The sequence below is a fragment of the Budorcas taxicolor genome, chromosome 11 (assembly GCF_023091745.1).
Source record: "Budorcas taxicolor isolate Tak-1 chromosome 11, Takin1.1, whole genome shotgun sequence".
In the NCBI taxonomy this organism is placed as follows: domain Eukaryota; kingdom Metazoa; phylum Chordata; class Mammalia; order Artiodactyla; family Bovidae; genus Budorcas; species Budorcas taxicolor.
In genome coordinates, this window is record NC_068920.1 from 70,226,269 (window position 1) to 70,361,806 (window position 135,538).

General features: G+C 41.1%; 4 protein-coding genes across 4 annotated transcripts; 3 read left to right on the top strand and 1 right to left on the bottom strand.

Moving 5' to 3' along the window:
- Positions 1-233: 233 nt before the first annotated feature.
- On the bottom strand, positions 234-31,147 carry MTHFD2 (methylenetetrahydrofolate dehydrogenase (NADP+ dependent) 2, methenyltetrahydrofolate cyclohydrolase). Its single transcript, XM_052648840.1, has 8 exons — positions 31,047-31,147; positions 21,419-21,603; positions 6,072-6,194; positions 5,503-5,655; positions 4,980-5,087; positions 4,056-4,148; positions 3,541-3,666; positions 234-1,441 (listed from the first exon to the last, which is right to left on the bottom strand). Exons 1-8 carry the CDS (start codon positions 31,145-31,147, stop codon positions 1,278-1,280), a joined length of 1,053 nt encoding a protein of 350 aa, XP_052504800.1. The 3' UTR covers positions 234-1,277.
- Positions 31,148-52,855: 21,708 nt separating this feature from the next.
- On the top strand, positions 52,856-53,595 carry LOC128055887 (ferritin heavy chain-like). The gene has a single exon (XM_052648461.1). The coding sequence runs from the start codon at positions 52,931-52,933 to the stop codon at positions 53,474-53,476; it is 546 nt and encodes a 181-aa protein (XP_052504421.1). The 5' UTR covers positions 52,856-52,930; the 3' UTR covers positions 53,477-53,595.
- Positions 53,596-57,907: 4,312 nt separating this feature from the next.
- On the top strand, positions 57,908-79,779 carry MOB1A (MOB kinase activator 1A). The gene is made up of 6 exons (XM_052649091.1): positions 57,908-58,009; positions 60,922-61,088; positions 72,704-72,797; positions 74,196-74,329; positions 78,580-78,743; positions 79,694-79,779. Exons 1-6 carry the CDS (start codon positions 57,996-57,998, stop codon positions 79,769-79,771), a joined length of 651 nt encoding a protein of 216 aa, XP_052505051.1. The 5' UTR covers positions 57,908-57,995; the 3' UTR covers positions 79,772-79,779.
- A 12,457-nt stretch (positions 79,780-92,236) lies between these two features.
- On the top strand, positions 92,237-100,212 carry BOLA3 (bolA family member 3). The gene is made up of 4 exons (XM_052649350.1): positions 92,237-92,354; positions 95,236-95,359; positions 97,123-97,211; positions 99,883-100,212. The coding sequence occupies exons 1-4, from the start codon at positions 92,301-92,303 to the stop codon at positions 99,946-99,948; spliced, it is 333 nt and encodes a 110-aa protein (XP_052505310.1). The 5' UTR covers positions 92,237-92,300; the 3' UTR covers positions 99,949-100,212.
- Positions 100,213-135,538: the final 35,326 nt, after the last annotated feature.

Sequence of the window (135,538 nt, forward strand, 5' to 3'; positions counted from 1 at the left end):
TTACAGAGGAAACTTCTGGCTTGGGATGTACAATTAAAAGGACTAGGCTGGTTTCTCCATAGCTCTTTAAACCAATTTGTTAAAGGCATAGGATTAGATCTTACCAAATACAGGAATATTTAAATTGATTACATCCAATGAGAAAAATTAGGTCACAAGAAGATAGTAGAGGAAAGATAAAGTATTTCAGAAACTCATTCCATATCAGTCAGAAGTGTTTTATTTAAAAAATCAAAATGATGCAAAAAAAGTCCCTTAATAAAGTCTGATTAAATTCAGTATTAACTCTCATTATCAAAAATTGATCAAGGAAAGCCAACAGGTGCAGCTGAGAAAAGCTGGCAGCTGTTGACAGTTCTTTGGTGGAAAAGTAAGTTGCATACTTATACATAGCTGCCCTAATGATTATCAAGCCCAAGTTATGTTTTCCAAAAATAGGTTTCAAGATACACTAAAGAAACCATACAGACACCTCTAACAGTATAAAATTTGACAGTGAAGTTTGAGGATATAGGAAAACTCAAATATGACAACACACACAAGTAATTTATAAAACAAGCCTTTCAATCCTAGGAAAGTAAAATGGGGAGATCCCAAGCGGTAATGAACATAAAACAAGGGCTAATAGCAAATAGGAAAAACCCAACCATTTTCCCAATGACTGAGTCACAAAATGATAGCTTAGGAGACTATTAACATGCAGTTTTCCTTCTGTTTATCATCAATACATATATAAATTAGGGTAAAGTTTTTTCTACTCAATTACCATCATTTCTTTCTTTTTTAACTTTTCCCTAATTTTCTCTAGCAACATTTTTCCTTTGGTTTGACCAGTCGAACTCAAAAGGTTTGGAACCTAAAGTGAGTATCAACTCATTATTGGAATAGCACTTGGGAAATGTAATCATAGAAAAGACGAGTTTGGGCAGCATTGGTGGTATAACGGTGAGCACAGCTGCCTTTCTAAAGAAGACAGATTTCAACTGAAGTGGCCTCACGGAGTTAAGCAGCCATTCTCAGTGTGATAGGGTCCTCCCTGTTCATCTCTAGGGTAATGTTTCTCTTGGTTGGATCGCATGACCCAGCACGAAAGTGGCATGCTGCCTGGTAGGTTACTGCAGAGCTAGGTGTGCAAACACACACTCATTTAAGCTTACAATAAATACGAAGTATTGTTTAAAGCCATGTAAGTAAAGAAAAAATATTGCATTTCTATTGACCTGGTTTTCCTCTTGAACTGGCTTGGAGTCCTGTTCATGACACAGAAGACACAATAGTTAATTACTTGCTGCTCCAAGTTCCTTAGACTTTAGTACTTCCCGTTCTTCGAGCCTCAGCACTTTTTTTGCAGCAATAATGGTATTCTTCATCAGCATTGCCACAGTCATGGGACCAACACCCCCAGGGACTGGAGTGATGTAACCTGCTTTCTTCTTGACTCCTACACAGAGATCAGACAGGCAAACTCTTTAATTATGGCAAAGGAACTCTAAGGACTTTAACATATCATGGAAGAAGCATTCAAACAAAAAGCAATAATATACACAAGCATCTCAATAAACCTCAAACTCATTAAAAAATATCACATCTACAATACCCAAGAACAAGGGCTTTTGAACATATTAACAAAGTAACACACATTTAGGGATTTCCCAGGCGAGCCAGCAGCTGGGACTCTGAGCTTCCACTGCAGGGGGTACAGGTTTGATGCCTGGTCAGGGAACTAAGGGCTTCCCCGGTGGCTCAGTGGGAAAGAATCTGCCTGCAATGCAGGCAACACAGGAGTCTTGGGTTCAATCTCTGGGTCAGAAGATCCCCTGGAGGATGAAACAGCAACCCACTCTGGCATTCCTGCCGGGAAAATCCCATGGAGAGAGGAGACTGGTGGGCTATAGTTTATGGGGTTGCAAAGAGTCAGACACGACTGAGCAACTGAGTGCTCACAGGGAACGAAGATCCCACATGCTGTGCAATGTGGCCAAAAGAAAACCAATAATAGAAAAACATGCATATAATAAGCAGAGTTGTTCAGTGAATATACTTAAATAACCAGCCACACTTTTCCTCCATATTCAGTTCAGTCAGTTCAGTTGCTCAGTCGTGTCTGATTCTTTGCGACCCCATGAATCGCAGCACGCCAGGCCTCCCTGTCCATCACCAACTCCCAGGAGTTCACTCAGACTCACATCCATCGAGTCAGTGATGCCATCCAGCCATCTCATCCTCTGTCATCCCCTTCTCCTCCTGCCCCCAATCCCTCCCAGCATCAGAGTCTTTTCCAATGAGTCAACTCTTTGCATAAGGTGGCCAAAGTACTGGAGTTTCAGCTTTAGCATCATTCCTTCCAAAGAAATCCCAGGGCTGATCTCCTTCAGAATGGACTGGTTGGATCTCCTTGCAGTCCAAGGGACTCTCAAGAGTCTTCTCCAACACCACAGTTCAAAAGCATCAATTCTTCGGCGCTCAGCCTTCTTCACAGTCCAACTCTCACATCCATACATGACCACAGGAAAAACCATAGCCTTGACTAGACGGACCTTAGTCGGAAAAGTAATGTCTCTGCTTTTGAATATGCTACCTAGGTTGGTCATAACTTTTCTTCCAAGGAGTAAGCGTCTTTTAATTTCATGGCTGCAATCACCATCTGCAGTGATTTTGGAGCCCAAAAAAATAAAGTCTGACACTGTTTCCACTGTTTCTCCATCTATTTCTCATGGAGTGATGGGACCAGATGCCATGATCTTCATTATATTAAATCAATTTAAAAAGAAACATCTTAGTAGTTAACTGTATGGAAGTGTAACTATAATAATAATAAGGATTACTTCAATTAAAACCTGCTTACAATATTTTCTTAATTTTATTCTATTTATTTAACTATACTGTTTCCCAAAGCACCAAGCAAAGTAATTTTCTGGAAAGTAAAAAGATTTTTTAAAATCCAATCTAAAGGGAAAAATTACTTAGATACCTAGGCTTGGGTCTGACTGCTTGAGAAGAAATAGAAAGCTAGAAATAGAATTATCAGCATAAAATTCAGATAAATTCAGAACTGAAAGGAGAAATCTATCAGTGAATTCCAAAATTTTAGTAATATGGCTTTTTCCTGGACTTTTAATATTGCAAGTCTGGATCTCTCCTCTCAATATGAAAATGAGAAGTCTGTAATACTTTTTAGGAGACTCAATGGTTTAGAAAAATCACTTCATTAAATTTTCAGACTTATTAAAAGTCTTGTTTTCTTTATAGAATAACCCTAAAGAGAAGAAAGAAATTTCCTGAAAACTGTTTTGTTCTCCATAATTCGATGATACAAACACCTAAAATTCTAGAATGACTAAAATTTTTTAAAAGATTTCTCTTTATTATCATGGAAAGCACGATAATAAATGGTAATAATGATAATAATAATGGTAAAAATGACAATAAATGGTAATAATCAAGGTAATATAAGTTTTAAAGCTAAAGAAAAAGTAAATAGTCTGCCCTAATTGTCCAATAAAAGTAGTATTTATTGATTTTTATATTTTAAAAAGTTACCTTCAAAATCCACATCTCCAACCAACTTGGGTTTAGCAGTTGTGGGGTCTTGAATTCTATTTATTCCCACATCAATGACAGCTGCTCCTTCCTTGATCATATCTGCTGTGATCAGATTTGGAATACCTAAAAGAGGAGATAGGAATGATCAATTTAGTACTGAAAAGAATATTCCACCTGTAAGATTCTTATCAATTTCAAGATACCTGCAAGAATGAATTAGCTTGTTTTATAAAAACTCATAAAAAATATTAACCAGGGAAACAATTAAACTTCATATAGTGAACAGAAATATTTTGAGGCTGTAGAAATAACATTTATCCATCAAATATATAATGGAATGCCAGAAGTCAGTATTCCAACCACAACTCTCATCTTTGTAAGCAGCTTTGACATTATGGTCAAACCTAGGGGAATAGGAAATAAAACGACAGGGCAGCAGGCAAATTCGAAGATAAGAGGTCCACCTTCATCCTCTGAGCAAGGTACTTCCACCTCCTCCCTGGGGCTCTTACCTGCAGCGGAGATCACAATATCTGCAAGAGCTGTATGTTTCTTTAGCTCCTCCTTAGGAGTGTATCGATGAGATATTGTGACAGTGGCATCGCCTGTGAGGTAAAAAACAGATGTCTTGATTTCTGAATCAAAGCTAGGAATGGATTAGATCTCAGTTAGGCAAACCATGCCAGAAATCCAAGACCTCTGAAACAATAATGGGCAAATCTTACACCATATTTTCTGGGCAGCCAATTGTCATTAAAAAACAACAGCAACAACTAATACTCAATTTCTTGTAACTCTTACCTGTTGGTCCTAGCTCTACCCTTTGGAGTCATATATCATTAGATTTATTCCTTATCCTTTTTAATAGTCTTTCTGAACAAAATGTCACTAGAATTACTCAAGGATTTTTCTTAAAAGTGTGCTGAAAGATATGTGGAAATATTTCATTCTGATATATTTTATCTCTGATATAATCATGTATGGTCATATTATGATAATCATATAACTTTGATTTGAGAGTTTTTCTCAAATTAACAGAATGTGACAGGATGATGACACATCACAGTCATATGAAGTTAATCCTTTGCAATGGTCTAAGATCTTTTTTTCCTATCAAGTGGCACAGATCAGGATACTAATTTTGAATAAGTTATACTTCTTAACTCCAACTGTCAAAGCCATAACTGAAAATTCTAATTGTCTATAACCATGCTTACACTCAAAACTCAAATTTCTGAGAAATATCTATTTCTGAACTAGTTCCATACTAGTGAATATAAATTAACTCATCTTCTTCCACAAAGATTACTCCCAAAGTACCTATTAACAAAATTATAACAAAGACAAATAAAGCTTAACAAACACTTCCAAGCATCCACAGGGCAGTCTCTCTCACAAGCGAGAGGAGGACACCCTCCTGAGAGCAATATTCTTACCTCCGGGCCGTTCATGTGCCCCATCTGTGTGCAGTAACATTGCAATGGGCATTCCAACATTTTTTGACCTTCCGGCCACAACCACATTCTTTCCTAGGGTTGGAATGCCTATGAAAAAAAAATATATTTGCGTTTCACATAGTGCCAGATTATCTTAGGGCACCTAAGAAAAAGGAAGACTGACACCTTAGGATGTGACTCTAATTGTGATAATGAAGGAAATCACCAGCTTACTGACTCTTCAGTCAACTGAACCATCACTTGCTACCCATAGTGATAGCTGAAAGGGAACATAAGCTGCAAAATGTTATATGAATGTGCACTATCAACACTATCAAAGCTTAAGTTTCCTTCAGAGTTTTCTGGATCAAGCAGCAAAAACAGTTGTAGGTAATTGCTAAGGGAGTTAGGCTCTGGGGAGTAGGACTAGATGATCTGAGGTGGGGCTTTCCACTGTTTGTTCTGTAGGAATGTTTACCATTTCGTCAGTATGTTTTGATAATACTGAGATGGATATACCTACCAGTTCGCTTAATTATTTCCCACACACCCCATGGAGTAGCTGGTAACATGGAACACTGGTCCAAACACATTCGCCCTACATTAATTACATGAAAGCCATCGACGTCTTTGTCTGGAGAAACGGCATTGCAGACCTTTCTCTCATCAATGTGCTCTGAAAAAGAAATCAGAGCAGTGGTCAACTCACTGTTACATAGTTAGCACTGCTTGACTCCAGCTTACCCGGTTTGCAGTAAAAACCGATTCCCCGTCTATAACTCACCCCGCAACTTATTCATCTGTGCGTTGGGAACACACAGCAAGCAAAGCCAAATGCCAAGACCAAACCAGTGTCCTCTTGTCCTCCCCAAACTGCTTCCCTCCACTGTCCTGTGTATTAAGATCTCAATACCAAATCAGGGAGTAATTGGTATTCCGAAGAGGTCGGTCCCATATCTAACAACATACTCACTCTCTTGAGTTTACCTCCCCTTTCTTTAAGACAAATACACATGAGGAGCCAACTGTATAAACTAAACAAGCCTCCCCGCGCCTCAGAAATCATTTTAAATAGTGCTATATAAATCTCACCTGGAAGAGGCAGCTGAACAAGGAGGCCGTCTACATTATTATCATTATTTAGTTTATTGATTAAATTCAACAGTTCTTCCTCTGAAATTGAAGCTGGTTTCACAATGGTCTCACTGTTAATTCCTATAAGAAATTTTCAAGGTTAAAAAAAAAATAGATTATGGAAGATGGCAGAGTAGAACACACAGTTCACATATCCTCACGGTGTGTCAGAAGTGCGTCGGAGAAGTTCTTACGGAGTGCATGCTGGGCACTGGTAGAGGGCCTTGGACACCTAGGGGGATGGGAGGAGTCCCAGCGCAATCTTTTTTTTCAGGAAGAAAAAATTTTTTTTTTCTTTTCTGTTTAGCACCCTTCCCAGGTAGGGTGTGGGAAGGAAGTGGAGAGCAGTGGAGGCAGGATAGGACCAGCACCCCTGGGGGAAGCTGGGGGAGAGGAAACAACCCCACACTCAGGGAAGCGTGCTCACAGTCGGGGGTCAGCAGGGAAAGGCAAGGAGCTTAGGGGGACCTCAGGATGGGAGGGGAATGCAGCAGCCAGTGTGGGGGGTGGGGCAGGATGGAGTGGAGCCTGGGCATGCGGTCCATGCTGCAGCCCTTCACACCCCAGTCTGTGTGTCTCATGGTGGGGAGGAGGGCTGGGTGCTGCAGAGTGGGATTCGGGCAGTGGACCCAGGGAGGGGACAGCAGTTGGGGATGGCCTGGGGTGTTGGTGGGGGCAGGGTCTTGGGCCACAGTGGGACCAAGGCACCACTGTTGAGTGGCACATGAAGGGTGGGGCCACCACTGCAGAACCTTTCCCGGCCCGCCAACCCAGCTTCCTCGGGCGGTGATGGGAGCACACGCCTGCCCAGCAGCCTTGACTGGGTGAGGTATGGCAGGCTCGCTGACCCCTCAAGCCACGGTCTCCCCAGTCTGCTCAGGCCCTGGCAAGCCTGCTGGGGTTCCAGGCTGAGCCCCACCTCCACCAAGGCCTCCTCTGGCTGCTGGGGTCCCAGTGGACCCAAGCACCACCCCTGCTCAAAGCCTCCGTGAGTCATGGGTCCAGGCAGGCAGAGGGCCGCCCCCTCCAAGGCTTCTTCCAGTTGCTCCAGCCCCTGCGGACATGCCCACGGAAGCCTATGCTCCAGTCAGCCTGTGCTGACACGTGTGCTCTGGGCCAGCTTCAAGAGCAGACCCTGGTGAAGGAGCACACACAGACCTTTTCTTTTAGTTTGTTTTTTTAATTTATTTTTTCTTTTCTGTTTAGCTTTCAGTTTCAGTTCAGTCACTCCCTACTGTCCGACACTTTGTGACCCCATGGATTTCAGCACACCAGGCTTCCCTGTCCATCACCAACTCCCGGAGCTTGCTCAAACTCATGTCCATCGAGTCGGTGATGCCATCCAACCATCTCATCCTCTGTCATCCCCTTCTCCTCCCACCTTCAATCTTTCCCAGCATCAGGGTCTTTTCCAATGAGCCAGTTCTTCACATCAGGTGGCCAAAGTATTGGAGTTTCAGCTTCAACATCAGTCCTTCCAATGAATATTCAGGACTGATTTCCTTTAGGATGGACTGGTTGGATCTCCTTGCAGTCCAAGGGACTCTTTAAGAGGCTGCTCCAACACCACAGTTCAAAAGCATCAATTCTTTGGCATTCAGCTTTCTTTATAGTCCAACTCTCACATCCAATACATGACCACTGGAACAACCATAGCTTTGACTAGATGGACCTTTGTGGGCAAAGTAATGTCTCTGCTTTTTAATATGCCGTCTAGGTTGATCATAGCTTTTCTTCCAAGGAGCAAGTGTCTTTTAATTTCATGGCTGCAGTCACCATCTGCAGTGATTTGGGGGCCCAAAAATATAAAATCTGTTACAGTTTCCATTGTTTCCCCATCTATTTGCCATGAAATGATGGGACCAGGGGCCATGATCTTAGTTTAGGTTTGTTTTTATCATCAGTTTTGGTTTGGGGGCTCTTCTGTTTGTCTTCTTGTTTTTTGCTTTCCTTGTTTTTTTCTTTTTTGTTGTAGCTGTTTTTTCTTTATTGGTTTGTGTTTTGGTTACTTGGATTTGTTTTTATTACTTGTTGAGGGTTGTGTGTGTCTGTTTCCTTTTTTTGTATATTTGTTCCAGTTTTGTTATTATCCGCCTTGGGCTTTGCTTGTCTGGTTTTTTTCCTTTTTCTGCCATGCCACACAGCTTGTGGGGTCATGGTTCCCAGGTGGTGGGTCAGAAGCTCCTGTAGGGGGAGCTTCAAGTTCAGGCTTCTGGACCACCAGAGATCTCCAGAGAATACTAGTTGGCATGAGCTCTGCAGAGGTCCTCATTCAGCACCAAGACCCAGTTCCACCCAACTGCCCACAAGCAACAGTGCTGGATGCCTCAGGCCAAACAGCCACCAAGAGAAACACAGCCCTCTTCATCAACAGAAATGAGACAACAGAGAAATATGTTACAGATGAAGGAGCAAGGTAAACACCTACAAAACCAAGTAAATGAAGAGAAAATAGAATCTACCTGAAAAAGAATTCAGAGAAATAATAGGAAAATGATCCAAAATATCGGAAATAAAATGGAGGCATGGACAGCCTGGATGGGAGGGGGGTTTGGGGAGAATGGATACATGTATATGCATGGCTGAGTCCCTTCACTGTTCACCTGAAACTATCACAACATTGTTAATCAGCTATATAGCAATACAAAATGTTTTTGGTGTTAAAAAATAAAATTAAATTACAATTTTTAAAATGGAGGCCTGGATTGAGACAATACAAGAAATGTTTACAAAAGACCTAGAAGAACTAAAGAGAAAACAAACAGTGATGAATAACATGATAACTAAAATGAAAAATACAGCAGAAGGTATCAATAGCAGAATAACTGAAGCAGAAGAGTGGAAAAGTGAGTTGGAAGAGGAAATGGTGGAAATAACTACTGAGGAGCAGAATAAAGAATGAAAAGTAATGGGGACAGTCTCAGAGATCTCCGGGACAACTTTAAATACAACAACATTCAAATTATAAGGGTCCCAGAAGAAGAAGAGAAACAGAAAGGGTTTGAAAAAAAACTTGAAGAGATTATAGTCAAAAACTTCCCTAACATGGGAAAGGAAATAGCTACCCAAGTTCAGGAAGCACATAGAATCCCATACAGGATAAACCCAGGGAGGAAGCACACTGCGACACATATTAATTGACCTAATGAAAGTTAAATTCAAAGAAAAAATATTCAAAGCAGCAAGGGGAAAACAACAAATAACATACAAGGGTATCCCCTAAAGTTATCAGCTGATCTTTCAGCAGAAATTCTACAGGCCAGAAGGGAGAGGCAGGATATATTTAAAGTGATGAAAAAGAAAAACCTACAACCAAGACTACTCTACCCAGCAAGGATATCATTCAGGTTCAGTGAAGAAGTCAAAAGCTTTACAGACAAGCAAAAGCGAAGTGAATGGAGCACCATCAATCCAGCTTTACTGCTAATGCTAAACGACCTCTACATGAGAAACTTAAGAGAAGAAAAAGACTTCTAAAAACAAACGCAACGGGCTTCCCAGTTCAGTGGTTAAGAACCTGCCTTGCAATACAAGGGACACGGGTTTGATCCCTGGTCCGGGAAGATCCCACATGCCATGGGGTAACTCAGCCCATGCACCACAACCACTGAAGCCCACAAACCCTAGAGCCCGTGTTTTGCAACGAGAAAAGCCATTGCAATGAGGCCCACGCACAGCAAGAGAGTAGCCCCCACGCACCACAGCTAAAGAAAGCCTGAACATAGCAATGATGACCCAGCGTAGCCAAAATAAATAAAACAATTAAGAAAATGGTCACAGAAACATACATATTGATAATTACCTAAATGTAAATGGATTAAATGTTCCAACCAAAAGATACAGACTGACTGAATGTATACAAAAATAAGACCCATTTATATGCCAAAGAATATTCAAACTATCCCACAGTTGCACTCATCTCACACGCTAGCAAAGTGATGCTCAAAATTCTCCAAGCCAGGCTTCAACAGTACGTGAACTGTGAACTTCCGGATGTTCACACTGGTTTAGAAAAGGCAGAGGAACCAGAAATCAAATTGCCAACATCCGCTGGAGCATCGAAAAAGCAAGAGAGTTCCAAAAAAACATCTACTTCTGTCTTATTGACTACGCCAAAGCCTTTGACTGTGTGGCTCACAACAAACTGTGCAAAATTCTTAAAGAGATGGGAATACTAGACAACTTGACCTGCCTCTTGAGAAATCTGTATGCAGGTTAAGAAGCAACAGTTAGAACTGCACATGGAACAACAGACTGGTTCTAAATTGGGAAAGGAGTACGTCAAGGCTGTATATTATCACCCTGCTTCTTTAACTTATATGCAGAGTACATCATGAGAAATGATGGGCTGGATGAAGCACAAGCTAGAATCAAGATTCCTGGGAAAAATATCTATAACCTCAGATATGCAGATGACACCACCCTCATGGCAGAAAGCAAAGAAGAACTAAAGAGCCTCTTGATGAAAGTGAAAGAGGAGAGTGAAAAGTTGGCTTAAAACTCAACATTCAGAAAACTAAGATCATGGCATCTGGTCCCATCATTTCATGGGAAATAGATGGGGAAACAATGGAAACAGTGACAGATTTTATTTTTCTGGGCTCCAAAATCACTTCAGTGGTGACTGCAGCCATGAAATTAAAAGACACTTGCTCCTTGGAAAAAAAGTTATGACCAACCTAGACAGCATATTCAAAAGCAGAGACATTACTTGGCCCACAAAGGTCCATCTAGTCAAGGCTATGGTTGTCCCAGTGGTCACGTATGGATGTGAGAGTTAGACTATAAAGAAAGCTGAGTGCCAAAGAACTGATGCTTTGAACTGTGGTGTTGGAGCAGCCTCTTAAAGAGTCCCTTGGACTGCAAGGAGATCCAACCAGTCCATCCTAAAGGAAATCAGTCCTGAACATTCATTGGAAGGACTGATGCTGAAACTCCAATACTCTGGCCACCTGATGCGAAGAACTGACTCATTGGAAAAGACCCTGATGCTGGGAAAGACTGAAGGTGGAAGGAGAAGGGGACGACAGAGGATGAGATGGTTGGATGGCATCACTGACTCAACGAACATGAGTTTGAGTAAACTCTGGGAGTTCGTCATGGACAGGGAGGCCTGGCGTGCTGTGATTCATGGGGTAACAAAGAGTTGGACACGACTGAGCGACTGAACTGAACTGAATATGCTATCCACAATAGACGCACTTCAGACCTAGGGACACGTACAGATTGAAAGTGAGGGAGCGGAAAAAGATATCCCGTGCAAATGGAAATCAAAAGAAGGCTGGAGTTGCAATTATCATGTAAGACAAAAGAGACAAACAAGGACACTACATAATGATCAAGAGATCGATCCAAGAAGATATAACAATTATAAATATCTATGCCCCCAACACAGGAGCACTTCAATACATAAGGCAAATGCTAACAGCCATACAAGGGGAAATTGACGGTAACACAATAATCATGGGGAACTTTAACATCTTACTTACACCAATGGGAAGATCATCCAGACAGAAACTAATAAGGAAACACAACTTTAAATGACACATTAGGCCAGAGAGACTTGATATTAACAGGACATTCTATCCAAAAGCTGCAGAATACACTTTCTTCTCAAGTGCACACAGAACATTCTCCGGGATAGATCACATCTTGGGACACTGATCAAACCTCAATAAATTTAAGAAAATTTAAATGGCATCAAGAATCTTTTCTGACCACAATGCTATGAGATTAGAAATCAATTACAGAAAAAAAAAAAAAAAAACCCTGTAAAAAATTCAAACAAATGGAAGGTAAACAATATGCTACAAAATAACCAAGAGATCACTGAAGAAACCAAAGAGGAGATGAAAAAAGACATAGAAACAAATGACAATGAAAACGCAGTGACCCAAAACTTACGGGATGCAATAAAAGCAGTTCTAAGAGGGAAGTTTATAGCAATACCACCATACCTCAAGAAATAAGGAGAATCTCAAACAACCTAACTCACACCTACAGCAACTAGAGAAAGAAGAACAAACAAAACCCAAAGTTAGCAGAAGGAAATAAACCATAAAAATCACAGAAGCAATAAATGCAATAGAAATGAAGAAAACAAACGCAAATATCAATAAGACTAAAAGCTAGCTCTTTGAGAAGATAAACAAAATTGATAAACCTTTAGCTAGACTGAAAGAAAAAAAAGGTAGAGGACTCCAGTGAATAAAATTAGAAATGAGTAGGAAGAATTACAACTGACCCCACATAAATACAAACAATCATAAGAGACTACTACAAGCAGTATATGCCAATTAAATGGACAACTCAAAAGAAAAGGACAAATTCTTAGAAAGGCACAACTCTCCAAGACCAAACCAGGAAGAAACAGAAAAATTAACAGACCAAGCACAAGTAATGAAATTGAAAATATGATTAAAAATCTTCCAATAAACAAAAGTCCAGGACCAGATGGCTTCACAGGTGAAATCTATCAAACACTTAGAGGAGTGTTTGATAACACCCATCCTTCTCAAACTCCTCCAAAATACTGCAGAAGAATAAAAAACTGCCAAAATTATTCTATGAGCCCACCATCACCCTGATACCAAAACCAGACAAAGATATTACACAAAAAAGAAAATTACAGACCAATACCACTGATGAACATAGATCAAGATACCAGTAAACAATCCAATAACACATCAAACATATCATACATCATGAGCAAGTGGATTTTATCCCAGGGATGCAAGGATTCTTCAATATATGCAAATCAATCAATGTGATACATCATATTAACAAATTGAAAGATAAAAACTATAATCGTCTCAATAGATGCAGAAAGGACTTTTGAAAGAACTTAACATCCATTTATGATAAACACTCTCCAGGAAGTGGGCATGAAAGGAATTTACCTCAACATAATAAATGTCATATACAACAAACCCACAGCCAACATCTTTCTCATGGTGAAAAACTGAAAGCATTTCCTCTAAGATTGGAACAAGACTCAGATGTCCACTCTCGCTGCTATTATTTAACATAACTTTGGAAGATGCAGCCATGGCTATCAGAGAAGAAAAAGAAATACAAGGAACACAACTGAAAGAGAAGTAAAACTGCCACTGTTTGCCGATGACATGAATCTATACATAGAAAATCATAAACAGGTCACCAGAAAATTACTGGTACTAATCAATGAATTTGGTCAAGTTGCAGGATATAAAAGTAATGCACCAAAATCTCTTGCTTTCCTATACACTAGTAGAAAGTTCATGCATCGAACCTGGACTGGCGATTCATTTCTTATATGATATTATACATGTTTCAATGCCATTCTCCCAAATCATCCCACCCTCACCCTCTCCCACAGAGTCTAAAAGACTGTTCTATACATCTGTGTTTCTTTTGCTGTCTTGCATACAGGGTTATCGTTACCATCTTTCTAAATTCCATATATATGCGTTAGTATACTGTATTGGTGTTTTTCTTTCTGGCTTACTTCACTCTGTATAATAGGCTCCCGTTTCATCCACCTCATTAGAACTGATTCAAATGTATTCTTTTTAATGGCTGAGTAATACTCCATTGTGTATATGTACCACAGCTTTCTTATCCATTCATCTGCTGATGGACATCTAGGTTGCTTCCATGTCCTGGCTATTATAAACAGTGCTGCGATGAACACTGGGGTACACGTGTCTCTTTCAATTTTGGTTTCCTCGGTGTGTATGCCCAGCAGTGGGATTGCTGGGTCATAAGGTTTGATGCATGATACTGGATGCTCGGGGTTGGTGCACTGAGACGACTCAGAGGGATGGTACGGGGAGGGAGGAGGGAGGGGGGTTCAGGATGGGGAACACGTGTATACCTGTGGCGGATTCATGTTGATGTATGGCAAAACCAATACAATATTGTAAAGTAATTAACCTCCAATTAAAATAAATAAATTTATATTTTAAAAAATAATAATAAAAATTAAAGGTTCAGAAAGAGAAATTAAGAAAACAATCCCATTTACCACTGCAACAAAAAGAATAAAACACCCAGGAATAAACCTACATAAGGAGGCAAAGACTTGTACTCAGAAAACTATACGATTCTAATGAAAGAAACCAAACACCACACAAACAGAGAGACATACCACAATCCTGGGATGGAAGAATCAATATGGTAAAAATAACTATGTTATCCAAAGCAATATACAGATTCAATGAAATTTCTTGTAAATTACCAATGGCATTTTTCACAGGATTAGAACAAATTTTACAATTTGTATGGAAGCAAAGACCCTGAAGAGCCAAAGCTATCTTTAAAAAAAGAGTGGGAGGAATCAGGCTCCCTGACTTCAGAATATAAACAAAGCTACCATAACCAAGATAGTATGTATGGTTTTGGCACAAAAACAGAAACACAGATCAATGGAAGAGGCTAGAGAGCCCAGGGATAAACCCATGCACCTATGGTCACATACTGACAAAGGAGCAAACCATATACAATGGAGAAAAGACGGTCTCTTGAGTAAGTGGTGCTGGGAAAGCTGGACAGCTACATGTAAAAGAATGAAATTAGAACACTCCCTAACACCAGACACAAAATAAACTCAAAATGGTTAAAGACCTAAATGTAAGGCCAGACACTATGAAACTCGTGGAAGAAAACATAGGCAGAACATTGACATAAATCAAAGCAAGATCTTTTTTGACCCACCTTCTAGAGTAATGAAAATAAAAAGCAAAAATAAACAAATGGGCCCTAATTAAACCCAAAAGCTTTTAACAGCAAAGGAAACCATAAACAAAGTGAAAAGACAACCTTCACAATGGGAGAAAAGATTTGCAAATGAAGCAACTGACAAGGGGTTAATCTCCAAATATACAAACAGCTCCTGCAGCTCAACATCAAAAAAACAAAACAACCCAATCACAGAACGGGGTGAAGACCGAAACAGATATTTCTTCAAAGAAGAAATAAAGATAGCCAAGTTCAATTCAGTTCAGTTGCTCAGTCATGTCCGACTCTATGTGACCCCATGAATTGCAATGCAACATCGCTAGTTTTTAGAGAAATGCAGATTAAAAACTACAATGAGGTATCACCTCACACTGGTCGGAATGGCCATCATCAGAAGATCTACAAACAATAAATGCTAGAGAGGGTGTGAAGAAAACAGAACCCTCTTACATTTTTAGCGGGAATGTGGATTGGTGCAGCCACTATGGAGAATACGGTGGTGGTTCCTTAAAAAACTAAAAATACAACTACCATATGATCCAGCAATTCCATATCTGGGCATAATTCCAAAAGATACACTATTTACAATGTGACCAAATGTAGCACTATTTACAATAGGTGGGCTTCCCAGGTGGCCCTAGTGGTAAAGAACTTGCCTGTCAACCCAAGAGATTTAAGAGACACGGATTTGATCCCTGAGTTGGGAAGACCCCTGGAGCAGGGCATAGCAACCCTCTCGTATACTTGCCTGGAGAATCCCATGGACAGGAGCCTGGGGGGCTACAGTCCATAGGGTCGCAAAGAGTCGGACACAACTGAAGGAACTTAGCACGTTTTACAACAGGCAGGAAATGGAAGCAACCTAAATGCCATCAACAGAAGAATGGAAAAAGTAGATGGAATATACAACAGAATATTACTCAGCCATAAAAAGGAACAAAATTGTGCCATTTGCAGGGTTATGGATGGACCTAGGGACTATCATACGAAGTCAGTAAGGAAGAGAAAAATAAATACTGTATAGCAATGCATATAAGTGGAATATAGAAAAATGAACCTATTTGCAAAGCAGAAATACAGACACAGACATAGAGAACAAACCTATGGATACCAAGCAGAGGAAAGGGGATGTGGAATGAATTGGGAGGTTGGGATTTACGTATATACAATCAGTTCAATTCGGTTGCTCAGTCATGTGTCTGACTCTTTGCAACCCCATGGACTGCAGCACGCCAGGCCTCCCTGTCCATCACCAACTCCTGCAGCTTGCTCAAACTCATGTCCATTGAGTCAGGGATGCCATACAACCATCTCATTCTCTGTTGTCCCCTTCTCCTCCTGCCTTCAATCCTTCCCAGCATCAGGGTCTTTTCAACCGAGTCAGCTCTTTGCATCAGGTGGCCAAAGTATTGGAGCTTCAGCTTCAACATCAGTCCTTCCAATGAATTCAGGACTGATTTCCTTTAGGATTGACTGGTTTGATCTTCTTGCAGTCCAAGGGACTTTCAAGAGCCTTCTCCAACACCACAGTTCAAAGCATCAATTCTTCGGTGTTCAGCTTTCTTTAAGGTCCTCTCAAACCCATACATGACTGCTGGAAAAACCATAGCTTTGACTAGACAGACCTTTGTCAGCAAAGTAATGTCTCTGCTTTTTAATATGCTGTCTAGGATTGTCATAGCTTTTCTTCCAAGAAGCAAGCATCTTTTAATTTCATGGCTACAGTTACTATCCACAGTGATTTTGGAGCCAAACAAAATAGTCTGTCACTGTTTCCATTGTTTCCCCATCTATTTGCCATGAAGTGATGGGACCAGATGCCATGTTCTTAGTTTTCTGAATGTCAAGTTTTAAGCCAGCTTTTTCACTCTCCTCTTTCACTTTCATCAAGAGGCTCTTCAGTTCCTCTTTGCTTTCCACCATAAGGGCAGTGTCATTTGCATATCTGAGGTCATTGATATTTCTCCCAGTCAATAACCTCAGATAATGCAGATGAAACCACCCTTATGGCAGAAAGTGAAGAGGAACTAAAAAGCCTCTTGATGAAAGTGAAAGAGGAGAGTGAAAAAGTTGGCTTAAAGCTCAACATTCGGAAAACGAAGATCATGGCATCTGGTCCCATCACTTCATGGGAAATAGATGGGGAAACAGTGGAAACAGTGTCAGACTTTATTTTTGGGGGCTCCAAAATCACTGCAGATGGTGACTGCAGCCATGAAATTAAAAGACGCTTGCTCCTTGGAAGGAAAGTTATGACCAACCTAGACAGCATATTCAAAAGCAGAGATATTACTCTGCCGGCTAAGGTCTGTCTAGTCAAGGCTATGGTTTTTCCAGTGGTCATGTATGGATGTGAGAGTTGGACTGTGAAGAAAGCTGAGAGCCGAAGAATTGATGCTTTTGAACTGTGGTGTTGGAGAAGACTTTTGAGAGTCCCTTGGACTGCAAGGAGATCCAACCAGTCCATTCTAAAGGAGATCAGCCCTGGGATTTCTTTGGCAGGAATGATGCTAAAGCTGAAACTCTTGTACTTTGGCCACATCATGCGAAGATTTGACTCATGAGAAAAGACTCTGATGCTGGGAGGGATTGGGGGCAGGAGGAGAAGGGGACGACAGAGGATGAGATGGCTGGATGGCATCACCGACTCAATGGACATGAGTATGAGTGAACTCCAGGAGATGGTGATGGACAGGGAGGCCTGGCGTGCTGCAATTCATGGGGTCGCAAAGAGTCAGACACAACTGAGCGACTGAACTGAACTGAACTGAATCTTGATTCCAGCTTGTGCTTCATCTAGTCTGGCATTTCACATGATGTACTCTGCATATAAGTTAAGCAGGGTGACAATATACAGCCTTGTCATACTCCTTTCCCAACTTGGAAACAGTCACTTGTTCCATGTCTGGTTCTAACTGTTACTTTTTGACCTGCATACAGATTTATCAGGAGGCAAGTAAGGTGGTCTGTATAAAAGAGATACTGAATGAGAACCTACCATATAGCACAGGGCTTCCCTAGTGGTTCAGTGGTAAAGAATCCACCTGCCAAAGCAGAAGATGTGAGTTTGACACCAGGGTAGGGAAGATCCCCTGGAAAAGAAAATGGCAACCCACTCCAGAATTCTTGCCTTGGAAATTCCATGGAGAGAGGAGCCTGGTGTGTTACAGGCCACAGGGTTGCAAACAGTCAGATATGACTTGGTGACTAAACAACAACAAGAACAACTGTCTAGCACAGGGAACTCTACTTAATGCTCTGCGTGACCTAAATGGGAAAGAAATCCAAAAAAGAGGATGTATGTATACATAGGACAGCTCTACAAATAGCTGAGGAAAGAAGAGACGCAAGAAACAAGGGAGAAAGGGAAGGGTATAACCAACTAAATGCAGAGTTCCAGAGAATAGCAAGGAGGGACAGAAGGCCTTCTTCAATGAACAATGCAAAGAAACAGAGGAAAACAACAAAAAGGGTAAGACTAGAGATCTCTTCAAGAAAATTAGAAATATCAAAGGAACACTTCAATTCAAAGATGGCCACAATAAAGGACAGAAATGATAAAGACCTAATAGAAGCAGACGAGATCAAAAAGAGGTGGAACGAATACACTGAAGAATTGTACAATAAAGATCTTAATGACCCAGGTAACCACGATGGTGTAGTCTCTCACTCAGAGCCAGATATCCTGGAATGTGAAGTCAAGTGGGCCTTAGGCACTGCTGCCAATATAGCTAATGGAGGTGATAGAATTCCAGCAGAACTATTTAAAATCCTCAAAGATGATGCTATTAAAGTGCTGCACTCAATATGTCAGCAAATTTAGAAAGTCCAGCAGTGGCCACAGACTGGAAAAGGCCAATATTCATCCCAATTCCCAAGAAGGGCAGTACTAAAGAATGTTCAAATTACTGGACAGTTGCATTCACTTCCCATGCTAGTAAGGTTATGCTCAAAATCTTCTAAGCTAGGCTTCAGCACTATATGAACCGAGAACTTTCAGATGTTCAAGCTGGGTTTAGAAAAGGCAAAGGAACCAGAGATCAAACTGCCAACATTCACTGGATCACAGAGAAGGCAGGGGAATTCCAGAAAAAATCTATCTCTACTTCATTAACTATGCTAAAGACTTTGACTGTGTAGATCATAACAAATTGTAGAAAACTCTTAAAGAGATGGAAATACCAGAACATCTTACCTGCCTCCTGAGAAATCTGTACCCAGATCAAGAAGCAACAGTTTGAACCAGACACGGAACAAGTGACTGGTTCAGGATTGAGAAAGGAGTACAACAGGCTGTTTATTGTCACCCTTTTATTTAACTTATACACAGAATACATTATGCAAAATGCCAGGCTAGATGAAGCACAAGCTGGAATCAAGATTGCCGGGGGAAATATCAACAACCTGATATGTGGATGATGCCACTTAAATTGCAAAAAGCAAAGAGGAACTAAAGAGCCTCTTGATGAGGGCGAAGGAGGAGAGTAAAAAAGCCAGCTTAAAACTCAATATAAAAAAAACTAAGATCATGGCATCCAGTCCCATCACTTCATGGCAAAGAGAAGGGGAGAAGACGGAAGCAGTGAAAAATTTCCTCTTCTTGGGCTCTAAAATCACAGTGGATGGTGACTGCAGCCATAAAATTAAAAGACTACTATTTTTTGGCAGGAAAGCTATGACAAACCTAGACAGTGTGTTAAAAAGCAAAGACATCACTTTGTTGACAAAGGTCTATATAGTCAAGTCTGTGGTCTTTCCAGTAGTCACGAAGAGATGTGAGAACTGGACAATAAAGAAGGCAGAGCGCCGAAGATCTGATGCCTTCAAAATGAGGTGCTGGAGAAGACTCAAAGGCCCTTGGAAAACAAGGAAATCAGACCAGTCAATCTTAAAGGAAATCAACCCTGAATACTCATTGGAAAGACTGATGCTGAAGCTCCAATACTCTGGCCACCTGACGTGAACAGCTGACTCATTGAAAAAGACCCTGATCCTGGAAAAGACTGAGGGCAGGAGGAGAAGAGGGCCAAAGAGGATGAGATGGTCGGATGGCATCACCAATTCAATGGACATGAAGCTGGGCAAATTCTGGGAGATGGTGAGGGACAGAGAGGCCTGGAGTGCTGCAGTCCGTGGAGTTGCAAAGAGTCAGGCAAGACTGGTGCCTGGAGAACAATGACTGATTCACTTTGCTATAACAAGAAAGGAATACAACACTGTAGAAAGAATTATACTCCAATAAAAACTTCTTTAAAATTTTTAGGCAAAAGTATTTGAAGAATAAAAGAATAATATAAAATAGAGGCATTTATTGAGGCAAGGCTACACTGCTTGCCACACTATCAGCAAGGCTTTTAATCATCACAACTGCCCTGGTAGCTGGAAAGTTTGAACAGGCTCACAGGTAACCCTGAGTAACTTCTCAACACTAAAAGAGTACTAGCTTGATACTTTCTATCTATTATGCTACATAATTATCATTAACCTCATCTTATAGACAAGGCTCAGAGAAACTGAAACAGAAGCCGGCTAGTGACAAAGCCAGTCTTTGTGGTTCCAAAGTCCACCTTCTTTCCACTATACCATGCTACCTCCCATTCCAAGGTCTTAGAAAGCCATAGCTTACTAGCTTCCAGACGTTCTAAAGGTTTTACTTTTCTAATTTTGTTTATAATTACTTCGGCCGTGCTGGGTCTTGGTTACTGCGTGGGCTTCTCTCTAGTTGTGGTCAGTGGGGTCTGCCCTCCAGCTGCAGTACACAGGCTCATTGCAACAAGGCTTCTCTTGTGGAGAAGCTCAACAGTTGCGGTGCATGGGCTTACCAGCTCCATGGCACATGGGCTCTTCCCAGATCAGGGACTGCACTTGTGTCTCCTGCATTAGCGGGTAGATTCTTTACCGCTGAACTACTAGGGAAACTCTAAAGGTTTTTCAATGAAGACGGCAGGGGGCCTCAATCCTCAGTGATAAAAAACAGGGTATGCCAAGGGCTCATGGTGCAGTGGTCTCACGGCCCTTCAGAAGGGCGGGCACACAGTGCTCAGAACACTGACCCACAGAGAAGCCCCAAACCTCCCATCACTCAGACCTACTCCTTCTGCATCCAAACTTTCAACCATGTCTAAACTGTATGATTTAATTGGCTTTGGAACCCATTGGTAGAGAAACCACAGCCTATTTCAAGGAAGCTAGAGTCATTTCCTGCAAATCCATGACTGTATTCTAGGCCATATCACTGAGGTCTCCTCAACCAAATGCTCAGATAGTTTAGCCACAGACTCATTGCTCAAGAAAAGCAGATGTAAACAGTGGTCAAGGTCACTTATCAAAGTTAGCCTGTAACAGAATTTAAATTACATTCCAGAAGACACCGAGAAACCAACCATATTCCTCCAGTCCTAGTCTATAAACCTCCTCCCCAACATACAGCCTGATTTCTTTCTGACAAATATTTCGATTCAGTTGAATCACATTAGTCTCCTCTGTTTGGGTTTTCTGAGCAGAAAAAAGAAGTGTAAGTTACAATAGAATTTGCCTCAGATTAAATCTCAATTTAACAGTAGTTGGGGTCTGAGAGTGACACATACCCACGCTGGCAGCTGCTCTGGTTTTGTTGAGGACATAGGACTGACTTGCAGGATTCTCTCCAACCAGAACCACGCTCAGGTGTGGCCGCTTGTTGCCTGACGCCACCCACTCTTCCACCTCCTGCCGCACTTCCTGCTTGATCTGCTCAGCAAGTTTCTTTCCAGAAATGATAACAGCTTCATTTCTGCAGAAGGCAACAGAATCACAAAAACAAATAGCTTGAATTTTTGTAAAGAATAAAGACTACAAAAGTGTTATTAAGTACCAAAAACTTGGGGTGGAAGGGGAGGAGGAATTGGAAGAAGATGGTCAAAAGGCATAGTGGGCCCTTCTATGTATTGGTCCCCCATTCAAGGATTCACCAACCCATGGGCTGAAGATACTTGGAGGGAAATTCCAAAAAGCAAAACATGAATTTGCCCTGCACCTAGCAACTGTTTACATAGCATTTACATTGTATTTACAACTATCTACACAGCATTTACATGGTATTAGGTATTTTAAATAAATAATCTAGAGATGATTTAAAGTATATGGAAGGATAGGTTATATACAAATACCATGCCATTTTATATAAGGGACTTAGAGCATCTGGGAATTTTGGTATCCTTGGGGTTCCTGAAACAATCCTACTCATATAATGAAGGATGACTGTACAAACTTCTAGTTATAAGATTAATAAGCACTAGGGACATAATGTACTATATACAGTGAAGACTTTAGTTACCACTGCTGTATAATATATAGAAGGCTTGCTAAAATAAGAGATCCTAAGAGTTCTCATCACAAGGAGAATTTTTATATTTTTTATTTTTATAACAATATCTATATGAGGGTTTCTCTGGTGATCAGTGGTTAAGAATCTGCCTTGCAATGCAGAGGACACAGGTTTGATCCCTGGTCCAGAAGATCCCACATGCCACAGGACAACTGAGCCCATGGGCCACAACAAGACAAAAGCCACCGCAATGAGAAGCTGGAGCACCACAGCTAGAGAGTAGCCCGGCTTGCCAAAACTAGAGAAAGAATGCGTGCAGGAAGAAAGACCCAGCACAGCCAAAGATTAAATAAATATTTTTTAAAAACATACATCTATATGAAATGATGAATTTTAACTAAACCTATTGTGGTAATCATTTCACAATGTAGGTAAATCACACCATCAGGCAGTATACCTTAAACTTACACAGAGATCCATGTCAATTGTTGTTGTTAAGTTGCTAGGTCATGTCCGACTTTCCTGAGACCCCATGGACTGTAGCCCACCAGGGTCCTCTGTTCTTGGGATTTCCTAGACAGAATACTGGAGTGGGCTGCCATTTCCTTCTCCAGGGGATCTTCCTGACCCAGGGATCAAACGTGTGTCTCCTGTATTGCAGGTGGATTCTTCATCACTGAGTTACTAAGGATGTGATGTATGTCAATTACTTCTGAGTAAAACTGGAAAAAACAAACTTTCCCAAACTAAAAGTTTAGATTAGACTACATAGTTCCTAATCAAGGGACAACTAAAATCTGAAGGAGAGGTTCAAGTGGTAAATCTGTGTCCAGCTACATATTTAAGAAAATAAAATTGATTGAAATAATTACTACCATTAATTCTAAACTTGGAGAATTTAAGTAACTGATAACTACTACTTGACATAATGTCATGTCACTAGATGTCATGTGTAGCTCTTCTGAATCCAGAGTCTAGGTTCTTAATACTATACCATCCTGCCTCCTGATGTCTGACAACTGTAGGCAAAAAAAAAAAATGTTGTTAATTTGCAATGTTGTTAATTTGTTTGATCTCTCACCACTGTGGTGTTAGTTTGTTCTCTATGCTTATATGCCATTTGTAGTTTACATTTTGCCCGTGTTAGCATCTAGTCATATGTTTTGAATCATTTCCCAGTTAGTGAACTGGCTTTTAATCTACATGTACTTTAAAATATTTAAATAATATTATGCAGTTAAACCAATAAACAATATACTGGACAATACCTACTGCAAAATTTCAGGCTAAAATTGAAGAAAATCAGGAAAACCACTAGGCCATCCAGGTACGACCTAAATCAAACCCCTTATGATTATACAATGGAGGTGACAAATAGATTCAAGGGATTAGATCTGGTAGACAGAGTGCCTAAAGAACCATGGATGGAGGTTTAACATTGTACAGGAGGCAGTGATCAACCATCCCAAAGAAAAAGAAATGCAAGAAGGCAAAGTGGTTGTCTGAGGAGGCTTTACAAATAGCTGAGGAAAGAAGAGAAGCAAAAAGCAAGGGAGAAAGGCAAAGATATACCTGACTGAATACAGAGTTCCAGGGAATAGCAAAGACAGCTAAGAAATTCTTCTTAAGTGAACAATGCAAACAAATAGAGGAAATTAATAGGATGGGAAAGACTAGAGATCTGTTCAAGAAAACTGGAGATATTAAGTGAACATTTCATGCATGATGGAAAGTACAAAGAACAGAAAGGGTAGGGGACTCAACAGAAGCAGAAGAGATTAAGAAGTGGCAAGTATACACAGAAGAACTATACAAAAAAGGTCTTAATGACCTGGATAAAGTGCTACACTCAATATGTCAGCAAATTTGGAAAACTCAGGAGTGGCTACGGGACTGGAAAAATTAGTCTTCATTCCAATCTCAAAGAAGGGCAACACCAAAGAATGTTCAAACTACCACACAATTACACTCATTTCACATGCTAGCAAGGTAATGCTCAAAATCCTTCAAGCTAGGCTTCAGCAGGATGAACTGAGAACTTCCAGAGGTACAAGCTGGGTTTAGAAAAGGCAGAAGGACCAGAGACCAAATTGCCAACATTTGTTGGATCACAGAGAAAGCAAGTGAATTCCAGAAAAACATCTATTTCTGCTTCATTGATTACGTACACTAAAGCCTTTGACTGTGTGGATCACTACAAACTGTGGAAAATTCTTCAAGAGATGGGAATACCAGACCACCTGACTTGCCGCCTGAGAAATCTGTATGCAGGTCAAGAAGCAACAGTTAGAACTGGACATGGAACAACAGACTGGTTCCAAATCAGGAAAGGAGTATGTCAAGGCTGCGTACTGTCACCCTGCTTATTTAACTTATATGCAGAGTACATCATGAGAAATGCTGGGCTGGATGAAGCACAAGCTGGAATCAAGACTGCTGGGAGAAATATCAATAACCTCAGATATGGAGATGACACCACCCTCCTGGCAGAAATTGAAGAACTAAAGAGCCTCTTGATTAGGATGAAAGAGAAGAGTGAAAAAGGTGGCTTAAAATTCAACATTCCAAAAACTAAGATCATGGCATTCAGTCCCATCACTTCATGATAAATAGAAGGGGGGGAAGTGGAAACAGTGACAGATTTTATCTTCTTGGGCTCCAAAATCACTGCAGATCGTGATTGCAGCCGTGAAATTAAAAGACACTTGCTCCTTGGAAGAAAAGCTATGATAAACCTAGACAGCATATTAAAAAGCAGAGACATCACTTTGCCGACAAAGGTCCATAGTCAAAGCTATGGTTTTTCCAGTAGTCGTTTACAGATGTAAAAGTTGGACCATAAAGAAGGCTGAACGCCGAAGAACTGATGCTTTTGAACTGTGGTGCTGGAGAAGACTCTTGAGAGTCTCTTGGATGGCGAAGAGATCAAACCAGTCAATCCTAAGGGAAATCAACCCTGACTATGCACTGAAAGGACTGCTGCTTGAAGCTAAAGCTCCAATACTTTGGCCACTTAATGGGAACAGCCAACTCACTGGAAAAGACCCTGATACTGGGAAAGATTGAGGGCAGAAGGAGAAGCGTGCCACAGAGAATGAGTCAGTTAGATGGCATCACCGACTCAATGGACATGCTGCTGCTGCTGCTAAGTCACTTCAGTCGTGTGACTCTGTGCGATGCCATAGACGGCAGCCCACCAGGCTCCCCCGTCCCTGGGACTCTCCAGGCAAGAACACTGGAGTGGGTTGCCATATCCTTCTCCAATGCATGAAAGTGAAAAGTGAAAGGGAAGTCACTCAGTCATGTCCAACTCTTCACGACCCCATGGACTGCAGCCTACCAGGCTCCTCCATCCATGGGATTTTCCAGGTAAGAGTACTGGAGTGGGGTGCCATTATGAGCAAACTCCAGGAGATGGTGAAGAACAGGGAAATCTGGCGTGCTGCAGTCCACGGGGTCACAAAGAGTCAGACACAGCAATGACAACTCCTCTCCATAGTCCTTCCTCGAAACGATTTTTCAGAAGGATAGGGATTGTGGACTTCCCTGGTGGTACAGTGGATAAGAATCCACCTTCCAACGCAGGGGACACAGTTTCAATCCCTGATCCAGGAAAATCCCACATACCTCAGGGCAGCTAAGCCCATGTGGCATAGCTAGGAAGCCATCGCTCTACGGCCTGTGAGCTGCCCCTACAGAAGCCCGCACACCTAAAGCCCATGCTCTGCAGCAAGCCATGCCACGCAATGAGAAGCCTGTGCACTGTAACGAGGAGTAGCCCCTGTGTGCAGCAGCTAGAGACAGCCATCACACAGCAAGGAAGACCCAGCACAACCAAAAATTAATTTTAAAAGAATAGGGATTGGAAGGGGAACTAGGGCAAATCCATCTCATCGATGGCAGTGTGCTCTACCACAAGACCTCAGTTCCCCATCCATGGCTGACACACCAGGAGTATCTGATGCCCAGAACAATTTCTAGGCTGGCCTGCAGTCTAGTTGGTCCAAAAGCTTATGCATCAGGAGTAGTGGTAGGGAACCAGATCAGTAAGAGCCTCTCTCTGACCTACATTCACATATGAGAATCACAGGGATGAGAAACTGCTTGTTAGGGGACAGACAATAAGACAACTCAGATCTAGAAGAACCTGTAGTCCCTCAAATATGTTCAAATCTCTGAAAGTCTATCTCTCCCTAATCACAACTGATTATGCAGCTCTTCCTGGGTTCCAATGTGGAAGATTCCTGGCTTTCTTATTTCCACATATATCTGTACAGTAAAGTTCACATTACTTGAAGTAGAATAAGAAAGTGTACATTAAGAAAAAGGACCCCCACTGAAAACAAGACTTTCCCTTCAGATTTTTGTCCCCAGTGTCATAAGGAATGCTACAACTCAACATTAATTAAGAATATAATTCTTTGAAACACTGAAACAGTCTATTTCCCCTTATAGCACATATTTTTTTTTTAACAGCACATATTTAACACTCAGGGATGACATCAAGGTACTGGATATTTTGTGTGGTCAGATATAATTGATTTGCCAGGCCACCGTTAATTAAAAATGTTAAAGCTAACGCTCTAACAGTCTAAGTCTTCAATGCCTGCTTTTAAGTTGCATTGTGATTAAATACCTACTTTAAACCAAGTCTCAGTGTCTTACATGTAATGCAGTCATTTCATACCTAAACCTTATATTAATTTGTATTTCCATCTTTTGAGATATTAACATGGTATCAACGGACTTCCCTGGTGGTCCTGTGGCTAAGAGGAACCCACACTCCCAATGCAGGGGCCCCGAGTTCAATCCCTGGTCAGGGAACTACACCCCACATGCCACAACTAAGATCCCACATGTAGCAACTAAGACCTGGAAAATAAATAAATTAAATAAACATTTTTAAAAGATACCACAATTTTATAGCAAACCAAATGCTTTTACCTAGATTTTACTTGATAATACTAGTAGAGTGTAAAATATGTAACAACATTTCATATATATTCATGGTATATTACGGAAATTAAGGAAAACACATTAATATTTACAAATCCATTTCAGATTTAGGGTTGAAGGGAACTTCTTCAAAAGGGCTTTGCTGATACAAGTACCCCTGGCAACATTCTTGATCTATGATAATACCGAAAAGATCTGGCCTGGGACAGAAATAGAGTGAAAGATTAGTTTAAAAGGGCTTAGGACAGTAATTTATATTGAATGAAATAAGATATAAAGTGCTAAGCATATATATTAACTAAAAATTAATTTCTAACTCTCTTCTGTTGGTTAGATTTACAGAGACACATCTTTAACAATACAATAGATATATTTATTTATTTATATACTCATAAGGATCTATAAAAAATATTGAGTGAAGTTAGATTCCACTTCATTAAAAAATTCCTTTTGAAAGTAGTAAACGGAAGAGAAAACGGTAGCAGCACATTTGGGCTAAGCATGATATAATAAAGCTAAGGACACAGGGTTCTGGAAGAAACGAGTGTTCCAAATTTCAGAGGCAAGTTCTGGATGTTATGCCAATTTGCTTTAAAAAAAAAAAAAAAAAAAGTCAAACAGTAACAAGAGCCAAAACAAAGCCACAGTGCAATAAGTATTGTTCATAATATAATTGTTTCAGCTTTCCTCCTTGGACCACAGCTCTGCCAAATGTGAAACACAGTCCTATGAGGGCCTCATTATCTAATTTCCCAACTTTTTAACTTTTTTTGCTGAAGGGCAGATAAAGTTACTGCTGCTGCTGCTGCTAAGTCGCTTCAGTCGTGTCCGACTCTGTGCGACCCCATAGACGGCAGCCCACCAGGCTCCCCCGACCCTGGGATTCTCCAGGCAGGAACACTGGAGTGGGTTGCCATTTCCTTCTCCAATGCATGAAAGTGAAAAGTGAAAGTAAAGTCACTCAGTCATGCCGACTCTTAGCGACCCCATGGACTGCAGCCTACCAGGCTCTTCCAGCCATGGGATTTTCCAGGCAAGAGTACTGGAATGGGGTGCCATTGCCTTCCCCGAAAGTTACTGCTACCCCAGAATAAATGGAAATGGAGACTGAATTAGTCCCACAGGGAATCCAAAATGTATTAACCATATTAGCTAACACTTATTTAGAAGTGCCTTCACAAATGTGTTTAGGAAAATTTCCCTTAAAATTATGAATCAACAGACTAGAAAGGACTGAAGGACTGTCCAAATAAAATTAAAAACCAAAATCTGTCAGTAGTATCTTCACTCTCCTAATTTAATGGATTATAGTACTAGATTTTCCATGAAAAATTAGTATCAGATATAATTTACAATTCATGATCATGACTTATTTTGGAAAGAGTTCTGTTATCTACTAACTAGTCAGTAATGAGTAAACAAAGACACAGAGGGAGATGGAACTCTATATTTATTAAACACTAGACATTTCAGTTAGAGCTTTACATACATCACTCTCAGTCACTTCAGTTCAGTTCAGTTCAGTCGCTCAGTCGTGTCCGACTCTTTGCGACCCCATGAATCGCATCACGCCAGGCCTCCCTGTCCATCACCAACTCCCTTAAATTAGTTCACTTGGTCACAGAAATAATTGTATTGGTCTCAGTTAACTTGGGACTATTATAATAAGCCCATTATACAGAACAAGAAACTGAAACAATAGTAACAAAATTCAAACACAAACTTCTGCCTCCAAAGTTCTTTTTTTTTTCTATACCCCATGGTCTACAATACTATCTAACCATGAAAACTCTCACACTACCCCCACCCACCCACCCAAAGGAACACATGCAGACCTATAGTTTTAAAAGACATTTTATTTTTACCAACTAGCAGTAATCAAAGCAATACATCAGAAGCCTGAATACTAAATGTACTTACTACCTTCAGAGATGTGGAAACCTATTCATCCAGAAAAGTAAAAGGAGGACACTGGTTACTAGACAGCGTGAGCAAACTGTTCCAGTTCTTTAAATTACAAATTGGAAGCTCCTTATAAATCTCCTTCCAATCATGGAACCACATGTGGCCAGAACTCAGGAAGGGAGTAAGAGGGAGGAGAACAGAGAGTAAGAAAACATGGGGCTGGAAAGGCAGATCAGGGTCAGACTAAGAAAATCCTTGAACATCTCCTCGGAAATCTTCCAACAATGCATTAGAGACTTCCCTGATGGTCCAGTGGCTAGAACTCGGACCTCCCAATGCAGGGGGTCAGTTCCATCCCTGGTCAGGGAACTAGATCCCACTTCGCACAACTAAGACCCAGTACAGCCTAATAAATTAATATTTTTATGTCAATGAATTAGTTTTATTTTTGGTTGTGCTGGGCCTTCATTGTTGCCTGCGGGCTTTCTCTGGTTGCGGCAAGCAGGGGCTACTCTTTCTTGCCAAGCGCAGGCTTCTCACGGTGGTGGCTTCTCTTGCGGCCCTGGGAGCATAGGCGGCCAGGGAGCACGGGCTCTAGGGCTTGCGGGCTTCAGTTAACTGCAACTGGGAGGCTTAGTATTTATGGCACATGGGCTCAGCTGCTCCACCGCATGTGGAATCTTCCCCGACCAGGGATCCAGCCTGTGCTCCTTCATTGGCAGGTGGATTCTTATCCATTGTACCACCAGGGAAGTCTCAAATATTTTTTTTTTAATGCATTAATCCCCATTCTGTGTTCCAACAGCACCTTGGAAAACATCTCTAACAGCATTTTACACTGATTGGAAATTACACACTGTTCTGCCCCTTAACAGGTAGGGAAGTTCCACTAAAGAAAGAGCCGTTTTTTTTTTTTTTTACCATCTCTGAATAATGCACAGCCTAGCACAGTACCTGGATAAAGGGGCTGCTGTTACAAATAAGCTCTAAAGACTGAAAGGAAAGAGGGTGCATATATTTCGGGAACTGAAATCACAGCGCTCCCTCCCCCCAAAACTCTTCAATCTATGTTTAGAATGGGAATTTGTGGTCCAGAGAGATCATGAAATATGTATAACCTCCCAAGATGCTGGGAGGGATTGGGGGCAGGAGGAGAAGGGGACGACAGAGGATGAGATGGCTGGATGGCATCACCGACTTGATAGACATGAGTTTGAGTGAACTCCGGGAGTTGGTGATGGACAGGGAGGCCTAGCATGCTGCGATTCATGGGGTCGCAAAGAGTAGGACACGACTGAACGACTGAACTGAACTGAAGAAAACTCAAACGGAGCTTTCCCTCTTCTCTTCCCGGGTGTTCACCACCTCAGTTTACTTGATCTGGCACTGACCAACTCCAGGCGGGCTGCAGTCACAGTCCCGGGGACCACTGCACGTTGATTATTCTCTTGGGAGGGAAAGGAGCAGCTTGTAGAGCAGCTTGAGCCACATCCACAACCTGGAGGAAGAGGGAAGTGCTGGTACCGGGCGAGCAAAGCTTGTGGATTTCATCAGACTGCTTTAACCCTCTCCGCCGCTAGGGTTCCGGGAAGGGGCGGGTCGCAGAAGGCTGCTTAGTTACAACTCTTACTCGCGCTGGCCAAAACGTCTCGGCTTTCCAGCTCTCGGTTTCACGGCCAAGGTCGGTCCTGGCCTGTGACTTCTGTATGCTCCCACGTAAATCGTGGCGCCCCAGAGCCCGCCTGCACCTCTGCTCCACACCGTGGGCGCCGTCCCACCGGCGGACTGGCCTCGGGACAGGGCAACGCCCGGAGCTTGCCGGAGACCAGCTCCTTCCCGAAAGGCGGGCTCCCGGGCTCAGCCCACACGCCGAGCGAGAGCCCGAGCGGTACACTGAGGCCACGCTGGGCTGCCGCGTCGCCCCGCCACACCCCTCTCTGTGACCACCACCGCCCGGGACCGAGATGCTCCAGAAAGGCGTACCTAGGCGGGCCGGCTCTCAGCTCCCCTCGGTTTTCCGCTCTGACCCAGCCCGCCGACCCTCTTACCGCACTGCCGAGAGGTGGAAAGGGCGTTGATGGAGGCGGCCACTCTGCGCGGACCGGAGCAGTCGGGTGACCAGAGTGGTTATAAAGGAGGTTGCGGCCATCGTCAGCGCGGGGAAAGATACGCGCGCTGACCGCACGGTTATACCGCTGCAGCGTGGCAGGCCTCGCCTCCTGCCGGCACCCATTGGTCCCTGCCGCTCTCCACTTGCAGTCTGTTGGGCCGCTGGAGCTGAAGGAGCCAATCGTTGTCTTCCTTTACCTTGGAGAAGCCCCGGCATGACTCTGAAGACTGGAGAGCTTGCCTAGACTGGCTGAGGAAGGCAAGCGCCCCTGGCAAAAGTCTTCAGGGATGCCCGGCCATGTCATTCATTCATTGAGCAAATATCTTGAGTGCCTACTGTGTGCCAGACGCTGTTAAGAGTGGATAAAAAGATCGGAAGACGGAATAGCAGCTAGTATAAGTAGAAGAAAGGTGCAGTTAGAAAACAACTATTTGGCAAAATCATAGTAAAAATTGTTCAGTGAACAATTGTTCAATTGACATCAATGAATGTCAAAACAACTGATTGAAGTTGGATGAGGAACAAGTGATCTATATATAGATTTGCTAGATCTTGCAAACAAAAATACAAGATGCCCAATTAAACTTGGGAGGACGAGTCATACTTTACTAAAAAAGCTTTCATCTGGCGACTTCCCTGGTGGTACACTGGTTAAGAATCTGCCTTCCCCGCAGGGTGCCAGGGTTCCATCCCTGGTCCAGGAACTAAGATCCCATGTATGGCAGGACAACTAAGTTCGTGCAGAGCAACTACCAAAGCCTGCCAGCTCTGCAAGAAGAGAAGCCAACGCAATTAGAGAGTAACCCCTAGCTCACCTCAACTAGAGAAAGCCCTTGCCTAGCAACAAAGACCCAGCAGAGTAAAAAACACAAAAACAGTATTAATCTGTTATCGGGAATTCAGATTAAACTTGGCTTCCTGTATTTTATCTGTCTGGCAGCCTTATTTGCATAGTCTCAAAGTATCTCTCCCACAAAGTATTTTTATTAATAGCAAATGAGGGAAATGGCACATTTACAGTGGAGAAACCTGACAGTCATTACCTTAAACAAGTGATCAAAATTAACACCACCAGTAACAGGACAAGCACACATTATATGAAGGAGGACACATCAGTTTATAAGTCATAGCCAGCCTGAATATTGAATGGAGTGATTTTCTTAAACCATTGAATTCCCTAAACTCATTACAGATTTCTTATTTACACACATAGAGGAGGGATCATAGACCTGGAATGTTAAAACAGGAAAAAGCCACAGTCCTGAAATTTTGGAAGGTATTAGTAAATCTAAACACAAGAAAGTATCAGACAACTCAAAACTGAGAGAGGTTCCACAAGAAAAGCACCCGGTACTCTTCAAAAACCTCAAAGTCACGAAAGACAAAGGATGAGGTACTTTTCTAGATCAAATGACCCTGAGCATGATACTTAAATGTAACACGTGATTCCAGCCCCACCCCACCCCCACAATTACTTTTCTTTTTCCTTCATTCTTCTTTTTCTCTCTTTTTTTCCTATAAAGGACATAGCAAACTCTGGGAGATGGTGAAGGATAGGGAAGGCTGGCATGCTGCAGTCCGTGGGGTCTCAAAGAGTCCGACACAACTGAGCAACTGAACAAGAACCTCGATATTCCACGTTCCAGGGTCTACTAAGGCTTCTACTTTAGCTTCAGATTTTCTTCCTTTCCACTTTCTGTTAGAATCATTAGATGATGAGGGTGGTTCTCTCACCCATCCAGAAACAAGAGTGGCTCCTAACATAGTTAATAAACCTCTTCCCTTTAAAGCGATGGGACAATCAGGCACAAACAGCAAGGAATGTAGAAACCATTGGCCACTGATGTTGCACATAAGGCATTCCAGGAAAGTGCACCCCTGCCTCTTCCCTGACACCCCCTCACTCCTTATGATTGCTAAGGTTTCCAATTCTTCAGGTTAAGACTGAAAATGTTGCACTGTTCCAGGAAAGGGAATCCTTTCTAGGGCCCCTGTGTGGGCTCTTAGCGAATACTCAGAAATTGTCTAAGGAGACACATGTACTGACAAGGCAAGAGACTTTATTGGGAAGTGTCTCCAGTCAGAGCTTCAGGGTAAGGGAACCCAGGAGAACTACTTTACCATGAGGCTCACAGTCTTGGGTTTTATGGTGATGGGTTGTCTCTGGCCAATCATTCTGACTCAGGGTCATTCCTGGTAGCACACAAATCGCTCAGCCAAGAGGGATCCAGTGAGAAGATTCTGGGAAACTGGTAGGACATATGAACTAGTGTCTCTCCCTTTGACCTTTCCCGAATTCTTCCGGTTGGTGGTAGCTTGTTAGTTCTAGGTTCCTTACCAGGACCTCCTGTTGTAAGTGGTTAATGTTGTGTCCAGTCCAGGCAGACAGCTTTTGTCAGTGTCTCCCCTAACAGCACTAGTATCTGTAAGGAATTCTTTCAAGTAGCCTGCTACATCAATGACCACCTGAGGCAAGGCATTAGTTATGTAGATTGTATCTCTAGGCAGAGTCACTTTTGGCCTTGGGCCCCCTCAGTCTTCTGATTGCAAAACCCTCAATGGCTAAGGGGCCCCGGAGGCTCTCTGGTGTTTGAGGCATTCCCTCTTCCAACCCCCCACAGGGCATGTTTATTACTATCCTCCCTCCCATGCCCCTTTTGTCCACACGGGGTACACTGGTCCTATCCAGGTACCCGTGGGACTAAGGGTCTGCAAGGATCAAATCAGTCCAGAAAAACCAGTTTCCCCTTTGTTGGCCTTTGAGTGATCAAAACCACTGCCATCATCTAGGCCTTTTGCCTATTTCTCTGGGTGTGTTCAGTCTTTTCAGCCAGATCCCTATTATTGAAAAACAACTAAGCCAATTGGAAGAAATCATTCATCAGGAGTCTGGGGATCAGCAGTTGTTTTCTGAATTTTGTGCCTAATGTCTGGGGCACTGTGGGCTATGAAATTCATAACCAAAATATTTTGTACCTCAGGGAGGAGGGAGCTTTGTTTGTATGGGATCCTGACCCTGTAGGCTGGGTCAGTTAATATGTCCTCTGTGTCCTTCCTAAAGTTTATACCTCTGAGCTACATATGTCTTAAATTCCTTTTGGGTTCCATTGCCAAGATACAAAATTTGAATATCTCACTCCATTTAAATATCCTAACTCATATTGTGGCCAAATCAAATTACATAATCTAGTAAATTTTTTCTGTTTTAATTCCTGTTGTCTTAATTTTTCCCAATCCCATCCCAGAGTATATGGCCCAGAGGGGACAGGATTGATACAGCCTGACCCGTTTCAGGCCTGAACCTGAGGTGACTTGCTAACTCCCGTGCTATCTAGAGGTTTCATTCTGCCGTCAAAACTCACCATTTCCTTCCCTGGCAGTCTAGTAGTCAGGACTCCACACTTTCAGTGTAGGGGGTGCAGCTTCAGTCCCTAGTTGGGGAACTCAGATCCTGCAAGCTGTGTGGTGTGGCAAAAAAGAAAAAAATCCACCAGGCACTTAAGAGTTTAGATGTTATCCCTTCCAAGGTAGTCTCCCAAGCAGATGTTAGTGCCCAAAAAGTTGTTGCAAAGGAATGGTACAGAAGATATCACTCAGTGTGGATGATCAGCAGGAGCTGACCTAGCTGCAAGTTGGAAATAAAGGGTCAGCACTTGTCAACAGAGGGCTTCCCAGGTGGCGCTAGTGGTAAAGAACCCACCTGCCAAAACAGGAGACGTAAGAGATGCGGGTTCGATCCCTAGGTCCGGAAGATTGCCTGGAGGTGGGCGTGGCAACCCACTCTAGTATTCTTGCCTGGAGAATCCCATGGGCAAAGGAGCTTGGGCTACAGTCCATGGGGTCACAAAGAGTCGGACATAATTGAAGCAACTTAGCACACATGCACTTGTCAACAGAAAGTACATCTTGGTAGCCACACCAGTGTTCTGGGGTTAAGAAAAGAAAGAAACGGAATAGGAATGAACACAGAAGAAAAAGTTCAGAGTCAGAAGAACAGTATAAATTATCAAAACCTCCAGCAATATTTCTGTCCTAGACCTGCTGTTGGATGTGCATAAGCATAGCCATTCCACACCATCTTTCTATAATAAACCATGTTAATTGCCATCATTCCTCTAGTCTGGACCTAGGTTCTGCATTAGAGCCCCAAAGCATTCTGGGTTGACCAGTCTGATAAAATGGGTACACATCAGCAGAGCGTCCTCCCTGGTACACCTGGCTCATGTGTCCCACAGCCCATCTAGGACCAACCCCTAATTCTCAATATTTTCTTATCTTATCATTGTCCCTTCACGGCTTGCCAGCTGAAAACCTGCAAGCTAGATTGGGACTTGAACCCATGGTCTTTTTTCTTTTATTTACTTATTTATTTTTATTTTTGACTGTGCTGGGTCTTCATTGCTGTGCACGGGCTTTCTCTAGTTTTAGCAAGTAGGAGCTACTCTTCATCGCAGTGTGCAGGCTTCTCATTGTGGTGGCTTCTCGTTTCAGAGCACATGCTCTAGGGTGTGCAGGCTTCAGCTGTTGCAGTTCAAGGGTTCTAGAACGCAGGCCCAGTAGTTGTGGTGCACTGGCTTAACTGTCTTGCAGCATGTGAAGTCTTTTTGGACCAGAGATTGAACCCATGGCCCCTGCATTGGCAGGCAGGTTCTCAACCACTGGACCACCAGAAAAGTCCCCCATGGTCCTTTAATTGAGATCACACACCTAGTCTCAGGATCTAATGAAGTTCAGGTTCTTGATATCTTGTCACAGGACAAATTCAGTGAGACACAAACTGATATGTAAGAAAAGGACTTATTTAGAAAGCAACAGACTCCACAGACAAGGTGTGGGCCATCTCAGAAGGCAAAATACAGCATGATTGGTTTTTATGGGCTGGGTAATTTCATAGGCTAATGAGTGAGAGGATTATTCCAACTATTTCAGGGAAGAGGGGATTTCTAGGAAATGGACCCACTTTTGGGCCTCTTCCAGTTGGTCTCAGAATTGTCATGGCACCTGTGGATGTGTCACTTGACATCCTAATGTATTACAATGACTATATAATGAGGCTCCAGTTCCATTGGAAGTCAAATCTTCTGCCATCTTGGACCTAGCTGGTTCTAACCAGTTTTTCTCATATCCTATGGCTATGTCAGGGCTTCCCTGGTGGCTCAATGGTAAAGAATCCACCTGCTTATGCAGAAGATGTGGATTCAATCCTTGGGTCGGGAAGATCCCCTGGAGAAGGAAATGGCAACCCACTCTGGTATTCTTGCCTGGGAAATCCCATGGACAGAGGAGCCTGATAGCCTACAGTCCATGGGGATACAAAAGTGTCAGACAGGACTTAGCAACTAAACAACAACAGCAACATGGCTATGTCATTCTTTTAAAAGTTGTGCCATGCCCCCTTCCCTCCTGTTTCAATATGATGTGGGCTTATTAAACCGAGACCATTCATATCTCCTGACTCGTTTCATTTATGCAAGTACAAACCTCCTTTATAACCAAACATCTATTAACAATCCTTCTAATAATAACTAAGCTTTACTGAATACTTGCAATGTGTCAGGCACTGTTTTATGACCTTGCATATATTATCCTATTTAACTTTCACAGTAACCCTATGAAGTAAGTGCCATTATTACCTCCATCTTACAGATAGGGAAAATGAGGCATAGGAAGTTTAAGGAACATGTCCAAGGTCAGGGAGCTAGTAAGGGGAGGGCAGAGATTGATGCCAGACAGACTGGCTCCAGAGCCCATGCTCTGCTATTAGCTACAATTTATTGAGCACTTCTTTGGTGTCAGACACTGGGTTCTCTTGGACTGCAAGGAGATCAAACCAGTCCATTCTAAAGGAAATCAGTCCTGAATATCCATTGGAAGGACTGATACTAAAGCTGAAACTCCAATACTTTGGCCACGATCCAAAGAACTGACCCACTGGAAAAGACCCTGATGCTGGGAAAGATGGAAGGCAGGAGGAGAAGGGGACGATAGAGGATGAGATGGTTGGATGGCATTACCGACTCAATGGACATGAGTTCGAGTAAGTTCTGGGAGTTGGTGATGGACAGGGAAGCCTGGCATGCTGCAGTCCATGGGGTCACAAAGAGATGGACATGACTGAGCAACTGAACAGAACCGAATTGGGTTCAGAAGCATCTTCTTTGATCCCAACAATCCTGTGGGGTACATATTATGCGGAAAGAGCTGAGACTCAGCTCTTGCCTGAAGTCATTCACCAGCAAGATAAGCTAGATGGGCCTGACATGGAAGCCTTGCCTCTAGCCCTCCACTTCATGTGGCCTGAATATTTAATAAACAGATAAGGAGAAACCCAGACTACACCCAGGCAAAGTAACTTAGAACAATAAAGGGGTGAGAGAGAACAGTGGGGCAGACAAGGCCATTGTGGTAGAACCCACAGAGTTGGTAGCTAAACTCTAAGAGTGTTCCATGTCTAGAAGGAACCCACAGAGATTATGAACACCAATCCATTCCACCAACCATCAAACCTCCAGCGTAACTGATTTACTTGAAGAAATCAAGGACTCATTATCATCCCAGAGCAATTTCTAAGTAAGGATTATGCCAGGCATCCCTCGTGATCTGGAACTCATAATGGCACCAGAACAGCCACTACAGTTGTGAAACATTGAAATATTTCTGTATCAATCAGTGAAACCTGCTCTCCTAAGCTCTCTGATTGTCTACCGAACCCTGGCTTCTCTCCCTAGGGAAATCAATATTGACACCCAGACCATGATCCTGCTTTCACAGTAGGCCAGTTTAGAACACGTCTATCCATCTCATATCCCCTGAATTTCTCTTATCTTGGAACATACTATTTTTTGGCCAATGTACCTTCTATTTTAATACCACTAAAGTAGATAGCACTAAGACAGGCAGACCAGTCTCTAGAACATTCGACCAGAGAGAGCCGTGACTTTTTTCTTACTATGACAGCAATGTGTGTTCTTTATTTAAAACACACACACAGGTGTAGAGTTAGGTTGTTTATTTGACTTTTTTCTTGTTTCTTGAGGTATGCCAGGATTGCTCTGAACTTTCCCCTTAGCACTGCTTTTACAGTGTCCCACAGGTTTTGGATTGTTGTGTTTTCATTTTCATTTGTTTCTATGCATATTTTGATTTCTTTTTTGATTTCTTCTGTGATTTGTTGGTTATTCAGCAGCGTGTTGTTCAGCTTCCATATGTTGGAATTTTAAATACTTTTTCTCCTGTAATTGAGATCTAATCTTACTGCATTGTGGTCAGAAAAGATGCTTGGAATGATTTCAATTTTTTTGAATTTACCAAGGCTAGATTTATGGCCCAGGATGTGATCTATCCTGGAGAAGGTTCTGTGTGCGCTTGAGAAAAAGGTGAAATTCACTGTTTTGGGGTGAAATGTCCTATAGATATCAATTAGGTCTAACTGGTCTATTGTATCATTTAAAGTGTGTGTTTCCTTGTTAATTTTCTGTTTAGTTGATCTATATAGGTGTTAGTGGGGTATTAAAGTCTCCCACTATTATTGTGTTATTGTTAATTTCCCCTTTCATACTTGTTAGCATTTGTCTTACATATTGCGGTGCTCCTATGTTGGGTGCATATATATTTATAATTGTTATATCTTCTTCTTGGATTGATCCTTTGATCATTGTGTAGTGTCCTTCTTTGTCTCTTTTCACAGCCTTTGTTTTAAAGTCTATTTTATCTGATATGAGTATTGCTACTCCTGCTTTCTTTTGGTCTCTATTTGCATGGAAAATCTTTTTCCAGCCCTTCACTTTCAGTCTGTATGTGTCTGCTGTTTTGAGGTGGGTCTTTTGTAGACAACATATATAGGGGTCTTGTTTTTGTTTCCATTCAGCCAGTCTTTGTCTTTTGGTTGGGGCATTCAACCCATTTATGTTTAAGGTAATTATTGACTAAAGACCTATATATAGAAAACTATAAAACACTGATGAAAGAAATCAAAGAGGACACTAATAGATGGAGAAATATACCATGTTCATGGATAAGAAGAATCAATATAGTGAACATGAGTATACTACCCAAAGCAATTTATAGAGTCAATGCAATCCCTATCAAGCTACCAACGGTATTTTTCACAGAGCTAGAACAAATAATTTCACAATTTGTATGGAAATACGAAAAACCTCGAATAGCCAAGGCAAACTTGAGAAAGAAGAATAGAACAAGAGGAATCAACCTGCCTGACTTCAGGCTCTACTACAAAGCCACAGTCATCAAGACGGTATGGTACTGGCACAAAAACAGAAATATAGATCAATGGAACAAAATAGAAAGCCCAGAGATAAATCCATGCACCTATGGACACTTAATCTTTGACAAAGGAGGCAAGAATATACAATGGATTAAAGACAATCTCTTTAACAAATAGTGCTGGGAAAACTGGTCAACCACTTGTAAAAGAATGAAACTAGAACACTTTCTAACACCATACACAAAAATAAACTCAAAATGGATTAAAGATCTAAATGTAAGACCAGAAACTATAAAACTCCTAGAGGAGAACATAGGCAAAACACTCTCCGACATACATCACAGCAGGATTCTCTATGACCCACCTCCCAGAATATTGGAAATAAAAGCAAAAACAAACAAATGGGACCTAATTAAACTTAAAAGCTTCTGTACAAAGGAAACTATAAGCAAGGTGAAAAGACAGCTTTCAGAATGGGAGAAAATAATAGCAAATGAAGCAACTGACAAACAACTAATCTCAAAAATATACAAGCAACTCCTGCAGCTCAATTCCAGAAAAATAAACGACCCAATCAAAAAATGGGACAAAGAACTAAATAGACATTTCTCCAAAGAAGACATACAGATGGCTAATAAACACATGAAAAGATGCTCAACATCACTCATTATCAGAGAAATGCAAATCAAAACCACAATGATGTACCATTTCACGCCAGTCAGAATGGCTGCGATCCAAAAGTCTACAAGCAATAAATGCTGGAGAGGGTGTGGAGAAAAGGGAACCCTCTTACACTGTTGGTGGGAATGCAAACTAGTACAGCCACTATGGAGAACAGTGTGGAGATTCCTTAAAAAATTGCAAATAGAACTGCCTTATGACCCAGCAATCCCACTGCTGGGCATACACACCGAGGAAACCAGAATTGAAAGAGACACGTGTACCCCAATGCTCATCGCAGCACTGTTGATAATAGCCAGCGCACGGAAGCAACCTAGATGTCCATCAGCAGAGGAACGGATAAGAAAGCTGTGGTACATTTACACAATGGAGTATTACTCAGCCATTAAAAAGAATACATTTGAATCAGTTCTAATAAGATGGATGAAACTGGAGCCTATTATACAGAGTGAAGCAAGCCAGAAAGAAAAACACCAATACAGTATACTAACGCATATATATGAAATTTAGAAAGATGGTAACGATAACCTTGTATGCGAGACAACAAAAGAGACACAGATGTATAGAACAGTCTTTTGGACTCTGTGGGAGAGGGAGAGGGTGGGATGATTTGGGAGAATGGCATTGAAACATGTACAATATCATACATGAAACGAATCTCCAGTCCAGGTTCGATGTATGATACTGGATGCTTGGGGCTGGTGCACTGAGATGACCCAGATGGTACGGGGAGGGAGGAGGGAGGGGGGTTCAGGATGGGGAACATGTGTATACCTGTGGCGGATTCGTGTTGATGTATGACAAAACCAATACATTATTGTAAAGTAATTAACCTCCAATTAAAATAAATAAATTTATATTTAAAACACACACACACACACACACATATGCATGCACACTGGAAACTACCCAAAAAAAGACTAAGAAGGAGAGACAAAATAACACTCCAGCACCAATCAGAAACACTCAGGATTAGGTAAATGGCACTGTGCTTGGACGTAAGGATATTTTTTTAAAGTTGAAGAAGTTGCACACTGGTTCTAGCCCAGTGAGGTGGAAGACAAATCATGTTAATAGTTGAGTAGGTAAGTGCCAGAGGTTTGCCCAGGGGTCTTGAGAAGCTGAGTAGAGGGACCCCTGACTCTAGGCAAAGTACTATCCTTGCTTTTAGACTGGAGTCGTCTTTATGGCCATAGGGAAAGTGTAGCCTTGGGGAAGCAGGCTGAGGAGCATGTTCAGCCTTTTTGGACGGGCCATAGAGCAGATAGAAAAAAGGAGAGCTTACAGCTCACAGGCAGTAATTCACCTCAACTCATAAAAGCTGAGAACTTTGTACAGAAGACTGCACAGAAGGCTTCAGTGATTTACAGGCCCACTTTGCATATCTCCTTCATGAACCATTATGGGGTGAAAGGCATCTGGTTAAGGATCCTGTGGCTGGAAAATACCAATCTCAGAATTTCCAGGATTTAGGTTCTTTCTTCAAGTCTTCTCTTTCTTATCTTTGAACTGGGGGTGACTTCTGTAAAGCATTCCAGATACTGGAGGAGTATGTGTCGCACCCTGACTATTGCAGAAAAGAGTCTATTCTTACTCTATGATGGATCTGTTCCTTTGACTTTAACCTTTGCTTTTTGTTGCTTTTGTTATTATAATCATACATAATAGCCTGCCTTTTCATACTGTTCCTGAAGGGAACCCTGCCCCTCTGCCTGGCTGTAAACTAATTGTTCAGCTCACAGGGAGATGATCTGACCCTGCCACCTGTGAATGACTGTAAGAATGAAGAGATTAACACATCCTCTCCCTGAGGCTGGCCATTCCAGGAGGTATTGGCAAGATAATGGCTTCTACTTTACTTCCTCAATTCGGCCCCCTCTCTGTTCTATAAGAGAAACTGGGATCCAGACCCCCACAAGATGGTTACCTTGAAACGTTTGTCTGCTATCTTTGGTCAGTTGACTAAAGCCATACTACTTGCCTCAACAGCTCATCTCTCGGATTTATTGACCTGCTGAGTGGCAAGCAGAGCGAGCTTGGACTTGGGTAACATGAGGAGATGCAATTCAGTTTTCTTCTAATTTCAAAAGGAAGCAAGGGAACCTTATTTGACAGGATAGGAAAGTGGGCAGAGAGTCAGAGTGTGGAGAAAAGGGAACTAAATTTGTAGACAATTAACCATGTGCAAGGAACTGTGCTAGAAACTTCCCCTATATCTACTCATATAATCCTAATATTTCTGTGATGTCAATATATTATTATAACTATTATAAAAGAAGCAACAAACTCACAAAGTTAGTTTGTCCATGACCACCAGCTAGTAATGGCAGTGCCAGGATTAAACATAGGTCTGTCTCCATCCAAAATTCATGTTCTTTCACAAAATGTGTCAGTCACAGCTGTGTGAGGTCAGTTTGAAGAGAGGTCTCTTGTCAGAATGCAGTGGTTGTGTGAGAAGAAGCACACTGACTGAAACCATCCACCCTGGTCAGGCACCATAATAAACATTTGTGTCAATTATTTTACTACAGGAGGTCCTGGTAAGGAACACGGAACTAACAAGTCACCACCAACTGGAAAAGTTCAGGAAAGGTCAAAAGGAGACACCACCTCCCACCTACCAGAATTCTCAGTGGCATCCATCTTGGCTGAGCAATGCGTGCACCACCTAGAAGGACCCCTGAGTCAGAATGATTGACCAAAACAACCTGGAAACTAATCCCATTATCATAAAACTTGAAACTGCAAGATACGTGGCAGAGCAGTTCTCCCGGGTTCTGCTAGCCTACTGCTCTAAAGAACCCTTCCCAGTAAAATCTCTTGCTTTGTCAGCACGTGTGTCTCCTCTGACAATTCCTTCCCAAGTGTTAGACAAGAGCCTACTCTTGGGCCCTGGAAGGGGTCCCCTTTCCTGCAACAGTCGGAAGGGAGCAACTGGAACAGGACGGCTGACAAGCTTATGGACCATTTAAGGACATGATCCTCCATGAAGGTTGTATTAGTACTTTATTAGCCTGCCTGCCCTCCCGACTTCTTCTTTTCCTTCTCATCTTTTTCCTCCTTTTTCTTCTTTTTGGCCTGCCAAAAAGAACTCATACTAAATGTTTACCATTTACAAAAGTTTTGTATGGTTTTTTAAAGGAGAGAGATGATTTTTAATCACTTTAAACAAAGTGGTTAAAAATTCATGTTTCTGACAGCAGTACTAAAAATTGCTATGAAAAATATTGTTTTCCATTTTTTTCAGACTTCAGTACTTATTGCCAATTCATCATGTTCTTGTTTATTATCTCCTTATAATTAATTACAAATAAATCAAAACATTTTATCATGAAAAAAATTCTACACACTTTCTACTTGTCCTCATTTTATTACATTCAAGATTAAAAGTGGTGGTAATAATGAGGGAGATGATTAGCTGCAGACAGCAACATACCTAACAAGTGGCACTTACTATGTGCCAGCACTGTTCTAAATGCTTTATGCTTCATAACTCATTTAATCCCCACCATAATCCCATAAAGCAGTATACTGATATTATCCTCATTTTGCAGAATATGAAACTAAGGCACAGAGTGGTTAATAACTTCCTGAAGATCACACAGCTAGTAAATGGCAAATCTAATTTTCAAATCCATTTTCTTTCTTAAGAAACTAGAAAAATAGCTTTTGAATTTTAGTAGAAAAAAAAGATGTCAGCAACACAATCTTTAGTTTCTGAGACTAATAATAATAGCCAACATATACTAGCACTGTTCTGAGTATTTTACATCTATTGTCCTATTATTGTCCCTATTTTACAGACAAGAAACCTGAGGTACAAAGAGATTAAATAACTTGCCCTAGGTGCACAGCTAGTAAGTGGCAGAGTTAAAATACAAACGAAAAGGGCAAAAATATACGAGAAAAGGCATTAAAAACTTTATAGAGTCATTGGGGTCTCTGTGACTGAGGACAATATGACCCAAATTCTTGTCACCTTTTCTCACTCAGGAGTACACTTTCAGTGGGCTTATATGAGACCATGTATATGAAATTTTTGAAATTGTAAAGAACTACAGAATTTAAAGAATCTTTCGTGTGATTAAAAAGACTGATGCAAAAAAGAATGCACTTTCAGAGAAGGCTGCTCTTCACCGCAGGACATGCCTGGGTGACAAAGGTTTTCATCAGTACATTTGGTTTCTGCCTGACTCTCTTCCTCCTCACTGATGGCATTTACACAGCCTCTCACCTAATCACCACAATGGAACAAGAAGATGAAAATGCACTCAAAAGATTTCCCCAAGGTCACCACATTTATAAACTCTCCCTTTGGTTCTCTTCCTGGAACTTTCAAGATTAGTCATAAGTTGGGATTTCTCTTTCACCACTTGTGGTCTGAGTCCTAAGATAACAGGTAGGGACAGCTTAGCTACTTCACTGTCTTGTCTTTTTCCATCCACTTGTGACAGGGACTAAAACACAGGCTGCCAAGAGCACAGACATGCTGGGAGGGGTAAGAACTTTGCTGTGACCAAAGAGGGAAGGCAGACTGGCTTGAGCAAGGTTGTGTTCAGGCAAAGCTGGAGTTTACCAAATGATGAGACAGGGCACTTACACAGAATGAAAATGCAAGGTTGCAAATCCTGCCCGAGGGAGCTGGAAAGGGGAACTGTGTGATGAATAGGGGTGGGCAGGGGAGGTGTGGGAGAGGTTCAGAAAAGGCAATATTGGCTGCGGTATAATTTGCTGCTTAGCTTCTGCTTTCAGCATCTGCTGTGACCAGATGGTGTGCAGTGATCTCTCTGGCTAACTGAGCCAAGAAAGGAGGAAAACCTCACCAGTATTTGTAAACTATAGACTGTGTCTGCGGGGAGCAAATTACCCTGTAGCAATTAGCAATTTCTATTTCAATATTTTACTCTTTCTCTCTCTCAGAAGTCTTATCATTTTTAAAAACTTTTTTATATTTATATTTTATTATTTTTGATATTGAAGTGTGATTGCCTTACAATTTTACATTAGTTTCAGGTCAATATTTTTATACATAAATGATCACCACCATAAATCTAGTTACCAAGCAAAGTTATTAAAATACTATTGACTATATTCCTTATGTCCTGTGTTACATCTCTATGACTAAATAAATTATTTTGACTGAAAGTTGGTATCTGTTAATCTTCCTCATCTATTTCACTCATCTCCCCCTACCCTCACCCCTAGCCCTGGCAACCACCAAGTTGCTGTGTATATGAGTCTGTTTCTGTTTCATGATGTTTGTTCATTCTGAAATCTTATGTTTGGTCCCTAAGTGATCTATATTGATATCCTGGTCAAAGTTTGACCTGGGATGTTTCCTGAATTCTTAAGGCTCTCCCACCTCCCCTCTGCTCTCAAATCTAGCTATCTGGAAAGGTTTTCTAATAAATGGCTGGCTTTTCATATCCTCAGTGATTCTCCAACTTAGAGAACAATTCCAGTAAAAGGGAGAAAAACTTTCATGAATTTCCTTCTCCTCATGTTGTCTGGAAATATTTTTAACAACAATTACATTATTTAAATAATATAAATTATTATGAAAGTATAAATTTCCAAATGTACTTACGTTTATTATAGCTTTTAAACAGCTATCAAATCACACAGTTATAAATTAAACACCAACAAAGCTAATAAAGGAAAGTTGATCAAATCAAAATAACATCTGTCGACTAAAAAAAAGGTGCAAAATGTGAGAGCTGCGAGTTGAGTTTTATCTGGGGCAAAATGAGGACTGCAGCCCAGGAGACAGCACCTCAGATAGCTCTAAGAAATTGCTCCAAAGAGGCCGCCAGGGAAGGTCAATATAGGTGGTGAAGGGGGAGGTTCAATGCAAGCAAGCATATATCTTACAAAAGGTTTTTTTGCTAGTCACGAGGAACAGATGTCACTATGAAGGGATTTACTGCTTTTCTACATATGAAGAAATGCAAGGATTGTGAAATCATGATCATGAAACTGATCATGAAATCAGTTCCTGAAATATCTTAACTATCTAAAGACCTGTTCCACCAGTTTTCCTGATGCACAAAGTGCCTCATTCTCCACCCTGAACCCCTTTCAGGGCATGCCAAAGGTCAACAGCTGCAGCAGTATAGGATTCAGTCCCCTAGAGGCAGATGGCAAATGTCCTTAGCAAGTGCCAATTTGTAGTTGACACATCATTACTCAACGTGACAGGTAATATTTGGGTGAAATAAAGTCACCTGCGACAAGAATGCAATAGTGATAGGTACATAACAAACCCTTTTGCTCTGGGCATCCAGAACCACTATTTGCAGAGCTATCCTTCAGTTCAGTTCAGTTCAGTCGCTCAATCGTGTCCGACTCTTTGCAACCCCATGAATCGCAGCACGCCAGGCCTCCCTGTCCAACACCGACTCCTGGAGTTCACTCAGACTCACGTCCATCGAGTCAGTGATGCCATCCACAATTATCCTTTTTCTTGATTTCTTCATTCCATGGATTGTCATGTGGCTGTCCGTTGGTACTGAGGCATTGTTTTCACATTGTTTGCTTCTGTTAATATTTCATTAGGTCATAACAACTTGGTACTTTGGTACCAACGAAAGCAAGCACAAACCAAAGTATGCTATGAGAGGATCAAGCAGAAGATCTAAAACTTTCTTGTCCAACATGGCAGCCGTTAGCCATATGTGGCTACTGAGCACTTGAAATGTGGCTAGTCCGAACGGAGCTATGTGTAGAGGTAAATACATCCATATCATGTTTGCAAAAAGAAAGTAACACATCTTATTAAAATGATTAAACTGACTCCATGTTAAAAACAATTATTTTGGATACATTAGGCTAAATAAATTATCAAGATTAATTCCACTCAAGTTTTTAAATTTTATTTTTGCCTTGTATATATACATATAATTATATATATATCTTCTTTTTCCTACTAGAAAATTTAAAATTACATATGTGGCTCAAACTCTATATACTAGACTGCACCTTTCTAGAATAATTGTGTGTGTGTGTGAAAGAGAGAAGGTGTACAACAAACTGAAAATACCATATTAAAAAATTCTCACAGAAAACACATGGAAAATGAAGAAGTGTCCAGTTTAAACCACTGCTCTACCATTTAATCCTTGCAATCCTTCTCAGCAGCCAGCATGGACGTTTGCATGGGAGTTTCCCACGGCTCTCACTCTAGTAGCTTACTGGTAATAATATCTCTGTTGTTTTCCCACATGGCTTCTTATAAAAAAATATTTGGGGGAAGGATCCAGGCACTTCCATCCCGTCCAGAAAATATGTACCCCCTTACCTGGTTATTTCACTACCATTTGATCAAAGATTGTTCTCCACTGAGGAAACCTGAGGTAGATAAAGAACAACAGAAAAAAGTGAGACTGTATTCTTTGGGCAAGCAGATGCAACTACTTCCCAAGGTACACAAGAACTGCTGCAATCCAGGGGCTGTATCAGTTTTTAAAAAAACCAATACAGTAAAGTAAAAAAAAATAAAAAAAATTTTAAAAAGCAAAAAAAAATTGGTCTAATATAATATTTATGTACAGCAGAAACTAATATGACATTGTAAAATAACTATGCTCCAATAAAAATTAACTTTAAAAAAGTAAAATAATATTTAGCTGGGAATTCCCTGGTAGTCCAATGGTTAGGACTAAGCACTTTCACTGCTGAAAGCCCAGGTTGGATCCCTAGTTGGGGACCTAAGATTCCACAAGCTGTACATTCTGCCAATAAGTAAATAAGTAAACAAATAATACCCAAATATTCAGTTACATTATTTAGCAAATATCTGCTAAATACCTGATACACATCTCCACAATAGGCATGATTAAAATACAAAGATAAAGAACTCAAGGATTTGCTTTCAGGAAGCTGGTCGTCCAATAGAGGTAATAAAACACGTCAAAATTTCTTCCTTTTTATGTAGAAAATATTGATTAACTCTATATTCTAGAATTGTCTAGGGGCTTTTCAGGTGGTGCTAGCGGTAAAGAATCTGCATGCCAATGCAGGAGACATAAGAGACCTGGGTTAGATCCCTGGGTCGGGAAGATCTCCTAGAGGAGGGCAGGGCAACCCACCCCAGTATTCTTGCCTGGGGAATCCCATGGACAGAGGAGCCTGGTGGGCTATAGTCCATGGGGTTGCAAAGAGTCAGACACGGCTGAAGCAATTTAGCACATAGCATAGAACTGTCTAAGAGAATTCTATACCTTAATTTATTTAATCATCACAACCCTATGAGATTGCCCCATTTTACAAATAAGAAAACTGAGGCAAAAAGTGATGAAAATACTCAAGGTTATATGGTTATTGAGCAGCATTCAGGGTTCAAATACAGTCATCTCCAGAATACGAGTTCTTTAGTCACTATTCTATCTTCATTTCTTTTCAGAAGAAAAAAAAAAAGAAAAGAAACTAATATCAGTATTGTCTTCTTAGAGAAAAATTAGAATTATACAGAAAAATAGAAAAGATACTCTCAAAGTCTTACCACCTAACACAACAGGTGTTAAATATGGAAATACTACTCTTTAAAAGATGTTTATTTACTTATTTGGCTGCACCAGTCTTAGTTGGAGCACCCTTCGACCTTTGTTGCTACAGTTAGGATCTTTAGCTGCAGTGTGTGGGGTCTAGTTCCCTGACCAGGGATTGAAACCTGGCCCTGTGCACTGGGAGTTCAGAGTCTCACCTACTGGACCACCAGGGAAGTATCCACAAATACTACTTTTTAACTTGAACTATAATAATATATTATAAGAAGGATATAGATAAAGGGCTACAAGAGTTCAGAGGAAGTAAAGAGGATTTCCGCTAGATCTTGAAGGACAAAGTAAGATCTGGACATTGGGGCATTCCAGGCAAAAAGAACTGCAAGAACAGGAGCATGGCCTGAAGGAGGTCCAAGGGTTATTGGAGAAACCGCAAGAAGTAGTTTGGCTGGAAAACCACCTTGAACAATGAAGCTAGAAAACTAAAGGGCAAAAATAAAAAGACTAGAATTCCACTACCTGTCATCTTATCAGTACTGGTAATACTGTACTAATTACCATTGATCCCTGTGTCAATTTCCTTTATTAGCCTGAGAATTCCAGTCTATATCTCTCTTCATTCACTGAGCATTTATTGTGTGCCAAGTACTGTGCAGAGCACTGGGGATGACAAGAAAACAAGGTATATCTTTGCCTCCAAAGGAAATTCACAGTGTAGCGGTAAAGAAAATAGCTCTATTGTGAATATAAACAGTGTGATTTTCTGTCAGTTCTCCCAAGTCTGGCTAAAGTAGACTATTACCAACGTATCTGGCCATGATCTCCTCTTCTCTGTACCCTACTTGTACCTTGTAGAAGCCTGGTTATGGGGAAAGACAATCAGATGCTTGGAAAATAGAATCACTGATCAAATAAGGAGTCTAGCAGAATGGGCTTGGAGAAGGCAATGGCAGCCCACTCCAGTACTCTTGCCTGGAAAATCCCATGGACGGAGGAGCCTGGTGGGCTGCAGTCTATGGGATCGCTGAGTCGGACACGACTGAGCGACTTCACTTTCACTTTTCACTTTTATGCATTGGAGAAGGAAATGGCAACCCACTCCAGTGTTCTTGCCTGGAGAATCCCAGGGACAGTGGAGCCTGGTGGGCTGCCGTCTATGGGGTCACACAGAGTTGGACACGACTGAAGTGACTTAGCAGCAGCAGCAGCAGAATGGGCCAGATAGAAGTAAATGGCAAGTAAGAGAATGACTGAAAAATGCCTATGGGATCTGAAAACTGACACTGGAGAGCATGGTGAGAAACATTTCCGTGGGAGGGCTGGCACTCTGCAGAATGTGGACTGGTTGGAGCTGAGGAACAAAGGAATTGGTAATGTTGTGAATGAAGACTGTGATTGGACCAGGACCCTTTTTCAGATGGTTTTTTTTTGGGGGGGGGGTCTAAGTTAAGGGACTTTACTTTCAGCACCAGACACATCCAAAACTGAACATCATTTCTGCTGTGGCTGAGCTGCTTCATTCTTTCTGGAGCTCTTAGTAATTATCCTCCACTCTTCCTCACTAGCAAACTGGACACCGTCTGACCTGAGGGGGCTCATTGTCCAGTGTCATATCTTATTGCTTTTTCATACTGTTCATGAGTTTTTCCTGGCAAGAATACTGGAGTGGATTCCCATTTCCCTCTCCAGTGGACCATGTTTAGTCAGAACTCTTCGCTATGACCCATCCATCTGGGTGGCCTTGCGTGGCATGGTTCATAGCTTCATTGAGATATATATGCCCTTTTGCCATGATAAGGCTGTGATCCATGGAGGGAAAGTAAATTCTGATGCTATAAAGAACTACACTGCATAGGAACCTGGAATGTTAGGCCTATGTATCAAGATAAATTTGATGTAGCCAAGCAGGAGATAGCAAGATTGAACACCAGCATCTTAGACTCAGTGAACTAAAATGGACGGGAATGGGAGAATTTAATTCAAATGACAATTATATCAACTACGGTGGGCAAGAATCCTTCAGAATAAATGCAGTAGCACTCATAGTCAACAAAAGAGTCTGAAATGCAGTACTTGGGTGCAATCTCAAAAACAACAGAATGATCTGGGTTCATTTAATCCAAGACTATGCCCCAACTACTGATGCCAAAGAAGCTGAAGTTGACCAGTTCTGTGAAGACCTATAAGACTTGCTTGCTGCTGCTGCTGCTGCTGCTAAGTCACTTCAGTTGTGTTCGACTCTGTGCAACCCCATAGACAGCAGCCCACCAGGCTCCCCCATCCCTGGGATTCTCCAGGCAAGAACACTGGAGTAGGTTGCCATTTCCTTCTCCAATGCATGAAAGTGAAAAGTGAAAGTGAAGTAGCTCAGTCATGTCCAACTCTTAGCGACCCCACGGACTGTAACCCTCCAGGCTCCTCTGTCCATGGGATTTTCCAGGCAAGAGTACTGGAGTGGGCTGCCATTGCCTTCTTCCACAAGACCTGCTTAAACTAACATCAAAAAAAGATGTCCTTTTCATCATAGGGGACTGGAATGCAAAAGTAAGAAGTCAAGAGATACCTGGAGTAACAGGCAAGTTTGGCCTTGGAGTATAAAATGAAGCAGGGCAAAGACTAACAGAATTTTGTCAAGAGATCACACTGGTCATAACAAACACCCAAGAGATGACTTTACACATAGACATCACCAGATGGTCAATACTGAAATTAGATTGACTATATTCTTTGCAGCCAAAGACGGAAAGCTCTACACAGTCAGCAAAAACAAGACCTGGAGCTGACTGTGACTCAGATCGTGTACTTTTTGCATAATCCAAGCTTAAGTTTAAGAACATGGAGGAAATCACTAGGCCATTCAGGTATGACCTAAATCAAATTCTTTATGATTATACAGCAGAGGTGATGAATAGATTCAAGGAATTAGATCTGGTAGACAGAATGCCTGAAGAACTATGGATGGAGGTTCTTAAACTGCACAAGAAGGGGTGCCCAAAACCACTCCCAAGATAGAGAAATGCAAGAAGGCAAAGTGGTTGAGGAGGTTTTACAAATAGCTGAGAAGAGAAGCGAAAGTCAGAGGAGAAAAGGAAAGATAAACCCAACTGAATGTAGAACTCCAGAGAAGAGGAAGGAGAGATAAGAAGGCCCTCCTCAATGAACAATGCAAAGAAATAGAGGAAAACAATAGAATGGGAAAGACTAGAGATCTCTTCAAGAAAATTGGAGATATCAAGGGAACATTTCCTGCAAGGATGGGAATGATAAAGGACAGAAACAGTAAGGCCCTAACAAAAGCAGAAGAGATTAAAAAGACATGGCAAGAATACACAGGCAAACTATACAAAAAAGGTCTTAATGACCCAGACAACCACAATTGTGTGGTCACTCACCTAAAGCCCGATATCCTGGAGTGTGAAGTCAAGTGGGCCCTAAAAAGCATTCAGTTCAGTTCAGTCACTCAGCTGTGTCCGACTCTTTTCAACCTCATGGACTGCAGCAGGCCAGGCTTCCTTGTCCATCACCAACTCCCTGAGCTTGCTAAACTCATGTCCATCGAGTCGGTGAATATTCATCGAGTCAGTGATGCCATCCAACCATCTCATCCTCTATTGTCCCTTTCCCCTTCTGCCTTCAATCTTTCCCAGCATCAGGGTCTTTTCCAATGAATCAGTTCTTCGCATCAGGTGGCCAAAGTATTGGAGTTTCTGCTTTAGCATCAGTCCTTCCGATGAATATTCAGGATTGATTTCCTTTAGGATTGACTGGTTTGATCTCCTTGCAGTCCAAGGGACTCTCAAGAGTCTTCTCCAACACCACAGTTCGAAAGCATTAATTCTTTGGTGCTCAGCTTTCTGTATAGTCCAACTCTCACATCAATACATGACTACTGAAAAACCATAGCTTTGACTATAGGGACCTGTCTCAGCAAAATAATGTCTCTGCTTTTTAATATGCTTTCTAGGTTGGTCATAGCTTTTCTTCCAAACAGAAAGCGTCTTTTAATTTCATGGCTGCAGTCATAATCTGCAGTGATTTTGGAGCCCCCCAAAATAAAGTCTGTCACTGTTTTCATTGTTTCCCCATCAATTTGCCATGAAGTGATGGGATCGGATGCCATGATCTTAGTTTTTTGAATGTTGAGTTTTAAGTCAGCTTTTTCACTCTCCTCTTTCACCTTCATCAAGAGCCTCTTTAGGACAGTCTTCGCGGAGAGTCGCCGCGGTTTCCTGCTTCAACAGTGCTTGAACGGAACCCGGCTGCTCGTCCCCCCCTCACCCCGGTGGCCACTCAGAGCCAGCCCTCATCACCACTTGACAGCGCCCTCCGACCGGCCCAAGGTCCCCGCCGCCACTCCAGCGCCGCTCAGCCGTCGCCACCGCCACCACCACCACCGCCCCTTTTCAGCCGCCCACCATGAGGACCGCATCCCCCTCGCAGGTGCGCCAGAACTACCACCAGGACTCGGAGGCCGCCATCAACCGCCAGATCAACCTGAAGCTCTACGCCTCCTATGTCTACCTGTCCATGTCGTACTATTTTGACTGTGATGATGTGGCTGTGAAGAACTTTGCCAAATACTTTCTTCACCAATCCCATGAGGAGAGGGAACATGCTGAGAGACTGATGAAGCTGCAGAACCAGCGAGGCGGCCGAATCTTCCTTCAGGATATCAAGAAACCAGACCGTGATGACTGGGAGAACGGGCTGAATGCAATGGAATGTGCGCTGTGCTTGGAAAGAAGTGTGAATCAGTCGCTACTGGAACTGCACAAACTGGCCACTGAAAAAAATGATCCCCATCTGTGTGATTTCATTGAGACTCATTACCTGAATGAGCAGGTGGAAGCCATCAAAGAATTGGGTGACCACATAACCAACCTGCGCAAGATGGGGACCCCTGGATCGGGCATGGCAGAGTACCTCTTTGACAAGCACACCCTGGGACACAGTGACAGCTAAGCCTCAGGCTGGCTTCCCACAGCCACACGGGTGACTTCCCTGGTCACCAAGGCAGTGCATGCATATTTGGGTGACCTTCATCTTTTCTATAAGTTGTAACAAAACATCTACTTAAGTTCTTTCTTTAGTACCATTCCTTCAAATAAAGTAATTTGGTACCAAAAAAAAAAAAAAAAAGAGCCTCTTTAGTTCTTCACTTTCTGCCATAAGGGTGGTGTCATCTGCGTATCTGAGGTTATTGGATATTTCTCCCATAATCTTGATTTCAGCTTGTGCTTCATTCAGCTCAGCATTTTGCATGATGTACTCTGCATAGAAGTTAAATAAGCAGGGTGACAGTATACAGTCTTCTCGTACTCCTTTCCCAATTTGGAAACAGTCACTTGTGTCACGTCCGGTTTTAACTGTTGCTTTTTGACCTGCATACAGATTTCTCAGGAGGCAGGTAAAGTGGTCTGGTATTCCCATCTCCTGAAGAATTTTCTACAGTTTGTTGTGATCCACAGAGTCAAAGGCTTTGGTGTAGTCAATAAAGCAGTAGATATTTTTCTGGAACTCTCTTGTTTTTTGATGATCCAATGGATGCTGGCAATTTAATCTCTGGTTCCTCTGCCTTTTCTAAATCCAGATTGAACATCTGGAAGTTTATGGTTCACGTACTGTTGAAGCCTGGCTTGGAGAATCTTGAGCATTACTTTGTGCAAAGGACAAAGTTACTTTCCTTTGAGCATTACTAATGCATTACTAATTAGGAAGCATTAGTAGGAACAAAGCTAGAGGAAGTGATGGAATTCCAGCTGAGCTATTTCTGATGGAGGTGATGGAATTCCAGCTGAGTTATTTCAAATCCTAAAAGATGATGCTGTTAAAGTGCTGTACTCAACATGTCAGCAAATTTGGAACACTCAGCAGTGGCCACAGGACAGGAAAAGGTTAGTTTTCATTCTAATCCCAAAGGACAGAGATGACAAAGAATGTTCAAACTACCATAAAATTGCACTCATTTTACATGCTGAGCAAGGTTAAGCTCAAATCCTTCAAGTCAGGCTTCAGTAGTATGTGAACTGACAGCTTCCAGATGTTCAAGCTGGGTTTAGAAAAGGCAGAGGAATCAGAGATCAAACTGTCAATATTTGTTGTATTATGGAGAAAGCAAGGGAATTCCAGAAAAACATCTACTTCTGCTTCATTGAATCTGTAAAACCATTGACTGTGTGGATCACAACAAACTGTAGAAAATTCTTCAAGAGATGGGAGTAACAGATCACCTTATTTGTCTCATGAGAAACCTGTATGTAGGTCAAGAAGCAAGAGTTAGAGACAGATGTGGAACAAGTGACTGTTTCCAAATTGGGAAAGGAATATGACAAGGCTGTATATTGTCACCCTGCCTATTTAACGTCTATGCAGAGTACATCATGTGAAATGCTGGGCTGGATAAATCGCAAGCTGGAATCAAAACTGCCAGCAGAAATATCAACAATCTCAGATATGCAGATGACATCACTCTAATGGCAGAAAGCAAAGAGGAACTAAAGAGCATCTTGATGATGGTGAAAGAGGAAAGTGAAAAAAGCTGGCTGGAAACATTAAAAAAAAACACTAAGATCATGGCATCCAGTCCCATCACTTCACAGCAAATAGAAGGGGGAAAAGTGGAAGCAGTGACAGATTTTATTTTACTTTTGTTGGCCTTCAAAATCACTGCAGATGGTGACTGCAGCCATGAAATTAAAAGATGCTTGTTCTTTGGAAGGAAAGCTATGACAAAACTAGACACCGTATTAAAAAGCACGGGCATCACTTGGCCAACAAAGATCAGTATAGTCAAAGCATGGTTTTTCCAGTAGTCATGTACAGAGGTGAGAGTTGGACTATAAACAAGGCTGAGTGCTGCAGAATTGATGGGTTGGAACTGTGGTGCTGGAGAAGACTCTCAAGAGTCTCTTGGACTACAAGGAGGTCAAACCAGTCAATCTGAAAGGAAATCAACCCTGCTTATTCATTGGCAGGACTGATGTTGAAGCTGAAGCTTTAACTGACTCATTGGTAAAGACCCTGATGCTGGGAAAGATTGAAAGCAAAAGGAGATGAGGGTGGCAAAGGATGAGATGGTTAGACAGCATCACTGACTCAATGTATAGGAATTTGAGCAAACTCCTGGAGGAGGGAGTAGAGGGCAGGGAGGCTGGTGTGCTGCAGTCTATGGGGGTCTCAAAGAATTAGACAGGACTTAGCAACTGAGTAGTTAGACACGACTGAGCGACTTCACTTTCACTTTTCATTTTCACGCATTGGAGACGGAAATGGCAACCCACTCCAGTACTCTTGCCTGCAGAATCCCAGTGATGGGGGAGCCTGTGGGCTTCCGTCTATGGGGTCACACAGAGTCGGACACGACTGAAGTGACTTAGCAGCAGCAACTGAACAAAACAAACTTGAAGATAAATATACACTTTTTTCAAAGATCAATAAACACATGAAGATTCTCAACATCCGGCAACAGGGAAATGCAAATCAAAAGCAAGAGAAAGTACTTCACACACACTGCTGCTGCTGCTGCTAAGTCGCTTCAGTCGTGTCCGACTCTGTGCGACGCCATAGATGGAAGCCCACCAGGCTCCCCCGTCCCTGGGATTCTCCAGACAAGAACATTGGAGTGGGTTGCCATTTCCTTCTCCAATGCATGAAAGTGAAAGTGAAGTCATTCAGTCGTGTCCAACTCTTAGCAACCTCATGGACTGCAGCCTACCAGGCTCCTCCGTCCATGGTATTTTCCAGGCGAGAATACTGAAGTGGGTTGCCATTCACTAGGCTGGCAATAATAAGAAAAAAATACATAATAGCAAATGTTATCAATGATGTGGAAATATCAGAATCTTTGGATATTTGCCGGTGGGAATGTAAAATGGTGCAGCTAACGTGGAATACAGTCTGTCAGTTACCCCAAAGGTTAAACATACAGTTATCTGTTTCTGCATGACACAGCCACTCCTAGGCATATACCCAAGAGAAAGGAACACATTCATCCACACAAAAACTGTAGCAAGAGTATTCATTATAGCCAAACAGTGGAAACAACCCAAATGTGCATCAATAGATGAATGGATTAAAAAAATATAGTATATTCATGCAATGGAATAGTGTTCATTTATAAAAAGAATAAAGTACTGATACATACTACAATGTGAATCAAACTTAAAAACATTATGGTAATTGAATGAAGGCAGTCACAAAACACCACATATTGTATGATTTCACTTATATGAAATATTCAGATTAGGCAAAGTCATATAAAAAGAAAGTAGATCAGCTGTGCCAGGACTTAAGAAGAGGGAGGCACAGGGGGCAACTGCTAATGGGTACCTGTTTTGGAGGGGACGTATTGGGGAAAAAAAAAACCTAGGACAAGATAGGGGTTGAAGGACTCTGAATACTCTGTGATAAAAAACACAAAAGCGTACTTTTTAGAAGCGTGAATTTGGGGCTTCCCTGGTGGCTCAGTGGTAAAGACTCCACCTGCCAATGCAGGAGACACAGGTTCCATCTCTGACCCTGACCCAGGAAGATTCCCATATGCTGAGAAGCAACCAAGCCTGTGTGCCACAACTATTCCGCTGTGTTCTAGAGCCCAGGAACCACAACTACTGAGCCCAGGTGCTGCAACTACTGGAGCTGGTATGCCCCCAGAGGCTATGCTCCCTCCACAACAAGAAAAGCCACCACAGAGAGAAGCCTGTGCACCACAACTAGAGAGGAGGCCCTGCTTGTCACAACTAGAGAAAACTGGTGCTCAGCAACGAAGCTGCAACACAGCCAAGAAATGATAAAATAAATAAAATTACTCAAAAATAAATAGTGAATTTTAAATCTCAACTTAAAAATCAAACTAAAATTTAAAACATTTTTTTAGGGAATGAAGACTCAGGGCTTTCTATGCCTTGAGCCCAGGTTCCATCCCTGGTCAAAGAACTAAGATTCCACAAACTTCACACCACAATGGAAAAAAAAAAAAAAAATTAAGGTTTCTGCGCTCACAAAGGCCTCTTGCCACCTAGGGAGACAGGAGGCACACAACAGCGACAATCAGAACCAAGCGCAAGGTCAGCCATTCTTCCAGGCCAAGGACCGTGAACCCATCACGACTTCCGGAGCGGAAACCCGACCTTAGAGGCCCCTGATTGGCTGAGGTGAAGGAGCGGGCGGTGCAAAAGGGGGTTTGTAGATACGCTCTAGAGGTGGGGGGCGGTCCTAGATGGGGGAAACGAAGCCTTAGATCGCGAGATTTTGCTGGTTCCGCATTTTGGGTCTGGAAGGTGGGGGAGGAGTACTAGGCGGGTTCAGTTGCTCACACCCGCCTGCACCGGCTCTGCCTCGGTTCCACCCGGGCTTGGAGCTGTGGCGGCGCCGGCTTCGGCTGTCCGCCGGCTTCGGACCTTCCGCTCCTTCCCGGTTCCGCGCGGACTCCGAGTCCTGACCGCGGCGGGGGCCAGCGGCCCCTCCCCTCCGAGGACAGAAGATGAGCTTCCTCTTGTGAGTGTGGCCGGGGCTCCAGGGCTGAGTGAGGGCCGGAAGGGGCGATGGGGCGCCTGAGGCGAGGGCAGCCCCCCGGGCCGGGGTAGGGGTGCCAGGTGCTTGCTCTCCTAGCGCTCGGAGTCTTGGGGGAGTCTAGAATGTGGGCAGAAGCCGACGGAGATGAAGGTCGAGGCAAAGGAAGCGGAGCGAGAAGGTTGGGGTGTAGAAAGGCCCCGAGGCCGGTAGCGCCTCGAAACTTTTCCGCTCGAGTGCGCCTGAGGGCAGAGAGACGATCCGGGGCTCCCAATTTCTCTCAAGTCCCCAGCCTTTTAGAAACGATGCATGCTGACTAAGCTTTTTATTCCACCGTACGCCAGCTTTATTATCGTCAGGATTAAATTTCCCCCGCGGAAAAATGCCGCCCCTGGAAAATGTGGGAGTGTCTCTAAAGTTAAGCTGCGGCCTTTACAAACAGTTCTGATTCAGCCCACTTTGTGAATTTGTGTAATTAACTAACATCTTTTCAACTCAGTTTTAGAGAATCCTGTTTTAGAGATAGCTGTTAGACCCAAATGAGCCTTCAAGTGGGAAAAGTTTGTAAATTCTCTGATGATTCTTAAGCACATTAACGTTTGGGAAACATTGCTGTAACACCTTTTTTTCCTCGAGTGGCCCTCTCTACCTAGTGTACTGCTTAAATATCTATTGTATGAGCGAATCCATTTTTAGTTATGGACATCACCCACATACTTGATATCTAAGTGTATCATAACCAGAGTTCACCCCGTTTCTTATTGTGAGAAATTTGGATTCTTTTCTAGTATTTTGCTATTGTAAAATACCATTACAAAGCTTTGACTAACAATCGCTTTTCCCCTTTGGATTATTTTTTAAGCGAATAGCCTTCAAAGTGTGATTACCATATCAAAAAATCTATGTGACTTATATTTTAATTGAAAGTTTCCTTATTACCAGAACAACCCCCCCCAATAACCAGTCTTTTTTTCTTATGTTAATGTTAAGTTGGTGGTTTGTTTGTGGATGCACAGTTGTTGTTTGTTTTTTGGACCTAAATATGGCTCTGTTTATTTCTTTTAAACTTTATTTTGTTGATAGACAATTGAGTTTGCGCTTTTTGGCTATTATGAATAATGATGCTGTAACACTTGTGTATAGATTTTTGTTTTGGATGTATGTGTTAATTCTCTTGGAAATTTCCCCACAGCCTCTCTAGCACTTGTTAATTGAATTTTTGATTATAGCACATCCTAAGTGGATGTGAATGGTATCTCATTGTGATTTTAATTTGTTTTTCCTTAGTGATTAATGATGTTGAGCACCTTTTTGTGTGCTTATTGGCAATTTGTGTATATTCTTTCAAGTAATATCTATTCAAACACTTCGACCATTTTTTAAATTGGCTTGTCTTTGGTTTTAAGTTGTAATAATTCTTTATCCTGGATATGTCCCTTAATCACATATGAGTTTTACAAAGTTTTCTCCGATTTTGTAGATTCTTTTCACTGTCTTGATGGTGCCGTTTGAAGCACAGACGTCTTCTTTTACATGAAGATCATACAGAACCTTGAGACATCTTTTCTTGCTAGTTTTCCATATTTAGCTTCCTGTCATTCACAGCTTGTTTTTATTGTAAAGGGCCATTCCCTCTAATGTAATACTTACCTATTAAATTTAGGTCTTTATTATGTTAAACACAAGCTTCCCATGTTAGATTTTTATTGTTTTCATAACTCCTTTTTACTTAACAATCAGTCTTATTTAAAATTCAGATTACTCAGGTAAAGTGAAAGTCCTCAGTCTTGTTTCCTTCCCTTCCTGGAAGTAATCACGAGTATCAGTTTGATGGGTGGCATTTTCTATGCATTTACAAAATAGACTTCTGCTGTACATTTCATATTGTAATATGTGTGACCATGTATTGAAATCTATGTGAATTCATGTAGCTCTGTCTTGTTCTTAATTGCCATATGGTATTCCGTGATACAGATGTGTCATACTCATTTCTCAACTAGTAAGCTTTAGGATTGTTTCCAGGTTTTTCACTATTAAAAACAATCTTGGAAAACATATCCTTATCAAGGACAGATGCCTAGAAGTAGAAGGGACGGATTGAGAAGCATTTCACATCTGTTGATTTGTCACTGTTTTTCTTTCTGAATTATATAATCATCTCTTTAGCCCATGTTTCTAAAGCCTTTTCTTAACCAATTATAAAAGCCCTTTATTATGTAGTTCATACTTTGTAATATGTGTTACAAGTACTTTTTTTTCCTGAATTATGGAAGTTTTAATTGTTATAGTTAGAAATCTGTCCATTTTTTTCTGAGCTTTGTGTCATATTAGGAAGACTTTATGAATGGTGTGAGAGAGGAATAAAAGCTTGCTTTTCCCCTCCAAAACCAGTTGTTTATTTTCCCTGCCATAAATTCCCAATGTTAGTGATTCTTCTGTAGTTTGCTTGGATGGCACCACAAGTATTTTGATACAGAAAACTGGATTTTTAAGCTATAAGAGCCTTAGAACTACCACTCTCGCAGCACTGCTTTCTGTAGATGAAAACAGGCCGAAAGGAGGTTAGGTTTCTCAAGTCATCACAGAGTTAGTGGCAGATCAAGAACTAGAATCCAGGTTTTTTCTTCTTTTGGTTAGCTTGCCCTTTCTGTTATACCAGACTGCTTTGTGCAGCTTAATAAGATTGCCCTTTATGCGAAATTGTGCTGCTATTCCTGTTTCTGTGTAGGGGAAACTTTTTAAAAATTTTAAGTCTTTACTTTATTGTGTGTCCCCCACCCCCACATTGTCACACTTTTCAGGAAATGTTTTTTGATTTCAAAACAATTTATATGCCTAAAATGTTCATTCTATGTCCGGTCCTAAAAATGGATATACTCTTACTTTTAACCTAACAGTAGTAGCCGCTCTTCTAAAACATTCAAACCAAAGAAGAATATCCCTGAAGGATCTCATCAGTATGAACTCTTAAAACATGCAGAAGCAACTCTAGGAAGTGGGAATTTGAGACAAGCTGTTATGTTGCCAGAGGGAGAGGACCTCAATGAATGGATTGCTGTTAACAGTAAGTTGTTTAATAATTTTCAGCATTACTAGTTGATAAGATTTTGCTAAAATCTTTTTGTTAATGAATTTTCTTTTATGCATGTGAGTGAAAGTCACTTAGTCATGTCCGACTCTTTGCGACCCTATGGACTATACAGTCCATGGATTTCTCCAGGCCAGAATACTGGCATGGGTAACCATTCCCTTCTCCAGGGGATCTTTCCAAACCAGGGCTTGAACCCAGGTCTCCCGCATTGCAGGCAGATTCTTTACCATCTGAGCCACCAAGGAAGCCCTTTTGAGTGTTTAAGTATCATAATAAAACATTATCTGTGAAGAAACATGTAAGTGCAAATATGTCCAAAGTGTTTTCTCTTCAGGGTGTAGTTGTGTGGTTGAGTAGAGAGACCTGAGGAGAAATGAAGTGTGCTTTGGGGTAATCTCTGAGAATGGTCTGAATTGCTGAGTAAGGGCAAATGAGAAATTGATAAAATACAAAGATCCTACCTGTGATGGACATGACTTTGTAGGGATCCATCTTCACAGTTGTGCCCCCACTCCCAGCACCTTTCATTTGCCTGTGTATACAGAAAAGTCAAGCGTAGTTGCCTTGGTCAGTCACTTGATTATTGTGACTTTGGAGTAGTCAGAAGGAAATTGAGAGACTGGGAGAAAGCAGAGTGATCCATGAGCTGAAAGTCACTCTGAATTCAGGAAGGTAACAGCATGACATGGGAGGATGTGCTGAGACTGGAGCATCATTTTGGAGTCCATGATTTTTGAGATAAGATCAGTTCTGGATGATAGAGTTTAAGTCTACTAGGAATTTTTGTTGTTCCAGGAATCTTTAAAACTTTTTAATGGAAATTTTCAGACATATAAATGTAGAGAAACTAGTAGAATGAATTCCCAGGTGTCTGTTATCCAGCTTCAGCAATTATCAGTACATGGCCTTATGCTGTTTCTGTATACTACCCTGATTATTTTGAATGAAATCCCAGACATATTTCTGTGATAATAAAAATGTGTGTCTTCACTATGGCCATTTAGCACTTGAAATGTGGCTACTGGGACTGAAAGTGAATTTTAAATTTAACTTCATTTTAATGTAAATTGCCCTGTGTGTCTAGTGGCTACCATGTTAGTACAGATTTGGAGCTTTGGTCAAATTCTGGTTTGATTTTGTTTATTTTAAGACTACTCAAGTGGTGGTACATACTTCCAACAGTGTAGATGCTTCTGGGTTGATAATCATTGCCTTGGTCAGTGTGGCCTAGTAGGAATATATTGTAAGTTATAAATGTAATTTAAAAATTTCCAGTAGCCACATTAAGAAAAATTTTATTTTATTCAACTCATTAAAAAATGTTATTCATGTTACTAAGAGAAAAAAAAAAACAAGGTGCAAAACTATATAATGTGTTTTCTTTTGTGTTAGATGGGATAAGGAAACTTACGGGGCAAGAGACAGAGAAAATTAGTAGTTTCCTGTGTGTAGGGGGGAAGTTGGAATGGTTGGGATTTGATCTTTTTTAAAATTTATTTATTTATTTGGCTGTGTTGGATCTTAGTTGTGGCATGCAGGATGTTTCCTTGCCGCTTCTCTCTAGTTTTGGCGCATGGGCTCTAGGACTCGTGGGCTCAGTAGTTGCCCAGTGGCATGAGGGACCAGGGATTGAACCTGCATCCCCTGCATTGAAAGGTGAATTCTTAATCCCTGGACCACCAGGGAAGTCCCTAGATTTTTTTCTCTGTATATTTTTATCTCTCTTTTGTTATGTGAACCGTGTTAAGTATTATCTATTCAGAAAGGACCCCTTTTTTGTAATCTTATTCAAATTATTATCTTATTCTTTTTTAGATTTTTTAATTGAAGTATAGTTGATTTACAATGTTGTGTTAATTACTGCTTTACAGCACAGTGATTGTTATATATACATATATTCAGTTGTGTATATGTTTTTTATATTTTTCAGTATTGTCATAGGATAGTAATTCTCCCTACTATTAGTAGGACCTGTTGTTTATCTGTTCTATATATAAGAAGCTTACAGATGCTAATCCCAACTTCCTAACTGATCCTTCCTCCATCCCCTCCCCCCTCCCTTGGCAACCACCAGTCTGTTCTCTATGATATTTGTGATATCATATAGTATTTGTCTTTCTCTGAGTTACTTCATTTAGTGCGATAATCTCTAGGCCCATCCATGTTGCTGCAAATGGGATTATTTTGTTCTTTTTTTGTGGGGAGGGGGCGGAGCCAGCATGCAGGATCTTAGTTCCCCAACCAGGGATTGCACCCATGCCCCCTGCATTGGGAGCACCTGGTCTTGACCGCTGGACAGCAGGGACGTGCCATATTTGTTCTGTTTTATGGCTGAGTAATAGCCCATTGTGTCTATGTGCCACATCTTCTTTATGCATTCATTTGGACTTTTACGTTGTTTCCATGTCTTGGCTATTGTGAAGTGTGCTACTGTGAACATAGGGGTGCATGTATCTTTTTGAATTATAGCTTTGTCTGGACATATGCCCAGGAGTGGAATTGCTAGATAATATGTTAATTCTATTTTTAGTTTTCTGAGGAACATCCATAATGTTTTTCACTGTGGCTGTACGAACTTACATCCCCACCAACATTGTAGGAGTGTTCTCTTTTCTCCACATCCTTTCCAGCATTTGTTATTTGTTGACTTTTTAATGATGGCCATCCTGACTGGTGTGAGGTGGCACCTCATTGTAGTTTTGATTTGTGTTTCTTTAATAATCAGTGATGTTGAACATCTTGTTTGTTGTTGTTTCTCATCTTCATCTGCATTTATTTCTTTGTTTTGGGATTCCCTGGGTCTTTATTACTGTGTGTGGGCTTGCTCCACTGTGTGTGGAGAATGGGGGCTACTTTGTAGTTGCAGTGCTCCGGCTTCTTACTGCAGTGGCTTCTCTTACTGCATAGCACTGGCTCTGTGGCGCACAGCTTCAGTAGTTGTGGCACATGGGCTTATAGTTAAGGCATGTGGGGTCTTCCCAGATCAGGGATAGAACCAGTGTCCCCTGCATTGCAAGGCAGATTCATAACCACTGTACCAGCAGGGAAGCCCCCGTGTTGAATATCTTTTCATTTGCCTATTGGCAATCTGTGTATCATCTTTCATTCTGAAGGAATCTGTTGGCCTTCTTCAGCCTTAGACTTTTCTTTGAGACTTACTGCTCTAATCAGCTAGTCTCAACCTTTTGGTTCCAGGATCCTTTTATTCTCTTAAAAATTATTGAGAACCCAAAGAGTTTTTAATTATATGAGTTGTGTTTAATGATCTTGTGTTAGAAATTAAAACTGAGCAATTAAAAATATTTATTTTAAAATTCACCTAAAAATAGCAATAATAAACCCATTACATTATCCATTAACAAATGTATTTTTATAAACATAGTTATTTTCCAAAATAAATGTTAGTGAGAAGTATGGCATTGGTTGCAAATCTTATTTAATGTCTGATGGCTGGATTTTCATACTTGGTTCTGTATTCAATCTGTTGTGGTGTCACACCATGGAGCCTCTGGACAGCTCCACCGTGCCTCCTAAGAGAGTGAGAATTCAGAGCAATTAAAATATTTCTTAAAAAAAAAAAAAATTTCTGACCTCACAGTTTCCCCTATGAAACAGGGAATCTCTGGACCATATTTTGAGAACAGACCAATATAACCAGCACTCCATCTAGGTGCAGTCTTTGTTTTGAAAGAGTACTCAATGTATTACTTTCTAGAAAACATGACTAATTTAAGAGGAAAGTTTATAAGTGAGGGGGTTTTGTATAAAACTCCTTTTGACATGGTGGAGCTTTTTTATGCATTTGTTTTTTTAAGAAACTTGGAAAAGCCCTAGTTGCGTTTAGGTAGTCTTTTAGACAGGGAACTGAGACATTTTAACAAATCTTTCCAAGGCTTATGTGGTTTTCTCTGTGCAAAGCAGTATGTTTCAGTCAGTTAAGCCTGAGTATCTTACCCCTTCCTCTTCTGTTTTCTTAAAGAAAAGAAAAAAAAGCTGAAGCTCTTTAAGAAAGTACTCCTTGACTGTCTCAGCTCCCCAAGATGTTACTTTTTCTCTGAATTCTTCTAGTACTTTTTGTTGGCCTTTGGATGCTCTCTTATATGTTGTATTATCCCTCTCTTGATTTTGTCCTTTTTGTTAGCTAGAGACTCTAGGACAGGGGACTTTATCTCATGTATTTTTTATGTCCTCAATATGCACTGGGTCTCAATTTTTTAGAATAAATTGGATTTTTTAAATGCCTGATATAGCTGAAACACCTCCCTCACAGTATATTCACAATACTTTTCTTCTCTTTCCTAACACAAATGGTAAGAAGGTATGGCTTTTCATTTGCTTGGATATCATCAAATTGTATATTCTAATGTAATAATTACCTTTAAGTTAGAATTTTTGTTTTTAAATTTATTTATTTTTAAATGAAACAAAGAAGAGCGTTTTTAATGATAAAAGGTACAATTCACAAAGAAGATAGACATCATTAGTCATTAGACACCTAACAGCAAAGATACATAAAACAAAAATCAGAAGATACATCAGGGAAAAGAAAAAATATATAATCATAGTGAGACATATTAACATTTCTCTGAGAATATCAAGTGCAAAAAAAATAAGAATAGGAGCATCTTGAATAATGTCATTAATAATGTAAATACAGTAGATTTTATTTATATTAATTTGAATATTTCATACAAAGATAGGCACAGTAAAGGACAAAAATGGCAAGGACCTAACAGAAGCAGAAAAGGTGGCAAGAATACACAGAAGAACTGTATAAAACTCTTAATGACCCAGTTAACCACGATGATGTGGTCACTCACCTAGACCCGTTCATCTTGGAGTGTGAAGTCAAGTGGGTCTTAGGAAGCATTATTATGAACAAAGCTAGTGGAGGTGTTGGAATTTCAGCTGAGCTATTTCAAATCCTAGAAGATGATGCTGTTAAAGTGTTGCACTCAATATGCCAGCAAATTTGGAAGACTCAGCCATGGCCGCAGGACTGGAAAAAGTCAGTTTTCATTCCAATCCCAAAGAAAAGCAATGCCAAAGAATGTTCAGATTACCGTACAATTGCACTGGTTTCACATGCCAGCAAAATCCTTCAAGCTAGGCTTCAGCAGTACATGAACTGAGAAATTCCATAGGTACAAGGTGGGTTTAGAAAAGGCAGAGGAACAAGAGATCAAATTGTCAACATACCCTGAATCATAGAAAAAGCAAGGGAATTCCAAACAAACATCTATTTCTGCTTCATTGACTGTGCTAAAGCCTTTGACTGTGTGGGTCACAACAAACTGGAATATTCTTAAAGAGATGGGAATACCAGACTACCTTACTTGCCTCCTGCAAAACATGTATGCAGAACAAGAAGCAACAGTAAGAATTAGACATGGAACATTGGATTGGAATCAAGATTGCTGGGAGAAATATCAGCCACCTCAGATATGCAGATGATAACCACGTTAATGGTAGAAAGTGAAGAGGAACTGAAGAACTTCTTGATGAAGGTGAAAGAGGAGAGTGAAAAAGCTGGCTTAAAACTCAGCATTCAAATAACTTTAAGATCATGGCATCTGATCCTATCACTTCATGGCAAATAGATGGGGGAAATGTGGGAAGTGTCAGATTTCATTTTCTTCGACTCCAGAATCACTGCAGATAGTGACTGCAGCCATGAAATTAAAAGATGCTTGCTCCTTGGAAGAATAGCTATGTCAGTACTAGACAGTGTTTTAAAAAGCAGAGACATCACTTTGCTGACAAAGGTCCATCTAGTCAAAGCTATGGTTGGTTTTTCCAGGAGTCATGTATTGATGTGAGAGATGGACCATAAAGAAGTCTGATCACCAAACAATTGATGCTTTTGAACTGTGGTGCTTGAGAAGACTCTTGTGAGTCCCTTACATCAGAGATCAAGTCAGTCAATCCTAAAGGAAGTCTACCCTGAATATTTGTTGAAAGGATGAATGCTGAAGCTGAAGGTCCGATACTTTAGCTACCTGATGCCAAGAGCTGACTCATTGAAAAAGACCCTGTTGCTGCGAAAAATGGAGAGCAGAAGGGGGCAACAGAGGACGAAGTGGTTGGATGGTATCATTGACTCAATGGAGATGAGTTTGAGCAAACTCAAGGAGTTAGTGATGGACAGAGAAGCCTGGTGTGCTGCAGTTCATGGAGTCACAAAGAGTCAGAAATGACTTAGCGACTGAACAATAATAATCTTATATTCTAGACAAATGTATTTAAAATTTTGTATCTCATACATTGTTACTAGATGTTCACAGGACATTTAGAAAAACTGGTAAAAAGATAAATGTTACTAAATTTCAAAAAGTAGAATGTTTTTTGTGATTCAGCTATATATGTATACATATTAATTTTGAAATTGTTTTCCATTATAGATTATTACAAGATATTGACTGTACTTTGCAACACAGTCAATAATCCCTGTGCTATACAGTTAACCTTTTTGCATATCTTTTTTTCTTTAATTAGAAATCTAGCATTCTATTCATGCTGAATCAAACAAGTAGAATCAAACTAAACCAAGTCAAACAGACTAAATTTTTTAGGCAAAAATTCAGAAGTTTTCTAAAATTTATATGTTATGCACATTATATATATGAATATAAGAGTTTTCTACTATGTTTGATAAAGGCTTGAGAAAGAAAAGTTTAAAAAAAAAAGAACAGATGGAGAAATTGGAAAACATTAACTCAATGGGAGCACTGAATAAGAAATAGAAAAAGTGAAACAAACTAGATAAAAGTAAAATTTCCTCGTATGGTCCAGTTGTTTTTAAACATGGTTGCGCATTAGAAACATATCTGGAACTCTGGCGCAAAAAAAATCTATACCTATGTATTTGTATTTTTCCAAAAATTCCGAATTAATTCTGATAATGCGTCCGGATTTTAAGAAGTGATTATAGGTTTTCCTATTAAATGGTAATTTTGGTAATACAGAATTGTGTTATTTTTCTTTTGACCAATCATGATACAGTGGTATTAAATGAGAGATAGTTACATAATCACAATAGTGGGAGATGTTTATCAGTTTTCACACTCAATAGCCAGACAAAAACGATAATTACAATTGTAAGCCATAATGAGGACATGATTAACCTAAGAACATAATTACATACAATTTGAGGGGGTCAAGCAGAGTGATGTGGTAAATGGAAGTGCATACATGCACATGTTTTCATCCACCCAGCCAGTCTGTCTTTTTGTTGGTGCATTTAATCCATTTACATTTAAGATAATTATTGATTGTGTATGATCCTGTTACCATTTTCTTACTTGTTTTGAGTTTATTTTCTGTAGATTGGTCTTTTCCTTCGCTTGTTTCCTGCCTAGAAATCTTCCTTTAGCATTTGTTGTAAAGCTGGTTTGGTGGTGCTGAATTCTCTTAACTTTTGCTTATCTGGAAAGCTTTTGATTTCTCCATGAAATCTGAAGGAGAGTCTTGCTGGGTGGAGTATTCTTGGTTGTAGGTTCTTTTTTTTTCATCACTTTAAATATATCTTGCCATTCCCCTCTTGCACGTAGAGTGTCTGTTGAGAAATCAACTTGATAGTCTGATAGTAGTTCCCTTGTATGTTGTTTGTTGTTTTTCCCTTCTTGCTTTTAATGTTTTATCTCTGTCGTTAGTTTTTGTCAGTTTGATTACTGTGTCTTGGTGTGTTCTTCTTTGGGTTTATCCTACCTAAGACTCTGTTTTCCTGGACTTGGTTGACTACTTCCTTTCCCATGTTAGGGAAGTTTTCAGCTACTGTCTCTTCAAATATTTTCTCAGTTTCTTTCTCTCTCTTCTCCTCCTGGGACCCCTATAATCCGAATATTGGTGCCTTTAAATCCCAGGGATGGGGAAGCCTGGTGGGCTGCTATCTCTGGGGTCGCAGAGTCGGACATGACTGAAGCAACTTAGCAGCAGCAGCAGAGGTCTCTTAGGCTGTCTTCATTTCTTTCCTTCTTTTTTCTATGTTCTGTTCTGCAGCAGTGATTTCCACCATTCTGTCCTCCAGATCATTTGTCCGTTCTTCTGCCTCAGTTATTCTGCTACTGATTCCTTCTAATGTATTACTCATCTCTGTTTGTTCTTTAGATCTTCTAGATCTTTGGTAAACACTTCTTGCATCTTCTCAATCTTTGTCTCCATTCTTTTTCTGAGATCCTGAATCATCTTCACTATCACTCTGAATTCTTTTTCTGGAAGGTATCCTGTCTTGATTTAGTTGTTTTTCTGGGGTTTTAACTCGTCCCTTCATCTAGGACATAAATTTCTGCTTTTTCATGCTAATTAACTTCCTGTAATACGGTTTTTGTTTTAGTTGCTGGGGGACTGTGATTCTTCTTGCATCTTCTCTCTGCCCTCTGATGGAAGAGGCTAAGAGTCTTGTCTAAGCTTCCTGATGGAAGGGAATGGTGGCGGGGAAAAAGTGGGACTTGGTCTGGTGGGCAGGGCCTTGCGCAGTAAAACTTTAGTCCAGTTATCTGCGGATGGGAAGGGTTGCCTGGGGAGACCTTACAAATAACTGTGAAAAGAAGAGAAGCGAAAAGCAAAGCAGAAAAGGAAAGATATAAGCATCTGAATGCAGAGTTCCAAAGAATAGCAAGGAGAGATAAGAAAGCCTTCCTCAGTGATCAGTGCAAAGAAATAGAGGAAAACAACAGAATGGGAAAGACTAGGGGTCTCTTCAAGAAAATGAGAGATACCAAGGGAACATTTCATGCAAAGATGGGCTCGATAAAGGACAGAAATGGTCTGGACCTAACAGAAGCAGAAGATATTAAGAAAAGGTAGCAAGAATACACAGAAGAACTGCACAAAAAAGATCTTCACCTAGAGCCAGACATCCTGGAATGTGAAGTCAAGTGGGCCTTAGAAAGCATCACTACGAAGAAAGCTAGTGGAGGTGATGGAATTCCAGTTGAGCTGTTTGAAATCCTGAAAGATAATGCTGTGAAAGTGCTGCACTCAATATCCCAGCAAATTTGGAAAACTCAGCAGTGGCCACAGGACTGGAAAAGGTCAGTTTTCATTCTAATGTCAAAGAAAGTGAAGTTGATCAGTCGTGTCCGACTCTGCCGCCCCATGGACAGTAGCCTTTACCAGGCTCCTCCATCCATGGAATTTTCTAGGCAAGAATACTGGAGTGGGTTGCCATTTCCTTCTCCAGGGAATCTTCCCGACCCAGGGATTGAACCCAGGTCTCCCACTTTGTAGACAGACGCTTTACCATCTGAGCCACCAGGGAAGTCCAGTGCCAAAGAAAGGCAATGCCAAAGAATGCTCAAAATTCTCCAAGCCAGGCTTCAGCAATACTTGAACCGTGAACTTCCTAATGTTCAAGCTGGTTTTAGAAAAGACAGAGGAACCAGAGATCAAATTGCCAACATCTACTGGATCATGGAAGAAGCAAGAGAGTTCCAGAAAAACATCGATTTCTGCTTTATTGACTCTGCCAAAGCCTTTGACTGTGTGGATCACAGTAAACTGTGGAAAATTCTGAAAGAGATGGGAATACCAGACCACCTGACCTGCCTCTTGAGAAACCTATATGCAGGTCAGGAAGCAACAGTTAGAACTGGACATGGAACAACAGACTGGTTCCAAATAGGAAAAGGAGTACATCAAGGCTGTATATTGTCACCCTGCTTATTTAACTTATATGCAGAGTACATCATGAGAAACACTGGGCTGGAAGAAGCACAAGCTGGAATCAAGATTGCTGGCAGATGACACCACCCTTATGGCAGAAAGTGAAAAGGAGCTAAAAAGCCTCTTGATGAAAGTGAAAGAGGAGAGTGAAAAAGTTGGCTCAACTCAACATTCAGAAAATGAAGATCATGGCATCTGGTCCCATCACTTCATGGGAAATAGATGGGGAAACAGTGGAAACAGTGTCAGACTTCATTTTGGGGGGCTCCAAAATCTCTGCAGATGGTGATTGTAGCCATGAAATTAAAAGATGCTTACTCCTTGGAAGAAAAGTTATGACCAACCTAGATAGCATATTCAAAAACAGAGACATTACTTTGCCAACAAAGGTCCGTCTAGTCAAGGCTATGGTTTTTCCAGTGGTCACGTATAGATGTGAAAGTTGGACTGTGAAGAAGGCTGAGTGCCGAAGAATTGATGCTTTTGAACTGTGGTGTTGGAGAAGACTCTTGAGTCCCTTGGACTGCAAGGAGATCCAGCCAGTCCATTCTGAAGGAGATCAACCCTGGGTGTTCTTTGGAAGGGATGATGCTAAAGCTGAAACTCCAGTATTTTGGCCACCTCATGGGAAGAGTTAACTCATTGGAAAAGACTCTGATGCTGGGAGGGATTGGAGGCAGGAGGAGAAGGGGACGACAGAGGATGAAATGGCTGGATGGCATCACTGACTCGATGGACATGAGTTTGGGTGAACTCCGAGAGTTGGTGATGGACAGGGAGGCCTGGCGTGCTGGGATTCATGGGGTCACAAAGAGTCGGACACAACTGAGCAACTGAACTGAGCTGAACTGAACTGTGCTCCCTTCTTGGAAGCTTTTTGGCTTGAGGCAACCCAGCCCTGGGTTTTATAAACTCTATGGTAGGCTTTACTGGGGGATTCCTAGAGGGTTTACGCCAAGGGGGACCTGCCAGTGCCACCGACACTGTAGTGAGCCCCTGTTGACCTATGCCTCCTCAAGAGACCCTCCAACACCAGCAGGTAGTTTTGGTTCAGTCTCCTGTGGGGTCACAGCTCCTTTCCTCTAAGTCTGGTGCACACAAGGTTTTGTTTGTGCCCTCCAAGTCTGGAGTCTCTGTTTCTCCCAGTCCTGTGGAAGTCTTGTAATCAAATCCTGTTGGCCTTTAGTCAGATTCCCTGGGGATTCCCAGCCCCTTTGTCGGATCCCCAGGTTGGGAAGCCTGATGTGAGGTTCAGAATCTTCACAACAGTGGGAGAACTTTTGTAGGTCACCCTCCCAGTGGCTGTGGCATTTGATTTTATCATGATTGCGCCTCTCCTACCATCTTGCTGCAGCTTCTTTGTCTTTGCACATGGGGTATCTTTTGGTAGGTTCCAGCATCCTCCTGTCTCTGGTTGTTCCATAACGAGTTGCAGCTTTGGTGCTCTTGCAAGAGGAGATCTAAGTGCACGTTCTTCTACTCTGCCTTCTTGAACTGAAAGCTCAGTTGCCATGGTTATTAATATCTCTAATATTTTCCTGCTTACAGGCTGTTTAAAAGCTTAGTATATTAAAAATAAGTGTATATTAAAAGTTTACTTAAGGGAGTTCCCTGGTGGTTTCAGTGGCTAAGACTCTGAGCTGCCAGTGCAGGGGGCTCAGGTTTGATCCCTGGTCAGGGAACTAGATCCCACATACTGCAACTAAAGATTCCACATGCTGCAACTAAGACCTGGCACAGCCACATAAATAAATAATTTTTTTTAAGTTTACTTTAGGTGTGACAATTAAAAAAAGCAAATTTATAGTGGCCCCTGGATTGTTGAATCTCCTGAAGATTCTTGACTGAATCCTCCAGTTGAGAGATCTGATGTTTTATTGTGTTTACATAAACATTTTAACACAATTCTGCTATTAATTTTCCAGCTGTGGATTTCTTCAATCAGATCAACATGTTATATGGAACTATCACAGAATTCTGCACTGAAGCAAGCTGTCCAGTCATGTCTGCAGGTCCAAGGTACTTAAACTGGCTATTATATAGGTGTTTGAATTACTAAATAAAGCTAATCATCAATTGATATAAATTAAATAGTAAAGACTTATTGTTTTTCTTGCCTGTTCACTTGTGAAAACAAAAGCGTACCTTTAGCCTTTTAGTTATTAAATACTTTGGTATGTGTTTCTGAGTGTTTTGATTGTTTATAATTGCATTGTAGTAAGTATAAATGTTCAGTAGGATCGAAAGTAAAGAAATTTAGGTTTATCTTGCTTTTGCAAAAGTTATTTTTTCAATTTTGTTAAATTTATGGTTTTGTTTCTGTTTTTTAAATTAATTTCATAGAATTTTTAGTTGACCCTTTAATATTTGATTTTTCTCCTTGTGTTTATTTGGTATTAATTACTTCCAAATTGTGCTGCTTTAGTTACCTGGCTTAAAGATGCTAGATTAAAATTTTTTGACTGTAATAAATTTCTAGAAATATTGACAAAGAGGTAGAACCCTTTATCACCCACAAGATTAAGATGTTATAGAATTAACGTTTTAGTATCCTTCCAGTCTTTTTTCCCATAACAATTGATTGCTTTTATGTGATAATAGATGGTATTAAGATATTTACCTCTTGGGAAAAAATAGTCCTTTCTGAATTTGCTGTCGTTTTTATGTAAAGGTGAAAAAGGTCCCCAGTGAATTTGAGTTACATTATTTTAAGAAAGATGTGTTTTATTTTGTGAAGTGTTGTTTTAGTCCTCAAATTTCCTATTTTCGGTTTAAATGATTCGTAAAGTGAAGTTTTATTATTAGTCATTCTCGCTTAGCAAAGGTGAGGTAGAAAAAGATGCATGCATAAGATTTATTCTTTAGAACCCTCTCAAAGAAACAGGCTCTATTGATAATTACTTAATGGCCAACAAGCTCAGAATATGGAGGATCCATCAGCACCTTACCCACTCCTCTGCACCCTCTGTCTAACTGACAGGAACTCAGTTCCTTGGCCTTTCTCAGGGCTATGTTGTAAAACAAATTTCCGGCACAACCAGCTGACATACTTTTTTCTTTTCCATTTATTACCATCATATTTCAGAATATTGTGTAAGTTGAGTTGGCCCTCCATATCCATGGTCCCTCTGCATCTATGGATTCAACCAACTGTGGATCATAGAATTTACTATTGAAAAGTATCTGTGTATAAGTGGACCTGTGTGGTTCAAACCCATGTTGTTTAAGGGTCAGCTGTCTTTCTGCAGGGAGCTCCCAAGTGACCTTCAGTAGAACTTTGGTTAATTTACTAAAATTATATGTGTGTGTATGTGTGTGTGAACACACTTAACAACGTAGACAAACTATGAACCTACTATGATTATAAGTTGCAACATGTTTTTTAAAACTTCATTACTAAAACTTCTTTCTCTCCAGATATGAATATCATTGGGCAGATGGTACTAATATTAAAAAGCCAATCAAATGTTCTGCACCAAAATACATTGACTATTTGATGACTTGGGTTCAGGATCAACTTGATGATGAAACTCTTTTTCCTTCTAAAATTGGTGAGTTGATGTTGTAGAACTAATATTGTTTTTAAATGATAAATGTGTTATGTTCTTTTTAATGCTCTATTAGTATAACAAAATCTAATAAAGATTGCCAGATTTCTCTGCAAAAAGGTGGTAGATGTATCCTCCTTCCAGCCATGTTTGTGTCTGCCTGTGTTTCTTCATCAGTACTAGTTGCCTCTCAGTTTTTCTTTTCTAAAATGGGTAAATAAATTTCTAGTATAATCTTCATTTTACAAAATATTGAAAAGATTGAGCATATTTTGGTTTATTGATCATTGTTTTCTGTTTATATCCTTTTTCTGTTTCTTTATGTTAAGGATATATTAGATCTTTGTTGTGCATGTTGTATTTTTCTTTAGGTTGTCTTATTGACTTGTTTTGTTTATGAGGGTTTTTTGGCTATGTATGTTATCTTGACATATTAATCTTTGCCTTTATGATGATTGGATTTTAATACAATGATCAGAAGGGACTTTCCTACTTAAAGATCATAAAAATATTTGTCGATGCTTTTATTTAGTACTTTTGTGGTTTTGTTTTTAAATTTTTGTTCTGTCAGGAATTTTTTCCCAATTATAAATGAGAGTCAGTTTGTCCAGTACCATTTATCAAATACATGTGTCTTTTATCCCCTGATTTTTTTGTGTGTACAGCAAATTGACATATGTTTTGGAGTCTTTAAATGTCTTTATTCTTATAGAAATTCCACAGCCATGTATCTTTGAACATCTTGTAGGGCTAGTCTCTCTTCCTTGCTCTTCTTTTTCAGAATACTCACGGCTATTCTGGAAAGTTTGTTCTTCCAAAGAATTTATAAACATTTTGTCAAGGTAAAAAGAAGACCTGTGAGATTTTTATTAAGATTTCATTCAGTTTCTAAATTAATGTAGGGATTCTTGTTCTCTAGACAATACTGAGTCTTTCTATCCAAGAACAGTCTTTTAATTATTTCTTATTCCCTCTTGGAAAAATTTTGTATTTTACTTTAGTCCTTCATGTTTCTTAAGTTTATTCATAGGCCCTTAATGTTTTTATTGATAACCTGGTTTCTAACTGGTTATTGTTTAGTATATAGGAAAGCTGTTGATGTATCTCTAAATTTTATAATTGATGATCAGTTTCTGACTATTTCTTTTGGATTGATTTTCTTGAGTTTTTAAAGTTTATAGTCACATCAGACTAAGATAATACTAATTTCATCTATTCTTTTCTGATAAATATACTGCTTGTGTACTCTTAACTAATTGCAGTAACTAGTACCTTCAGAGCAGTGCTGAGTAAAGGTGATGAAGGCAAACATCCTTTACTTTCATGTGAGTGCTTCTAGTCTTTCAGCATTAAGCAGGAATCTTACTTTTGGTTAGAGGTTTGTGAATTTTTAGAAATCAAATTGATTGTAGGGTTTTATCAGATGCTTTTCTATTTTCTGTTGTTGATCATAAGGTTTTCTCTTTTTTCAATGTTCTGCTGCAAGAGTTTTTTTTTTTTCTGGATATTTCGATTAAGATTTTGGCATTGATATTCATAGATGTGATTGGTCCCTGTCATTTTCAGTATAAGGTATCTAATGAACAACATATTGTTAGATTCTGTCATATCTGTTTGGGTTGCTATAACAAAAAGTACCAGAGACTGGAGGTCTTATAAGCAATAAAGATGTGTTTCTTAACTTCTGAAGTCTGAAAGTCCAAGATCAGAAGCCAGCATGGTCAGGTTCTGTCATAGGTCCTATTCCTGGTTTACAGATAGCAAGAAAACAGTCTTTTTGTTGTATCCTCACATGGCAGAGAGGGAAACCATCTCTGTTTCTTCTTATAAGGGCACTAATTCTAGCCAAAGGGGCAGAGGCCTTATGGCCTTAATCACCCCCAAAGGCCCCACCTCTTAATACCATTGTCTAGGGTGTTAGAATTTCAATATGATTTTGAAGGAGGCACAAAGCCTGCAGTGTGGGAGACCTGGGTTTGATCCCTGGGTCAGGAAAATCCTCTGGATTAGGGCATGGCAATCGACTCCAGTATTCTTGTCTGGAAACTCCCCATGGACAGAGGAGCCAGGTGGGCTACAGTCCAGGGAGCTACAAAGAGTTGGACACGCCTGAGCAACAAAGTGCATACACGTGCATGCACACACACATTCAGAACATAGCAGATTCCCTTTTGAAATCTAATCAGAGGCTCTTAGGAGAAAAATTTATGTCATGTTGTTAGATTTGGTCTGTTCGCTGTTGGTCAATTTTTCTGTTCTATAAAGCCTTTTGTTTCCTTTCTCATAGATCCTTTATTGTGTATTGGCTGTGCTTGAATGTTAAATTCAGCTTGGAAAGTGCTTAGATTAAAATAATCACTTGTATTTATTGAGAAGGCAGTGGCACCCCACTCCAGTACGGAGAAGGCAGTGGCACCCCACTCCAGTACTCTTGTCTGGAAAATCCCATGGACGGAGGAGCCTGGTAGGCTGCAGTCCATGGGGTCTCTGAGGGTCGGACATGACTGACTGACTTCCCTTTCACTTTTCACTTTCATGCATTGGAGAAGGAAATGGCAACCCACTCCAGTGTTCTTGCCTGGAGAATCCCAGAGACGGGGGAGCCTGGTAGGCTGCCGTCCATGGGGTCGCACAGAGTTGAACACGACTGAAGCGACTTAGCAGCTTAGCAGCCCTCTTACGGAGGTAAAGAATACTTTCGTCATTATTCTCTTTCTTCAGCTTCCCAATTCTTCAATATTTTATCCTAATGTTCTGGAATTATTTCCCCCTTCATTAGACTGTTATCCAGATCTTAACTTATGCCACTATGTATTGTTTTAGACCAAACTTGATTGTCACTCATTTTTAAGCTAATATATCTAGCTTATTAATATTCTTTTTAATAGCAAGGTGCCCATTTGCTAATTCTGAGAGAAAAAGGATTTGACTTAAATATCCATCTCTTCAATACATGAATATAAGACCCAAGTCCAGAAAAACATGTCCATAACTCTCAGAATAATGTGAGAAAAGGCAAGCTGTTACAAAGACTGGGGATGAGGGGTGGAGGAACACATATGCATACATCAGCTTACAAGAGCAAAATACACTAAATTTCAAACTACTAAGGACTGGTGGAGAAGTCAAGAATACAGAATGCAGGGAAGGAGAAGGTGTTTTAACTTTTGTTTTCTGAAAAATTAGAGAAAGGGACATGTTCAAGAGTAGTATAGGCCAACTATTCTAGGTTATTTGGGAAGCAGTTACCTTCTTGTGTGTTTGTCAACTGTACTTGGTGCCTGTTGTATTGTCTTCTGTGCCTGTTTCCTAAGAAACATTGATCTTGTCAACCAAAATTCTCAGAAATGCAGCCAGTCAGATCCCCACCTGCACTGCTTGGAGAGAGATGACTATGATGTCTCCCAGTTCTTTTATGAAGAGATATTTGTTTTCTCTGAAAAATAGGGAGGTGCCATTCTTCCCTTTTATTGAAAGTATTATTCCTCTTCTTATACTACAGGAAAATGGAAATAACACTTTAAAAAATTAAATATAAAGTTGGGGACTCCTAGTCTAAGAAGGAAGACTAGATTTTCAGAGTACTTCAGAAGATAAAATAATTTTCATTTGTAGACAGTAGATAATAATGACTCAAGGTGTGCCTTTTTCTTTTGCTTGGGAAAGTTTCCAGTCCTGGTAGAGAGAGAGAGAGTGTGTGTGTGTGTGTGTGTGTGTGTGTGTTTGTGTGTAAAATCTTTTTAGGGTTATAAATTCCCAAAAGTAAAAATTTTCTATTTATAGTCTAAACTGTAAATAGAACTTCCTGGGAGTTCTCTGGCAGTCCAGTGGTTAAAACACGCTTCCAATGCAGGGGCTTTGAGTTCGATCCCTGACTGGGGAGCTAAGATTCCCCACAGGCTGTATGACAGGGCCAGAAAAACAAGAAACAAACAAACTTGTTGCCGTTAATTTTAGGGAGAAATTCTCCAGTGTTAAACAAGTAAAATTCAACTTTGATTTAGTGTCATCTTCCATAACTTGTCACTTGTGCCTGCTATTCTAAGGCAGTCAGCAAAAGTGTGGTATAAAGATACCTCACATAGTTAGGTTTGGGTGGTTTTTTCCCTTGCATTTTTGAAATATATATATATGGATAGAAGCTTGTATTTGTGAATTTGTGTATTGGAGATGTTCATGGCATTGTCTAAATTTTTCTGCTATTTATTTTCCTCTTACTGATAAAGACTGATTGAGACATATATATATTACAGGTGTCCCATTTCCTAAAAACTTCATGTCTGTGGCAAAGACCATTCTAAAGCGTCTGTTCAGGGTTTATGCCCATATTTATCACCAGCACTTTGATTCTGTAATGCAGCTGCAGGAGGAAGCCCACCTCAACACCTCCTTTAAGCACTTTATTTTCTTCGTTCAGGTAAGTTGAATTGCATTGAATTTGGTGTGTCCTTTGACATGGACGTATTTGAATCGGTAATTAATAAAGAGTATTTATAATGTCTTATTTATAGATATAGAGGTAAGCATGCAGAGTTCTTCTATTTTATTCCCTTTTTCTTGTTTATTTCTTTGATGTACATAACAGAATAGAAGGCCTCACCCCCATTTGGGGCCTTTTGCCTCTGGAGAGACCTGTCCTCTGATTGGAATATGGCATGAAGCACCAAACACCCAGGGAAGCTTATCAACACCCTCATGTCCCGTTGCCACCGCTGAATAAAGGGATGCCATGGGGAAAACATCTAGGGTTGTGTCATTTCATGAGATGTCTATGCCTGGAGGAGAAACTTTTGGAAAAACTCGTTAGCTACTATCTTGAGTTAAGTTTCCAGAAGTCTACTTCAGGCTGAATCTTACAAAATTAGCAGCTAGAAACGTCACAAAGAACTACCTCCTTCAGAGGTGTGGCCTATTGCCTTATGGGCCCTTAGTTGGAATTAGAACTTTTTAAAGTAAAAATAATTCACATTGTTTAAAAAAAATGATCAAAGAATAGGGACTCCTTAGCCTAACTTTAGAAATATCTCTCTATAGCTATTTTGATGGGAAAATCAGTAGCTTTTAGAGTAGATACTATATATCCAATTCTGTGTACCACACATAGGAGAATGTACTGTGTGGTTTCTTTTTTGTCTTAGAGATTGTTGCCTATCATAGATAGTATGTAGATGTAGGTATGGAGGCCACTGTCAAGTCCCTTGTATTTTAAAATAGGGAGTAAAAATGATCCTGTGTTAAAATATTCATAGAGATTATTTCATCATTCTTTTGGATTTCAAAAAGCTAGAGTTGGGAATCCTTTCTCTGAGTGACATAGAGTTTTAATTTTAGATCTACTTTTTAATTTTATTTTTCTTCTTTTTTTAGGAGTTTAATCTGATTGATAGGCGTGAGTTGGCACCTCTTCAGGAATTAATTGAGAAGCTTGGATCAAAAGACAGATAAATTTTTCTTCTGGAACAGTACCGTCTTGCTTCATCTACTGCTAGAGCTATCTCATTGCTTTCTGTTATAGACTAGTGATACAGACTTTAAGACAGGATAAAAAGACACCAATTGTCTGTGTCTACTGATAAAATTGTCCCAAAGGTAGGTTGGCCTAATACCTTCAGAGAGAAATTCAGATCATGGCTGAATTCGAGGCACTGTATGATCACTGCTGTTACTACCACAGAGTCATTTTTGGTTGTAGTATATGAGGACTAACTTGTAGTTTATTAGTTTACTTATTCATTTACTGAAGAAGATGACTGAAGTCTGATTCAGGTAACAGCATGATGGATATAAAATATTTCTACCAATAATTTGTTAACAAGCTTCCAGAACAAATTTCCTAATAATGCAGTCAGATCAGTTTTATTCTGCTTTTATTTTACAAATAGAAGAGGCATTTTGAAATTTTCTTTAGATTAAAAACATTTGTGTTACTTTGGATAACCTTTTAGTTTGAAGTTTGTATGCTCGTGTTTTTATAGGTTATATACACGTATTTTTTTTTCAAAATCCATGATTACAGTTTAAATCGTCATAAGACATGGTATGGGAGCAACCAGAGTTATTTCTAAAATGACTTTATTTTTTAATCTTTATTTGGGATTTTATTCACAGCCTATCTAGATTTTTAGTGTGTATCAAAGAATTTTTTTAAGGCATCTAAGAATTAATTGTCTTGCAGATTTTTATTTTGAAAAGCTTCATTCAGATTAATTTTAATATGTAGGTTTTGGCTGAGAAAAGGGAGACTTCCAAAAAAATTATAACAAATTTTGGTCTCAAAAACCATTATTTTCATTCATTATTTTGGTTTTGGAGGCCTTGAAATTTGGATAGGAGAATAGAAGAAAGTACTCAAGAGTACTTGATTATTTTGTTTTGAGTTTTCCATAAATAGAAACTACTTCTATGTATTTTTATTGTGTCTTGAAACTTAGTTAAGAGTAGTATAGAAATGCATGAACTTTATCCCAATAAGGTTAAAACATAAGGAAAAACCATAATTAAAAACCTTAAAGGTATGCACATTTTATAACCCAGCTAAAAGTTTGGTGTGCTATATATTCTTTAGTGTGTGTGTGTGTGTGTGTGTGTGTGTGTGTGTGTGTGTGTGTGTGTGTCAGGGGTAGGGGGGTATATGTTTAAAGGACACAAAAATGGGATAAGTAAAAAAAACTTCATTCTGTTAATAGTCAAAGGATGGATTGGCATTTAATTTGTTTTAATTGTTTTTGTATCAAAACTTGAAATTATTCTGTTGGGGTAAAAAGAATCTCCTTAGTGAAGAAAAGATCTAATTTTCATTAGATTTTTCAGATCTAGACTGTTTGAAGTGTATTGAGGCACACGTATTACTAAAGACTTGCCAGACTGGCAACACTTGAAGTTCATCAACATTTGTTTCAGAGCTATGATTTTTGCAAAGTACTCACCATGTTCCTTGATACCTTTGGTTAAGGTTAAATTTTGAAGGCTTTTTTTTGTTATTTATTTTTATTATTCTACTAGATAGTAAAGAAAAAATGACTTAGAAACTCCATTTTTGTAATAACTCAATTTCAATAAATTCTTAAATATATATAGAATTTTAAAGGAAACAAAACATTTTATCTGATTTAGGCTGAAACCATACATCATTGTTTTGGGAAATAGTGGGAAAATCTCTTATTAAAAAAAGTCCTCTAAGAAACATTCCATAATCCTCATTTTAAGATTATCCAAAAGAACCATCAGGCATTCTGTATGTTTATGTTGATCATTTCCAAACAAGATTTTTAGAATGTTAGGATGTTACTGCCTCTTGACTTTGAACATTGTTGGCTTTAATTAAGTCTGCTAGGAATGAAATATTTCTCAAGTAAGATTGTATTTTTATCATTTCTAATATTTCAAGTATCATCAAAAGTGTTCTTACTTTCCTTCATTTATTTTCAGTGGTAGAAATCATCCCTCTCTGCATGACTTAGAGCCCTAAAACTAAGTAACTAAAGTAACAGTAGTAGAGATAGCTTAATAATGGAACATAAATTTAAAAATTTGTTGGTAATTAAGAATTCAGGTAATTCAAAATGTCCCTTTTTTAAAAAAACTAAAAGCAATACCAAAAAAAAAATCACTCCCAGTTAATCTGGCTTAACCAACAGTGCAACCAAACATTAGTGTTAACATTATTTATTTATATCCAAGGCCAGTAAGTAAACAGGAGAGATGGAGCAAAGGGCAGAGAACATGGAGAAGATAGCACCTTCTTGGCTTGGCTAGAAGGCCAGCCTTTGATTAAAGGTGGAAGGAGTCAAGTCTTTGACTCCTTTCAATCTTGATTTATCTCCCTGAGTAACACTCACTCCCCTGGCTCCTCCTAATCAGAAGTCCTCTCTCAGTGTCTCATCACTGCTTTTCACTCCCGACTAAAATCATGGGTTGGATAGTACTTGCTGAATTATGTGGTTAATCCTCTGGTGCTTTAATTTCCAGGCCTTAAAAAAAAAAATTCGGACAGTGATGTGCAGATTTTTGTTTAAATGGTAAAACTTCCTTGTTCTACAGTTTTTGTATTGACAACCAAATGGCTCCTTTATTCTTTGCCAAACTGTGAAAAAAGTGGTTTTTAGTAGGCTGCCAGTTAACAAAGTATTTCCTTTCATCTTAAGACCTGTATATCCTTAGCTCATGTAGCTGCCTACTTGAGAAACGCACATCTGTATTCATCATGACATTGATAACAGCAAAAGGAAAGGTTTTCTAGTAGAGCAGAGGCAAGAGGAGCAGTCCTGGTGGTGATGTTAATTTTTCAGATATTTTTGAGATTTTATGATTATGCTCTTTGGCCCTCTCTCTGAGCAGTGAGGTCACATTAGAAGTGGAGAAGCTTCTGAACATTACATCATTACCTCATACGCATAAACAAACCAGTCCCAAAGAGTGTAAGTCCTAGAAATTTGTTTCTAAGCAGCTTTAGTCATGCTGCTGGTGTCACCTTTGCCTGATTATAGGAGTCTGTCTGTGCTTTCTCTAGAATTCTGGCCTGAGAATATTAGCTGGGACACCAAACTAAGCAGCTTCAACAGGGACATTATTTCCTCTTAATACCAGTTCAGTGACTGGCTCAGGATTTGTTTTTAACTAGTGTACACTTCTGGCAAAGAGGGAAAATAGAAGCTTCTCAGTCTTCCTGTGCTTTTGCGTTAGATTTTGACATTTCAGATTGTAATGGGCTTTGGGGGATGATATTATCTGTGGTAGCAGTAATTTTACTGAAGCAACTGCGTTGAAATTCACTTGGGTTTTCTCTCATCAGATTCTGTTTCAAACAAGTATTCTGTAAATCCAAATGGATTACCAGTGTGCTATAGATTTATTATAGGACAACATTCTATGTTTGGTCTACATTGAAAATAACTTGCTTAAGTTAGTCTTGGTTATCTAAAGTATTTTTAAATGTTCTTTACATGAAAATTTATTTTGTATTTTTAAACCTTTAGGGGCTTTATCTATTTTTCTAAGTCGGTTAACTGTACTTTTTAAAAAAAGTGTTTTGTATCTACTTTTGTAACTTCATCAGAATAAAATATATTGAAAGAAAGAAAGGACTGATGAAAGTATGTCTCAACACATTTGTTTCTATTTAACTGTGAAACTTGAGAATTTTGCAGGGTCTGTGGAAGGTTACATTGGCTTATCATTTAGCAGTGAAAATGTTTTCTTAACTCTTAGAAGAAAGGGAAGTTCCTAAGTGAACCAAATGTATTATAATACCAGGGCCCCACCCCCAAGAAACAAACTGCCTTGGGATGCAGTGGCTAAAACCCATCCCAGAGAAAAAATAAGTTGTCTCCTTACCACACTGGACAAGCTCTTGACCTCTTTTATACATTGCTGATAATGAGATTGAGAAAAGGGAAGAGGAAAGACTAGACTCATTAATCTTCTGACCTTGAAAGGAGTACTCAGCATATGTGTAAGATGCTCCCCCACACCCTAAACAGTCATTTTTCATCATAGGAGAAATACTAGTTATTTTTAGAGGTTCAAATTACAGATGCCTAATTTTAGGTCTGTTTAATATAGCATTGCTAAAATTGTTTTGACCTTTTTTGAGTGGAGTTAATGAAAATGAATGTGGCTAAATAATATGGCTTAACTCTCATTTTATATAGAGGTATGGGTAAACTAGTAATCAAAATTTGAACTTTCTTTTTTGATGGTTATATTTCTATAGGCTTGAAACCTATTGCTAAAGTGTTGAGTTTGTAAAAGTGTCTAGTGGTTAAGTTTGAAAGCACTTTAAACTTCATGAATGAGTAGAAGAACTCAAATAATATTTGGGAAGGCCAGAGTCTGACTTTGAAGCCACACAGCCAGAAACTGTCCAAACCACGCCTTGGACGTTTTCTAGCAAATCCCCCAATGCTGTCGGGGTAGATTTGGACCCTATAGCTTACCTGCCTGTTACTGGCCACTAGATGTCAGTGAACCGTGAAAGTGAAGTCGTGTCGGACTCTGCGACCCCGTGGACTGTAGCCCACCAGACTCCTCCCTCCATGGATTCTCCAGGCAAGAGTACTGGAGTGGGTTGCCAGTGAACCTTAACTCCTCCCTAAAGCTGGTCAAGCATCTGCCTTGACCAGAATAAAGGACTTTACTTAGTACTTCCTCCTATTTTGGTCTCTTCCTAATCAACTTGAAATGATGGTTCTCTTTGGCAGACCCTAGGTCACATAGCTCTCTCCTGGCTGCATGTGGGGCTAGGAAAAATTTCTGGATTTTAACTTGGGGTGCAGAGCTCATAGCAAACTATTTGAAAAATCCTGGATGGTACAAAAGCCTGGACAGTCTGCTGTTCAGTGAACTTTTGTTCCTGTTCTGTGAAAAGATGAGTTTTCACTCTGATGTAAGTATCTGAGTGCACTGTTTAGTTCAGCTGACATTTTGTAGCAGATTTGCTAGTTGAAGGAAGTAGATTATTGATTCACAGATAATGCCAAGCTCTTTATCTGTGGCTGACCAGTATTTTGAATATCACTTCCTTAGAGGAACTTCCTTACCTGGTTTTTGGTTTTTGTTTTTTTTTTTTGGAGCAGGGAGGAGGGGGAATACTTTGAACAGTTTTATTGCATTTAATCCTTACAGTGACCTATTGAGGGAGTGGCAGTTGAGACGTACATTAGGGATTTTCAGTGTTTTGTAGAACATGTCACAAAAGCTCAGACTTCAACTACATAGCAGGTGGGTCTTTTTCTCTTGGCTGCATTTGTAAAAGTTCTGTATGCTCAAGAGTGCTAGGAGGCTCTATAACATAAAATGACTGCAATTAAAAAATCATGCAAATGAGTTAAGGAAAAAGTGAAAGCCCAAGATAGCGAGATTGTTTTGTTTTGAAAATCCTTTTCTAAAAAGGTTCAAATTCACCCACTGTCAATCAGTGCGTGCTCTTTTTGTCCTGTGTCATGCTGGGCCTTTGACACAGGTTAATAAAACAAGATCCTGTCATGGAGTTTATGGACCAGTGGATAAAAAAGACATTGGGTTGTCCAAAATGTTCCTTTGGTTCTTAAGTCAAAATACACATTTTTCATTTCTACCAAGAACTTTACTGTAGAATGTAGTCACTGTTTTGTTCCACTTCATTTTGCCATTTTTCAGGCAACTTCATGATTCTATCTCTGAAAACTTTCTATCTTTTTGAACAAAGAACTATGCCAGCTTCCTTTTACAGTCTTCCAGGGAATTGAAATTTTCTTCCATTCAGAGAATTTAGTAAAGACTGAAATACATGGAAATCTTGAAGGTGCAATATGGTGAATATGGCAGATGAATCAACTTCCCAGCCAATCTGTAACATTTTTTACCTGGTTATCAAGGAAACCTGGAAGATTGAGTTTTCTGTTGACTAAAATCCCGGTTGGTCTAATCATTTGGTTTTCCAGAAACCGCTCATAATAAAGAACTCCCAAGGAGGCTTTTTTTTTTTTTTTGCTTAACTTATGTGGAACCCAAACATCAAAGTGATTAACCAAGCTCATGCAAATGATTTTCAATGATTTGGTATTTTGAGTATGTCAACTATGTCCCTCATGGTGTAACATTATTCTCAATTGATGTCTTGATCTGATCACTGTCAACTTCAACTAGTCTACCCAACTGTGGAGTATCATCCAGGGAGAAATCTCCAGCACAAAACCTGACAAACCACATTCAATATTAAAATTGCAGAAATTCACCAATTTTGATAGTGTTTTTTTTTAATGCATGCTACAGCTGTCACAGTCTAACAAAACTTTTGAATGAAGTTAAAGACAACTTCATGGGTTACATCCTTGTTGTGGCAAAGGGGCTTGCATAAATCAATGAAGCTATGAGCCATGCTGTGCAGGACCACTCAAGATGGATGGGTCATAGTGGAGAGTTATGACAAAACATGGTCAACTGGAGGAGGGAATGGCAAACCACTCCAGTATTCTTGGCAGTAGAACCATGAAAAGGCAAAAAGATATGACACCGGAAGATTAGCCCCAGGTCAGAAAGTGTCTGATATGCTACTGGGGAAGAGCAGAGGACAGTTACTAATAGCTCCACAAAGAGTGAAACCGCTGGTCCAAGGGGGAAATGACTCAGTTGTAGATGTGACTGGTGGTAAAAGTAGAATCTGATAATGTAACAAACAGTATTGCATAGGAACCTGGAATGTTAGGTCTGTTGGACGTGGTCAAGCAGGAGACACCAAGAGTGGATGTCAACATCTTAGGAATCAGTGAATGAAAATGGACAGGAATGGAAGAATTTAATTCATATGACAATTATATCTATTACTGTGGACAAGAATCCCTTAGAAGAAATGTAGTAACCCTCCTAGTCAAAAGAGTCCAAAATACAGTACTTGGATGCAATCACAAAGACAACAGAATGATCCAGGTTCATTTAATCCAAGTCTTTCCCAACCACTGATGCTGAAGAAACTGAAGTTGACCACTTCTATGAAGACCTACAAGACCTAGAAATAACACCAAAAAAAAATGTCCTTTTTATCATAGGGTATTGGACTGCAAAAGTAGGAAGTCAGGAGATAACTGGAGTAACAGGCAATTTTGGCGTTGGAGACAAAATGAAGCAGGGCAAAGGCTAACAGTTTTGTCAAGAGAACACACTGGTCATAGCAAACACTCTCTTCTAACAACACAAGAGATGACTCTACACATGGACATCACTAGATGGTCAATACTGAAGTCAGATTGATTATATTCTTTGCAGCCGAAGATGGAGAAGCTATGTACAGTCAGCAAAAACAAGACTGGTAACTGACTGTGGCTCAGATCATGAACTGCTTATTGCCAAATTCAGACTTAAATTGAAGAAAGTAGGGAAAACTACTAGGCCATTCAGGTATGACCTGAATCAAATCCCTTATGATTATGCAGTGGAAGTGACAAGTAGATTCAAGGGAGTAGATCTGGTAGACAGTGCCTGACAGGAGGCAGTGACCAAAACCATCCCCCCAAAAAAGAAATACAGGAAGGCAAAGTGGTTGTCTGAGGAGGCTTCACAAATAGCTGTGGAAAGAACAAAAGGAAAAAGCCAGGGAGAAAGGGAAGGATATAGCCAAATGAATACAGTGTTTCAGAGGATAGCAAGGAGAGATAAGAAGGCCTTCCTCAATCAAAAATGGAAAGAAGAAAACAATAGACTGGGAAAAGACTAGAGATCTATTCAAGAAAATTGGAGATATCAAGGGAACATTTCTTGCAAGGATGGGCACAGTGAAAGACGGGAAGGACCTAACAGAAGTAGAGAGGCTTCCCTGGTGGCTCTGGCAGTAAAGAATTCACCTGCAATGCAGGAGACTTGGGTTCGACCCCCGAATTGGGAAGATCCCCTGGAGGAGGGCATGGCAACCCACTCCAGTATTCTTGCCTGGAGAATCCCCAAGGACAGAGGAGCCTGGTGGGCTACAGTCCACGGGGTCGCAAAGAGTTGGACGTGACTGAGCGACTAAGCACAGCACAACAGAAGCAGAAGAGGTTAAGAAGAGGTGGCAAGAATACACAGAAGAATATACAAAAAAGGTTCTTAATGACCTGAATAACCATGATGGTGCAGTGACTCACAGAGCCAGACATCGTGGAGTGTGAAATCAAGGGGGCCTTAGGAAGCTTTACTACAAAAAAGCTAGTGGAGGTGACAGAATTCCAGCTGAGCTATTTCAAATCCTAAAAGATGGTGCCGTTAAAGTGCTACACTCAATATGTCAGCAAGTTTGGAAAATTCAACAGTGGCCACAGGACTGGAAAAGGTCAGTTTTCACTGCATTCCCAGAGAAAGGTAATCCCAGAGAATGTTCAAACTATGGAAAAGTTGTACTCACTCCACATGCTTAACAAGATCATCCTCAAAATCCTTCAAGGTAGTCTTCAGCAGTATGTGAACCAAGAAATTCAAGATGTACAAGCTGGGTTTAGAAAATTGCCAACAGTTGTTGGATCATAGAGAAAGCAAGGAAATTCCAGCAAAACATCAGCTTCATTGACTACACCAAAACCTTTGACTGTGTGAATCACAACAAACTGGAAAATTCTTAAAGAGATGGGAGTACCAGGCCATCTTACCTGTCTCTGGAGAAACCTGTATGCAGGTCAAGAAGCAGCAATTAGAACCTTATGTGGAACAACTGACTGATTCAAAACTGGGAAAGGAGTACAAGGATTTATACTGTCACCCTTTTTATTTAACTTATACCCAGAGTACATCATACAAAATGCCAGGCTGGAGGAATCACAAACTGGAATCAAGATTGTCGAGAGAAATATCAGCAACCTCAGATACGCAGATGATAGCACTCTAATGGCAGAAAGTGAAGAGGAACTAATAGAGCCTCTTGATGAAGGTGAGAGAGTAAAAAAGATGGCTTAAAACTCATTCAAAAAACTGAGATCATGGCATCTGTCCCATTACTTTATGGCAAATAGAAGGGGGAAAGTGGAAGCAGTAGTAGATCTTATTTTCTTGGGCTTCAAAACCATTGTGGACAGTGACTGCAGCCATGAAATTAAGACACTTGCTCCTTGGAAGGAAAGCTATGACAAACCTAGACAGTGTATTAAAAAACAAAGACATCGCTTTGCCAACTAAGGTCCGTATAGTCATAGCCATGGTTTTTCCAGTAGTCATGTACGGATGAGAGAATTGGACCAGAAAGAAGGCTGATTGTGGAAGAATTGATGGGTTCGAAATGTGGTGCTGGAGAAGACTCTTGAGAGTCCCTTGGGACAGAAGGGAGATCAAACCAGTCAACCCTAAAGGAAATTAATGCTGAATATTCACTCAAAGGACTGATGCTGAAGTTAAAGCTCTATTACTTTGGCTACCCGAGGGAAGAGCTGACTCACTGGAAAAGACCCTGAGTCAGGTAGCTCCCTGGAGAAGACAAAACTGGAACTGCCTTAAAAGATGGGTGGTTGCAGCATAACAGAATTTTCCCACGGTTTTTATAGGGAAGTGAAGCAGTCCAGTATTAATGAAGGCTATGTTTCAATTGGACAGGTAGGTAGAGGTAAGTCAAATGAAAGGACTTGGGTTTTTTGCTTGTAGGTGATGACTCTGAAGGATTTTAATTAAGCAAGTAATGGACAATTTTCATTTCAGGTGGCTCCAACAGCAGTTCCAAAAGCTGAGGGTAGGAGGAAGATACTAAAGCAGATAGTCCAAAATCACTCCCCAGGTGATCCTGGGGTTAAGAAATTGCTTTCTAATGTAGGGAACATGGGTTCAATCCCTTGTCAGGGAACTGAGATCCCAGTTGCCATGGGGCAGCTAAGCTACTGTGCCTGCATGCTCTGTAGCAAGAGAGGTCCGTAGGCTACAGTGAAGACCCAGCACAGCTGGGGCAGGGGAAAAAAGTGAGCCACTGTTAAGTTATGGGGTGAAGACGGTTGGAGCAAAAGTACTGATTTTCAGTAAAGGAAACAAGGAATTTAGCAAATGCAGTTCAGTGAATTTAACACTGGTCTCTTAGTTAAAAATAACTAAACCAATTAAAATTACTTGAGTGTTCAGTTCTGGCTCTGCTTGTTTCCAGTTGCACAAACAATGTCAAACATGTGTGTCTTCTCAGCTCTCGTTTATTCTTTGCCTGCTTCATTTCCACTATGGCACTACCCCCATGGTTACAAAGATGGTCCCCAAGAGTACATCTCTACCAGATTAGCAATCCAGGTGCAAATGATCCTTTATTTTCCTTAGTTCCCAGAAGTCTCTAGACCAATTCTGATTGGTCTGGCTCAGATCATGTGGCCAACTAAGCCGATCCCTAAATCTGATCAACCTGCCTAGGTCATGGGATATGGTCTGCCTCATTGAGACCACCCTGTTTTGAGTAGTAAAGAGGTGATTCTCCACTATACTCTGGAAGAAATATCTTTGGCAATTTAGTTACATCTCTGAAGAAAAATTGAAAGTTTGTAAATTATCCCTAATCCCACCAACCCTAATTGTTAAAGAATCAAGCAAAGAAAAAAAAAAAAGAGGCTATTAATAGTAATGCAAAGGAGAAACTGGGGCTTCCCAGCTGGCTCAGTAGTAAAGAATCTGCCTGCCAAATGCCAGAGCTGCGGGAGACATGGATTCAATCTCTGAGTCAGGGAGATCCCCTGGAGGAAGTAATAGCAACCTACTCCAGTATTCTTGCCTGGGAAATCCCATGGACAGAGGAACCCATGGGGTTACAAAGAGTTGGATGCAACTGAGCATTAGCACTGATGAAAGGAAAAATTATGAGGGTCAAAATAGTAAAAAGACAGAATTCAACAGTAAAATTTAAAATTTTAATTGGCTTTATTGACAATTCAGGCAGCATCTCATCTAGCCAGTAAAGGGGAGTTTCAAAGGGCTGCAGAAATGAAAAGCCCTAAAAGGCAAGTAAAAAGGTTATTTCAGGCTTAGGCAACCTACCCACAGGAGACAGAAGGTTTTTCTGTGACAGATTATTTTATTGGTGCTGAACAGAATATGACTGATCAGAAGACAAGGCTTGAACTGACTTTAAAAGATGAGTTGGTTACCACATAAGCCATCTTGTTGCACAGTTTGCATAGGGAGGTACACGCAGTCCAGTAATAAGAAAGGCTATATTTCAGTTGAGAAGGCTAAGTGCCAAAGAATTGATGCTTTCAAATTTTGGTGCTGTAGAAGACTTGAGAGTCCCTTGGACAGCAACGAAATCAAACTAGTCAATCCTAAAGGAAATAAACCCTGAATATTCATTGGAAGGACTGATGCTGAAGCTGAAGCTCCGATAGTTTGGCCACTTGATGCAAAGAGCTGAGTCATTGGAAAAGACCCTGATGCTGGGAAATATTGGGGGCAGGAGGAGAAGGGGGTGACAGAGGATGAGATGGTTGGACAGCATCATTGACAATGGACATGAGTTGGAGCAAATCCGGGGAGATAGTGAAGGACAAGAAAGCCTGCCTGATATGCTGCAGTCCATGGGGTTGCAAAGGATTGGACATGACTTAGTGATCAGACAGCAACCAGTAAGGAGAACACAGTATCTCCCCAAGAGCAAAAGTGGAGAAATTTTAAGCTAAGGTTATATACACATTCATGAAGGGTCTTGGCTCAGGAGAATTGTCTGGAACGGGGGCAGAAGTTGTCAGAGTCAGTTTTAGTTGATTCAAGTCAGGAGGGTCAGGAAAGGTCAATATCATTTCTTAGCTTCCAGTTGATTGGTTGGTTGAGCTTTCCAGCGGATGGGAGTGGTTGAATTTTGCAAAACAACTCAAGAGTTTGCCAGGCTATCCAAGATCTGTGGCTCAAGTGGCTCTTCTGCTGAGCCATTTCCTGCAGGCACCTTCAATTCAGAGACATCCAAAACTGAGTTAGTCGACCCTCTTCACCCCAAACCTATCCTCCTCTACCCATTTCATTGTCCAAGCCAGAAACCTGAGAGTCATCCCTGACGCCTTCATCCCCTCTCCCGCCAATACCGTCTTCCAGTCCATTCATTCACCTCCCAGGTGTCCGAGTCCACTCCTCCGATTCCTGCTGCTGTTCAGGCCTTTAGTCTCTGGACCACTGCGACTGTCCCCGCTCTTCGCAGGGGCCAGTGATCTTCCTAAAGCTCAAATCTGAAAACGACTCCCCTGCTTAAAATCCTCCCCCGGGTCCCCCATGGAGTGAGAAGTCGAAGCTCCTCCGTTTAGCAGCAGGTTTTCTGGTGGAGAGTAGGAATGAGGGCGTTCCACCTAGGGCGCCAGGGTTCTTGGGACAAGGGAAAGTCCGAGCACCGGCTTCTAGGCCGAGGCGGAAGGACCCACTGGGGGCGAGGGTTGGGAGGCCAGGTGAGACTGGGCGTCCTGGGCGTGCGGGGCGGCTCTCGGCCTCCGGACAGCAGGGGGCGCCCTCGCCTGTGCAGCGGCGGCTCTGGTCCCGGACTCCGCGTCTTTCGGGCGACGCGGCGACCTCGGACGGCGGGCCGCGTCGGCCGGGCATGGCGGCGTGGAGCCCGGCCGCGGCAGTGCCTCTGCTTCGCGGAACCCGCCGGGTGAGCGCGGACGGGGACCGAGCCACTCTCCCCGGGGCAGGAACTGCGCTGGGACCGCGGGGCGGGCCGGGTTTGGAGAGACGGCCTGCGGAGGGCGACGCGCCGGGCCAGGGGCTTCGCCTTCCTTTCTCTCATTCATTGATTTGCTGGTTCATTCATTCAGTGGCCCCGACTACGGGTACTGAGAGAAGTGTCAGGCCCGGCGCGTGCTGGGGGAGCTCCCCAACGGGGTGGGGGTTGAGGCCGAGGGGAACGGATACATAGACAGTCGTAATACAGCAGGCACGGAAAAAGCAATGTTGCTTTACCGAGCCGAAGACATGGAGTCAGAGCCTGGAGTCGCGGCGTGCGTGCTGGTTCCTGTGACTGAGTCAGGGCTCCGGAACGTCCTCCTGGCTTCCGTGACCTTGACCCTTTCCAAATCTCACACTCCTGGAGTAGGGAGCCAGTAGAGGGCACTCACCATACGCTCTCCTAATTTTCTCTCCCCTTTGCCGATTCATTCTTCCTTTACTCCATCCATTTCTTTTGCTTTCCTTTCACATTCTTCCTTCTCTTGGACCTGCCGCCCCCAAGCATGAAGGGCACTGCTGCTGGAGACTTTCATTGTGGACAATCGACATTCCAGGGGTTTTGGCAATTGATTGCTGGTTTAAAGGCCGCTGCCTGCAGATCAGCAGAGATGAGGGAAAGACTTTTCCCAAGGAGTCATAGTGCTAACCCCACTCTCACCCTTTAGTGACTGCTGCGCTGCCTGCCACCTGGCTACCCTCTGCCTTTGCCCCCACCCCCACCCCCAGGGCACTGTTTTCAGAGGAGGTCTCCCGTCCACCCAGCCTTACCCAGGTCCACAACATAAGATTCTGTCCCTCTGAACAGCACTCAGTCTCCCTCCAGATCTTTCTCCTGACCTGCGTTTCAGCTGCCTGCTAGAATCAGGACTTCTTTGCGGGTACCTAGTACATACGCCAGGAGAAGGCAGTGGCACCCCACTCCAGTACTCTTGCTTGGAAAATCCCATGGACGAAGGAGCCTGGTAGGCTGCAGTCCATGGGGTTGCCAAGAGTCGGGCACGACTGAGCGACTTTACTTTCACTTTTCACTTAAATGCGTTGGAGAAGGAAATGGCAACCCACTGCAGTGTTCTTGCCTGGAGAATCCCAGGGACGGGGGAGCCTGATGGGCTGCCGTCTATGGAATCGCACAGAGTCAGACACGACTGAAGTGACTTAGCAGCAGCAGCAGCAGCAGTACATATGCCGGTTTTCTCTGGTGGCTCAGCCGGTAAACAATGCACCTGCAATGCAGGAAACCTGGCTTTGATCCCTGGGTTGGGAAGATCCTTTGGAGGAGAGCATGGCAACCCACTCCAGTATTCTTGCCTGGAGAATCCTCAAGGCCAGAGGAGCCTGGCGGGCTACAGTCCATGGGGTCGCGAAGAGTCAGACACGACTGAGCAACTGACCACACAGTACCTATGCCCTGAACTGTGTGGATTTTCCCCCCTGCTCATTCATTCATTCATCCACCACTCAAGTTCTCCTGGGGGCCTGCCCTGGGTCAGTTCTGGAAGACTGCAATAGCAGGACAGACCCATGTCTTGGCCTCTAAGACCAATTGGTGAAAGAGTCAGTGCACAAGGTATTTTAAAGAAGGTGCTCTGAGGTTCTATAACACAAGACCCTGCTCTAGGCCATCAGAAAAGGCCTGAGGATGGGCAAGACTGAGGGGGTGAAGGGATGGTACCTTCAGCACCAGCATGTGAACAGCACTCCGCCCACCATCCTCCTCCAGCCAGGGAGCCTGGTACTACTCCCTTTTTAAGTATACTCTTATCTGGGACTCTTTCCTGACTTGCTTCCAAAGGCATTGTTACATTGGCATCAAGAAGCCTGTGTAAAAAGTCCAAAATCTTTATCCTGGCACTGAAGCCCTGCCATACTCTATTTTCTTTTTTTCAATATTTATTTTTACTGATTTGTTTGGCTGCACTGGGTCTTAGCTGAAGCATGCAGAATTTTTGATCTTTGTTGCAGCATACAAGAGTCTTAGTTGCAGCATGCAAACTCTTAGTTGCTGCATGTGGGATCTAGTTCCCCCACCAGGGATCGAACCCAGGCCCCCTCCATTGGGAGTGCAGAGTCTTAGCCACTGGATCTCCAGGCAAGTCCCTGCCGTGCTATTTTCAGTCTCTCTTTTCAGCATGTGCTTAACCTAGCCAAGGGGCTGCTGACATGATTTTCTGCATCTGCATCCCTAAGGGTTGACACATTCCCATCAGAAGCACTGGCTCCTTAGGGTAGCTATTGGGGGAGGGAAGAATGTTGCTTCCAATGGTAAATAATCTAAAAAGTTCCTCTTTCAGGTCCTTTCATAGAATTCTGTTTCTTTCCAGTAAGGATTGCAGAGAATAGCTGCCTTATTGAGCAGTAGGTCACAGGGTTATACCCCGCTGGAGAGAATGTGGAATGTTAATCAGGCCTAAAGGGTGGGTGCTATTTGGTCCCATTAGTACATGGTCTGCGGCATGTTTGCCCAAGCAGGGCATGCCTGGCCTCTCCTGGTCTGCATCTTACTAAGGGATCCAACCTTGGGCATATCACTTGGTGCTTCAGGCACCTCACTAAAACTGTCTTCATGATAGTGTCTCACTATCATGAGGAATAAACATCTGTTGAATTAACTTAGGGACCTTGTTATCTCTGGAGTCCAAGTTAGTTATTTACAATTCCACTCCTCCCTCAAAAAATGTTTATTCTGCATCCTGGGGAACTTAAATGGGCATCCGATGCCATGCAGTGCCCCCGGTTTAGCCCAGGGCCCTGCCTTGCAGGGGAGGTCAGAGGGGCCTGCACAGTGACTCTCGTCTGTTCTGTGGCAGCTTCCTCTTCTCCACTGGGCCCAGCGCATGTTTGCCTCACAGACCGAGGGGGAGCTCAAAGTGACCCAGATTCTCAGAGAAAAGTTTCCTCGAGCTACAGCTATCAAAGTCACTGACATTTCAGGTAAGGTTTTCTCTCATCTTTCCCACAGTTTGGTAGGATTTTACTCGCTGGAGGGGAAGAGGGTAGGGCACTTGGAGGATACCCACCACCAGTGGCTTTTCAGGATATATGGATTTTGGACAGATAGACCTTGGCCTCTTCTCCTGGAAAGGGTGGAGATGGGAATGCAGAGACTTAAGCAGGGAACTACTTAAGGACTCATGGTTGCCAACCTGGTCCGGCTCAGATTAGATTCCTCTCAGTCACCGTGGGGCTCAGCTCCAGGCTTTAGTTTGACTTTGAGATGAGCCAGACTTTAATTTCCCCACATTCTTTTGATACCCTAGAATGCCAAAGCTGGAACAGATTCCAGGAAGAATGAGTCCAGAGAGGCCAAAGAACTTGCCTGGCCCTTCACAGGGAGGCGGCCGCAAAATCAGGACTCAGGGAGACTGTCCTGAGCCCAGTGACCAGCCCTAGCCAGGCCCCGCCTTTCTCGAATAACCCCTGGGGCCTCAGAAGTTCAGGCTGACTGTGTATTAGAAGTAGGCTGGGCAGTCTGCCCCCACTGGACAGGAAAGATAAGGCCTTTATCCAGACACACCTGTGGAAGAGTTGGTGATCCCCACACTCATACAGTCTTTATCACTCTCCATTGCTCTAGGGCTCACTGGCTTCTCTGAGAACATAACTTTTACAAGGATTAGGAGAAAGTTCAGAGAGTCCTTTTATCCTGGTTGCTATAGGAAATGAACCAATCTAAAGATCTGTTAGAATGGCAGGTTGAGTGAGCCCTCTGCAGGGGGCCCAGGGCAATGCTGAGGTCTTGGCGTCACCAGTCCTGTACTGCCACAGGCCCAGTTAGGGCAGAGCTGGAACTTGACCTCTGGTCTGGCTCTGCCTAGTCCTGGGTAGAGTGCAGAAAGGGGATCAAGGCTGGGAACCTTGGTTTAGCCAAAGCTTAGTCTCCTAGAACATATAAGAAAAGCTTAACAAAGCCTATTGAATGAATGGCACTTTCTTGCTGAATTGTTTCATGCTAGAGCAGCACATTTCATCAGCCCTAGCTCTCTAGCCACATGGAGACAAAGATTGGTCTAGGGGTAGATGGGTCCACACAAACTCTGCCTTGAGAGCTGTCCCTTACCTGCCATAGCCCGGGGGGAAACCTTTAATTCAGCTTGTAGAGCAGGGATGCTGGAGAGCCCAACTCTGTGATTAGCACGTCTTCACTGTTTATTGTAATGCTGTGTCCATATCATTCAGCTTCTGCTGAATGATAGCATTCAGATCATCTCTCTCACACTTCCTTATTCCTTTACTTTCGGATACTACTGCATGTGGTTTTCAAATCAGATTTTAATGTGTTTTTGCATTTTTAAAAATACCAATTACTGGTCCTTTGGGAAGTGGGACCTTGAAATTCAGTCCCTCCCACCTTCTTCCATGGCATTTGCTGGTGTAATAAAAGGCGCTAGTAGGACAACCGACATTTCTGAGGCTCTGCATGTTTTGTGCCTTATCTTTCCTGCCTGGAAGCAGTAGTGCTGGGTACCAGATACAAGTGCTTTGCAGAAGGAAGAGCACATTTGGGATTGAGGCAGCCTGCCAGGGGCAGGCGGGGTCAGATTGTAAGCCATGATTGTCTAACAATCTTAGCAGCTTTCTGCTGAATGATGACATTCAGACCTTCTTTGGATTGTGTGGTACTTATTCAAGGACATAAGTAACTGTGGCTGCTGTAACTTAATAACAGAAACACTTTCAAATGACATTTATTTCAGGAGGCTGTGGGGCAATGTATGAAATTAAAATTGAATCAGAAGAATTTAAAGAGAAGAGAACTGTCCAGCAGCACCAGATGGTGAATCAGGTCAGTAGAGGCAGCAGTGCTTTTTGTCACATTACTGCATCTGAGAGGGCCTGCGAGTGGAGACAGAATCGCACTGACAATCCTAGGAGAGCATAGTGCAGTACCGCATCGTGTGAGCAGGACTCGGGACCTGAGAAAAACATAAACTGAAACGATCTGGGATTGTATTGTAGGCAAATATGAATTTTATTCAAAATGGAAAACAGTCCACCCAGTAGTTATTTTATGTTTCCCTGTATATTACTATCAATGTTTACTGTTATTATTGCGTATTGAATAGTGTTTGTAAACATAAGACCAAAAAAGATACATGTTCTTGTAGATTTGAAGGTTTCATTTAAGCCTCTTTTAGGACTACTTTACAGGTGGGTAAACTGAGGCATGGCCTGATTGAGAGCTGCTCCAGCTGTCCCAGACCCAATGACAACAGCAGGGGGCTGGAACATCAGATTTAACCTGATTAAGGCCCAGTGTATTCATTATCTATGCTTATTTCACTTGAAATTTATACCAGCCTTAACCCTTGCACCTGTGTCTGTAAACTCACCCCTCCATCAGTGTGTTTATCATTCTGGAAAGTTGGACTTTGTAAACTAGTTTAACTTTTGTAAAGCACAGTTGTGGCCATGAAGGTCAAATCCAGGTGTTCCAAACGACTCTTCCAGGCCTTTCCCACCCTTCTTGGCACGGACCCTCCCTCCTGCCCCCGGCCTATTGGTCTCTCCATGAGTCTGGCCCTTTGCCCAGATCAGATCTCCTGCCTGGGCTGCCCCTCCCTCACTTCTTTGCTGGGCTCAAATGCTGCCTCACTTTCCTAAATTGTAACAGGGAGAGTAACAGGATTTGCCTCTTTGAAGGCATTAGTGGTAAAGTCATGTAAAGCACTGAGAAGAGCGTCTGACATACGATGAGCCCTTCGTAAACGTCAGCTGCCATCGCCATCACCATCTTGCCTGTAAGCACTGCGAGGAACCTGCACCAAGTCCAAGGGGCAGGACAGCAGTCTCCTCCGCTTGGGAGAATGTCACCTGTATCATCTTGGGCTCAGAGTTTCCTTTGGGCCCCTACTGAACACGTGCCTTCTCTGGTCCCATCCTTGCTGGGGAACCTTGCTTATTTGTCATTGCCCTAGGAAGCCGACTCTGCAGGCCAGCCCTGCGTCTGTTTTTTTTCATAAATTTTATTTTATATTGGAGCATAGTTGATAGAGGGAAAGGAGAGCTGGCCTGGGTTTGGTTATTATTTTACAGAGAAATTAAATGTTTAATGCCTGAAAGACTTTCCACTTCGGAGAATTCACCTCCTGGTACTGGTGTACTTTTAACCTGGAGCAGCTACACAGCAAGGCCCACACCACTGGAGCAGGGTTGGCAGGGGAGGAAGGCCTGAGCCTGACCTCTGGCATCATTCAGGTCCTGGTGCTGCAGGGACTAAATATCTATTTGATTGTGGTTCCTCATTTATACTTGGGCCCTGACATCATTTGTGGCCTTAAACAAACCTCCTATTTTACAACTTTATTTATTCTGATCTAGAGTAAAATTGGGGAATTGGTGCTGATGAGCATGGTTTTATTTTAAAAGAATATTTTTACATGAAGCTATATATATATTTTTTTCTTTTATTCAAGTAATTTTTAAAAATTTTGGCCATGCTGCTCAGCTTGCAAAATCTCAAGTTCCCCAACCAGGAATTGAATCCAGGCCTCTGTAGTGAAAGTGCTGACTCTTAACTACTAGACCACCTGGGAACTCCCAGTGTGGGTTTTTTTTTTAATAAAATTTTTTTCATTTATTTATTTTTGGCTAAGCTGGGTCTTCCTTGCCTCAAGGGCTTTTCTGTGGTCATGGAGAGCAGGGGCTACGCTCAGGCTCTGGTGGGAGGGCTCCTCATTGTGGTGGCTTCTCTTGTGCAGCAAGCCTCTAGGGTGCACGGGGTTCAGCAGCTGCAGTTCTCAGGCTCTAGAGTTCACGCTCAGTAGTTATGGTGCAAGGGCTTAGTTGCTCTGCAGCATGTGGGATCAAACCCACATCTCCTGCAAGGGCAGGCGAGTTCTTTACCACCGAGCCGCCAGGGAAGCCTCCTCAGTGTGGTTTTAAAGAACAGCTGTTCTTTGCTCAAAGAGCAAAACACAAGGAGCAGTCTAGAAGCTCTTCACTGGGGCAGTCTAAGAAGTTAGAATATGTATAATGGAACACTGTGCTGATACTGAAAAGAACGAGGGTGTGCTTTATGCCTGAGATGGAAAGACCCTGCGTTAGGGGAAAACACAGAGTGTGGAACAGTGTGTTTGACATGCTATCATTTGTGTTTTTAAAAGGTAGGGGGGTGGAATATATATTCATATTAGATTGAATATGCATTTTTAAAATTCTCACAAAGATACACATGCAGGTAACAAGTTTTATATTTGGGAGGGAGGTGGAAATGGGGACGGCTGTGGAAGGGAGACTTCAGGACATGCCTTTTTATGCCTTTTGATTTTTGAGCGAACTTAAATAGTGATTCCAAAAAAAAGTGTTTTCAAAAAAAAAGGTGATTGTTTAAAGGAAGTGTGTGTGCAAAGTGTCCTACAGAGATAAAGCTACTAATATATAAAACTATTCCAGTAGAGACTTACTGTAATCAGTGTCAAATACAAAACAATGATGATGCTCTTCTGCTTCCTTAGGCACTAAAGGAAGAAATCAAAGGTATGCATGGATTGCGGATATTTACCTCTGTCCCCAAACACTGACCATACTCTGGCTGCGTTGATGCTGCTGCTAAAACTTTGGATGAATCTTACTACCACCGTTCTTTCCTCAGCATATGACAAAAAAATTATCTATTTTGTTCATAGACATTTCTATATTGTAATTATAGAAGAATATGGTATCTATTTAGATATTAAATTAAAGGCAACAGATAAGTAAAAAATTTTTTCATTACAAAATATGTACTGAATCCTGCTGTGTGCCTAGGCAACATTCTTAACGTGGGGATAATGTAATTAATAGAAGCAGACCAAGAAAGACTGTATGAAATTTTTAAAGGGTGATGAGTAATGCTTTTAGTTCCTTTATTTCAGAAACATGTCCTTTTATTCAAACTGGTCTTGTCTTTTGAACAGTTCTGTTCTGATGCTAGAGGCAGAATGGACTGCAAGCTTCCTTGTCAAGAAACTTTCTTTTTTTTTCTTCTCTATGAAACTGCTCAGGTCCCTTAATCTTACTGAAAGGAAAGGAAAGACTTTGGTTTTGCTCTTCCCTTAGTTTACCACTCTCTTTCCCTTTCCCTCCAAACTTCGTACCAGAATGATCCTGGACCCTCCAGTTTCTTACTTCCTGGAGTAGACTCTGAGGAGTCTTGGCGGCCTGGGTCAGGGTCTAGAGTCTGAGGATCCCCCACCCTTCGCACCCTGGTGGGAGGTTGAGCCCACCTCCCATAACAAGCTGAAAGGCTTGCTTTCCTAGCTCCTTGGCAAGCAAAGCAGAGGTAGATGATCTCGACTCAGCCAGTCAGATGGATCTGCCTTGAACTCAGCACTGGGAGCAAGTGACGCTGTAAAGCAGGGGCAGTGGCCTATCCGTTTTGGCAGCTGTAGCAGCCATGTCCAGTGTTCTGGGAGGTGTCTGTGTCACAGGCCACCATTTCTGGAGTCCGCGGCGGTAGTCACACTGTCTGCAACATGATTTGGGCTTTGTCTTCCTCTTCCAGTCCATTTTCAGAAGCTGCTTCGTCAGTGTTCCCAGAAATTCTACGATTATCCCCATGTCCTTTCACTAAATTTTTTTCTGCTCACACTGGCCTAGTCAGTGTCTGATGCTTACAAACAAGAGCCCTGATGGGTTCACCTGCCCCGCACAGTGCGTGCAGCTCCTGCCCGCCTGCTCCCGCCTCCCCGCTGGAAAGCTGAGAAATCACATCCACTACACTCTGTCTTCCACGTGACCCATCACCACGGCGATGGGAGGTTGACCATCCACTCCTTCTTCAAACTCCTGTGTGTTCCATGGGATTGACCACCAGAGAAATCATTGGTCACTATTAGTTCTTAAGATTCCTCTTACCTCCCTAAGAAATAAGAGTATGTAGGTAAAACAACTTTGTGCTCTGGAGCAGCACAAATGTTAAATGTTCCATTCATATACTGCACCCTCATTTTGTGGTTTAAAATTGTTCTCTAACCCCACAGTATAGGGGAAGGATTGGTGTCCTGCCAAGGCAGAACAGATTTTACAGGGAAGAGATTCATTCAGTTCTATCAGAGTTGAGAAAAAAGGATAAAAGAGAACTCCTAAGGGCCCAAGGCAGCCCTGAAAGAGCTACGCCCTGGAGGACAGCTTTTAGGTGGTGTAGTGAGGAAACACCTAAGTCCCAGAGATAAGGCAGGGGTCACAGAGAGACCACAGAATTAGATACATGTTGATTACTTGTGTGGAGCCTAATTATCCTCTTGAGGGTAGGCTGGACACAGTGATCTGCTTCTAAAGAACAGATTAAGGTGGCAGTGACAGTGTGCAGCTTCAGAGACTAGGTCATAAGAGGCACTGCGGCCTCCTCCTCGCTCTCTAGGCCAGCTTTGCTCTGGGGGAAGGCAGCTGCCATATTGTGAGGACACGCAAGCAGCCTGTGGAGAGGTCCAGGTGATGAGGAACCACGGAGTCTCCAACTGTCAGTGAAGCAGGCCTGCCAGCAGCCTGCAAAGAACTGAGCCTTCTGCTAAGACAAGAGCCATTCATCTTGGAAGTGGATCCTTCCAAGTCCATTACAGTGAAGTCTTCAGAAAACTGTACTCCCAGGTGACACCTTGACTGCAAACAGCCAGAACTACTCGGCTGGGCTACTCCTCAATTCCTGACCGATAGAAACTGTGAGATAATATTTGTTGTTTCCAACGATAACATTCTGGGATAAACTTTTATGCAGCAACAGATAACTGATACACATGTGCATTACTAGGACAACCCTGGGGATTACACATATTAAAGGAAGGGCTGCAAAGCCAAACTGCAGAAAGGACAGGGCTACAGCTAAATGTCAGGACCACCGCCACCACCACTTGGGGCCCCTTGCCACTCCTGTCCGCTCTCTGCAGATCCGCTTTATCGTCTCTCACTGTAAATCAGCGTTCGCCACATGCTGTCAGTATACAACTGACTATACTGCCAGTAGCTCTTAGTTTTAAAACCTTAATGTGTGCCTCCTGAAAAGGACAGGAGAAGGCGATGGCAACTGCAGGAAAAGGTGAGTGAGAGACTAGGGAGAGAAAGTCTGGTCAGGAGCATGGGGGCACTAGAGAGACTACGATCTTCCCTCTGCTTCACCACATCCCTGCCCCAGAGGACTCCCCTGCCCACCCCCAGTTGTTCTTACTCCCAAATTAAAAGGCAAGCTGGGAGAGGAATCACAGTATTTCTTTTCAGCTGACTGAATAGGAAGAACTGTTTAATGTTAGCAGCCACAGTATATATTACACTGCATCTGATACAGCCAATTCCTAGAGTTTAGATTAAGGGCTACTTATGGAAACTGCTGAATTAAGACGGTACATTTTCTGAGTGAAATGTCCTTTTAAAAACAGTGTATAGTCTTCCTGTGGAAAGTCCAAGCTAACTAAGCAAGTGAGCCTAAGTAAGGGACATTGCCAGGTCCACTGGCCCTCCCTGTGTTGTTAAGAGGGGTTCCTGCGGTGCCCCTCTTACTGGGATTAGGGCACCCAACTAGCAGTTGTGGGACAGGCTGGCCTGCAACCTGGGAGAGGACTAGGGCCACAGAGTCCCACCCAGACAATGGCAGTGCCAGGGGGTCAATAGATTCAATTTCCTTTCTTGGGAATCCTGACTGGAAAAGGTAAGATCAAAGGACAGCTACTGGCTGATGGAAAACTCTGGGCAAATAAATCTGGTTCAAATCGGGAAGTATGAAGAGAATCAGTCGAGGAGAAGCGGAAATTGGGAACAGCGGCCTAGGAGCTGTCATGAGGGGCATGCTCCGAGTTAAGAGCAAGTCAACACTAGGAAGTAAAGACGGCAACTGTCAACCTAGTGCAAATCAGAACTACCTCGAGCAGTATTTTAAAAATACCCATGCCTGGCCCCTCCCAGCCAAACAGACCAGCTAGTGGATGCCGGAGCCTAAGTTAAAGTCAGACTCGACGTGAACCGCCACGGACTCCTCAGAGGCCCGGCGTCGGGACCCACCCCGCAGCCCGCTTTGCCTGCTCCCACCCGGAAAGGCCTGCCCTGCCCACCCCCTTGTCCCTCTAGGGAGCTGCTGCGCACGCGTCAGTCGGCCGGCTCGCCTCGCGCGTCCAGGGGCGCGACCCCCAGGCCCCTGCCTGCAGAGTAGACGGCGCAGCCCCGACCCAACCTGGGCGGAGGCCACGCTGCCCCGGGCGGAGTCAGACCCGGGGCACCCGGGGCCAACGGGCCGGACCTCCACTAGCCTCGACCCTCTCCGGGGAGCCGCAAAGAGCCGCCGGCAGTGGAGCCAGTCCGTGTTCCCGCCCTGCGCTCGCTCGCGACAACTCAAACCCGTCGGCGCGCCGCGGAGCCCCGGGCTGAGGTCCGCGGAGCCCCGGGCTGAGGTCCGCGGAGCCCCGGGCTGAGGTCCGCGGAGCCCCGGGCTGAGGTCCGCAGCCACGGCTCAGCGCAGCCCCCGGGCCCAGCCCCGCCGCCTCGCGCGGGCTCCAGACCTCCCCGCGGCTCCGGCGCCCCTCCCCTGGCCGCGGCGGGGTCTCCAGCCGTCGCCCGGGGACCGGCTTTGGACGCCTCTTTGTTTGTTTGTTCTGACAGTGTTGATAGGTGCAAGTCTTCCGTTTGGCACCTCATTTCAGGGAACTGATCCCTTCTTAAGCTGTGATAAAATACTCTGATGCTGTGAATTTAAAGGAACATTTATGTACTTAAATTTTTTGAGAAAAATGTAATATTTATTAGAGAGACAGAAAAGAGGATACAAGTAAAAGGTGCCAGACGGTTTATTTCTTTTAGAAAAAGAATAAAAAGAAACAATCATCTTGACCTTTGTTCAAACGCAGTTGATTCAAAACCCAGTGTCTATGGTAGCCAGGCGTCTCAGTCAGCAGGCAGCTTCCCTGGCAGTTATGAAAACAAAAAGGTTGTTAGGGAGCAGAATAACCAGATAAACAAATGGAAAAACGTGTAAGAAGTTAAGACAACTGAAGTTCAATCAATCACTTAGTTGTTATTCAGTTGCTCAGTCGTGTCCAGCTGTTTGTGACTCCATAAACTGCAGCGTTCCAGGCTTCCCTGTCCTTCACTATCTCCCAGTTTGCTCAAACTGGTGTCCATTGAGTCAGTGATGCCATCCAACCATCTCATCCTATGTTGCCCCCTTCTGCTCTTGCCCTCAATCTTTCCTAGCATCAGGGTCTTTTCCAATGAGTCGGCTGTTGTCATCAGATGGCCAAAGTGTTGGAGCTTCAGATTCAGCACCAGTCCTTCCAATGAATATTCAGGGTTGAATTCCTTTAGGATTGACTGGTTTGATCTCCTTGTAGTCCAAGGGACTCTCAAGACTCCTCCAGCACCACAGTTTCAAAGCATCTGTTCTTCAGTGCTCAGCCTTCTTGTTTTTACTCTCACATGTGTGTATGACTACTAGCAAAACCATAGCTTTGACTGTACAGATCTTTTGTCAGCAGAGTGATGTCTGCTTTTTAATACACTGTTTAGGTTTGTCATCGGGCTTTCCTCCTAGCTCAGTTGGTAAAGAATCTGCCTGCAATGTAGGAGACCTGGGTTCCTAATCCTGAGTCAGGAAGATCCCCTGGCAAAGAAAATGGCAACCCACTCCAGTACTCTTGCCTGGAGAATCCCATGGACAGAGGAGCCTGGCAGGCTACAGTCCATGGGGTTTCAAGAGTTGGACACGACTTAGCAACTAAACCACCACCACCTAGGTTTGTCATAGCTATTCTTCCAAGGAGCAAGTCTTTTAATTTCGCAGCTGCAGTCGCTGTCCACATTGATTTTGCAACCCAAGGAAATGAAATCTGGCCCTGTTTCCACTTTTTCCCTGTCTATTTGCCATGAAGTGATATGCCATGATCTTCATTTTTTTGAATGCTTGGTTTTAAGCCAGGTTTTTGCTCTCTTTCAGCTTCATAAAGAGGCTCTTTAGTTTTTCTTCACTATCTGCCATTCAAGTGGTATCATCTGCATATCTGAGGTTGTTGATATTTCTCCCAGCAATCTTGATTCCAGCTTGTGAGTCATCCAGCCCAGCATTTTGTATGATGTCCTCTGCTTATAAGTTAAATAAGCAGGGTGACAATATACAGCCTTGTATATTCCTTGTATACTCCTTTCCCAATTTTGAACCAGTCCACTATTCCATGTCCAGTTCTGTTGCTTCACTTTAGGTTTTTGGCTTTTTATAAGCAGCTTCAGAAAACGAAGATCATGGCATTTGGTCCCATCACTTCATGGGAAATAGATGGGGAAACAGCAGAAACAGTGTCAGACTTTATTTTGGGGGGCTCCAAAATCACTGCAGATGGTGATTGCAGCCATGAAATTAAAAGACACTTACTCCTTGGAAGGAAAGTTATGACCAACCTAGATATTATATTGAAAAGCAGAGACATTACTTTGCCAACTAACGCCCGTCTAGTCAAGGCTATGGTTTTTCCAGTGGTCATGGATGGATGTGAGAGTTGGACTGTGAAGAAAGCTGAGCGCCAAATAATTGATGCTTCTGAACTGTGGTGTTGGAGAAGACTCTTGAGAGTCCCTTGGACTGTAAGGAGATCCAACCAGTCCATCCTAAAGGAGATCAGTCCTGGGTGTTCATTGGAAGGAATGATGCTAAAACTGAAACTCCAGTACTTTGGCCACCTCATGCGAAGAGTTGACTCATTGGAAAAGACTTTGATGCTGGGAGGGATTGGGGGAAGGAGGAGAAGGGGATGACAGAGGATGAGATGGTTGGATGGCATCACCAACCATCTCATGACTCGATGGATGTAAGTTTGAGTGAACTCCGGGAGTTGGTGACGGACAGGGAGGCCTGGTGTGCCGCAACTCATGGGGTCACAAAGAGTCAGACACAACTGAGCAACTGAAGTGAACTGAACTGAAGCAGTTTTTAGCACAGTTTATCTCTGGAGAAGGGAATGGCAACCTACTTCAGTACTCTTGCCTGGAGAGTCCCGACAGACAGAGGAATCTGGCAGGCTACAGTCTGTGAGGTTGCAAAGAGTTGGACATGACTGAGTAACAAAGCACACACACAGCACAGTTCGCCTAACTTTCCTATTGTTTTTAAAGCTAATTTTATCAAGACCTTTTAGAACTAACACCAAAAAAAGATGTCCTGTTCATTCTAGGGGGCTGGAATGCAAAAGTAGGAAGTCAAGAAACACCTGGAGTAACAGGCAAATTTGGCCTTGGAATGCAGAATGAAGCAGGGCAAAGGCTAATAGAGTTTTGCCAAGAAAATGCACTGGTCATAGCAAACACCCTCTTCCAACAACACAAGAGAAGACTCTACACATGGACATCATCAGATGGTCAACACCGAAATCAGACTGATTACATTCTTTGCAGCCAAAGATGGAGAAGCTCTATATAGTCAACAAAAACAAGACCGGGAGCTGACTGTGGCTCAGATCATGAATTCCTTATTACCAAATTCAGACTCAAATTGAAGAAAGTAGGGAAAACTGCTAGACCATTCAGGTATGACCTAAATCAAATCCCTTATGATTATACAGTGGAAGTGAGAAATAGATTTAAGGGCCTAGGTCTGATAGATAGAGTGCCTGATGAACTGTGGAATGAGGTTCTTGACATTGTACAGGAGACAGGGATCAAGACCATCCCTATGGAAAAGAAATGCAAAAAAACAAAATGGCTGTCTGGGAAGGCCTTACAAATAGCTGTGAAAAAAGGGTGAAAAGCAAAGGAGAATAGGAAAGATATAAGCATCTGAATGCAGAGTTCCAAAGACTAGCAAGAAGACATAAGAAAGCCTTCTTCAGTGATCAATACAAGGAAATAGAGGAAAACAACAGAATGGGAAAGACTAGGGGTCTCTTCAAGAAAATTAGAGATACCAAGGGAACATTTCATGCACAGATGGGCTCGATAAAGGACAGAAATGGTATGGACCTAACAGAAGCAGAAGATATTAAGAAGAGGTGGCAAGAATACGCAGAAGAACTATACAAAAAAGATCTTCATGACCCAGATAATCACGATGGTGTGATCACTCACCTAGAGCCAGACATCTTGGAATGTGAAGTCAAGTGGGCGTTAGAAAGCATCACTACGAACAAAGCTGGTGGAAGTGATGGAATTCCAGTTGAGCTATTTCAAATCCTGAAAGATGATGCTGTGAAAGTGCTGCACTCAATATGCCAGCAAGTTTGAAAAACTCAGCAGTGGCCACAGGACTGGAAAAGATCAGTTTTCATTCCAATCCCAAAGAAAGGCAATGCCAAAGAATGCTCAAACTACCACACAATTGCACTCATCTCACATGCTAGTAAAGTAATGCTCAAAATTCTCCAAGCCAGGCTTCAGCAATACGTGAACCGTGAACTTCCAGATGTTCAAGCTGGTTTCGAAAAGGCAGAGGAACCAGAGATCAAATTGCCAACATCCACTGGATCATGGAAAAAGCAAGAGAGTTCCAGAAAAACATCGATTTCTGCTTTATTGACTCTGCCAAAGCCTTTGACTGTGTGGCTCACAATAAACTGTGGAAAATTCTGAAAGAGATGGGAATACCAGACCACCTGACCTGCCTCTTGAGAAATCTGTATGCAGGTCAGGAAGCAAAAGTTAGAACTGGACGTGGAACAACAGACTGGTTCCAAATAGGAAAAGGAGTACATCAAGGCTGTATATTTTCACTGTGCTTATTTAACTTGTATGCAGAGTACATCATGAGAAATGCTGGACTGGAAGAAACACAAGCTGGAATCAAGATTGGCGGGAGAAATATCAATAACCTCAGCTATGCAGAATTCACCACCCTTATGGCAGAAAGTGAAGAGGAACTAAAAAGCCTCTTGATGAAAGTGAAAGAGGAGAGTGAAAAAGTTGGCTTAAAGCTCAACATTCAGAAAATGAAGATCATGGCATCAGGTCCCATCACTTCATGGGAAATAGATGGGGAAACAGTGGAAACACTGTCAGACTTTATGTTTTTGGGCTCCAAAATCACTGCAGATGGTGACTGCAGCCATGAAATTAAAAGACACCCCTTGGAAGAAAAGTTATGACCAACCTAGATAGTATATTGAAAAGCAGAGACATTACTTTGCCAACTAACGCCCGTCTAGTCAAGGCTATGGTTTTTCCAGTGGTCATGGATGGATGTGAGAGTTGGACTGTGAAGAAGGCAGAGCAGCGAAGAATTGATGCTTCTGAACTGTGGTGTTGGAGAAGACTCTTGAGAGTCCCTTGGACTGCAAGGAGATCCAACCAGTGCATTCTGAAGGAGATCAGCCCTGGGATTTCTTGGGAGGGAATGATGCTAAAGCTGAAACTCCAGTACTTTGGCCACCTCATGTGAAGAGTTGACTCATTGGAAAAGACTCTGATGCTGGGAGGGATTGGGGACAGGAGGAGAAGGGGACGACCGAGGATGAGATGGCTGGATAGCATCACTGACTCAATGGACATGAATCTGAGTGAACTCCGGGAGTTGGTGATGGACAGGGAGGCCTGGCGTGCTGCGATTCATGGGGTCGCAAAGAGTTGGACACGACTGAGGGACTGAACTGACTGACTTATTTGTCCAAGTGAAACCTTTTTTTTAATGGCTACACTGGGTCTTCATTGGGGCCCTCAGGCTTTAGGGTCTACCCTCCAGCTGCAGTGCACAGTCTTGCTGCGTTGCTTCTCTTGTTTCACAGCATGGGCTCTAGACAAACAGACTCTAGAGCGCAAAGCTCAGTAATTGTGGCTCATGGGCTTAGCTGCCCTTATGCATATGGAATATTCCTGGACCGTGTCATATCCTCTGCATTGGCAGGTGGATTCTTTTACCACTGGACCACCAGGGAAGTCCTATATAACTGTTTTTAGAACAGTTTTAGATTTACAAAAAAATATATATATATAGTATAGAGAGTTCTATATTACACTTTCCCCTAGTATTAACAGCTTACATTATTATGGCACATTTGTTACAGTTAGTAAACCAATACTGATAACAGTATTACAAGTTAAAGCCCAAAGTATATTCAGATTTCCATTGCTTTCCCCTGATGTCTTAGCCAGGTAGCCCCTCCACCATACCACATTATTTTTAGTCATACTGTCTCCTTAGGCCTCTGTCCCTCAAGACAGTTTCTCAGAATTTCTTTGTTTTTGGTGACTCTTTGAATAGCAGTACATACAAATATATTCTGAGGGGTAAATTATAGATGTGCTTGATTGAAAGCAATTTAAAAACAAAAGCAAAACCACAAAAGCAGTCACAATCTAGTTGGCCAATTGAAAATTATTCTAAACACTTTGGCAAACGTTAGGTAATCACATCTTATACACACACACACACACACACACACACACACACACACACACACACACAAGTGCTCTAACATTATTAAAAAGAAAACAAGTGCCCTGAGTTTCAGACCTTAGGAAGTAACAGCTTCACCCAAACAGGATGAGTTTAAAGCAAGGCATTGTCTGGGGTAGGGTTTGATAGATTTATAAACAAGGTTCGAAAGGAAAGACTTTAACACACGCATTGTTAACCGTAAGTGAAACCGCGGAACACATTTTTGGGACTTAGAAGAGCATAAGTTCTTCTGTGCTGGTGCTGAAAGAATTCAGTGAAAGGCAGAATGACAAGTAAGAAAAGAGTTTATTAGTATAGGACACTTGTGAGGGGGTACAAATGGGGAGGCAAGGGAGTACCTGGCCGAAAGCTGGGTGAACTGCATTTCTATAATCAAAGGAAAAACGGGGAGAGAAAGACCACCACCAGAATTCTTCCTCATTCTTGATTAGACATAAAACTTGGATCATCAGCTCTTCCTCTATGCCAAGTGGGGGAGTTTTCTTGTCCCTACATGGTCAAACTAGGACTGTCATGGTGCAAAGGAAATGGGCAAAAAGCCTGCAACATATACTAAAACTGGTAAATCATCTCAGGTTTCAGTATAATGTCATCTTTTCCCTATATTTTTGTTTTTAATGTTCTCAGAGGAGCCTGTCCTAGGAATCATCAACTTACTGACCTCACAGGGCAGGATGTGGGTCTCATTCCACCATTGCTTTATTGTTCAGGGGCATATCTCATGCTACTGTTACATGGTTTTGTTGCTACACAAGCCTGCTTTCTTGAGTGATCATTAACTTACAGGGGTCTCTCATACTTTTTTTTTTTTACCTATAATCCTCTAGCAGGATTAACTATTTAATCACCTACTTTGCCCCTTCACTCTGCACCTATCATAAATGTGTTACTATTAACCTGTAAAATAAAGGAAGAAAACTTTATATACAAGCTGAGATTTTCCTTCCTTTATTTAACAGAGAACTGTTGGAAGAAAATAATACCTTGGGTAGAAATGGAAATTCCTGATGCTTTGGAAATTGTTCAGTAATTTTTCTGACACTCAGGCACTGACCAAAGCCACTGAAGCTACGAAATATCTTGAACTATTTACTCACTGTCCCATACCTTCATCTGGTTTTGGTGCAGAGGCTACAGCTTAAAATAGTGATCATAAGTTTATGCACACAACACTTGTTCTGTACAAGCCAATTGAGCTATTTTCTGAATCAAATTTGCAAAGTCCTAAAGAAAAATAAGCTTCAAAGAACAGGATGTTTTTCAAGTCAGTCTCTTTGAAAGCTAATGTTAACTTGCTCTATTCTAGACTTTTTCTGGTAGTTAATAGTTTGGAAATGAGCTCATAATCTGATATAAGAAGGTCAGATTTTAATATCTTTGGTCTCCATTCATCTGATTAAATGCCAGAAGAAGTTAATATACTAGTTTAATGAGCATGATGGCTCATTAAAACAAATATCCATCATTTAAGTGTCAGCTGATTTTCCTTCTGCAAGACTTAAAAAAGAGAACTAAAACAATCCTCTGAAGAGGTCTCGATCTAGATAAGTGGCTTTATCAATATCATGTCAGTAAAGGCATAATAATTCAAAAGAAATTTTAATTATAAAATTTTAGAAATTATATTAAACATAGTTGTAAGTTGGGCTGTAATTAAGTACAGTCCACTACATTTCACTTTGGTAGCCAGTGTAAAAGGTAAGCGGATTGCAACTAACTTACCTTGAAACACAGGCCACCCTGAGCAACAAGTCTGAGGTCCTCCTGACATCTTTTGGTCATTTGATGTGTGCTTATGAAATAAGCCCATAAAGTGGAGGCAAAAAGGTAATTTTCCTATCTAAAAGTAAGACAGACATGAATAAATATTTTTCAAAGCCAGCAAAAAAAAAAGAATATGTCTCAACCTAACCCTTCCTTCTGACCCATTTATAACTGGTTCTCTGTGATCTCTGGGTAGATCTCTTTATTGAAAATAAACACTGGATTTGGTAGCTGACTATGCATGTGACTATTTCACTATCCATCCTCCTACTTCATTGCTAATTTAAGAATGCAAATCCTATGTGGTCAGATTTCTTTGAAGACAGTGAGAAATGTTTATTTTATCCTGGCTAAACTTAATCACACTTTCTGAAGTGAGCCCTTACATTTACTTCTGTTTAAAAGTTTCAGTAAGCTAAAAAAAAAAAGAAAAATTAATTTAGGTCTTAATTGTAGTTATCACCACACTGCATTCAAGCTATAGCCCAGGCTGGGAAAACATGAGCTGAACACAGCTGCTTCTGCCGCCAAACTTCCAGCTGAAACAGCACCAAGGTGACTGAGAAAAGGACATACGCTGTTTCCATGTCTAGACTGTCTGATCTACGATTTGATGGAGAGCTCAGCTGGTGCCATACATAAAACTGAGCAGGTTGATTGACCAAACTTTTACAGATTCCAGTTAGTCATTTGGGATCGCATAGACATGCTGAGAAAATCATGATGAACTAACCATGATCTTCACCAGTTATCCATTTGGTACCAATGTAGGTATTTTCTTACTTTACTCGAGTAAGATTTTGTTTTGTTCAAGATTTCCTCCAAGTGAATAATGGCAAAGTTTAGCAAACTAGCATAGTTCAATTTATTAAGTTACAAAACGTAACATTCATGCTTCAATTTATGACAAACTCTGCATATAAATAAAGGAGCAGAAGCACCCTACTATGCTTTTTCATTCAGAAATAATGATTAAGAGGTAGAATCCAACTTTTTGTTATTTATAGATGCTGCCAAAGGTAGAAATGTTTATCATATTTCAAATACTGTAGGTTGGAAATTGGCACTTGGCAGCTTTGAATGTAAAACTTCATCTTAGCAGGAGAAACTTGACTAAGGGTCAAAATTTAGTCAAGGAATATTAATAAATAAAATAATTTATTAATAATAAATAAAATATGTATTCTGATGCGATCCATCCATCCAGTATTTTTTAAAATTTATTATTTATTTATTTAGCTGAGCTGGGTCTTAGTTGTAGCATGCGAGCTCTTAGTTGGGGCATGTGGGATCTAGTTCCCTGACCAGGGATCGAACCTTTACCCTCTACATTGGGAATGTGGAGTCTTAGCCACTGGACTGCCAGGGAAGTCTCTGTGCAGTATTTTGAAGAACTTCCAGTAATAGTCACAGCTGTGGGTAGAAAAAACTCCAGTGTTGTTGATTATTTTAACATTTTTAAAGTGATATTAAATATAGGCATGCTTTGTTTTTATCTCTCTTCACTTTATTGTGCTTTGCAGATATTGCATTATTTGCAGGTTGAAGGTTTGTGGCAACCTTGCATTGAGAAAATCTATAGGGACCATTTCCTAACAGCGTTTGCTCACTTTGTATCTCTGTGTCACATTTTAGTAATTCTTACAATAGTTCAAAAAATTTTTTTAATTTCATCATTGCTGTATTTGTTATGATGATCTGTGATCTTTGATCTTTGATGTTACTATTAAAAATTTTTTTATGAGAGTATAGTTGATTTTAAAATGTGTTAATTTTTGCTGTACAGCAAAGTGAACTGGTTATAGATGTAAATATGTACATTCTTTTAAAACTTCTTTTCCAATATAGGTCATTACAGAGTATTGAGAAGGGTTTTCTGTGCTGTAGAGTAGGTCCTTATGAGTTGTCTATTTTATATAGTAGTGTGTATATGTCAATAACCTTCTCCCGGTTTATCCCTTCCCCACCTTTCCCTCCTGGCAACCATAACTTTATTTTCTACATCTGTGACTCTACTTCTCTTTTGTAAACAAGTTAATTTGTACCCCCTCTTTTTAAAGGTTTCATATATAAGCAATTATCATATGAGATTTATTTTTCTCTGTCTGCCTTACTTCACTCAGTATGACAATCTTCAGTCCAGTTCAGTTCAGTTGCTCAGTCGTGTCCAACTCTTTGCGACCCCATGGATCGCAGCACGCCAGGCCTCCCTGTCCATCACCAGCTCCCGGAGTTCACTCAGACTCATGTCCATTGAGTCAGTGATGCCATCCAGCCATCTCATCCTCTGTCGTCCCCTTCTCCTCCTGCCCCCAATCCCTCCCAGCATCAGAGTCTTTTCCAATGAGTCAGCTCTTCGTATGAGGTGGCCCAAGTACTGGAGCTTCAGCTTTAGCATCATTCCTTCCAAAGAAACCCCAGGGTTGATCTCCTTCAGAATGGACTGGTTGGATCTCCTTGCAGTCCAAGGGACTCTCAAGAGTCTTCTCTAACACCACAGTTGAAAAGCATCAATTCTTCGGCGCTCAGCTTTCGAAGACTCTAGTTAGGTGCTAATGCATCTGGTGGTTTTATGGTGAAACCAGGGCTCATTTACCATTGTAAAAACCCTAAAGTCCTTATGAATTTTGCTAGATCTCCTGTACCTGTGCTCTGTAAGTGGAACACTTAGGCCTGGATGACAGCACGTCTGCTTATTACATGATTTACGGAATATTTTAGGCCCACTGTCGAGACTTACTGCTATTAAGAAGAAAGATTTCTTTCGAAATATCACTATTCATTAACAATGCATGTGGTCACCCAAGAGCTCTGATGGAGATATACAATGAGATTAACACTGTTTTCATACCTGCTAACCCAACTTGGGACTTCCCAGGTGGCTCAGCGGTAAAGAATCTGCCTGCAATGCAGGAGGTGGGTTCAATTCCTGGGTCAGAAATATCCCCTGGAGGAAGAAATGGCAACCTATTCCAATATTCTTGCCGGGAAAATCCTATGGACAGAGGAGCCTGGCGGGCTACAGTTGGTGGAGCTGCAAAGAGTCGGACATGACTGAGTACACACACACAATACAACACAACACTCATTCTGCAGCCAAGGGGTAATTTTGACTTTCAAGTGTTGGTAGTTAAGAAATACATTTTTAATTTTATTAGTCATAGTTGATTTTAACTAAACAAGAAAATCTTGGCAATATCTATTAAAGTTCAGATAGAAAATAAAAGGAATGCATTTTGTAAGGCCATAGCTGCCATAGTTAGTGATTTCTCTGATGGATCTGGGCAAAGTCAGTTGAAAACCCTCTGAATTGGAAAGGCTTTGCCCTTCTAGATGCCATTAAGAACATTCATGATTCACGGGAAGAGGTCAAAATATCCACATTAATAGGAGTTTGGAAGTTGATTCCAATCCTCACAGATAGCTTTGAGGGGTTTAGGACCCTGGAGGAAGTAACTGCAGATGTGGTGGAAACAGCAAGAGGACTGGAATTAGAAGTGGAGCCTGAAGATGTGACTGAGTTGCTATAATCTCATGATAAAACTTCTCACAGATGAAGGATTGCTTCTTATTGATGTAGGTATGTTGTTCTTTCAGACATAAAGCTATTGCACACTTACTAGGCTACAGTATAGCATAAACATAACCTTTATATGCACTGGAAAGCCAAAAAAAGTCTTGTGACTTTATTATCATATTCACTTTATTGCAGTAGTCTGGAACCAAACTTGCAATATTTGCAAACTTGCAAAGAAAGGGGTTTCCCGAGATGGAATCTGCTCCTGGTGAAGATATTGTAAAGACTGTTGAAATGACAGCAAAGAAACTAGAATATTACATAGACTTAGTTGATTGATAAGGCAAAGGCTGGTTTGAGAAAACTGACTCCGTTTTGAAAGATGTTCAACTGTGGGTAAAATGCTATCAAACAGCATTGCATACTACAGAGAAATTGTCCATGAAAGGAAGAGTCAATAGATGTGGTTAATTTCATTACTGTCTTATTTTAAGAAATTTCCATAGCCACCCCCCTCTCAGAAACTACCGCCCCAGTCAGTCAGTGGCCATCAACATTGGGGCATGATCCTTCACCAGCAAAAAGACCTAACTTGCTGAAGCCTCAGATGACGGTTAGTATTTTTTAGCAATAAAGTATTTTTAAAAATTAAGATATGTATGTTGTTCTTTCAGACATAATGGTATTGCACATTTACTAAACTTCAATAGAGCATAAACATAACTCTTATATACACCAGGAAACCAAAACCAAAATCATGTGACTGTATTATATTCACTTTATTGCAGTGGTCTAGAACCAAACTTGCAATATCTCTGAGGTTTGCCTGCATACATCTTAGCACCTTTGCTATTTTTATCCAAATAGACTTTGACAAAGTAGGAAAATAATCCTTTTCATATTCATCTCTTCAAATGCAGAATCACTTTCATTTCCTCTATAACATACAACGTTTCTGCTTCGATTACCGGAAGAATTCCTTCATTCTGAGCTTCTAATATGTAGAATTTTACAAGTCCTTGTAGGGAGAAGAGATTCCTATCAAAATTCATGACCAAACTTGGCCCATGGCCTAACCTGGCCCTCACTCTCCTGACTTTGCTTCTCTGTGTAACTGGTGTCTGTGTTCCTCCAGTCTTGTGCACAGTTATTTGGAACTACGATTTATGTGTGTTCCACTCTGTTGTCAGGCCTGTTCACTTGGTGTTGGGAGCTTACATTCAACCTCAGTCAACCACACTTTAAGTTTCTGGGCCTCTAATCACAGTCTTCCTATGTATATGCTTCATATATATATATATATATATATACACATATATATACATACACACACACACACACATATATATACACACATACATACACTCTTTCTCTATATATAGAGAGAATGTGTTTCATATACATGTATACATATATTTAATTTGTGCCCCAAACTGGTTGGGTCTCCCATTTGAGGGTTTTTTAGACAGTCACTCTTCATTTTTGTTAGGCCATTTGGATCTCCATTTGGATTTCTTTATTCAATTCACTGACTTAATATAGCTTTTTTCTTCTTTGTTGAAGGGAAAGATTGCTGGAACTCTCTTGTATTGCACTCCCCCCAACCCCCTACTGCACCATACTTTAGGTTTTTAGAGAAGTGAATTTGAGGTTTGAAGATCATGAACTCATTGGAGCAATGAGTTCCTTTTACTGTATGAGAGATTTACTTAATTTAGTTTTGAATACTTTATTATTTTATCAGCTGTGTTGGGTCTTTGCTGCAGCATATGGGCTCAGTAGCTGCCTCGTGCAGGCTTAGTTGCTGTGGGGCGTGTGGGATCTTTGTTCTCCAGCCAGGGATGAACCCACATACCCAGCATGGGAAGGTGGACGCTTAACAACTGGACCACCAAGGAAGTCTCATGAACAGCCGTGACTGTTCTTTGGATTTGCTGTCAGATTTGACTTCTGATTTGCCTTCTCTGCAATTTGAAGGACTGTTATCAGACACATACATGTCATTGGCTGAGTGTCATCCTCAGATGTCTCCAGGAGGCTCAATCTCTGACTTGACAGTTTCTATTATCAACCGTGTCATTTATTTGATCATTGATTCAGCTGGCTTAACTATGGTATCCACAAGCATTTCACATAGACTGCTATTGTCTGTTGGTCAATCTCTGCATGTCTCCATTGATTTTCTGGTTCTCACTATCCTTCTTTCCTCCATCTCTTGTATTTTCTGAAATATATGTGAATATGGATATAAGAGGATAGGTATATGGATATATGAGTATGATAATATTCATACAAGTCCTGGTCAAATTTCTCTCTTTTTTATTATCTGAAATAGGTCTTTATTTCAATTTGGTTTTTTGTGTGTGTGAACTATGGGTTATTAATTTATTTTTAATTGGAGGATAATTGCTTTACAATGTTGTGTTAGTTTCTGCCATATAACGACAATGAATCAGCCATAAGCATACATATATTCCCTGGTCGAATTTCGTGAAGATTTGGTGAGTAATCTGCCCTGTGTCCTCTGTTATTGAGGAGTTGTTGGTGTGCCTTTTGAGTTTGTTGGTGTGCCGTTTCAGCATCTACCTTTTAAAATACAAATGGTGCTATGATTTTTTTTCCCTCCCCCAAATACTGCTGTGTTCTGCCAGTCTTTGGGAATCTCAAAGACACCGGCTTTTACTTAATTTACGCTGCTTTCAGCAAGTGTCTAACGGTGGCTCTGCCCTCTGTGTACCGCGAAAAGTGCGATTTCCACTTCTCTCTGGCCGTCAGCACAGCAGGCTAGCGCCACAGTGCCCTGCGAGGTCAGGTGCTCCGAGGTAAGTACATGCTGTCCGGCGGGGCCGCTCATTTTCTCACGGGATGAGAAAGGATGCTTCACATGAGAACATACTTGTTTTCTTCGTCCTCCTTCTAGGTTTCTTTGTTTTTTTTTTTTTTTTAGGTTGCTATTTCTTCAGAAGATTCCTGACTTGCTTTGTATAGCTGAGTTCAATCTCTGTCTGACAAATGTGATGTATTTCTTAAGAACACCAATTCCTCACTGCATATGTTTTCCTAAGTCAAACGGATGCCCGAGTTCGGTGCTCCAGTCCGGGCGTAGGGATCGGGAAGGGGCTCCGGGCCCGGCAAAGGCGCAGCCTGCTGCTGGTCTCTCCAGGGACCCCACTCCCCGGAGCTCCGCACCGAGATGGCCGATCCACTGCCTGCCACGGTCCCTGCAGCCTCTTGCCTGCTTTTGTTTGTAAATGACTCGGTTGTTCTCCCAAGTCCAGAAGTGCGAGCTGAAGCTTTGTCCAGGCGAAGGGGCACAGGTTCTGGAAGGAAAGACTGAGGATAGGTAGGTACGGACCTCGCCTGTCAATGCCCTGGAAGCTTCGCCCTTGGCTCCAGAGTCTAGCAGGATGGAGCGCCCCAGAGGGACGTCCTACGGGTCTCTGGGATGCAACATCCTGGAGGAACCCCGAGGTCCAAGAGGCCCTCTTAGGTAACAAGGGAGGTGGTCCATAGGAGGCCCAAGGGAGGTGGTCCCAGGGCTCCTGGACCACAATTGGGCCTTCTAGCTGGCACTTCAAGCCTAACTAACCTCTATCCCATTCCCTTCTCTCTTGGCCACCCCTAAACCAGACTGTGTCTTGCAAGCTCCTCGCCCTCTTCTGGGTAGAAGTGGACCAAACACATTCAGTCCATATGGCAAAATAAATGTTAAGTCAAAGACAAGCATAAAATGAAATGCCATCATTGGAAAATTAGCTTCAGAGGTAATTATCATCAATAATCTGATACTTTATGATTAAAAATTCAACTGAAAACTTAAAATTATATAATAGGGTGTACAGACAGTATCTCAAATGTGTCAGGCTTAGATTGTTCCTATGGTCCTCATATTACACATTTGTGGAATAAAACAAATGTTTATGTTCACATCATAATATCACATCATTGATCTCATTAACCTTAATTCATGAAGGAAATTTTTTAAGTAAAATATTCTAGAAGGAACTTTGTTCCTTGGATTCATAGCTTGAATTGAAGTTTTTAAAACCCTTCATTTTTTGCTAAAAAATAGTTGACAAACTGTAAGTTATCTTTTGTTTATTTAAAATTTTAGCTCCCACAAGTAGCCAGAAAAGGACTAATCAAAGAATGAACAAGGAAGTAAATAATAAGCATAAAAGCATAATTAATGAGGTAGGAAACAAGAGATAGTGGAAAGAATAAATCAAAATGCTGGTTCTTTTGGAAAAAATTAACAAGATCAACAAATCAATAGCTAAACTAATTAAGGGAAAAAGGAAGTAAGCACAAAAAATACACAATAAGAAGGCACATGGGGAAATAACCATAGGAACAGAGGAAACTAAAAAAAAAAAAAAGAGAGAGACTATTTTGTACAACTTTATGTAAACAAATTTCAAACCACAGATAAATAATTTCCAAGGGAAAAAAATTCCCAAAATGGATTGTGGAGGGAGAAAACAGACCAGTCTCCATAAAATAATAGAGACATTTATCAAATAAATACACCTATATATACCATATATCAGACTTCCCTGGTGGTCCAGACTGTAAAGTGTCTGCCTACAATGTGGGAGACCGAGGTTCAATCCCTGGGTCAGGAAGATCTGGAGAAGGAAGTGGCAACCCACTCCAGTATTCTTGCCTGGAAAATCCCATGGACAGAGGAGCCTGGTAGGCTACAGTCCATGGGATTGAAGAGTCAGACATGACTGAGTGACTTCACTTGCAATTTACTTGCAATATATACCATATATAAGGGAATTCTATCAAATTTCTCAAACACCAGATAATCCTAACATTATGCAAATTGTTCCAGGGACTAAAAACTGAAAGAAAAAAAAAAGCTAAATCCTTTTGTTAAGCAAGTATATAAATTAATTAATAAAATTAAACTTGTTTTAAAAATCCTGAGGGATCCACAAAGAACTATATTAGAACCAGTAAATGAGTTCAGCAAGATTGTAGGATACAAGATCAATATATCAGTTGTATTTCTATACACTAATAATGAATAATCTGAAAATAAAATTAGAACAATTCCATATACAATAGCATAAAAAGAATAAAATATTCAGGAATAAATTTACTTAAATAAGTATAGGATTTGTACACTGAAAACCATAAAACATTATTGAAAGAAATTGAAGAAGATCTACAATAAATGGATAGACACCACCTGTTCATGAGTTAGAATATTGTAAAGATGGCAGTACTCTCCAGATTGATCTATATAGATGCAACACAGTCTCTATCCCTGTGGCTTCCTTTGTGGCTCAGTTGGTGAAGAATCCACCCACAATGTGGAAGACCTGGGTTTGATCCCTGGGTTGGGAAGATCCCCTGGAGAAGGGAAAGGCCACCCACTCCAGTATTCTGGCCCGATAGTTCAGCTGCTTTGGAAAACAGTCTGACAGTTTCTCAAATAGTTTAACATGGAGTTACCACATGACCCAGCAATTCTAGATATCTACCTGAGAGAAGTAAAAGCATGCCAACACAAAATCTTCTATGTGAATGTTCATAGCTTTGCTTCTAGAAGTCAAAAAGTACAAACAACACAAATGTCCATCAGCTGGTGAATGGGTAAACAAAATGTGCTATATTGAAAAGGAATGGAGTACTGATACATGCAACAACTGTGCATGAACATTGAAATCATTATGCCAAGCGAAAGAAGCCAGAGAAAAAAGACCACATAGGATTCTATTTACATGAAAAATCCTCAATAGACAAATTCTTAGAAAAAGAAAGTAGACAGGATTAGGGATAAGATGTGACTACTAATGGGTATGGAGTTTCTTTTTGTGGTGATGAAAATATCTGTAATTATATAGTGTTGATCCACACACAATTTTGTGCATAAACTAAAAGCCACTGAATTGTACACTTTAAAATGGTGAACCTAATGTTTTATGAATTATATCTCAATAAAGCTGTTAATTTTATAACCTATATGAAAGTGGAGGTAAGAGAATAGGAAAGAACTCTATAAAGTGATAAGAAATTCCTTCCAGTTGATGCTGTTAGGATATAAAAGTGCAATCAACTGGAAGCAAGGCCATGAACCAGTAGAAGGATAAGTAAATTGTTCTGACCACACAGCAGAATAGTATACAGCAAGAGAAAGGAAGGAACAACTAGTGCCGGAGTCCAGCTCCAGCAGCCAGGGATTCAACCTGAAGAGATGAACGGTGTCCGCAAATGAGACAGCCTCTCAGCTTTCTTTTGGACTGCCTATTTATTTCAAGTTTAAGATTCTCTTTTATACTTTCATAAAAAACATTAGGTCAGAGGTTTGACATTTTCAGTTCCCCCTCACCTAGATTTATTATCTCTATAAATCACTGTTGCTCTTCACACAGAGTTCCTGCTTTAGTGATTCTCTTGGAATCAGCCTTACCATCTATTATCTACTTCTTCTATAGTTAACTTGTGATTTCATTGTAACTCATGCTACATTCCTCAGTTTACTACTTATCTTCCCAAGTCCTGTTTGCCCCTAACATCCTGAGCTCACTATCTCTTAATAAGGCTTCTAATAATGAGTGATGTTGAACATCTTTTCATGTGTTTGTTAGCCATCCGTATGTCTTCTTTGGAGAAATGTCTATTTAGTTCTTTGGCCCATTTGTTGATTGGGTCATTTATTTTTCTGGAATTGAGCTGCAGGAGTTGCTTGTATATTTTTGAGATTAGTTGTCAGTTGCTTCATTTGCTATTATTTTCTCCCATTCAGGAGGCTGTCTTTTCACCTTGCTTATAGTTTCCTTTGTTGTGCAAAAGCTTTTAATTTTAATTAGATCCCATTTGTTTATTTTTGCTTTCATTTCCAGTATTCTGGGAGGTGGATCATAGAGGATCCTGCTGTGATTTATGTCGGAGAGTGTTTTGCCTATGTTCTCCTCTAGGAGTTTTATAGTTTCTGGTCTTACGTTTAGAGCTTTAATCCATTTTGAGTTTACTTTTGTGTATGGTGTTAGAAAGTGATCTAGTTTCATTCTTTCACAAGTGGTTGACCAGTTTTCCCAGCATCACTTGTTGAAGAGATTGTCTTTAATCCATTGTATATTCTTGCCTCCTTTGTCAAAGATAAGGTGTCCATAGGTGTGTGGATTTATCTCTGGGCTTTCTGTTTTGTTCCATTGATCTATATTTCTGTCTTTGTGCCAGTACCATACTGTCTTGATGACTGTGGCTTTGTAGTAGAGCCTGAAGTCAGGCAGGTTGATTCCTCCAGTTCCATTCTTCTTTCTCAAGATTGCTTTGGCTATTCGAGGTTTTTTGCATTTCCATACAAATTGTGAAATTATTTGTTCTAGCTCTGTGAAAAATACTGCTGGTAGCTTGATAGGGATTGCATTGACTCTATAAATTGCTTTGGGTAGTATACTCGTGTTCACTATATTGATTCTCCTGATCCATGAACATGGTGTATTTCTCCATCTATTAGTGTCCTCTTTGATTTCTTTCATCAGTGTTTTATAATTTCCTATATATAGGTCTTTAGTTTCTTTAGGTAGATATATTCCTAAGTATTTTATTCTTTTCGTTGCAATGGTGAATGGAATTGTTTCCTTAATTTCTTTTTCTACTTTCTCATTATTAGTGTATAGGAATGCAAGGGATTTCTGTGTGTTGATTTTATATCCTGCAACTTTATTATATTCATTGATTAGCTCTAGCAATTTTCTGGTGGAGTCTTTAGGGTTTTCTATATAGAGGATCATGTCATCTGCAAACAGTGAGAGTTTTACTTCTTCTTTTCCAAACTGGATTCCTTTTATTTCTTTTTCTCCTCTGATTGCTGTGGCCAATCAAAACCACAATGAGGTACCATTTCACACCAGTCAGAATGGCAGTGATCCAAAAGTCTATAAGCAATAAATGCTGGAGAGGGTGTGGAGAAAAGGGAACTCTCTTACACTGTTGGTGGGAATCCAAACTAGTATAGCCACTATGGAGAACAGTGTGGAGATTCCTTAAAAAATTGCAAATAGAACTGCCTTATGACCCAGCAATCCCACTGCTGGGCATACACACCGAGGAAACCAGAATGGAAAGAGACATGTGTACCCCAGTGCTCATCGCAGCACTGTTTATAATAGCCAGGACATGGAAACAACCTAGATGTCCATCAACAGATGAATGGATAAGAAAGCTGTGGTACATATACACAATGGAATATTACTCAGCCATTAAAAAGAATACATTTGAATCAGTTCTAATGAGATGGATGAAACTGGAGCCTATTATACAGAGTGAAGTAAGCCAGAAAGAAAAACACCAATACAGTATACTAACACATATATATGGAATTTAGAAAGATGGTAATGATAACCCTGTATGTGAGACAGCAAAAGAGACACAGATATTTAGAACAGACTTTTGGTCTCTGTGGGAGAGAGAGAGGGTGGGATGATTTGGGAGAATGGCATTGAAACATGGATACTATCATGTAAGAAATGAATTGCCAGTCTATGTTCAATACAGGATACAGGATGCTTGGGGCTGGTGCACGGGGATGATCCAGAGAGATGATATGGGGTGGGAGGTGGGAGGGGGGTTCAGGATTGGGAACTCATGTACACCCATGGCTGATTCATGTCAATGTATGGCAAAACCAATACCGTATTGTAAAGCAAAATAAAGTAGAAATAAAATTTTTTTAATAAATTTAAAAAAAGGCTTCTAGCTATAGTGTCTCTAAAAATTCCTAACTTCTATAAGCTATAGTAAAATATGCTAACTTTACAACATTCCTTAAATCTTTAACTTCTAACTATTTTAATTATTTCTAAGCCCCAAATTCAGTAAACTCCTTTGCCATAAACATTCTCCTCACAAATAGGCTTCATATAGCAATGCCTCCCATGGCCTCAAGCTACGGCCTATGTGCTCATCCTGGAACACTCTTTTGTAAAAGTCCTTAAACAAATGTCAATGATTAACTTTATGAATTATTCTCTGAGCACAGCTGCAGAAGGCTTTGTGCCTTCTCATGCTCCTCTCAAGAACAATAAGCACCCTAATATTCCTTTTCAGTCGACTCAACTGAGGAAAGGAAAAGACAAGTCAGAATTACAAGGCCTAACTCTTTCATCCCGGGACTGTGCCTGCGGAATGAGGAGAGGGTTCTGGGGCCGTGCCTCCATTTCGTCAGTAATGCCTAACGTGTCTCCCGACAAACTAGTATTTTTAACAATTATGAATCTCACATTCATTATGCTACGTGAAAGAGGCCAGAGAATACAAAGGGCTAAATACCATCTGATCCCATTTGTATGATATTCTTCTTTTTTTTTTTTTTAAGTCGCTCAATAGTGTCCAACTCTTTGTGACCCCATGGACTATACATTCCATGGAATTCTCCAATCCAGAATACTGGAGTGGGTAGCTTTTCCCTTCTCCAGGGGATCTTCCCACCCCAGGGATCGAACCCAGGTCTCCCACATTACAGGCAGATTCTTTACCAGCTGAGACACAAGGGAAGCCCAAGAATACTGGAGTGGGTAGCCTATCCCTTCTCCAGGGGATCTTCCCAACCCAGGAATTGAACTGGGGTCTCCTGCATTGCAGGCAGACTCTTTACCAACTGAGCTATCAGGGAAGCCCATGATATTCTAGAAAAGGTAAAATAATAGAGAGAGGAATTAAATCAGTGCTTGCCAGAGGGTAGAAGTGGAAGAAGATTGACTGCAAAGGGCCAGGGAACTTGTTGGGGTGATGGACATGTTCTGTATCTTGCCTTTGGTGCTGGTTACTTAGTGTGATACATCAGTATAAATCAAACTATACACTTAAAAAGTAGTGAATATATCATACTTCAATAAACCTTCCTTTTAAAAAAAAGTTTAAAAGTATACTTTATATGCTGACTTTTGTGTAAGGGAAATAAAAGCATATATACAACCCAGCAATCCCACTGCTGGGCATACATACTGAGGAAACCAGAATTGAAAGAGACACATGTGCCCCAGTGTTAATTGCAGCACTGTTTACAATAGCTAGGACATGGAAGCAACCTAGAGGTCCATTGGCAGATGAATGGATAAGAAAGCTGTGGTACATATACACAATGTAGTATTACTCAGCTATTAAAAATAACACATTTGAATCAGTTTTAATGAGGTGGATGAAACTGGAGCCTATTATACAGAGTGAAGTAAGTCAGAAAGAAAAACACCAATATAGTATATTAACGCATATATATGAAATTTAGAAAGATGGTTAACGATGACCCTATATGTTAGACAGCATAAGAGACACAGATATAAAGAACACTTTTGGACTCTGTGGGAGAAGGCGAGGGTGGGATGATTTGAGAGAAGAGCATTGAAACATGTATATTACCATATGTGAACTAGATCACCAGTCCAGGTTCGATGCATGAGACAGGGCACCCAAAGCCGGTGCACTGGGACAACCAAGAGGGAAGGGATGGGGAGGGAGGTGGGAGTGGGGTTCGGAATGGGGCACACATGGTGGATACACTCAAGGCTGACCCATGTCAATGTATGGCAAACCCCACAATATCGTAATTAGCCTCCAATTAAAACAAATTAATTTTTTTAAGTATATTGTGTCTGTTTATTTTTGTAAAAGGAAAGGTTGGAAAGATAGACCAGAAATTTAATGAGATTGGCTTACCTACAGGGGCTAGGTGGGAATTCAGAGAGAGGAAGACAGGAAAGAATGAGACTCTTCTGAATACAACTTATTCATAAAGTTTTGACTTTTTAACTATGTTAATATTTTACATATTCAAAAAACCAGAGTAAATCAATGAGGATAGGGGAAAATGCTTAACATTTTAAAATGAACTTAGCTGTAAGTCAAATTGGTAACAAACTCATAAAGAAAAAATGATTAGTTCAAGAACTTTGAACACAGTCCTCTTTTTTAAAAAAAAACCTTTCTATTTTGTATTGGGATATAGCTGATTAGCGATGTTGTGATAGTTTCAGGTGTACAGTGAAGGGACTCAGCCATACTTATACATGTATCCATTCTCCCCCAAGCTCCCCTCCCATCCAGGCTGCCACATAACATTAAGCAGAGTTCCCTGTGTTATACAGTAGGCCCTTGTTGGTTATCCATTTTAAATATAGCAATAAACACAGTTCTCTTAATTGGACATATTTCTGAGAGTTTAAAAAATCTACAAAGAAATCTTGAATTTTACTTGATATTTTTGTTGTTGACAGTGGTATGTGTATAACAATTCTGAAATCATTTTGTGTGTATTGCTGGATTGAACAAATGACCTAAATATATTGATATTGTTGGGAGTGAATGTTTTCACTGTGGAAAAAGGAAGATACCAAGAGAGAATTAGCCCCTGGTTCTGGGAGCTAAGCTGTGGAGTTTATTAAAACACTTATATTATTAAATTATTATAATTAAAATTATAAAGTAAACAATTTAAATTAAAAGTAAATAATTTCACAGAACGGCAACATCAGAGAAGGCCACTCTGTGATGGTGATAGACCCCAAAAAAGCAGAGTTACCTTATAATCATGTCCACCGCTTCCCGGTGGCTCAGATGGTAACGAATCTGCCTGGAATGCGGCAGAGCCAGGTTTGATCGCCCTGGTTGGGAAGATCCTCTGGAGACGGGCAAGGCAACCCACTCTAGTATTCTTGCCTGAAGAACTCCCTGGACAGAGGAGCCTGGCGGGCTACAGGCCCTGAGGTTGCAGAGTCATATACAACTGAGCAAGTACACTTCATTTTCACGTATCATCATGTCCAAACACAGACAAAAAAATTTTTTAAAAACGTGAATATTGTTTTTTGTTCTAGTTGGTTTTAAAAAATTATTTATTTATTTATATTTTTGTCTGTGCCGGGTCTTGTTGCTGCATGCAGGCTTTCTCTAGCTGCAGCGAGCGGAGGCTACTCTCTAGTTCTAATGCGGGGGCTTCTCACTGCGGTGGCTCCTTTTGTTGCAGAGCACGGGTCTAGGCCCATGGGCTTCAGTAGTTGCAGCACGCAGGCTCGGTAGTTGTGGCACAAAGGCCTGGTCACTGGCGGCATGTGGAATCCTTCTGGACCAGGGATGGAACCTGTGTGCCTTGCATTGGCAGGTGGACATCTATCTGCTGGACCAGGGAAGTCCTTGAATATTGTTTAAACCACAAAATGGCCTAACACTGTGATTGGTAGCCTTGTTCCCATGCTTCTCTCTTTCTAGATTAGAATTAAGCCTCCTTATCAGCCATATTCAGAGCAAAACCCATTCCCTCAAACCTTTCTCCATAATAATCCAACACAAGCCCGAATCCTGCCAAGTTCTTCCTGACACCCTCCCCCGGGACATTCCATGGCTCCCCAAGTTGAGCGGTTTCCCTTGTCGCAACAGGTCAATATATGTAACTTTGTTCAACTACAGAAGGGCTTCTGGTGGCCTTTGGTTGATGAAGGAACTTTACAGTACAGATGGAGAGCACAGAAATGAGAGGAAAAGTCTTGTGGTGTTAGAGTGAAACTAGGGTTATCCATTCGAATGCCATGATTTTTTTTTTTTAATGTGTTCGTGTATCTTCTAAATCTGTCCACTGTGAAATGATACTCCAGTAGCACTGGACATGAATATCTCTCAGATTCTGATTTCTAAATATTTCCTATTTAAAAAGAGCCAGGGCTTTTTGGAGAAATGGTCGATTCCAGGACTGGGGCAGGAAAGTGTGAGGTAAGCCTGAAATATGTTGTGTGACAGAAAACAAGAAAAACACGAGGACATGTCAAAGGTCACAGGCATGAGCTTGAGAGGCTGCCACTGGTTAAACATGAGACAACTTCTGTATCAAAAATGAATAACTTAAAAATATGCAATTATAAATAATCTATGAGTTCACAGTACTAATAACATTAACAATATAAAAGGAGAAGGAAAGATGTTTTTTAAAATAAAAGAATGCCAATCAATAAATGTAGGAATTATACCATTGAAAAATTACCATTTTTGTAACAACTAGGGTTAATGATTGATTCACACAAGAATCAATGGGAAATAAAACCATTATTCTGGGGTGGGTGCCCTGGAATAAACACTGCATTTTCCTTCACCACAAACAAAACCCTACCACAGGGTGCAAGATTATTGGGGAACAGGGTTACTCATACAGTTTCAAAGCATCGCCTCACAAATTACTGATGTATTACCAAGGGGAAAGTCTTCAGGCATCTCTGCAGCAGAGAATTCTCCTGGACACTGCCTGAGCTCAATGACAAGTCTCACATTACCATTAATAGAACAAGAGTACCTCCCCCTGTGAGGCATTGAAAAAGACACATTGTCTGGGTAAGATTCCTGTCAAATGGACTTGGCTTGAATCTAATAACGAAGAAACAGACAAACCAAAATCGAAGGGCATTCCGCAAAGCAATTGACTTGAACTCTTAAAAGATAACAATATCACAGAAAAAAGGGATAGACAGGGCAACAGTGGCAGCAATAAAGGAGATGAAAGAAACATCACAACGGATGCACTGTGTGATTCTGGGTTTACGGGGAAACCGTAGTTACAAGGGACATTGTGACAACCACTGGGTATGACCTAATATATGATGTTTATATTAGATAATATTATATTGACGTTAAATTTTCTGAGCGCAATAATTATGTCGTTATGAAGGATAACCTTATTCTTAGTAGACACAGGCAGAAGGACTTGGAGGAGAGTGTCCTGATGTTTGCAATGAATTCTCAAATGGCTCATCAAAAAATATATATAGGTAAATATATATATATGACAGAAACGGCAAGGACCTAACTGAAGCAGCAGACATTAAGAAGAGGTGGCAAGAATACACAGAACTATACAAAGAAGGTCTTCCTGACCCAGATAATCACCATGGTATGGTCACTCACCTAGAGCCAGATATCCTGGAGTGTGAAGTGAAGCATGCCTTAGGATGCAATACTATGAATTAAGTTAGTAGAGGTGATGGAATTCCAGCTGAGCTATTTCAAATCCTAAGAGATGATGCTGTCAAAGTGCTGCCTTTAATATGACAGCAAATTTAGAAAATTCAGCAGTGGCCACAGAACTGGAAAATGTCAGTTTTCGTTCCAATCCCAAAGAAGGATAATGCCAAAGAATATTGAAACTATGGAAAAGGGGTACTCATTTTACATGCTTAACACGGTTATACTCCAAATTCTTCAAGCTAGGCTTCAGCTGTATATGAACCAAGAACTTCCAGATATACAAGCTGGATTTAGTGAAAGCAGAGGAACTAGACATCAAATTGCCAACATCTGGTGGATCATAGGGATGATCCAGGGAATTCCAAAAAGACGTCTACTTCTGCTTCATTGATTATGCTGCGTGGATCCCAACAAACTGTGGAAAGTTCTTAGAGACGGGAATACCAGACCACCTTACCTGTCTCCTGAGAAACCTCTATTCAAATCAAGAAGCAACAGTTAGAAATAGACATGGAACAACAGACTGGTTCCAAATTGGGAAAGGAGTATGTCAAGGCTGTATATTGTCACCTTGCTTATTTAATTTATATGCAGAGTACATTATGCAAAATGCTGGGCTGGAATCAAGATTGCTGAGGAAATATCAACAACCTCAGATATGCAGATGATACCACTCTAATGGCAGAGAGCTAAAAGGAACTAAAGAGCCTCTTGATGAGGGTGAAAGAGGAGAGTGAAAAAGCTGGCTGGACACATTTAAAAAAAACGAAGACCATAGCATCCAGTTCCATCACTTCATGGCAAATAGATGGGGAAAGAATAGAAACAGTAACAGACTTTATTTTCTTAGGCCCCAAAATTACTATGAATGGTGACTGCAGCCATGAAATTAAAAGGCTTGGAAGAAAAGCTATGACAAATCTAGATAGCATATTAAAAAGCAGAGACATCACTTTGCTGATAAAGTTCTATATAGTCAAAGCTGTGGTTTTTCTAGTAGTCATGTATGGGTGTGAGAGTTGGACCATAAAGAAGGCTGAGTACCAAAGAATTGATGCTTTCAAGTTGTGGTGCTGGAGAAGACTCTTGAGAGTCCCTTGGACAGCAAGGAGATCAAATCAGTCAACACTAAAGGAAATCAATCCTGAATATTCATTGGAAGGACTGATGCTGAAGCTCCAATACTTTGGCCACCTGATGCAAAGAGCTGATTCATTTGGAAAAGATCCTGATGCTAGGAAAGATTGAAGGCAGGAGAAGGGAGTGACAGAGGATGAGATGGTTGGATAGCATCACTGAGTTAATGGACATGAGTTTGAGCAGACTCCAGGAGATTGTGAAAGCCTGGCATGCTGAAGTTCATGGGGTCGCAAAGAGTCAGACATGTCTTAGCAACTGAACAACAAACAATTTAAAGTATTTTTATAAAGGCCATTGTATAGAAGTCAGTTTAGTAAAACAAATGAGAACTTTTCCCAACAGTTTCTCTTTTTATCATATTCTTTATTATGTTTGGATTGAAGCTCACTTAACATGGATAATGGTACATAATCTTGGAGTTTTTTCCCCTTGCAATGTTTTGGAGGTAGAAATGTATATTGATGATGTTTTAATTCATCCAAACGCAACCTACAGAATTCCCAAATAGTATTTTCTCTTGAAAGCCTCATGACCTAAATGTGACTAAATAAAGTTAATTTAGTTCTTAAAGATTAGCATGTCCAAAGTTACGAATGTTAGTAACAAACAATTCTATAAAGATTTGAATTAAGATTTAATCTTATTTTTATGCTTCACATTATTTCATGTATTTATTTTTATTTATGGCTGCTCTGGATCTGCGTTACTTCGGGTAGGCTTTCTCTAGTTGTGGCGGGCAGAGGGGCTACTCTCTAGTTGCGATGCATGGGCTTCTCGTTGCTGCGGCTTCTCTTGTTGCAGAGCACAGGCTCTGGAACACAGGCTTCAGTAGTTATAGCACACGGGCTCAGTAGTTATAGCACACGGGCTTAGTAGTTGGGATACGTGGGCTTAGTTGCCCTGTGACATGTGGACTTTTCCTGGACCAGGGATCGAACCTGCATTAACAGGTAGATTCTTAACCACTGAACCACCAGGGGAATCCCACATTATTTTAAAATCATAAAAGTATAAATTTTTTCTTTAAACTATTTTTTATAAAGACCATTGTTTGAAGTCAGATTAGTAAAATAAAGTGAGTAGTTAATTTTTTTTTCAATAGTTTCTTTCTCATCATATTCCTTCTTAGGTTTGGATCGAAGCTCACTAAGAATATTCTTTCAGCTCAAAAAGAATATAGGTTCTTTCTAAGGTTATCCAGTTAACACTGTCTTTCAGTCTTTGTACTAACTGTCATTAAATTTATAGTTATTTGTAAATTTTCAACAATTGATTTTATGTAATTCATAGCTTTCACAACCATTAGTCATTATGGTATATTACTTTTGTAGTAATAAATGTACATTATTTAATCTGCTACATATACATACATTTGTACATATAAAACTTAGAAGTATTTTATATTTGGAAGAAAATGTAAAAAGAAAAGTGAAGTTACAGCACGAAAGAGAAAAAATGGATTAATACTTTTAAATTATAGTAATATATGCCTTTTAGAAAGATGGCAAATTTATACCTACATGTTGGTCTATCATGGTAATAAAAAATAACATTACAATTTCTTTTTTATGTCTTTAATTTCTGCAAATTTGTCAAAAAGATTTTCTTTGCATTTTCATGTTCAGTTAACAGTACAGACAGATATGTCATCTTCAGTCATAACTCATGGAAAAAGAATTCCAGTAGGAAGAGAACAAACAAACGACTAAGTGTGGCGGGGATTCATGAAAGTGTCTTTCACAATGAATTCCAGAAATTGCAATTATATCTTTACCTATTTTTTTTCAGGACTGATTCTAGTGGGTTTAATTTGTCTTCAACTGGAAAGTTCTAACATACAAGGCATTTCAAAGTGGCCACAAAGAATGACAGGATTAAAATATGTCTATTTCTTCATCTGTACATTTTATTGTGAGGATTTTATTTCAAATGTATGGTTTAAAGAGGTGTATGGTGGGAGGGGTTAGTTAGTAGCGTGAAGGAGCTCAAAGCCAGAGCCAAAGATGCAGAACTCACAAAAGTATGTGGTTAATGAAATGTGGTATGTGTATTTGTTGCGGTAAGTCATGTCCGACTCTACATACCATAGAATACTATTTGGCCTTAAAAAGGATTGAAAAATTGAGACGTTCTAGTCCATGGATGTATCTCTAACACATTACTACAAAGTGAATGAAGCCAGAAACAGAAGGACAATTACTGTGTAATTCCACTGGTAAGAGGAACCTAAGTACTCAAGTTCATAGTGGGGGAAAATAGAAAGGTGGTTGCTAGGAGGTAGGAGGGAGGCAGATGAGGAGTTATTGTTCAGTGGGCATGAAGTTTTTGTTTGGGATGATGAAAAAGTTCTGGGGATGGATGGTGGAGACTGAACTACAATATGAGGTAATTAATGCCAGCAAAATATACATGCGTAAACAGTTAAAACTGTTAACTTTATTTGATGTACATTTTACGGTAAAAAAAAAAAGTTCTTAAAAATTGCTAAGTAGCAATATAAAAGATAAAATAATAAATAAAATAATTTTAAACTGCTAAGTAAACAGAAGCCAAGGGGGAAAACCACTGTAGCTCAAATAATAGTAATAATTTTAAAAAAATAAAAGCATGCTGCTGAGCATGCATGTCATGGGCTGATTTGGTACTAATTTGCCTGCAGAGTGTAATGTTTATTAAAGAGTAAGTAATTTTAAAATGTGCTAATCTGAAGGTGCTTTATTGTTAAAAAGAGTAACTATAATTGTTAGACCAACAACGTGGGCTTCTCGTGGAAGAGTTCCCCAAGCGTTCACTGAAAACAGAGACCCCTCCTGGGGACTCCAGGCCGCCTCTGACTTGAAGTCTCTCTGCAGGGCTTCTTAGGGCTCCCCCAGCCGCCAGGAGCACGCCATCAGCACACAGACTCCACGCCGCGTCTTCTCGCTAACCCGCCCCTGCCCCACTCCTGGCTCTGCTCTTCAATGCCCCGAGCTTCCTCAGGCCTGGTGCTCTGTCCACACCAAACACTTCACTTCACACCCACAGAAACCACTCTCTTCCCTCCCTTTTTCAACATACACGTTCATGCAATTAAAATATGTCGATTCCAGCAATAAAAAGAAATGAACTGTCAAGCCACAAAAACACACGAGGAACCTCAGATGCACGCTTTAAGTGAAAGAGGCCAAGCTGAAAAGGCTGCACGGTGTGGGATTCCGACTGTACGGCATTCTGGAAGAGGCCGAGCTGTGGAGACACCAGTGAGAAAGGTAAGGGACTGGCCGAGGCTGGAGGGGAAGTGAGGATGAACAGGTGGCAGAGAGAGGATGTTTAGGGCTATGAAACTATTCTGTAGGAAGCTGTAATGGTGCATATATGCCAGCACACAGTTGTTAAAGTGCTTTGAGTGTACAGGACAAAGAGTGATGCCTATTGTAAACTGTAGACTTTGGTTCATATTTTTATATCAATATTGACTCATCTGTCATAACAAATGTGTCACACTAATGCAAACTGTTAACAATAGGGAAAATAGCAGGGGATGAGGTGAGTATATGGGAACTCTCTACTTAGTACTCAGTTTTTCTATAAACCTAAAACTGCTCTGAAATGCTAAAGCCTTTGCCTGTGTGGATCCCAACAAACTGTGGAAAATTCTTCAAAATATCGGAATACCAGACCATCTTATCGATTTCCGAGAGACCTGTTTGTGGGTCAAAAAGCAACAGTTAGAAGCAGACATGGAACAACAGACTGGTTTCAAATTGGGAAAGAAGTACATCAGGGCTGTATATTGTTACCCTGCTTATTTAACTTATATGCAGAGTAAATCATGTGAAATGCTGGGCTGGATGAAGCATAGGCTGAAATCAAGATTGCCAGGAGAAATATCAACAACCTCAGATATGCAGATGATACCACTCTAATGGCAGAGAGTGAAGAGGAACTAAAGAGCCTCTTGATAAGGGTGAAGGAGAGTGAAGAAGTTGGTTTGAAACTCAGCATTCGAAAAACTAAGATCATAGCATCCGGTCCCATCACTTCATGGCAAATAGATGGGGAGAGAATGGAAACAGTGACAGACTTTATTTTCTTGGGCTCCACAATCACTGTGGATGGTGATTGCAGCCATGAAGTTAAAAAATGCTTGCTCCTTGGAAGAAAAAGCTAAACAGCATATTAAAAAGCAGAGACATCACTTTGCCAACAAAGCTATGGTTTTTCCAGTATCATGTACGGATGAGAGAGCTGGACCATAAAGAAGGATGAGTACTGAAGAACTGATGTTTCTGAATTGTGGTGCTGGAGAAGACTCCTGAGAGTCCCTTGAACAGCAAGGAGATCAAACTAGTCAATTCTAAAGTAAATCAACTTTGATTATTCACTGGAAGGACTGATGCTGAAGCTGAAGCTCCAATACTTTGGCCACCTGATGAGAACAGCTGACTCATTGGAAAAGACCCTGATGCTGGGAAAGACTGAGGGCAGGAGAAGGGGCGATGGAGGATGAGACTGTTTTGGATAGCATCCCTGACTCAATCGACTTGAGTTTGAGTAGACTCCAGGAGTTGGTGAAGGACAGAGAAGCCAGGTGTGCTGCAGTCAATGAAGTTGCAAAGAGTTGGACACAACTTAACAACTGAACAACAAAACCTCACTATAAATGAAATTTATTAATTTAAAAACAAAATGTTAATTAATTTTTCCTTGTTATACCATAATATTACCTCATTTATTGCCTTACCACTAGACCATTCAGGTATGACCTAAATCAAATCCCTTACAATTACAGTGGAGGTGGGAAATAGATTTAAGGGACTAGATCTGATAGACAGAGTGCCTGATGAACTGTGGATGGAAGTTCATGACATTGTACAGGAGACGAGGATCAAGACCATCCCCATGGAAAATAAATGCAAAAAAGCAAAATGGCTGTCTCAGGAGGCCTTACAAATAGCTGTGAATAGAAGAGAAATGAAAAACAAAGGAGAAAAGGAAAGATATACCCATTTGAAAGCAGAGTTCCAAAGGATAGCAAGGAGAGATAAGAAAGCCTCCTCAGTAATCAGTGGAAAGAAATCAAGGAAAACAACAGAATGGGAAAGACTAGAGATCTCTTCAAGAAAATTAGAGATACCAAGGGAACATTTCATGCAAAGATGGGCTCGATAAAGGACAGAAATGGTATGGACCTAACAGAAGCAGAAGATATTAAGAAGAGGTGGCAAGAATACACAGAAGAACCCTACAAAAGAGATCTTCACAACCAAGATAATCACGATGGTGTGATCACTCACCTAGAGCCAGACATCCTGGAATGCGAAGTCAAGTGGGCCTTAGAAAGCATCACTATGAACAAAGCTAGTGGAGGTGATAGAATTCCAGTTGAGCTATTTCAAATCCTGAAAGATGATGCTGT

Excerpts from the sequence above, each read along its gene's own strand:
- MTHFD2 (XM_052648840.1), bottom strand. The coding sequence starts at position 31,147 with ATGGCCGCAACCTCCTTTATAACCACTCTGGTCACCCGACTGCTCCGG. Across the intron at positions 5,656-6,071 it reads TGTTCAGCTGCCTCTTCCAG|AGCACATTGATGAGAGAAAG; the intron begins GTGAGATTTATA and ends TTTCTTTTTCAG. Across the intron at positions 4,149-4,979 it reads GGCACATGAACGGCCCGGAG|GCGATGCCACTGTCACAATA; the intron begins GTAAGAATATTG and ends TTTACCTCACAG.
- LOC128055887 (XM_052648461.1), top strand. The coding sequence starts at position 52,931 with ATGAGGACCGCATCCCCCTCGCAGGTGCGCCAGAACTACCACCAGGAC.
- MOB1A (XM_052649091.1), top strand. Across the intron at positions 72,798-74,195 it reads GTCATGTCTGCAGGTCCAAG|ATATGAATATCATTGGGCAG; the intron begins GTACTTAAACTG and ends CTTTCTCTCCAG. Across the intron at positions 74,330-78,579 it reads TCTTTTTCCTTCTAAAATTG|GTGTCCCATTTCCTAAAAAC; the intron begins GTGAGTTGATGT and ends TATATATTACAG.
- BOLA3 (XM_052649350.1), top strand. The coding sequence starts at position 92,301 with ATGGCGGCGTGGAGCCCGGCCGCGGCAGTGCCTCTGCTTCGCGGAACC. Across the intron at positions 95,360-97,122 it reads CAAAGTCACTGACATTTCAG|GAGGCTGTGGGGCAATGTAT; the intron begins GTAAGGTTTTCT and ends CATTTATTTCAG. Across the intron at positions 97,212-99,882 it reads AGCACCAGATGGTGAATCAG|GCACTAAAGGAAGAAATCAA; the intron begins GTCAGTAGAGGC and ends CTGCTTCCTTAG.